Source organism: Culex pipiens, chromosome 3 (genome assembly GCF_016801865.2).
Source record: "Culex pipiens pallens isolate TS chromosome 3, TS_CPP_V2, whole genome shotgun sequence".
NCBI classification, from domain to species: Eukaryota; Metazoa; Arthropoda; class Insecta; order Diptera; family Culicidae; genus Culex; species Culex pipiens.
The window spans coordinates 30685503-30829681 of record NC_068939.1 but is presented as its reverse complement, the minus strand read 5'-3'; the positions used below and the strand labels follow the sequence as shown (position 1 = coordinate 30829681).

Here is a 144179-nt window from a genome sequence, read left to right as displayed (position 1 = left end):
CACTGTCACATCTCACTTTCTCCCGGCAGTTCTTTGCTTCTTCGTTTTTTTTTTGTTTGAGTCTGTATTGGTGTTTGTAAATTTAGTGCCAGGCCAGGACTCTCGAAGGATATTTATACATATTTTGTGTGTTGGTGGGGTTTCGTTTTGGGGGGCTAAAAGTGTGTTGTCTTCTCTCGCCAACCGTCAGTCAGTCAGGACGAGATTTGGACGTCGGTTCACGGGGGCAAAAATCACCTCTCTAGCTTCCACTCAAGGCGAAGGATTCCACTACGCGAACGCTTTTCTCGGTGTGTGAGTTCTTTCTTCATTCGACGCTACTCAATCAATCAATTTTTCACTCCAGACTTTGGAGAAATCTCAGCTGCAATCACTTACGCCGATTTGTTGTTTTCTATCTACTTGCAGATATCGGAGGACTTGCCCCAAATCCGTCTGTGAACATCCGATCAATTCAGAAAGTGAGGATAATTTCAGTTCCTGTTGAGCGAAATTCGCTCCAAGTGATAGTGTGATAGTGATACAAATGTCTCGAATCTAACAAAAAGAAGAATAGTTTGACAGCTTCAAAAAAATACGAAGAAAAAAAACAGTGAAATAAGGCCGTCGGTCTGGACATCGCAAAAAAAAGAAAGGCCGCCGGGAAGTGAGGGTGCCGGAATGCTGCTAGAGCGTGGATGCTGATGCTGTAAGTGTGCGAATTTCGCGTGGAAAATGCGCCGCCATTTATGCAATTAGATTTTATTTGTTTTCCTTTCGCTTCGCTGGGAGGCGAGTTCTGGGTGGATGTCCTCCCGAGCGCACAGATTTCTTCCTCTTGGTGTGCAAGGGGTCGGTGGAATGAGTGACGGATTTCTTTCGCGTTTGATCAATTTGATTTTTTGATAGGTTGGGTTTAAGGACCATTTCTTAAATATTAGTTTTTGGCTGCAAGTTTGTAAAATTAGCGCACTTTATTGATTCTGTTGATTTTAATTCTTTATGTTGTAAATGAAATGTAAATTAAAAAAAAAATGTATACAAATTTAAAGAAATGCATTTATTGACTATTTCCTTAAATACGTTTTCGATACGGATCCATACATTATAAGTGTGCAGATAAATAAATATTAGAATCTTGAGAAAGATTTTCTGTTCTATGTGGTAAAGGAAAATTGAAAAATGGGAGTATTAAATTAAATTAAATTTTTATTTCACTATTTCGTTGCTATTTTCGTTGTTAAAACTTGAATTGCCAAAATATTTTTTTTTAATTTGAAGTGATGTTTAAGGGGGAAAAGAAAACATCGAAACAAAACAAGATGTTAAATAGACATAAAAAGTTTGTTAGTTATTTAAGACCATTGGAAGAATTAATACATTTTAAATATGTTTCCCTTTCAAACATTTCAAATCAGACCGATTAATCCCTAGAAAATGAAAAATGATTCAGTAGCGCTAAAAAAAAAAAATATTTTTATCGATTAGAATTGACAATCTATAAGGTTCTATAATTTATAAGTTTGTAAGTTGTCAGCAAATTACAGTCAAATTTTCTAAGTTCAATAAAGGAAATCAGCCATTTTTGTTGCTCTTTAAACATAATTTTAGCAAAAAGTTATCTTTTTCATCTCCTGAAAGTAAGAGATGAAAAGAAGGAAATGTTAAAATACGTTAATTGGGATTTAAACTCTTAGTGCTAAATTTTGAACTATATTCAAGTTAAACTTCTTTCAGAATAGTTCTAATTAATACCTACAACCAAATCGATCAAATACCTACTCATACTCTTTGTTGTTAAATATTTAGATTGTTTTGGAAATGTATGGACAAAATTTCATCCAGAAAAAATCATAAATCGCAAAAAAAAATACAAAGCGAGATGTGATTTTCCAAGCTTTATATGAAGGAATCGTCCATAAACCACGTGGCCCTTCAAATTTAAACCACCCACCCCCTCTTTAGTGGCTTTTTCTCCATAGTAAATCTAAACTTTTTTTAAGTTTTAAAAATATCCGTTTTAACAGAAATTTACATTTAATTGATAAAAAAAACACGAACTTTATTTATGGAAGTGCTTCAAAAACCTTTTTTCTATCAACTTTTCCTACCCTTCTAGAGAAACAAAACCTCTTTTTGCTAAGAACTGAGAAACTTAGAACAATGTCGAAAAGTAAAACTTTTTAGCACTCTTTTTAAAACATAATAGTCTAGGGTAGGACTGCCAACTTCCGGCCTGCCATGGCCTTCGAAAATTATCCAATGACTGGCTCTTGAGACCGTTCCTGAAATATTATATAAATATTTTGACAAATTCAAAAAATAAGCTTGAGAACAAATTTTAAAACTTTAAAACCAAAATTTGAAGTGAAACATTTATTTGTTGTTAATGCTTTAGCAATCAAATTTTATTTATTAAACGTTTTATTTGGATATTACTTTTGTCTTTTTGAAACATAAGCAATGTTGTTCAAAATACATTTTTTTTAAATTTAATTCTACACAGTAAATAATAATGTAAATTTGGAAGCTGTAATTTTGGAAGGTTGAATATTACCTCTTTTATGATGTAATTTTACCTCAATTTAGACTGAAAAAGCGACATTACACCAGAAAAGTGGTAAAATTACACATTTCCAGAGGTAAAATTACACCTTTTTTCTGACATAAAAAATGTACCCCTTCCCAGATGTAATATTACCATGATTTTTTTTCTGTGTATGTTATTCAAAATTAATATTTTAAAAATCAATTTTAATTGAAAAAAGACACCAGAAAATAAAATTATCCATTGCGTAAAAATGTGAAAAAATAAGAAAACTTGGCTTGTCGGCTACAAATGTGCATAAGGAAACTGAATTTTAATTTCCTACAGTTTTTATTGCGTTTTTCTCAAATCTTTTTAGAAGTTTATCTTTTCTGGGGAATACAATTTATATTTTCAAAGAATGAGTATGCAAGGTTGCCGTAGAAAAACATATGTTTTTTTCAGATTTAATTTTTAGGGATAATATTTCGCTTGAAAAAAGGTTTAAAAAAAGTTATCATATTCATTGTTTTGAAAATAGAAAATAAGAGATCGCAAATATTTTTCAAAAAGCAAAAAAAAAAGTTTTTTCATAACTTTCAATAATAAAACCGTTGCAAATATTTTTTGAAGTTTAAGGGGGGGGGGGGGGGGGCAAAAAAAAATTTAAAAATTGAATTTACGAGCTATGGTGACGAAAATTTTATTTTTTTGCGAAAAGAAAAGTTTTTGCGGTGCTGTGCATTGAAATTTCATGAAAATTCAAAATATTTTTAATCTAGCTAAAACATGCTAAATATGATGATCAATGCAGAAAAATAAATTTTAGATTGTTTTCTATTTTCATTAAAATTTTGAAGTTTTTTGAAAAATTATTTATTTAGCTCTCTGATTTTTCAAGCAAATTTTGAAGGGTGGGGGGAGGGGGGTTGCCATCAACTTTGAAAAATATTTGTATCGGCCTTAATAATTTATCAAAAACAATTTATTTAAAAAAATCATTTACTTTCCTAAATTTTTTTTATTAATTTGAAATCATTTTAGGTGGAACGGGACGCCGGTTATTGGGCAACTTCTGTTCAACTTATATCAAATTTTGAAATCGACAGATTGCTTGTTATCGACTTATTTAGCGTCTGCAAAATAAAAACTAACATAATCCCAACTAAAAGTACATCTATATCACATAAGTAGTCATAACTTGAGACAGGGTTGCTAGATCCTAAATGTTTTGGACTCGTTGTAAAGGACTTTCGATTACATATCCAACGATATTTAACATGGTGATATTTGGTACAATTTCAAGTCATTTATCTAACATCCGGATGTATGCGAAAACACACTTGTATACATAACTTTTGAACTACTTTCGAAACATTTGTTCAGTTTTCAATTCTGAGTCGATAAGTATACAAGAAGGTTGGTCTACGCGCTTTTTGTTAAAAAATCATTTTTTAAGAGCAGGATTATAGCCTTATCTAAGTGAGGAAGGCATAACTGAATTAAGTAAGTTACGGCATTTTCCTTAAAGGTGCTTGCAGAAACTCAAGTCGTTCAGTTTCACTTTTAAAATACACAGGCACAGCATCGCAAAAAGCATTTTTCGAAAAAAATAAACTAAGTTTCTAAAAAGATTTTTATTGCATAATAATGTTGTATAAAACGTTATAAAAAACCCGATTTAATCCCACCTGGGGTGAGATAGAGCCTTTCTTACAAAAGGAAGTTAACGGCAGTTGATTTTTTTTTTTTCAAGGAAATAGCAAAATAAAGAATGGTCCATTCATAATACAATTCGAAACTCAACCATATTTTTTCATATAACTGAAAATCGCTGGTTTTTGCCCCATTTGCCATGGCCGGTTGTAAGCTGTGCTCGCACACAAGCATTTTCGATTTTTTAAATCTTTAAATTAAGCGCCAAAATTCGGATATTGGAGGTAGACCAATTCTGTCATTGTCAATCGATCGGGCGTCGAAAATCGATCGTCCATGATTTTTTGCAGATTTTTCGAATGAATATTTCTCGAGAAATGATTTGGGAACGAAGCTTGATTTGGCGTCGGAGCCAAAAGCAAACCCTATACCTTTCTTTAGTAAGAAAGGCAAAAAATATAGTAACTTCATTGCAATTTTCATGATTCATTTTCACAAAATTTTATTATTCTTAATAAAAATCGAAATATATAAATCTTCTCGGTAAAACTTCATTATAAGTTTGTTTTATTTGCTTTTTTTATCGACTCGCCAATGTTTCAGAAAGTTTGAATTTACCGCGTAAGGCCAAAAGGTTGGGCATCCCTGGTTTAAATGTTTTACAAAGTATTTTTCAGCAGAAAATAAAATGTCATGGAAAATAAGTTTAGTTAAAAATTTAACGTTTAATTTTAGTTATAAATCCGGTTAGAAGCAAAAATATTAATAAAATTTTGATGTTTCATCAATAGCGTGTCCCAAAAAAACACGAAGTCGAGGAATTCAATGTGCTCAGTTCTCAAATGATAGAAAATCATGTTAGAAACAACTCTCTCATACATGAAAACTTTCGGAAAAATCGTTTACCACGTTCCCTGGGCATTTTTTTGAAAAAAGTCAGTTTTTTCGACAATTTCACAAAATCTGCTTAGAAAAAATGGAAAATTTTAAAATTTCAAATAGCCTATACCATTAAATGATGGTCTGTGGTCCAATAAACAAGTTAATGTATCGATTTGGCTTTTTAAAACCTTGTTTTCACATTCCCGGTAGCTTTTATGTCGAAAAATACGAGTTTTTGCTTTACTTTTTTTCAATCTTTTCCCTCGGTATTGAACACAAAAATTTCCGTATATGTGAGAATACATGCATCTTGTAGGAAATTTTCCGCCGAAGATTTTCGTCTAAGCAACTTTGAAGTTTCATTAACTCTGAGCTGAGATATTACAGTTTTTGTAAAGAAAGAATATTGAATATTTGAAAATGTTGATATTTATCATCATTGGCATACAATATTAAAGAAAATTTAAGCCTGATTTGAAGTGTGGCTGTATCGCACCTGTTTTAAAACATGATTGGTTCATCCTTCAATACTAAGGCCACCTGGTGTTGTTTTCTCATGGCACACTACGTGCTAAATCAATGAATTACTTTTAGCAAATAACTCATATTTAGAGCATGTTGCATATAAACCAATCGATGCACGTTTGCTGTGTTTCCATGGATACAAATAAACAAATAACAAATCGATGCATCTGTGCTCTCTTATGCTAACTAGATAGGAAATATAGTAAGCTTAGTACAAGAGAGCACAGAGGCATCGAAATATATGGTTCGATTGTACGGGGATGGCAATTGTCCACGCTCCATACAAAAGTTTTTTTTATGGACAATTGACCACGAGAAAGGGAGGGAGCTGAGATTTAAAAAAAATGTCTACGTGATCAATGGATGGATCCCTTTAGAATAAATTCTAAATACTTAGTGTTATTTTTAATTTACCTGAACATCGGATTTATCAACAGGAGTTATAAGAAGGGAGTGTAAACGTTACGTTGTGGTTCAAATCACGGAAATGCGTACAATCGAACCTTATATTTGTTATTTGTTTATTTGTATCCATGGAAACACAGCAAACGTGCATCGATTGGTTTATATGCAAAATGCTCTAAATATGAGTTATTTGCTAAAAGTAATTCATTGATTTAGTACGTAGTGTGCCATGAGAAAACAACACCAGGTGGCCTTAGTATTGAAGGATGAACCAATCATGTTTTAAAACAGGTGCGATACAGCCACACTTCAAATCAGGCTTAAATTTTCTTTAATATTGTATGCCAATGATGATAAATATCAACATTTTCAAATATTCAATATTCTTTCTTTACAAAAACTGTAATATCTCAGCTCAGAGTTAATGAAACTTCAAAGTTGCTTAGACGAAAATCTTCGGCGGAAAATTTCCTACAAGATGCATGTATTCTCACACATACGGAAATTTTTGTGTTCAATACCGAGGGAAAAGATTGAAAAAAAGTAAAGCAAAAACTCGTATTTTTCGACATAAAAGCTACCGGGAATGTGAAAACAAGGTTTTAAAAAGCCAAATCGATACATTAACTTGTTTATTGGACCACAGACCATCATTTAATGGTATAGGCTATTTGAAATTTTAAAATTTTCCATTTTTTCTAAGCAGATTTTGTGAAATTGTCGAAAAAACTGACTTTTTTCAAAAAAATGCCCAGGGAACGTGGTAAACGATTTTTCCGAAAGTTTTCATGTATGAGAGAGTTGTTTCTAACATGATTTTCTATCATTTGAGAACTGAGCACATTGAATTCCTCGACTTCGTGTTTTTTTGGGACACGCTATTCATCAACATTATCTTCTCAAAAACAAACCTTTCAACAACCGGCATCAGACATCCAAAAACGTGACGACCTTTCCCGCGAATCAACCCTCAAAATCACCAACACCCAAACCATAATCGAGAGACAGAGCGAGTGGTGTGCGTGCTTTGTTTGTATGAATAAATCAGTTTTACGCACTGATACCTTTACATCCCTTTCCCTGCACCGCCCAACCTTCCCTTGATTTTCCCTCCCTTTTCCATGCTAACTTTTTCGTTATTTTCCTCACTCTCTCCCTCGCGATGCGAACTCTGCTGCAAAACCTGACCTCATCAGAAGGCGAACGCAAGCGAACTTTTCAGCACAAGAAACGCAAAAAAAACCTCCCATCCATGTACGCCAGGGCGGGAAAACTGACGTTTGAAGGGGGCTGGGCAGGGCCCCGTGAAGATAAGCCCATCGATCGGCCCCAGTCATGGCCAACCCTGTTTTGCGATAAGTGTGGAGGAATTTTCCGCCCGTGCCGACAAAATGGCTCGAAAGTGTCTGCCTTTTTGATGTTTTTCTTTTTCGTTGTCGGTGACTTTTTGGGGCCCGCTGCGATGACGGCGGCCTTGGCGGATAGGTGGCAGCACTGCGTGACATGCGGGGAATATAGCCTATATTTAGGCAACCAGTTAGGGGGCCGGCTAATGATGGTGCGTGAAATTCGTCATCGTGTGGTGATGTTTTGGCGCGGGGGAATGTTTACGATATGGGCATGTGAGGGATTGGACGGGAACTCTAATGGAGGCCTGATAACCAACCCTAATCGTGTTCCGTAATGCTGGGCCTGCCTGCTACGATTACTTTTTGGTGACTCTTTTTTTATTTTTGCTCCGTCAATTTGCTTTGATTTGTGGATTCACTTGCTGCGTCAAAAAAGCTGAGTTCTGGTTTTTGTAAAAGGCCTTATCAAACTCATTGTAAATTCGGGTTTCTGTTCCTTTTCGTTTCGGTTCATTGCGCCGCTGATGATCGTTACGCGAGCGAACTCGACAAAATGTCATCAATTTACATTTATCGGTCCATCCATTCCGCGAAGTGGGATTTGATGGCTGTAGGGATGTTTAAATTCTGAAAATAGATTAAATTTTGTCTTTTACAAATTGATTTGTTTTTACTAACAACATTTACTACTGAAAATTTGAAAGTAATATTCGAAACAAGTGCTGAATTCGATTTTTCATCAACCCTGCCTCTCAAAATTTATCTATTTGGTCTACGCCATAAAACATTACACTGCAAGTCTGTCCACCGCCGGCGGAACATGTCCCCTCCTGTTTTTGGGGGCAAGGCTCGCTTAAAGTGTGTCCACTCTTGGTTAAAAGCAACAAAAAGCAATACCACTGCTGCAACGCCGATCATTATCCAGCAATGTTGAAACTCAAACAACAACAAAAAATCAACCCCGAATCAGGACACTCTGCTCTGAAATCCAAACTCGTATCAGGCGGCCGAACTGCCGGCGGAAGAGGACGCTCACTCAAACCGTTGATTATCCGTGTTATTGTCATTCCATGGCGCACATAAACAATGGAGAAGGGCACAGTGAAAAAAATGTGTCACTTTTCAAACTTCAGCTTAAATGAGGTTTTTGTTCCACCCGTCGACGTGCCAACTGAGCTACGTTGTTATGGAGTGAGCTTGAACAATCAATATTTTACATAAACTACAACAATTACAACAAAATTAATGATTTTGACAGTGTCTGTGCCTACTTCATGAATCGTTTGGCACTTTATTTCCGATAGTCAAATTATCATTTGGTGTCCTGCTGCTGGACTCAACAGCCTCCAATGATGTGCCAGTTTCGAAATTTTGGATCCGATTTCGGACGGATTGTGTTGCAGACACTTTGCGTAACATTGTTGTCCGAAAAGTGTTATGCCAGCAGTGTTGATTTAATAATACAATTTATTTAATGATTTCTTTTTTTTATTTCAATGTTTTGCCTTTGTACTATTCCTACGACTGTATTACAAATAAAAATTCAGCAAATGAAAAAGAAACTGGTATCTAACGTCACCATGAAGGCAACAGAAGAACTCAAAGAGAATCGAACATCCGAATCCTGAGCCAAGTCTTGAGGGGGGGAAACCCACGACTGACGGAACCATGTTCCCGAACTAACCCTTCCCCGCTCGTACATATGACCCGTTTCATTCTACTTCTTTCAATCGCTAAAATGCTGATGCTGATGCCAGCGATAATCCAACAAAAGAAGCTTTCGCCGATGTGTGTGTGTGTATGTGTGTAAGTTTGTATGTGACTGTGCAACATGGGGGTTCCAATGTCGTCCTTCTAGCTACTTTAAAGCTTTGTTTTGTTGAGTTATTCTAGATTTTTTTTATTTGTTCAGATTTTTAAAAATCAGGTTCAAATTCTGAAAAATTGAAACTAATGTTAATTGCAAAGTAATTTTTCTATTTGTTTTCTTATCGACAATGTCGTCGATTATAAAAATTGTCATTTATTTAAATAAAATCAGAATGTTTTACTTGTTTCAGTTTTAATATACGTACGAATAATAAAAAGTTAGGTGATTATTTTCTCTTCGTTATTTTAAACATATTTATTTCGTTTCAAAATATATAAAGGGAAGATGTTTCTATTTTGGACCTACTAAGAAATAGTCTCACTCTTTGGATTTTTTTATCGCTGTCTGAAAAGCAAAATTAGTTTTTGTATGTATATTGGAGAAAATAAAACATATTGCGTAGCATCTCCAATAAATATATTGTAACATTTAAAAAATATCGGCATTGAATGGTAATTAAGAATAAGATCTAAGGCAGTGGCTCTCAACCTTTTTCGATCTATTCACCTTTGGCTTATTTTAAAAGAACTTTTACTGCCCATGTTCGCATAAATGTCCCATATGCAAAAACAGCAAGCTGAGAAAAACGTAAAACTAATTTGTCCCACACATACATAAGGCTACGTGGTCAGTTTTCACGAAAAACATAATTTCTTCCTGATTTCTAGAACAAACAATTTTTAACTAGTAGGTATAAATGCATAAAAATCATAACAATTGCAATTGTCTACATGTAAGTTTAGCACAACATAACTTTTTTTTTGCTGCTAAAATAAATACTAAACAAGATTTTTTCATTACCTTCATGCAAACCCATTTAATCAAAATACTCTTGTTTAATTTTCAATTCGGAATTCATGAAAACGTCATAAAAATCAATCTAAAATTATTTATTTCAAAAAACAAAAACAGTTAAAATTTGACAATATTTAACTTCTTGTTGTTTGAAAGAAAGTAAAACTTATAAAAATATAAAAAGCTTGAATGCATTTTATTTCAAGTTTTTTTTCAACGTTCTAAAATGTAAATAAATAATGTTTTCAATAAATCAAAAAGATACAGATCCTCACAAATATTTTTCAAGTGTTGCTCAGGTTTAAAAGTATTAAAATTTAATTTAATTTTAATTTTTTTTTTGTTTAAAGAAAAACTAAAAAAATAACAAAAATCGAAAAAAAAATCTCTTGCCAAATTGAGAACGGCTCATTAACAATACAATTTCATTACTCTGGGAAATTTGAAAATTTTCAAGAAATGCTCATTTTTCAAAGAATCTGAAAACTCGCATGAAAAAATTAAGTACAGCTATTTAAAATAAAAAGAATTATGGTTCATTTTGTAAATCTAAAGCAAAAATATTTAAGAAATATGAAAATCCACAAAAAGTAAGCAATGAATTTTTTGCCAGCTATAAAGGGATGAAATCTAAGAAAATACGTTCCTTAATCCACCTTTAGGTGTAGGTGCCTTCCTCCCATTTATAAAGTGATTCCAACCCCCCTAAAGTGTCCACATGGTTTATCGATCGTCCCTAACGTGATCGCAACACCAAAGAGGTCCTAATAAAGATAAGTGATGAGTAAAAAAAACAGACTGCCTACAGACTTTTAGTAAAGATTGTACATACACCGCCGTGGGGAAATAGATTGAGGTTATGTAAATTCAGAGCATTTTTTAAACTGCTTGTAATTTTAGATAGGTAAGTCAGATCTTGAAAATTCTTAATCCACAAGAAAGGTCATTTCAGAACCTTTCTAAAATAATATAATATGGCAGGTCTCCATGCTAAAACCACCCTTTTTTGCTAATTGTGAAATTTATATGCAGCAGCTATTTAAGCATAACTTTTGATGTGCTTTACTTAATATTATAAATTTCAATAGGGACTTATGGGACCCCAAGAGGAATCGAATGAGGCCAAAACAGTCATAATCGGTTCAGCAAGTGACGAAATATTCCAGTGACATTGATTTGGTACACATGTCTACAGCCAAACAAACAGAAATTTGCTCAGCTGGTGATTCTGAGTCGATATGTATAAATGACGGTAGGTCTAGGAGGTCTAATTAAAAAAGTGATTTTATAGCCATCCCTCAGTAAGGTAAAAAGCTGTTAAAAGTTATCAATGAAATTTAATTTGCTATGCGAAAACTATCGGGGTAATTCTCCGCCAACTCACACAGCAGTTGCCCCGACCCCTCTTCGATTTGCGTGAAACTTTGTCCTAAGGGGTAACTTTTGTCCCTGATCACGAATCCGAGGTCCGTTTTTTGATATCTCGTGACGGAGGGGCGGTACGACCCCTTCCATTTTTGAACATGCGAAAAAAGAGGTATTTTTCAATAATTTGCAGCCTGAAACGGTGATGAGATAGAAATTTGGTGTCAAAGGGACTTTTATGTAAAATTAGACGCCCGATTTGATGGCGTACTCAGAATTCCGAAAAAACGTATTTTTCATCGAAAAAAACACTAAAAAAGTTTTAAAAATCCTCCCATTTTCCGTTACTCGACTGTAAAAAATTTTGGAACATGTCATTTAATGGGAAATTTAATGTACTTTTCGAATCTACATTGTCCCAGAAGGGTCATTTTTTCATTTAGAACAAAATTTTTCATTTTAGAATTTCGTGTTTTTTCTAACTTTGCAGGGTTATTTTTTAGAGTGTAACAATGTTCTACAAAGTTGTAGAGCAGACAATTACAAAAATTTTGATATATAGACATAAGGGGTTTGCTTATAAACATCACGAGTTATCGCGATTTCACGAAAAAAAGTTTTGAAAAAGTTGGTCGTCATCGATCATGGCCGTTCATGGTCACCCGCGACAGACACGGACGACGAAACAAAGAGAAACGCAAAAAGTAACTTTTTCAAAACTTTTTTTCGTAAAATCGCGATAACTTGTGATGTTTATAAGCAAACCCCTTATGTCTATATATCAAAATTTTTGTAATTGTCTGCTCTACAACTTTGTAGAACATTGTTACACTCTAAAAAATAACCCTGCAAAGTTAGAAAAAACACGAAATTTTAAAATGAAAAATTTTGTTCTAAATGAAAAAATGACCCTTCTGGGACAATGTAGATTCGAAAAGTACATTAAATTTCCCATTAAATGACATGTTCCAAAATTTTTTACAGTCGAGTAACGGAAAATGGGAGGATTTTTAAAACTTTTTTAGTGTTTTTTTCGATGAAAAATACGTTTTTTCGGAATTCTGAGTACGCCATCAAATCGGGCGTCTAATTTTACATAAAAGTCCCTTTGACACCAAATTTCTATCTCATCACCGTTTCAGGCTGCAAATTATTGAAAAATACCTCTTTTTTCGCATGTTCAAAAATGGAAGGGGTCGTACCGCCCCTCCGTCACGAGATATCAAAAAACGGACCTCGGATTCGTGATCAGGGACAAAAGTTACCCCTTAGGACAAAGTTTCACGCAAATCGAAGAGGGGTCGGGGCAACTTTTCCCGATTTCGTGTGAGTTGGTAGAGAATTACCCATCGCTCAGGCCTTAACTCCAGGAAGTCCTAGGAAAGATGGATTGAATTCGCATAAATGACTCAATTTTAAATGTGTATATTATAGTAATAATCTTGAAGCAAAAGATTACAAAAAATAATTTTTAGATCGCTTGATCAATGGAAATCTGTCACTTGGGATCTATATTGGTACTAGGTCCAAAATAGGGACCTCTTCTGTTTGAATCTTTTTGAAAGTCGGACCTTCCAACGGACATAAAAGGGTTTCTCACTATCGACACAGACAACTGTGTCAGACACAGACAGAATCATAAAAGGACGGCCATCACCCGTCTCCACGGGCTAACGCCATCAGTCTTTAAGCATGAATGGGCAACGTAGATTTTGGGAAGTTTAGGTCACAATTTTGAAAGGGTTTTTCGACAAAGTTTTTTTTGTTCTTCTTTTTTTATTAAAAATAGTATTGTTGACACCGGGAGGAAATACTAAGTCAGCGACTCTTTAGCGAACGACGATTTATATTTGTTGTAGATGTTGCTATTAAGCTACAATCGAGAATAAGGAGCATTAATAAACTGGTTACCATTTCAACTAAGTTTTCTTACAGTTTCGGTGACCTGCTTAAACTGCTAGTTTCCTCTCCACCGGTAAACAACTTATGGCGAATTCAACCCTGGGTGGTAGTTTAGTTCAATTAATAACTGATATGGTACGATAAATTCATAAACTTACGATTTCTTCGTAAAGTAAAAAAGGGGGAAGAAAGCCCTGACCAAACCACCGTCTAATCAATATCTAAGCTGAAATAATAGTTCTGTAATTAATTCATGAGCGGAGAAATCAGTCAACTAACATACGTCAACTAAATAACTTTGAGGTTGTAAGAAACCTGCTCGAAACACCTTGTCACACCGTATTCTAATAAACTGCTCAATAAACTGTAAAATTTAGATATAGTTACAAATAAATGCAAAAAAAGGGAAAAAACAAACGTACTGCTCAAATAATGCAAGATTACTATCTCGAGTCGCAAATTGATATCATCCGAAATATTAATATTAAGAAAACCAAAATTCTTCCTGCAAACCAGTGAACGTGGTAGACATCAGCTTCAACTTTGTCGTATCATGTAGTTTGACACGATCAGTCAGTGACGGCTACCAGCTACGTGACGGATCCGAGTAAGTCATGGTAGGGCTCCTGCCTGAGCCGAGGGGCCTTGCGGTAGATCATCGCCGGCCGTGCGCCCAGTACCAACATTCCCCGACCCGTAAAGCTGCTCCGGTTCGCCAGCGTTACCACTCTGCCTGATGTCCAGCACGGCCAGTTTCGCCGCAGCTCGTCGCAGTACTCCACCGGATGCCGTCTGCACGTCAGCTTGCCTGATTCGCCCGTCATGACTGCGAATTACCTTCAGGACTCGGCCGCGAATCCAGTTGTTCCGTAGCTTGTCGTCTACGACGAATACCAGGGATCCTTCCTCCAGAGGTGTAACATCATCGAACCACTTTGTTCTGCGTGTGAGCGTGGGCAGATATTCACGAATCCATCGCGTCCAGAAGCGATCCAAAATCGATTGACATAAATTCCAGTCGCTTCGTAATGCAGCAGCGTCACTCGTGGGCTGTTTGACGGTTTGCTTCACCCCCGTTGAACTGAGCAGCAGGAAATGGTTAGGGGTAAGGGCTTCCTGGTCCGATGTTTCCAGAGGAATATACGTCAATGGTCTGCTGTTGATCATCGACTCTGCTTCAACGCAAACAGTCTGGAAAACTTCTTCAGTTGGAGTCCGCGTCTTCTGGAGGCCGTTCATTGCTGCTTTGACCGATCGAACCATGCGCTCCCACGCTCCTCCCATATGTGGAGTTGCTGGAGGGATGAAAAACCAGCTGGTATTTGCGTCAGTAAACGTCTCGGCTAGGTGGCGGTTAGTGTTCTGGATTTGCTCCAACAGCTCGCGTTGTGTTCCCTGGAAATTTGTTCCGTTATCTGTATAGATTTCTGCTGGTGCACCGCGTCGACCAATGAATCGCCGTAGGGCTAATTTACACGACTCTGTAGATAGTGACGCAACAACTTCTAAGTGCACTGCGCGGGTAGCCAAGCATGTGAATAACGCTACCCAGCGCTTAACAGTGCCACGCCCGAACTTAACGGCGAATGGCCCACAGTAATCAATTCCCACTCTTGTGAACGCCCGTTCGTATGGAGTGACTCGTGCTGCAGGAAGTGGAGCCATCCTAGGTACTTGTGGCTCTGCCTTCTCCATCTTGCAGAAGTTACATTTCTTCGGGTAGTCCCGGACCAGGACGCGAAGGTTGGACACGTGAAACCGTTGTCTGATCTCATTGACCACTGTTTCGCCAAATCCATGTCCAAAACGACGGTGGTACCAATCGATTATCAGCTCGGTGATGTAGTGGCTTCGTGGAAGAATGACAGGGTATTTGGCATCATAGGAGGCGAACGGTGAGGCCTCGATTCGACCCTCCATTCTGATTACCCCGTGTTCGTCGAGAAATGGTGAAAGATGGCGGATTTTACTTGACTTATCGAGCCGTAACAGCTGCCGCGCCTTATCTTTCGAGTATATGGTCAGTTCCACTACCTCGTCCGCATATTCATCTGCTTGAGCCAGCCGCCACAGTGCCCATTCTGCTCGTTCCAGATCTTGTTTCGTCAACGTGTATCGTCGACTACTAGCAGGTGTGCGAGCGCGATCGAGCCAGCTAAGAACGTGAGCAGTGCTTCGTAGTAGACGTTCCCACTTTGAGAACCGCGACACGTCAATAAACGGACTTCGAATGATTTCCCGGTGCACGTAGATAGGACGAAGTTCTTCGGTTGTGTCCGGCTCTGGGAGTCTCTGTTGGGGCCAAAAATCCTCGAGCTGGTATAAAAAGTCTGGTCCCATGAACCACCGACTCTCCGGTTCAACATTCGGTCCTTTGCCCCATTTTGTGGCTTCATCTGCTACGTTGAGTTTGGTAGGCACCCAGCGCCATTCTGAAATATCGGTCGTTTCCAGAATTTCACCGACTCGAACGGCGACATACTGACGATATCTTCGAGTGTCTGATCTGATCCAGGACAGAAGTGTACTAGAGTCGGTCCAGTAAACCGTACGGCTAATGGGTAGCGTGGTGTTTTCCTTGATGGTTTTCGCGAGTCGACATCCGATGACCCCCGCGTTCAACTCCAGTCTGGGAACCGAAACGGACTTCAAAGGTGTTACCTTTGCTTTGGATGTCACGAACACGCACCGCGGTTTGCCATCCTGAATAATCCGGAAGTACGCTACGCAAGCGTACGCTGACTCGCTGGCGTCCACAAACACATGCAGCTCGAGCGTTTTCAAGTCTTCTACGTGGTATCCTGGAAAGTAGCACCGAGGGACTCTAATCTGCGACAGGTTCTGTAGAAGATTAATCCACCGTTCCCACTGTTCTTGGATGGTACGCGGAATCGGGTCGTCCCAGGATACACCGCTACGCCACAGATCTTGGATAATGATCTTACCATGGATAAGAAAGTTTGAGATCAATCCATGGGGATCGAACAAACTCATCAAAACCCGCAAGACACCACGTTTAGTGACAGTGACAACTCCGAGGATCATTCGTTGTAGATCGTCCGACAGGATGACCGAGAATGTGAACATGTCCTCGTTCGGGAGCCATGTCATTCCCAGGACTCGTTCTGCTGGTACTGCCTTATCCACAAATAGCATTTTTGCGACGTTTGCTGGTTCGGCCCCGACCCGTCGAAGAACATTCTGTGAGTTTGATCTCCAGTTCCTAATTTCAAACCCTGCTTTTGAATGAACGGTCTTGACGTCGACAGATAGTTTGACCAGTTCCTCTTCTGTGTCCCGGCTATCCAAGTAATCGTCCACGTAGTGGTTTTGTACTATAGCTTCAGCTGCTTCTGGGAATGACGCCTTCCACTGCTCAGCGTTGAGGTTTTTAACAAATTGCGCCGAGCATGGGGAGCAGGTTGACCCGAACGTCGCCACGTCCATGATGTAGGTTTCAGGCTGGTGCGAGGGGTCAGATCTGTACAGGAACCGTTGTGACATTCGGTCTTCCGCACGAATTTTAACCTGGTGATACATCTCCTTGATGTCGGCAGTGATGCAGAATTTCCGTTCTCGGAAACGAAATAAGACCGAAGACAAGGAAGTCAGCATGTCGGGACCCTTAAGTAACATAGAGTTGAAAGAAACTCCGTTCACCTTAGCTGCCGCGTCCCAGATGATTCGAACCTTTTCAGGTTTCTTAGGGTTGGTCACTATTCCGAGAGGCAAGTACCATCCTCGCTTCGGGTCAGCAACTGCCAATTCCTGTGCTGTTGCTTTGTGGGCGTAGCCTTTCGCTTGGTATTCCAAGATCTGTTTGTCCAAACTAGCTTTTAGTGCTGGGTGTTTTTGTAAGCGGCGTTCCAAGCACTGCAACCTTCCCAACGCCATCGCATAGCTCGGAGGAAACTCGAAGTGATCGTAGCGCCACAGTAAGCCCGTCTCGAAGTGACCGTCCGCACACTTCTTCGTCGTCTCGTTCAGAATTGTTTTGGCTCGGGTTTCCTCCACGCCTTCCGGAAGTGGTGCACTGGTGATCCCTAGGCTCTCAAAGGCGAAGAACTCCTTGACGAGGTCGTGGAGGTCGCCTGTTTTTGTACAGTCGCAAACGTGAAAGCTATGTGCGGAGTCGGAATCTCTAGTGTTCCCGAAAACGGTCCAACCGAGCTTGGTCTTTGCGGCCACCGGCTCGTTGCCCCGACCCGTGCGACACTTCAGAGGGAGGGCCAGTTGCAGGTTGTTTAAACCGATAAGTAACTTTGGGGTGACGTTTTGGTAGCTTTGGACCGGTAGTTTTTGTAGATGAGGATATTTCGCGGTTAGCTGTTCGAAGTCCAAAGTTTGGGTTGGTAAATCGAGACGATGTACCGTTCGGACGTTCTGCAGCGGGAATCGTTTTTCATTTTTGACTCCGGAAATTTCCAGAGTGATCTTCTTCGAATCCGACTCATCCCTGGTGACTCCGGAAGTCCATTTCAAACAAAGCGGTCGTGTTTCGCCTTGGAGTCCCAACGCTTCGGCAATCTCTGCGTCCATTAGCGTTAATTCTGATCCTTCGTCTAAGAAAGCAAAGGTCTCGAAACGGTTGGTCTTCCCGTACAGAACCACTGGAACCATCCGGAACAAAGTCGGGCTTTCTGGATACTGGTGAAGCGATACTACGGTTGTTTCGGGGTGTTTTCCAGCGGTTGCGTTCGGTGGTCCAGGGTGAAGGAGCGCGTGGTGGTTGTCTGAACACCCGCTTACATCGCAAGGCGATGTTGTCCGACATGGCCATCGACCGTGAGGAACCAAACATCTGGGGCAGAGCTGATACGTTTGTACTGCTTTCCAGCGGTCGTTTAGAGAGAGCGACTTGTACGTAAAGCAATCTTTGACTCGATGCCCTGATTTCTGGCAGATGAAACAAGGCTTGGCCTGAGCGCTGGATCTTCCTCCCCTATCGTTAGCTTTATCTTGCTCCGTGTTGTCACCAGAGGTGTGGGCGTTTACGAATCCCTTCTCCTTCGGTTTCTGCTTTTCATTTCTGCTTGGCCTTAATCCGTCGGTTTCGTTAAACCTAGCAACGTCGCTGACTGCCGCAATGATCTCCGTCATGTAAACGCTAAACGTCTCCAAGCTTACTACTTCGAAACGCCTTTTGTAGATAGCCCAGTCCAGACAGATGTGAGCGGGTAACTTATCTACTAGCTCTCGTAAAAGCGATGGGTTCGTCAAATGAGCTTGCTGATTTGCACCTTTCAGGTGCCCGACCAGATTTTGAACGACGACGCCAAAATTGATCAACGTGTCAAGGCGGTCTGCTTTCGGCGCGGGCGTGTTCTTGACTTTTTGCAGCAGTGTTTGAATCAGTCTTTCCGGGTTGCCACACAGCATTTCCAGAGTTGCTATTGCTTGCGGAACCGTTGAAGGATGGAGCAGATTACTGTGCGCGATTTCCATTGCGTAACCACGTAGACACTTCTGTAGGCGCATCATGTTCTCAGCATCCGTGAAACCACACATTTCTGTAGAATTGCGATAGCTACTAATGAATAGCGGCCAGTCCTCGGGGTTCCCACCGAATATGGGTAGTTCCTTAGGAACTACTTGCCGTGCGGCCAAGCGTTGCTGGTACCAGCTTACTGGATCCCTGTGCCATTCTGGAGCCGTTTGCGACGAGGTCGGAACTTGTTCGGCCGAAGTAGTCGTTGAGAACTGCTGTGCCCCTGGCGGCCGCGAGAATGCACCTGCTTGCTTCTGCTGTTCAGCATTCGGGAGTTGGTAATTCGTCAGAGGGGTTGTGAAATGTGTAATCCCAGGTGGCATCGAATACGGGGCCGTCGTGGTTTGGTTAACCGCAGTCAGCGGTGCCGAGAAGTGGAAAGCAGCTGGTGGAATCGAAGCCACGCCGGCTTGTTGCGACTGTTGTGATGCCGGAACTCGACAAGTTACGGTAAGCGGCGCTGAGATTGGCAGTGTCCCTGGTGGTATAGGCACTGTATCTGCAAAAGGCGCTGGCTGAGATGGGGGTACTTGACCGGTTGCAGAGAATGTTGTGAATTCTGGTAATCCTGGCCAGGTGTCTGCTAGCGTCGAATTCAGGTACACTGGAGAGTGTCTATCCGCCGGAATCTGCTGGTCCGACGATGGCTGCGTAAATGCACCTGCGTGCGAATGCGGCGCGGTTGAGAACTGCCCAGTCGCGGGCAACGCCGAAGACTGCTGCGTCGCAGCTGGCTGCGTGAAGGCACCTGCGTGTATAGGGGGAGCGGTCTGTACTTGGTTGGCTGGAGTGGGCAACGCCGAGATCTGCTGAGCCGCAGGTGGCTGCGTAAATGCACCTGCGTGCGTAGGCGGAGCGGTTTGGAAATGACCAGCTGGAGTCGGCCACGCCGAGAAGTGCTGTGCCGCAGGTGGCTGCGCCGAGGACTGATTTACTGCAGGCGGCTGCGTAGTGCGTGAGTCTTGGCCAGTCAACGCAGACGGCGCCGAGGAATGCTGAGCCGCAGGTGGCTGCGTAAATACACCTGCGTGCGTAGGCGGCGCGGTCTGGGCTTGGTTAGTTGAAGTGGGCAACGCCGGGATCTGCTGAGCCGCAGGTGGCTGCGTAAGAGCACCTGCGTGCGAAGGCGACGCGGTTGAGAACTGCCCAGTCGCGGGCAACGCCGAAGACTGCTGCGTCGCAGCTGGCTGCGTGAAGGCACCTGCGTGTATAGGGGGGGCGGTCTGTACTTGGTTGGCTGGAGTGGGCAACGCCGAGATCTGCTGAGCCGCAGGTGGCTGCGTAAATGCACCTGCGTGCGTAGGCGGAGCGGTTTGGAAATGACCAGCTGGAGTCAGCCACGCCGAGAAGTGCTGTGCCGCAGGTGGCTGCGCCGAGGACTGATTTACTGCAGGCGGCTGCGTAGTGCGTGAGTCTTGGCCAGTCAATGCAGACGGCGCCGAGGAATGCTGAGCCGCAGGTGGCTGCGTAAATACACCTGCGTGCGTAGGCGGCGCGGTCTGGGCTTGGTTAGTTGAAGTGGGCAACGCCGGGATCTGCTGAGCCGCAGGTGGCTGCGTAAGAGCACCTGCGTGCGAATGCGACGCGGTTGAGAACTGCCCAGTCGCGGGCAACGCCGAAGACTGCTGTGTCGCAGCTGGCTGCGTGAAGGCACCTGCGTGTATAGGGGGAGCGGTCTGAACTTGGTTGGCTGGAGTGGGCAACGTCGAGATCTGCTGAACCGCAGGTGGCTGCGCCGAGGACTGATTTACTGCAGGCGGCTGCGTAGTGCGTGAGTCTTGGCCAGTCAACGCAGACGGCGCCGAGGAATGCTGAGCCGCAGGTGGCTGCGTAAATACACCTGCGTGCGTAGGCGGCGCGGTCTGGGCTTGGTTAGTTGAAGTGGGCAACGCCGGGATCTGCTGAGCCGCAGGTGGCTGCGTAAGAGTACCTGCGTGCGAATGCGACGCGGTTGAGAACTGCCCAGTCGCGGGCAACGCCGAAGACTGCTGTGTCGCAGCTGGCTGCGTGAAGGCACCTGCGTGTGTAGTAGGAGTGGTCCAAACTTGGTTAGCAGTGGGCAACGCCGGGATCTGCTGTGCCGCAGGTGGCTGCGTAGTGCTTGATTCTTGGCCAGGCAATGCAGACGGCGCCGAGAAATGCTGAGCCGCAGGTAGCTGCGTGTTCGCACTTGCATGTTGTAGGTTCGTGTTGCCAGTCCCATTTATTACGCCCTGAGAGATCGGTAACAGCTGTCCAGCTGGGTTGTTAACTGTCAGTTTATCCATGCTGATCTCATCAATTGGTGTCGAGGTAAACAGTACGTGCCCCATCTTGAACGGGATCTGCTTTGCGTATGAGAAAATTACCTTAGCCCCGAGAGCGCTCAACGGAGTCGAGGGGTGCGACGGGCCGTCAAATCCAGAGCTATCCGATCTTGCCAAGCTTAACACGTCGTCATCCTGAGGCTTTTTCTCTAGGCTGTCCCCGCTGGCGATGATCCACTCATCTACTTTACTGATAACGTTTTGTTGACCTTCTTCGCCTTTGATGCTCTCTTCGTCTTCTTCGATGGCATCGGCCATCAGCAGTGCGTATTTGTTATCGAGATATCTATTATCAATCTCTTCTTTTTCCCTTTGTGCGCGCTCGTCTCGTAGCCGCTCTTGTTCCTGTCTCTCGCGCAGGCGCTTCTCCATAGCTTCTTTTTCTTCTTCCAGCCGCATCAACTGTAGTTTGATGCGCAACGAACGTGAACTGCTGGCAGAACTAGTAGATCTAGCTGGTTCTGCCATCGCCAAATTGCACGTCGAACATGTCCAACTGCCATCCGTGCTGTCTCCGCTCCCACCTACGCATCTACCGTGATACCATCGTCGGCATTTTACACAGGTGATCGTGTCGGAACCAATATCGGGCATGCTGCATTTACCACAGTAGTACTGCAGCCCTGCGGAGACCGATGCTGTTGCCATAATTATAGACGTGGCTAGGAACACACCGTGTCCGTGCCGCGAAACTCTTAATAGATTTGTTGACACCGGGAGGAAATACTAAGTCAGCGACTCTTTAGCGAACGACGATTTATATTTGTTGTAGATGTTGCTATTAAGCTACAATCGAGAATAAGGAGCATTAATAAACTGGTTACCATTTCAACTAAGTTTTCTTACAGTTTCGGTGACCTGCTTAAACTGCTAGTTTCCTCTCCACCGGTAAACAACTTATGGCGAATTCAACCCTGGGTGGTAGTTTAGTTCAATTAATAACTGATATGGTACGATAAATTCATAAACTTACGATTTCTTCGTAAAGTAAAAAAGGGGGAAGAAAGCCCTGACCAAACCACCGTCTAATCAATATCTAAGCTGAAATAATAGTTCTGTAATTAATTCATGAGCGGAGAAATCAGTCAACTAACATACGTCAACTAAATAACTTTGAGGTTGTAAGAAACCTGCTCGAAACACCTTGTCACACCGTATTCTAATAAACTGCTCAATAAACTGTAAAATTTAGATATAGTTACAAATAAATGCAAAAAAAGGGAAAAAACAAACGTACTGCTCAAATAATGCAAGATTACTATCTCGAGTCGCAAATTGATATCATCCGAAATATTAATATTAAGAAAACCAAAATTCTTCCTGCAAACCAGTGAACGTGGTAGACATCAGCTTCAACTTTGTCGTATCATGTAGTTTGACACGATCAGTCAGTGACGGCTACCAGCTACGTGACGGATCCGAGTAAGTCATGGTAGGGCTCCTGCCTGAGCCGAGGGGCCTTGCGGTAGATCATCGCCGGCCGTGCGCCCAGTACCAACAAGTATTATATAATTTCATATAGAAATTTAGATTTTCTAAAAATTGGGATCGACATTAAAGATTTCTTAGAGAATTTTCTTACTAGATAGAGACATCCAAAACCGCACAAAAATAGAGAAACCAAAGAACAATAGCCAGGACTCAGGGACGATGCGATGAAACACACGGGGCGGTGGCGAAGGACGAAACGGTCGATACACTGAATTGGCAAAAGTTGCTGTTGGGGAATGATGATGCACGCGGTGAAGAATGCTCGATTGGAATACAAATGCGAATGACTTGAAGTTGATTTGGGGGAACTTTTTGAGGAGCGCTTTAATTTAGAAGTTTTGATTTAGACAGAAATTTAGGAAATTGTTGAGTTTTGGTTAATTCCGAATTATAAATTTTTCGTTCAAAACTAATTTAGCAATAAAGTCTGTAAAAAATCAGTTTTTAAATATGAAATGAAATCGATCAAAATTCCGCTAACCCGTTCTCTTAAAGACATTGAGGTAGTCCAAACCTTACCTTCCTGGCAATGAAAAAAGAACCTTCCCCAAACACACATTTCTCAATTTACTCACTTCTGGGCCAGGTTTTCCCTTTCCACGTGCCAAAACACAGTCTCTCCCTCGGTTGTAAAATGATAAATGAGTCCTGACCGGGCCTACGTCTGATGTTCTGCTTCTTGTTCTTCTCCTTCTTCTTCAACGAGGGTAGACCCAACTCCGCCGGGTGGCGTCCCCAGACGTCGGTCGTCTGCCCGCGTGATAAATGTCTCCAAGGGCGAATTTCGCAATAAATTAATCAAAACGCACCACGCTCTGTGAGCAGGTTAGGTGAGACTGAGAGAGAGGAAGAGTTGGGCGGTGGGAACGAGTTGGAGTGGGTTTGTTTACGTTTGTTTCCAGCTGGGAAGAGTGGTTTTGGGAAAAAGGGTTACGGAAGGCAAGCTGATGTTGATAATTTTATGAAAAAAGCACTTTAATTGGTTGACTCAAAATAACATCTAAAAACAAAAATTTGGCGCACTCTCAGGGAAAGCATGAACTTTGGAATCCCCAGAAACACAATAGTTTAAAATGAAACTGAAATGATAAAAGAAAAAGAGACGAATTTCTTTGGGTTAATTCTGTAGAATTCAAACTTGATGAGATTAGAAACGAAATGAAAATGTAGAATCAAATCAATTTTCACATTGTAAAGATTTTTAGACAAAAACTCGCTGAATTAAGGAATCAACCAGCTTGAAAACCTTCCGAGCCCAAGTCCACAAACAGCACAATATAATAAGAAAAACTTCAACAACAAAAAAAATCCCGGCCCCGAACGCAACGTGCAAAATACGGGCTTCCAAGAGCCGCGCACCAGAGCAGAATCTAAAATGATTAAATTTAATCAGATTTTTATCTTAAATATGTTCTCTCCCGGCTGTGGCTTCCACAACTTTTCCTTCCGCACACATTTCAACGGTGGTGCGTTTTCCCGCCACTTCTCCGCCAACGGCGTTTAAGTTTTTCCTTCTCGGAAAAGCCGTCACTGTCCGTGGTGTGGGAAAATGAAATGAAGCTTCCGAGCCATGGTGTGTGGCACGCGCGCGCGTTTTCCACACATTTTCATCGTCCTCACCTCGCTCGTGAGATTTTCCTCCTCCGGCTGGCAGGCAGGCAAAAGACTGTGGCGTGGTGAAGCAATTTTGATTCAGTTGGCACAGCAGAGTGGCGCTGCCACCGCCGTACACATATTAAATTAAAATTTCTCTTCTCAAGGAGCAAAAATCAGGTTTTGGAGGAAGAGCAGCGGCAGCAGCAGCTGGGTGTCTTAAGGGGAGTGAATTTCCATCAGGCTGTGCCCATACATATTTTAACGGAATTTGTTCTGCAGCTGTATCGAAAAGAATTGGAATTGATTCTAGTTTTTGCCACTCGTTGTGATGAGTTGATTCAAAGTTTTAGCATCGCCTGTATTTTTTTTAAATATCGGTACAACTTTTTGTTACAATGTTGATAATTAGGTAAAATTTGTATAACTTTTCGCAGAACATTCCAACACTTTAAAAATAGTAGTTTATGCAACAAGTTGCAAAAAGAAGATTTTTTCAGCACGTGTCGTGCATTTATTCAACGAGGTTCACCGAGTTGGATAAATACGACAAGTGCTGAAAAAATCAAGGTTTGCAACGAGTTCCATACAACATTTTTTGCATTTCTGAAAAACACTCATTGAGTGAAATTATAAGTCGAATGTTCATGTATTTTGTCAATAAATCGTTTAAATAAAAAAAAAAGTTGAAAAGTATTAGTTTTCAAAACAAGTGCTGACTTTTCAGCATTTGTTTTAAAATGTGTTTCTATTCGATTCTGTTATGTTAAGTAGATAAAAGTAGGCTGTTTCGTTACGCGAGAATGACAGGAAAAGTAGGAAGTTACAAGACGGAATTGCAAAAAGATTTTTTTGCAATTCCGTCGTGAAACTACTTACTTTTCCTGTCATTCTTGAACGACAAAACAGCCTACTTTTCTGTACCAAAAATAAAAGAATCGAATAGTAACCCTTTTCAAAACAAATGCTGAAAAGTTCTACTCGTTAGTTAAATGACGACTCGTGCTGATAAAATCCTCTTGTTGCATAAACTACTATTAAAGATATTTGAAAAAAATACAATCGTGTTTTGCATTCCAAAATATTTTTTTTAATTCCGTCGTAAAACTACTTACTTTTCCTTTCATTCTTGAACGACGAAATAGCCTACTTTTCTGTACCAAAAATAACAGAATCGAATAGCAACACTTTTCAAAATAATTGCTGAATAGTTCTACTTTTCAGCATTGAAATGGGTGCTGAAAAGTTGAACTTTTTAGCACTTGTTTTGAAAAGTAACATTTTTAAATCTTTTTTTAATTTCAACGATTTATAAACAAAATACATGGAAATTTTACTTAAAATTTCACTCAATCGGTGTTTTTTGGAATTGCAAAAAACGTTGTATAGAACTCGTTGCAAAACTTGATTTTTTCAGCACTCTTCGTATAAATGTACGACTCGTGCGGAAAAAATCCTCTTTTTGCAACTTGTTGCATTAACTACAACTGCAGTACTTGACTGATATAAGAACTAGTATCCTACTAAGTAGGATGTCTCGAGATTATCGGTAAGCTCCAAGAAGATACCCGAGCAGGTGGAAATGACTGTAAAAGTTCATGATCTGTTATTGTCAGGAGGTCAGAACTTGTTATTAAAACACTCAGATTAGCTGAGCTATCATCTGAAATTTGGGTCATTCGATTTTTTTTGTAATATTTAATCCGACTGAAACTTTTTTGGTGCCTTCGGTATGCCCAAAGAAGCCATTTTGCATCATACAAATCATACAAATTTGGCAGCTGTCCATACAAAAATGATATGTGAAAATTCAAAAATCTGTATCTTTTGAAGAAAGTTTTTGATCGCTTTGGTGTCTTCGGCAAAGTTGTAGGCATGGATATGGACACGGTACACGGTAAAAAAAATTGGTGATTTTTAATTTCACTTTTTGTTACTAAAATTTGATTTGCAAAAACACTATTTTTTAATATGTTTTAGAGGACATCAAATGCCAACATTTCAGAAATTTCCAGAATGGGCAAATGATCTTTGACCGAGTTATGATTTTTTGAATCAATACAGATTTTTTAAAAAAATTGAAATATTGGTCGCCAACATTTTTCAATTTTATTTTCGATGTAGCTTTATTGAACTTTGTTGATAAGACTTGCTGAGATATTACCATGCAAACAATATTTTCAAAAAATTTAAATCAAGACTAACATTTCAAAAGGACGTAGTATTTAACATTGTAAATTGGACCATTAGTTGCTGAGATATCGACATTAGAAAATGGTGGGTTGTTTGAGTGAGACTTAGAAAACATAAATTTCCCTGTTTTTTAACCTTTGCATGGCAATATCTCAGCAACTATGGGTCGTATCAACAAAGTTCAATAAAGCTAAATATAGAGAATTTTGTCAGCTTTTCAAAAAAAATCAAGCTTAGGCAAACATGGGCACTAATTAAAAAAATAAAAAAACTGCGCGACTTTTTTCAAAAAGTTACCTAAAAATGTCTTTTTTTTTTGAAAACGTTGCACCTTATCAAATTTCACTAAAGTAATTTTTGATTGCAAATTCGATTTCACATTTTTGCGACCAATATTTCGATTTCTTGAAAAAATCTGTATTGATTCAAAAAATCATAAATCGGTCAAAAATTTTTTGCCCATTCTGGAAATTTCTGAAAAGTTGGCATGTAAAACATGTGAAAAAATTAAAGAAATTAAAAATAGTGTTTTTTTTGCAAATCAAGTTTTAGTGACAAAAAGTGAAATTAAAAATCACCATTTTTTTTACCGTGTATCATTTTTTTCAGTGTAGTCCTTACCCAAGTAACCGCGAAGCACTAAATAGCTGCATTAAATCAGCATTATATTGGCATTTAATACCAGCAAATAATGCTTCAAAACATTTAACCAGCACTTTTCCCTTGAGAAATATTTCAAGTGGCGCACAGTGATGCTGATTTAATACTTCACCGAAAGCTCGAACAAAAACAAACTGCTTTATCGACGTCAAGGCTGGGGTAAAAAAGAACAGCTGCTCCACACACACACTTGGTGGTGGGCCTGCTTTGTTTTTTTTTTCTCCTGTTGCGTTTCATGTGTGTTGATGTTTTTCTTGCATTTTTCTCGTCGATCTCCAGGATGCGCGCCAGCCATCTGATGTATTCTGAAATGAGTGTTTGTTTTGAAACTTTTAATCGATGTGGTTGATGCATCGAATAATGATGAAGACTTTCTTTCTGCTGTTTAGAGATTCTGGTTCTTAGTTCTGGTTCAAAAACCCGTTGTCATTTCGTTGGACGGAAATTATTTACGAGTCACTCAGCAAATTGCGGCCAGCCAGTAAGTACAGTGCAATCAATTACGGAAAGCTTGAGGTTATGAGGGACAAGTACTGGCTAACGGCTAACGGGAACTGTTTTTCCGAGGACTGCTTGGTCCACGGTTGGCAAAATTTCGCAAAGTGTATCAGACTTCCGGAAAGCAGCTTTTTGCTTGCGAGAAAAGTAATTCAATTTACCAGAGAACTTTTGATAATGTCCTTTGTGCTATAGGCATATGTTTTGCAAAATTTGGCTTCATTACAGGCTGCAGTTTTCCACAAAAAAAAAAAACACTTCAATCAGCGGGAATTGAACCCAGTTCACGCAAAAATAAAGCTGATGCACACTGGGGGAATTGCGCCTTAGCCCGCACGCTTACTGCAACGGTATGACGGGAGAAGGATAAAAGTCAATAAGAGCGTGCCAGGCTGAAATGTTTCCCGTATCGAAGGGTTACTTGTTGATAAACATTAAATGCTTTGAAGCACATTTTCAAGGTCGTAAATCGTCGCCATCGTGCTAACTTGTCGTACGTGCATTTTGGGCCAAATTGAGTTAAGAACGCCATTTTGTGCAGCTCACAATGCCTCACCTTTTGACCTTCACAGATCCCCAAAATTCGATATCAATCCTGAGATATTAAACAAAAACCGAAAAAACTCCGTGCATTTTTGTCACTTTACATATGAAAGTAGTTTCAATCTTGTCGTGCTATCTTGTCACTCCATGAAAATTGATGTAAGTGCGACAAAAGGCCAAAGGGATTTCAGGCCAGGAAAGTCAGGATGCGTTTGTCGCACGTACAAGCTAGACTACCGTAAACATTTGTAATTATAACTCGGGACTCCAGCAACCAACTTCAACCAAACTTTGGGACAATGCACAGAATGGTCAGCCAAACAAAACGTGTTTGTTATTGTTTACATTGCGTGCTCTCGTTTTTGTATATTCAAGGTCAAACATTAAAACGCGTTTTTCTCGGAACGTCAAAATGGCGGGTGCGACAAGATAGCACGACGACGTCGAAATGGTGATTTAATGCCAGTTGTAAATCTGCGAAGTCTTGGTACTTTGAGGCACTCGCAAAGCTTATTTACTACTTCAAAACATTCCAGTGCTGATTTAGTACTGAATCAATACTTCAATTTAGTGCTTGTGGTTACTTGGGTATCCATACCTACAACTTTGCCCAAAACACCAAATCGATCAGAAAATTTCTTCAAAAGATACAGATTATTGAATCTTCACATATCATTTTTGTATGGACAGCTGCCAAATTTGCAAGGAAAATTATATGGACATATCAATGATGCAAAATGGCTTCTTTGGGCATACCAAAGGCACCAACAAAGTTTCAGCCGAATTAAAAAAAAAATAAAAATTAAAATTAAAGATAAAAGACCGATTCCGTAGAGAACTCTTCAGCTGTTATAATAACACAAAATAATTACAGATATTTGTTCGAAAAATAACTAATTCTGTTATCAAAAAATATTTCAAGAAAATTCGATAACAGGGATAAAAAATGTTCCCGATTACTCAATTTAGTATTAGTGAGATATGCTTTTTGCGCTAGTAAATAACTGATTTTGATATTGATGTTGTATTATTAATGGGATGGGTCTCGTGGCGCAGGGGTAGCGGCTTCGGCTGCCGATCCCGATGATGCTATGAGACGCGGGTTCGATTCCCGCCTTATCCACTGAGCTTCTATCGGATGGTGAAGTAAAACGTCGGTCCCGGTTTCTCCTGTCTCGTCAGAGGCGCTGGAGCAGAAATCCCACGTTAGAGGAAGGCCATGCCCCGGGGGGCGTAGTGCCAATAGTTTCGTTTTTTTTATGTTATTATTTTTTCTTCTCATTACCGGTGATCATGACTTTCTGATAACAAAATAAGATATTTTAACATGACTTGTTACTGAAATGACCTCCATTTTGTTATTCCCACCTGCCCGGGAAGGTTTGATTGGAAGAATACTGTTCAGGAAGAATAAAACTGTATTAATTTGAATTCTAACGAATAATTTGCGAGCATTCGGAACCACATCTTTGGCTGAAATCCAACGACCGTGATGCCATATCTGTGTTGTGCAGAAGACGGATTTATGCAAGTACTTTTCATTGGCTTGCGCGCAACGGCACGTAGGAATGCAGCGAAGAAATGATTCATCTCTTTCGACACTTATTGGAACAGAGCGGAAATATGACCTCCAGCAAACGTGACGGAATGATGTTGCGTTCCGCCGTGAGTCTCAATCCTTTAAGATTCAACTCAATTCGCTGCATGCGTCGTAAATATTTTCACCCGGAAAATCGCATCCCGTTCGAACGACGTTTCAACCCTTTCAGCTCGACTTAATATGTCTATCTATAATCCTTTCTCCCCCCCGAAAAACTTTTCCCTCCCGATCTCGCACGAGTAATAAAAGATCTTATCTGCAGTTTTTCCCACCCTCCTGCTGATACTGCTGCTAGACGACGACGACCAGAGCATCCCAATTTTCCGCCATATGTGTACATTTCACAAATATTGGCCCCGAGTTGGTTTTTGCTTCCAGCGCCTTTTCCTTTGAGAAAAGGGGATTTTCCATCTACCCATTCACTCTCTCTTTCTCATCTATTTAAGCGAATTTCGATTGAGACAGCAGCAGCACGACGACGACGAACATGTCGTCACTTTTTTTGGGGTTAATTTGCAGGGTGACAGTATGTTTTTTTAATTTTTTTTATAAATTTTGACTAAGAGCAGATTGAGAATCTTGATCGTTCATAACCATGACAAACTGCTTCAATAAAACCAAAATTGTCCCTTTCTCCAAAAAAAAAAAATGATGACTCCAAAAAAATGCAAGCAAAACCCTTTCTGCGTATACAATTTTTTTGTCTTTTTTACAACACCCAAAAGAAAAATATATCTAAAAATCTGCAACAGTGGATTTGCTGCAGAAAATGTCACATTTTATAACATTTTTTGCAGCAAGCCCGTAGATCATTTTTGCCCGCGTGTAAAAATTTCAGCGATCTGCAGTTCTCACCAACACATATAAGGCTGGCCCGACCCCGAGCAACACTCCAAAGAGAAGAATATGTTGGTGCTCTTTCACTCACATTTCATCAAGCGTCCATGGCGCGGTGGTAGCGTGTCGGATCAACAACCAAGAAGTTGGTGGTTCAATCCTCGTTCTGTTGAGGTTTTTTTTTTTGTGAAATACAACCAAAAAGCCGTCGGTAATGTCGATAATCGTCGGTAACGGGCAAAAATGTCATACCCCTATATCGCAAAAAATGCATGAGGACAGTTTTCATGCAGATTCTGATATACTTTCATGCCGCCATGCACCACAATCATGCGACCGCCGTTTGGGTGAATTTTATTGATAATTGTTACTTTCTAAAAAAAATCCTTGCAAAGTTACAGTAAAAACACGTTATTTTATTTTTTTTATTTATTTTTATGATTCGAAATGAAAATCGATGAAGGGGCAGGAGATAATTTTTATTCCAATTTCGTGTGAGTTGGTGGTTATTTTTTTTTCTCGAATAGACTGGGATATATTTTTGAAATAAATATTATTTTTATTTTATTCCATATATTTTATTCAGATTTTTTAAACTTACGCAATACATAGAAATTCAACATAAATTGCTATAATATTTCAATTGAAATCGCACTCAAAAATCAACACATACAACATGATGTCAAGCAGACACCATGTGTCCCAGGATTCCATCGTTTTTGAAAAACGCTCCCTTTCCCCTCAAAAGACCCGGCATCGTGCGTGCGCCGGCAACGCCACAGAAGCTCATTTCCTCCGGGTTTCCATTCAGAAAAAATAAACCGCGTTCCTCCTTTCGGCAGTGAAAAGCCTCTTTGCAGCTTTCTTTTGCCGGCAGCAGCACCCTCATCATAATCACCATCACCATCGTGGCTCCGTCATCAGCCCTCGACTACATTCGTTATCGGGAGGAAATTCTTTAAATTTTGCGCCACTTATTTACGACCTCCAGAGGGGGAAAAACGCGTGTTTGTGTGTGTGGGTGTTGAGAGAGTGCGTTAATGGGGGTGGTGTGGCACTTGACTTTGATCTCAATTTGTGATGGCACCCTCTTTTTCGGAGGGTTGTTTTTACGAAAGAAACGACGAAAGCATACGAATGTATCAGATTAGGTCATCTCAGTCGAAGATTGTTTCAGGTCAGAAGCAAAATTTATGGTATCAAATCAATTGCCACAAAATTCTGCTAAATGAATTAATCAAAACCTCCAAATCAAGTAAGATTAAGTCGAATTCACTTCCCAGGACACACGTTGGTCGTGTCGCGTCAGGAAACAGGCGTCGTCAGCAGGAGAGATCGTCTTAGGATGTAGATTACACGATTCGGCAATGGTCCCTCGAATCGAAGGTCGGGACAGCTTCACCGAACATGACGACTACGACGACGATTAATTTCCCCGGGGGCCAGCATCCGCCGTCGAATGTCGAACGTGGTGTAGAAAGGCGCCGTTCTGTTTCAAATCTAAGAAAGGACGACTTTGGTCAGCGTTTAGATCTCTCCTAAGATGTGGCAGTTGTCTTCAGGAATTTTCTAAATCAATTAAATTGAATAAATTTAAACATTTTATTGACAATCTGTGCGACAAAGGGCATAGGGATTGTTACATGTGTCCCGATTCGCCCCAGTACTTGTTTTGCTATGTTATATTAGACATGAAAAACAGCTTCATGTAGACTCTATTTTTTTTTATTTTATTTTATTTTTTCATTTTAATTTTACTTTTCAATGTGAATCATAATCGACAAAAATAGAGGTATGTTTGAAGAAAACTTTTTGATTGTGGATTATGTATTTATTTTACACACTGACCAACTATTTTCATACAAACGTAATATTTCTAAAAAATACGAATATCATTTCCTAATCGATTGTACGATTTAGAAAACTGTGAAATCATATTTTTTTATTTTCTTTATGTCATATGTTTTTTAAACAAACAGTCAAGTCATAAGTTGATCCTCAAACTATTTCTAAACATTTAAAAATGGCTGTCCTATACAATTTTGTTGCAATATATACTTATCAGAACCTAGATCAGAAATGTATCCTATAAGAATACAAAGCAAAAATAAAGGTAGAAATTTAAATGCGTGCGTGCGTGCATTATTTTATGAAATTTTATGTAATATTACACCCTGAAATATGTAGCCCATCAGTATGGGAAACCTACTTGACTGAAATGTCAAGCTCAAGGTCTACTGGCCGAGTGAGCTAAGGCGCCAGTTCTTACTGTTGGTGCTGGGTTTGAATTCCGTTGGCTGTGACTTTTTCTATGTTTTCAAAAAATGTACATGCAGTATGTAATATTTAGTGACTTTTTTCACAAAGGTGATGTGCACGCGATTTTACCATCGGATTTTTTGCTGTTTAATTTCCCGGGGAAGTCGTGGAAAAATTCCCGCTTACCTGGATTTTAGTAACTTTTGGAATTGAGCACCCAACAAAATTAAAAATTATCAAAACTGAGTAAAAAATCAGAAACATGAACCTTAACCTTGAAAGTAAAGCATCGGGTTTCTAGAACAAAATAATTAAATGATGCTATTTGAAGAGACCTAATAACAGGGTGGCATCCTAGCATAGCACATAGCATTGGAGTCTTCCCGTAGTTACTACTGCTTATTGACCAGGACCCTTAATAAGTGGGTGGCATCCTCAAGAAAAACCGGGAAAAACCCGGGATTTTTATCCACCGGGAGAAAACCGGGGAAAACTCGGAAATACGAATGACAAACCGGAAAAATACAGTCATCCCACATATTCGGAACGGTTTCCAGATCGGCCAATGTTCAAAAAATCATAGCAAATTGATAATTGAAGTTAATGATTCGCTTTTACCTTCATTTGAAAGCTTTTCTTGCGATCTTTGGAATACTGTATCGAACATATGCAAATTTTAACTTTTATATGAAGTTTTTGAAGAATTACTTTGACCCTTGAAATCCACAAATTCGGAACACTTTTTTCTTACGAATGTAAACAAACTTTGGATCTCTCCAGGAGTGCATATTTATTACAAAATAATGACTTTACACAATGAAACCAATGAAACTCAAGCTTAGTGATGTTTTATACATGGTTTGATAACATTTTTGTGAAAATATCAGTTAAATTCAGGTGTTCCACAATAGTGGGAGGCACAATAACATCCCACAGTTATGGAACAGGCAATTTGGAGGCAGTGTTTTGCTGCTCTGGACAAAATAGTCTTGGAATGAAGTTTTTGTTCAAAAACTACTACTTTTACTAGTGAAATAGCAAGATAATGTCCAAATGAAGGTCCTAAAAATAGTAGGGTCGACAGAAAAGCTACTTTTGGCATGCTATTGACAAATTATCATAAAAGTGTTCCGAATTTGTGGGTGTTCCGAATATGTGGGATGACTGTATTTTAAATTTAGTTAAAATTTGACAAAAGCCTCTTAAATGCATTCAATGTGTTCTTTTCTCGATAAAAATTTCATTACATTAACTTTCAAAAACATTTGCAACATAGAGCGTCTAATTTCCCGGGGTTACAAATTTCCCGGGAAACGGGAAATTTTCAGCCAATTTCCCGGGAAATTTTAAATTTATTGAAAATCTTCATGATCTTGGTTTTAATTAATATTATGCAACAAAATTGTATAGAACATCAACAATAATGGTTTGAATAAGTGTGAATATCAATTAACAGCTTGACTGCATGTAAAAAATCATTCAACTAAAAGAAAATGTATTTTGGTATTTTTTGATGAGAAATATTTTTTATCAAAACTGTGAGTAAAATTATTCCAAAATCCACAATCATAAAATTGCATAATCCACAATCATAACATGCAGAAATTATGTTTTCATGACAAATACTGGTTTCAGCTCTTGAACAAATGGTAAAGCTTTTTAGTGTTGGTTTTACTCCAAACAACCCAATGTTTTCAAATATTTGAAGCATGCTTTGAATATATTTTTGCATTTTTTTAGGACAAACAATAGAAATAAATTTTTCAATGATTTGTTTAGTATTATTATGCAACATAATTCAAATTATACGATAAATTAACATCATTCCACAAAAAATCTTCTATATTTTCACATTTAACCCTCTAACCTGTAGTTGAACTAGTACTCCATAATTCTTTTACTTTAAATAGTAATTTCTTTATTACTAGGTATTCAACCAATTGAATTAATTCTTTTGCACAAATTCGATTTTTATCTCATTTGATCATGGTAAACAAAAACGTAAAAAAATCTTATTTATAATTTAGTGGTAAGGAGTTGATATTGTTTTGATGAAATAATATAAATCGGTTTAATGCTTACTCAATTGTAATAATTTAATACTCATTAAGCAAGATTTTTTCCTAGTTGCTTCAAAAATTAATATTATCAGAAATAATTCTGATATCATAATTTTTGATAATCTGATTAATTATATATAAACCAAACAATACATTGAATTGAACAAAATCATGTTAAGTTTGTTCATTTATTATTTTTTCAGAGCATTTTCAAAAAATAGTTCCAAAATTTAAGAAAATGTTTACTTCCGCTTGAATTTATGGAAACGGAAAACATTTTTTTTTCGGGAAATCCCGGGATTTTTTTTCCTGGGACGAGAAATGGGACGCTCTAGGCTTTATGTATGATTTGAAATGTCTGAAGTATTTAGTATGTACTATTATAAACATTAAAAAAATATCAAAATATCATATCATATCATTTTTTTTATAATGTCATTTGAAATTGATAGCAAATTTTCAGATATTAAAAAAAAAACAATATTTTGAGAATTCTACTACAAAAAAGTCACTTTTAATACAGACAATCACTTTTAGGTGGCTGATACATCAACCCAAAAATTTAGTTTATGTTGAAAATTATGTGTTGTTGAAAAATCGCCGCACGGTAATTTTTTACCATATTTAGTTTTAGGTTTTAAGAAAAAAAAATTATTAAAGTTATTTTCGAAAATCTGTCCCATCAATACATACACCCTAACCGAAGATACTTTTCCTTCACTGCTGAGCAATTCTCTACGAAATCGGTCTTTTTTCTTCAATTTTAATTTTTGTATTTTTTAATCCGACTGAAACTTTTTTGGTGCCTTCGGTATGCCCAAAGAAACCATTTTGCATCATTAGTTTGTCCATATAATTTTCCATACAAATTTGGCAGCTGTCCATACAAAAATGATGTATGAAAATTCAAAAATCTGTATCTTTTGAAGGAATTTTTTGATCGATTTGGTGTCTTCGGCAAAGTTGTAGGTATGGATACGGACTACACTGGAAAAAAATAATACACGGTAAAAAAAATTTGGTGATTTTTTTGTTTAACTTTTTATCACTAAAACTTGATTTACAAAAAAACACTATTTTTATTTTTTTTTATTTTTTGATATGTTTTAGAGGACATAAAATGCCAACTTTTCAGAAATTTCCAGGTTGTGCAAAAAATCATTGACCGAGTTATGAATTTTTTAATCAATACTGATTTTTTCAAAAAATCGAAATTTTGGTCGTAAAATTTTTCAACTTCATTTTTCGATGTAAAATCAAATTTGCAATCAAAAAGTACTTTTGTGAAATTTTGAAAAAGTGCACCGTTTTCAAGTTATAGCCATATTTAAGTGACTTTTTTGAAAATAGTCGCAGTTTTTTATTTTTTAAAATTAGTGCACATGTTTGCCCAGTTTTGAAAAAAATATTTTTGAAAAGCTGAGAAAATTCTCTATATTTTGCTTATTCGGACTTTGTTGATACGACCTTTAGTTGCTGAGATATTGCAATGCAAAGGTTTAAAAACAGGAAAATTGATGTTTTCTAAGTTTCACCCAAACAACCCACCATTTTCTATCGTCAATATCTCAGCAATTAATGGTCCGATTTTCAATGTTAATATATGAAACAATTAAGAAATTTTCCGATATTTTCGAAAAAAATATTTTCAAAATTTTCAAATCAAGACTAACATTTTAAAAGGGCGTAATATTGAATGTTTGGCCTTTTTGAAATGTTAGTCTTGATTTGAAAATTTTGAAAATATTTTTTTCGAAAAGATCGGAAAATTTTACAAATGTTTCATATATTAACATTGAAAATCGGACCATTAGTTGCTAAGATATTGACGATAGAAAATGGTGGGTTGTTTGGGTGAGACTTAGAAATCATCAATTTTCCTGTTTTTAAACCTTTGCATTGCAATATCTCAGCAACTAAAGGTCGTATCAACAAAGTCCGAATAAGCAAAATATAGAGAATTTTCTCAGCTTTTCAAAAATATTTTTTTCAAAACTGGGCAAACATGTGCACTAATTTTAAAAAATGAAAAACTGCGACTATTTTCAAAAAAGTCACTTAAATATGGCTATAACTTGAAAACGGTGCACTTTATCAAAATTTCACTAAAGTACTTTTTGATTGCAAATTTAATTTTACATCGAAAAATGAAGTTGAAAAATTTTACGACCAAAATTTCGATTTTTTGAAAAAATCAGTATTGATTAAAAAATTCATAACTCGGTCAATGATTTTTTGCACAACCTGGAAATTTCTGAAAAGTTGGCATTTTATGTCCTCTAAAACATATCAAAAAATAAAAAAAAATAAAAATAGTGTTTTTTTGTAAATCAAGTTTTAGTGACAAAAAGTTAAATAAAAAAATCACCAAATTTTTTTTACCGTGTATTATTTTTTTCTAGTGTAGTCCGTATCCATACCTACAACTTTGCCGAAGACACCAAATCGATCAAAAAATTCCTTCAAAAGATACAGATTTTTTAATTTTCATACATCATTTTTGTATGGACAGCTGCCAAATTTGTATGGAAAATTATATGGACAAACTAATGATGCAAAATGGTTTCTTTGGGCATACCGAAGGCACCAAAAAAGTTTCAGTCGGATTAAAAAATACAAAAAAAATCGAATGACCGAAATCCTAGAGAACTGCTCTGCTTTCAAAGTGTATAAATTTTTGTTTTGACTGATAATGCAAAAAGCGAGTCAAAAAGTCCTTTTTGGTTAAAAAGAAAGTACTCACATAATTTCAGCTAAAAAATAATTAATTCACAGAAATTGATAATTCTTGAAAGAGTCGTTCTTCACAAAACCTTTTTTCAATGAAAATTTACGAGCATTTACATAAATGTTGATAACAATGTATTTTTGCAAATCTTTTCTACAAAATTATTTAATTGTTAATGCAATTTCCTGCTTGCTAGTAATAATTTATGTTATTGTAAAATACAAAAACGTTTTTTTTATTTTATGTTTGTAAAATCTGTAGAGCATGATGACGAAAAATTCCAATCATTAGGGAAATTAGAGATTAGAGGTTGCTTAGTCTGGGACGTTTGAAAAATTACAGAATACTTATTTTTACACAAAACATAGGAAAATCCTTCGTAAACTTCCTTCAAAAAAGTCACTTAAAATTCTAAGAAATTTAAAATATAACATAACTATTTTCAAAAACAAATCTCTACATTGGCAACATTGCTGTCGTTTCCTCGTAAAAACTCATCTCTCATTCTTGGGACGACTTCGTCATACATTCAGATACATACAATTTCCAATTCTTTTATCCCTTTCACTGTCGCCCGTTCAACACAAAAGTTGTCTTCGGTTTTCGAAAAAAAAAACTTTTTCCCTTTCCTCCAGAACGAGCACTGCTGCGGTCTTGAAGAGCTGCTTGGTGTGCACATTTTCGGAATTCCGAATGACGGGCACACGATTTAGTTCTTGTGCGGAGGAAGACCCCAAAATCGCCAAAACGGAAACATGGCGGCGACGAATGCTGTATGTATCCTTTGGCATGCCCAGTTCGAAGCCAAAAATCTCATTTCGAAGATAAAACAGTTGTGACGAAATTTATCTATCGCAATATTTATCGACGGTTCGTCCTGGTGGGCAGGGAAAAACACACACACACGACACGGCTCAGTATATTTGCAGTCGCGGCGGAAAATCCTGCCTCTTTTGTTTGAGAGACTGGGGGTGGATTTTGGTGTGGTTTTGTCGATGAGTGATGGTTGTGTTTTGTTTGTTTGCTCCACGAAAATTTGTTGCATGAGGGATGTGGGACGATAAAGCATTTTGGGTTTGGGGAAATTTGCTGTCGCTGCAGCAGCAGGTTGTTATTCTCAACTAATTGAAGTTGGGGAGATTTAATAGGTGCTTGTTCGGCTTTCAGATGAAACAACAATTTAGTCTTCCTCTGAAATTAGAAATTGAGTTGAACTGATTCTCTAATTTGTTTTAAGAAATAGTTCATTGCTGGCAACCATCACACATGGCCTGTCACATATGGAAAGATATTTTTAATGACAATCATTAAGCACACAGTTCGCCTTCGGAGCCATCAAATAACGGCGTCCATACTGAGCAAGTAACAAAACGCTTGTCGGATGATCAACTTTGAGCCAGAGTCCAGTGAAAAGGGGGTCGAACAGCTTTGCAAAGGACACCTCGTTCGGACATCAGCAGTCTATTATTACACTCCAGGGGGGGGGGGGACCTGCAATCGTCGTCGTTCCTTTCCCTCTCCCACTGGAACGTTGGATATTTTTCACATTTTCTCTGTCATCAAAGCGTGTTTGACAAGAGTTTTCTTCTCCCAAGACACACACACAGAGGGCCACCCCACTGGGGAAGGAGGGGGGAGTAGTTGTTAGGGGTGGTGCTATTTACTGACGGGTTCCGGCTTCGAACTAATATGAGTTGCCTTTGCTGCTGGACATTCCAAGGTTCTTGTGTTGATCAAACGGAACTGATTACGGACTGCATTCAGCAGTTCGTTCGTCATCACATGACATTCATTTGCTTGCTGTCAACTTATCTCTTGGTCGGAGGTGGAACCAAACTCACACCTTGAATAGTGTGTCTCTTTTGGAAGCTTGTAGGGATGAACTCACTTCAGGACAAACATTAAGATTTTTTTATGGGTGAGGGTAAAATGCGATGACTAAAAAATTTTAACAATTCATGTCTTCAGTCCAAGTATTCCCTTCAAAATCAGGGGGCACTAAACTAAATTCAATTTTTTTTATTAAAATTTTGAACTTCCGGGCAGCTACAAAACTCATATCGCAATTCTTCTAATAGAGTTTAAATCATGGGTGCCCAACCTTTTGGCTTTGTGGGCCAGATCTGATTTTTCTGAAGCAGTGACAGGCCAGAAATAATGTTTTGATATACCGTAAACCGGGGTGACTTTGATAGGATTTCAAATTGTTTTTAGAATATTTTCCAACAGGTAAGGGTTTTCTCAAGATTATTATTTTTAAAACATGTACTGGGGTAGGCCACACAAAGTCCATGCACTATTTTGGAAAATAAGTTTTTTCAGTAGTGTTTAGAAAAATAGTTACGTTAAAAATTCTTAGTTTTAATTCCGGGGTGACTTTGATAGTCATAGTTTTTCATATTTAAGATGTTCCAACTTTATTTTTACGTTAAATGTACCATCACTAAAGTAGCTGATATAGTTTGTAAGAAAAAAATCAATGTTTATGTTAAATTAACTAAGTTAATAAGCTTTTTTAACAAAATACATATAAATTTTAGGTAAAATTGTTAAAAAGTCGGAATTTTGCCTGAAATTTGTTAAAACTAGTTTTGTTTATAAAATTATTGATTTATATTGCATTTTATACTGAATTCGAAGCACGAATCACAAGTTTAAACATTTTACATTAAATTTGTTCAACTGAAAATGCCTATAAATTTGAAGATTTTTTTAACTGTGTTTCAAAAACACATATTATTTATTATTTACAAACTTTTTTAATCTTCTCCTAGTGGAAAATTGTCCGATTCAAAATCATGTTCATTGAGAAAATCATGACACTTTGAGAAGTTTAAAATAATGACTTTCATTAACATTTTCTTAACTATAGTTAACTAACATTTTAAACTCTTCAAAATTTTATAAAAACTTCTTCTTGAGGAACTTTGAACACTTCTCTACCACGGTCAGTATGTTTCTGAACCATTCCTTACGTTTTTTAATTGTACTCTTCATTTTGCGGAAAAATCGCAAACCTATCAAAGTCACCCCGTTTTACGGTAGTTGAAAAGAAAACAAATTAACAAACAGTTGCAAGTAGGGATGAATAACCGAAAAAAAATAATTATCGCTTGCGAACTTTCTTCACCCGCGAAAGAGAGAGGAGGCAAATCGCGCAAAAGAAAATCGCTCCCGAACTTCTCCAAGAAAATCAATCTGCTAGTGATTTTGTGTGGATTTCCTTGTCAGCACCGCTTGAAAATATTTATTTCACGTTGCACTTGCCAGTGTCGTAGTGAAAAAAATGTTCCGCCGAATAGTCAACAAGATATTTTTTTAGATTCCTTTTATACCGTTCTGCACGAGAGAGGAGAGCAATGCTCTCTTCGGATTTTTTTCTCTTGATGAACGTCCAATGATTTTCTTTTGATGATGATTATTGCATCGCTGGTTGCAAGTAAGATTCATATGTGAATTTTGATTGAAAAAAAGAAATATTAAAATAAATGTGTTTATTTGATTTATTTTTATATGAATTTTATAGAATTGTTGTAAGTTGTTATTGTCGATGGCAATTAAATACCCTGACTTAAAAATAAATTAAAATTTCATTGGACGCTGGGATTTTTTAAGTTTAATTTTCTTAACACATTTAAATTAAAAAAGAAAAAGAAATTTTTAAATAGCCGTTATCTTGTATTAATTTTTTTTAAAACTAGGTTTACATTTGAATAATTTTCACCAAAAAATAATCAAATATTTAACACAATAATTTTAAATGAAGTCATACACACAAACACATTAAACATTAATAAAAAATATCTATTAAATAGATTTTAACTCGTTTCTTTTGTATTTCTCTAAAGTATTATAGTCTATGAAAAAAATATATTTGTGCTCCTCGATTTTTTTATACTAATTTTGAGACATTTTTTTTTTATATCAAAAATAATATTTTTTTTGGTCGAATTGGTGAGTTGTAAGTTTGGATAAGGACTACACTGAAAAAAAATGATACACGGTAGTAAATATTTTGGTGGTTTTTATTTTACTTTTTGTCACTAAAACTTGATTTGCAAAAAAAACTTTTTTTTTTCATTTTCTGACATGTTTTTAGGGGACATCAAATGCAAACTTTTCAGAAATTTCAAGAACGGCCAAAAAGTCTTTGACCGAGTTATGTATTTTTGAATCAATATTGATTTTTTTCAAAAAATCGAACCATTGCAATGCATTGGTCGCCAAAAATTTCAACTTCATTTTTCGATGTAAAATCGAATTTGCAATCAAAAGTACTTTTGTGCAATTTTGATGAAGTCCACTGTTTTCAAGTTAAAGCCTTTTCTAGGTAACTATTTTGAAAATAGTCGCAGTCATTCATCTTTTTTAAATAAATGCCGACCTTTGAAAAAAAAAAACAAATCGATCAAAAAAAATCCTTCTAAAAATACAGACAGCTGCCAAATTTGTATGGAAAATTATACGGACAAACTATTTATGCAAAATGGCTTCTTTGGGCATACCGAAGGCACCAAAAAAGTTTCAACTGGAATAAAAAAATCAAAGGTTTAAATTAAGGAAAAAATACCGATATCGTAGAGAATTGCTCTGTTGCATTGCTGGAAGGCTGCCCGAGCAGACGGAAATAACTTGGGAATAACATTATTTGTTATTTGAAAATACTAGGCCAATAACATTTTATGTTATTCATAACAAGATTTGTTATTCGCCGTTATGATTTTTTTGTTATTGGATTGTTATTGTAATAACAGACTAATAACATTTTACGTTATTCTTCGAACAAATTTTTGTTATTATTTTTTGTTATTTTAACAACTAATCCGATCATCCCAATAACAATTGGAGGTATTCTTCCATAACAAATTATGTTATTCCCAAGTTTTTCTGGCTTTCAATCAATATCAGACCGATAACAAATTGTGTTATGATAACATAAACTGTTATTGAACTCTTATGCAAAAATGGATTTTTCAAGAATATTCCATATCATTTTCTGTTATTTTAACAGTATTTGTTATTGAAATGGCATGAATTTAGTTATTACCGTCTGACCGGGTGCTCAAAAAAAAAAAAAATTTTTTTTGCATGCTTATTTTTTTTCAAATATTAGTTTTATTCAAGTTCATGAATTTGATCAAACGCATTTAAAAAATACTAGAATTTTGTTTTAAACGATACGAGTAAAATTCAAACAAAAAGTGTATTTTAAATAATTATTTTCGTTGAATTAGCAATATAAACTAACCATATATAAAAAAAGAAATAAATATATTTAAAATAAGTTTTTTGTTGAAAAATGACAAAATTTAATTTAAGCTTTTTGAAACATATTGAGCTCATGAGCTGCCAAAAGGGCCAGTCATACAACTTTAAAAAAGCCGTTGCGAGCCGATAGTTGGGCAGGCCAGGTGTAAATAGTGTTTTGAACTTAAATTATTGTTCAAAACATAAATAATTTAAAATGTTTGCAAATTAGTTCAAACATGCTTATTATGATTATAAACGCAGGAAAATGCATTTTAACTGGGTTTCAGGTGATTAAAATTTAATTTCCACTATTTTTTATTTTAAATTTTCCGAAAAAAATTTTGCCTTCTGATTTTTAGGCCGACTTTGAAAGGGGAGGACGAAATAATTTTTGAAAAATATTTGCAACTGCCTTATTGCACTGATAAAAGCATCTGTAGAAAGATTGAAAGAGTCTCAGACAAAAATATCTGATTGGAAAATTTCGTGTTCTTTTGTTGTTTTTGTTTTATTGCTCTTCTTAAAAAATCAAAAACAATCAATATTTTTAAATATTTTACTAATAAATTTCCGTATTTCATCACTATTCAAACCTGTCATCCTTATCAACCTCACTCACCCCAGAAGGAAAAGGGGCACACAAGGGCGATTTGATGATGTATGTCCTGCTGGTTCCGTGCCAGCAATGTGCCGGCGAGCTATTCGTGTCCATCACCAGCGCCACCGCATCAAGAGACACGCCGAACGGACGGACGGAGCCATGATGGATGTTGATGACATTCCGAGTGACTCCGCTCCGAACTGTGCTCCGAATTTGGCCCTTTGAGGATACAGCCGCACACATACAAACTTCGCCAAGTCTGGTGGATTCGGATGCACCACACAAATCCGAACTTGAATGCAGCAGAGATAGAAGGAGAAAGGAGTCGGGGGCGTATTTGGTTCGCTGCCACATTCTCTGATGTACTAATCGTATTTCAAAACAGTGTCATTAAAATTTTGCCAAAGAGTTTGGGAGATTCTGACAAGTGGGGGGGGAGGGGGTTTGCGGCCGGCTATAGCCGGAACGATGACAATCGTGGGCACCGGATTTTGATTGATGACGGCCAGAGACCTAAAGGACGCAAACATTGAGGATATTTTGGGAAGAGGCTTTTCGGTTTATTCGATTTGAGGTTATAAACAAAATTAAATTCCGATTTGGCGATGGAATAAGGAGGAGAGATTTTTGTTGGATGGTTCGAGTTTTATTTTGGTGGACCTGGACAGGTTAAGTGATTGATCATTTTATGGGGTTTAAACAATTTGTTATTTTTATAGAGCGTAATGACAGTTGCTATCACAGATGAAAATATCAAAATTGGTATATTAGATTATATATTTTATTAAACGCATATTTTTCTTTCTTTCAGACACTTGAGTTCTTCCCAAATACTAGGTAAGTGAGTGAGATTAGCAATTTTTTGTTTATTGATAATGTATATTTCAATATTTTTATTATGCTTAAGATTACAAAACAGTCGATTTTTTCACGAGCTCAAAATGAATTACTTTAAAACATTTCTTATGAAAAAATACTAATTCTCAGGCGGAAATAGCTCGGGAATAAATAGTTTTGATATTTGAAAATTCTAAGCCAATAACATTTTTGTTATTTATAACAAGTTTTGTTATTCGTCGCTATGATTTTTTTGTTTTTGAATTGTTGTTGTAAAATTTCATTTTAAGTTATCATCCCGGGCAGACGGTAATAACAAAATTAATAATATTTCAATAACAAATCCTGTTAAAATAACAAAAAGTGTTATTATTTTATCCTGAAGTTCAACTTCAAGAAGAAAAAATAATAACAGTTTCTGATAAAATAACAAAATTTGGTATTGAAGTGATATTATATTGAAAATGTTTAATAACACGCTAATAAGAGGAAATGTTATACTTTTCAAAAACTCTCCTAATAACAAAATTTGTTATTCGTTCGGTATACTGACTTAGAAATAAAATTACCATAAATCGCATAAATGGAAAAGTTTCTAAGTGTCCATAACACAATCTGTTATTATTTTTTCTTTTGTTAAATATGTTTAGATCTTTGGGATAATTTTGTCTAATTTCGTCGGGGTCATTATTTTGGCCATGAAATAGGGTCCTTAAGCTAAAATTATTCTAAAAAGTTGAAATTTTGAAAGTTGATTTTTTTTAATTATTTGATATACCCCCTAAAGGACTTTGTTTAAAATGGTTAGAACTATGGGATAATTTTGACCAATTTCGTCAGGGTCATTATTTTGGCCATGAAATGGGGTCCTTAAGCTAAAATTATTCTAAAAAGTTGAAATTTTGAAAGCCGATTTTTTTAATTATTTGATATACCCCTTAAGGGACTTTGCTAAAATTGGCTAGAACTATGGGATAATTTTGACCAATTTTATCGGGGTCATTATTTTGGCCATGAAATGGGGTCCTTAAGCTAAAATTATTCTAAATAGTTGAAATTTTGAAAGTTGATTTTTTTAATTATTTGATATATCCCCTAAAGGACTTTGTTTAAAATGGTTAGAACTATGGGATAATTTTGACCAATTTCGTCAGGGTCATTATTTTGGCCATGAAATGGAGTCCTTAAGCTAAAATTATTCTAAAAAGTTGAAATTTTGAAAGTTGATTTTTTTTAATTATTTGATATACCCCCTAAAGGACTTTGTTTAAAATGGTTAGAACTATGGGATAATTTTGACCAATTTCATCAGGGTCATTATTTTGGCTAAAATTCTTCTAAAAAGTTGAAATTTTGAAAGTTGTTTTTTTTTTTAATTATTTGATGTACCCCTTAAGGGACTTTGCTAAAATTGGCTAGAACTATGGGATAATTTTGACCAATTTCGTCGGGGTCATTATTTTGGCCATGAAATGAGGTCCTTAAGCTAAAATTATTCTAAAAAGTTGAAATTTTGAAAGTTGATTTTCTTAATTATTTGATATACCCCCTAAGGCATTTTACTAAAATTGGCTCGAACTATGAAATAATTTTGACCAATTTTATCGGGGTCATTTATTTCACCATGAAATGGGGTTTCAAGCTAAAATCAATCCGATAAAATTAACTTTTGAGAGTAATTTAAAACAAAAAATTTATATTCCCGAACGGAATTGATTTATTTATTGAGAATTTTTGAAATGTGAATAACAAAAACTGTTATTATTTTCACAGAGCCAGGAAGTCGGAGCTGACGTTGAAGTTCGAGCTGGAGTGAGACCTCGGAGACTGCATCGGATCCAGCAAATTTTCAGCAACTTTTACTTGGAGTCGGAATCTGCGAAGTCGGGTATTTTTGGAGAGCTGAAGTCGTCGTTGACATCATATCCTGCATCCAGAGTCGGAGTTGTCTTCAAAGTATGGATTCAAAGTTGCTTGGAGGTACCTGACTCTGCAGCCCTGACTTGTACAGAGGAGTTATGGCAACTGCAGGTTATTTGCAAATTACAAATAAACCAAAACAATAACTTTTTTTGTTATGGAGACATACCAGTTCAATAACATTTTTTGTTATTATGCTGCTCCACCTCTCCGCACAAAATAACAAATCTGGTTATTCCTTCATGATTCCTTCTGTGTTATTGGTTTGTTATTGCAATAACAACATAATAACAGTTTAAGTTATTCTTCGAACAAATCTTTGTTATTGATTTTTGTTATTTTAACAACTAATCCGATCATCCCAATAACATATTTCGATCTTCTCACAATATCAAAAACTGACCTTCCCAAGTTATTTCCGTCTGCTCGGGATCGAATAAATCTTTGTTATTCTTTTTTGTTATTTTAACTACCAATCCGGACGACCCAATAACAGTTGGTGTTATTATTCCATGACAAAACATGTTATTCCCAATTTATTTCTGACTGTTTTTTTTTTCTTTCAACCAATATCAAACGAATAACAAATTTTGTTACGATAACAGTAGTAAACTTTTAAGCACAAATAGATTTTCAAAGAATATTCCATAACACTGTCTGTTATTTTAACAGTATTTGTAATTGAAATGGCTTAAATTAAGTTATTACCGTCTGTTCGGGATAAGAGCAAAATTGTTTGCCCGGGCAGACGATAATAACAAAATTCATGCCATTTCAATAACAAATACTGTTATAATAACAGAAAGTGAATTCTTCTTGAAAAATCAATTTTTGCATAAGAGTTGAATGACAGTTTATGTTATCATAACAAAATTTGTTATTAGTCTGATATTGGTTGAAAGCCAAAACAACTTTGGAATAACATTTTTTGTTATGGAATAATACTTCCAACTGTTATTGGGATGATCGAATTAGTTATTAAAATAACAAAAAAATATATTAAAGATTTGTTTGAAGAACAACTGCAAATGTTATTAGTCTGTTATTACAATAACAATCCAATAACAAAAAAAAATCGTAACGACGAATAAAAAATCTTGTTATAAATAACATAAAAAAATAATTGGCCTAGTTTTTTCAAACATTAAAAAATTTTATTGCTTAGTTCTTTCCGTCTGCTCGGGTGACCAACGAATTTCAAAAATTTCTTAATTCTAACCGAAGAAGATTATTTATTTTTTTCATCATCATGTGGACTGAAAGTTGTAAATATTTTATATCCCGAACAGACGGTCATAACTAAATTCATGGCATTTCAATAACAAATACTGTCTTTTCTGAAAATAACAGAAAGTTTTATGGATCTGATATTGATTGAAAGTCCAAACAACTTGAGATAACATTTTTTGTTATAGAAGAATACCTCCAACTGTTATTGGGCTGATCAGATAAGTTGTTAAAATAACAAAAAATAACAACAAAGATTTGTTCGAAGAATAACTAAAAAAGTTTATAAGTCTGTTATTACAATAACAATCCAATAACAAAAAATCATAACGACGAATAACAAATCTTGTTATAAACAACAATAAATGTTATTGGCCTAGTATTTTCAAATATCAAAAAATGTTATTCCTAAGTTATTTCCGTCTGTTCGGGATCAAATTCATTTTTTTAGTTGCAATTTGGTGAAAATTTTAAAAGCTTCGTTGTGTTTAGCAAAAGAATGGATGACTAATAAATCAATTTCGAACTGCTTAGCAAATTTTAAATTTAAAGATTTTTCTTATGTTTCATCACAGTTATAAGAAAATATAGCCTGAAATTTGAAGTCAAATTTTTATTTAAAAAAAACCTTTTTGACATAGTTATTTCTTTTCTACAAGATTTTCAACAGATTTCTTTAACAGAAAACAAACAGTTTTTGATTAATTTATCAAATTACAGATTCCTCGTCAAACCAGCAGGATCCAGATCAAAAGTGCTCCGACATGGTTTCAATTTGGCCATTTAAATTTGGACCAAAGCAATCAAACTTTTTTTTATGATTAGGGTGCTCTTTTCCGAAATAGGGTGGCCCAAAAAAAATGTGTTTTTGTCGACTTTCACAAAAACCACATTTAAAAAAAATCATATCTCCGAACGACTGAACCAATTTTAGCTCACCTCGTTGCAAATGAAAGGTGATTTGGACTTTTAATGAAAAATACTAAGATATTTGAGAAACATTGCAGTTTAAGATCAAATCAATACTTTGTTTGCTGATTTGGAGCCCACAGCTGCAAATATTGTCCCAGGATTTTTCAGGATGTTAGGTTTTCCATAACATATCTAAAAATAATGAATATTTATTAACAGGATTCTGAGATGTGACAATAAATCTGATCTCGATACTTATTTTTTTATCGAAAATAAAGCACCTTGCGTCTCCAGCAAAATATATGGGGAACAAATTTCGATGGAGAAGCCTGGTTCTTTTGGTTCGATTTTAAACCGAATTCTGATTTTTTTAAGGAGACATTTTTTTTGAAAAATGTGTTTTTTGCGGAAATCTTTATTATCACTTTATTACACCTAGGACCACCCTAATCATCAAACAAAAAGAAAGTGGTTTGTCTGGTTTTCCAACAAAAAACAAACATAAAAGTGTAAACTAACTAGCTAGCTGATATTTTGATGTATTTAAGGTTGCAAAAAGAAAATAGAAAAACAACAAGTTACGATAAAGTTTTAAAAAAATCAATCGAAATTGAATCATGGAGTTGAAAAATCTGTTTGCTGAAGAATGCTTACCCAAATAACCAACATTTCACATTCTTGTAATGATAGGAACATCACAAATTCCCCTAATCTTTTAGGGTATTTTGTCAATGTATGGATTTTGTTTTAACCGTTTTCAGTCATCAATATTAAAAAGTATAGGAAAAATACATCAAAATTTCAAGCATATTTTGATTGATGAACAATTGGTCACTAATGTGTCATAATTGGCTATTAATCTTTCAGTTCAGCTCAGAAATAAAAACTTCAAAAACAGTCCGGATTCCGGCTAGATCTCGGCCGTCGGAAAAACTCTGCTCTTGAATCCCGGGGGTGGCAAAAGGCATAAAAATGGATTAAAAATTTAAATTCTCTGCTTTCCCTCTTCCACTCTCTCTCCTTTTTTCCTAGGCCCCTATTTGCCTGCAAAACCCTGGTCAGCGAGAGCAACAACTTTCGCTCAATTGGCCTCGTTGGATGCACCTCCCCTTTTCCCACCCCCTTCTATCAGAGCATTTATGAATATAAATATGCCCTCCCACGCGCGGCCACTCCGAACTTTCCTTGCTCACCAGCAAGAACAGCAAAAAAAAGCAGTTTTTCCAAATTTTCAACACCACCAAGATGAAAAACTGGCAAGCCGTCTGTTGGTCGGTCGGTGCCGACAGTGAGTTTTATTTCTGTTATCTGTTTCGTTGTTTTTAAAGCTTCTTTTATAACATATTTATGCAAATTTCTTTATTTGTATACGAAGAGTTTTTCTCGGATGGTGTTTCGGACGGGTCGCTTTTTTTTTGTATTGCTCTCCCATGCTGCCATGGTCATCGGAGGTTTGGATTTTTCACCCCCCGAGTGAGCTGGGGATTTGGCCGAGAAAAACTAATAATGCTCTGTTTTGGGGCTTACGCAAAATTTAGGCCGTGGATTAGGGGCTGGAGCTTTTGGAAAATTAACAATCAATGGTCTTTTCGGAACACTTTTGCGTTAATTGATGAGTTTGATTCAATAATAGCAGGTTCAAAATATAGCAAGTTTTCTTTAAATCGGAGCTTGGTAATTATGGAAGTAATATGATTTTGATTCTTAAAAAATACGTGAAAACTTTAAATATTCTTGCTAGACTCTGTTTTTTAATTCAGTTACAAATTCAAAAAGATTTTCTAAAGTTGGATTTGACCAATCTAACAAAATATGTTTTTCCTAAATTTCTTATGTAAAACAAGAGTACTGTTTCAAACATGATAACTTCATAAACATTTTCCGTATTCACTTTTTATTAAACCCTTTCAAAAATCAAAACTCAAGAAATCCTTACTCTGACGCAATTTACGTACATTTACCCCCAACCCAACAGTGTAAAACTATTTGCTGACACGTGCACAGCAGTTTGCTCCCAAAAAAATCGGTTTGAACCCATTTCAGTACTACAATCCCTCCATTCCACACTATAAACTATGGTAAAATAAATGACTTCTTGTTTGTTTTTTACTATTCCTCCCATATAACCAAGGGTTTCTCTCCGGGAGGAATTTCCGGAGGGGACAACCTGCTGGGAATGTCCTAACGTTTCGGTTCTAGTTCACCGATGCCACCGCTTACTCTCGGGCTTAAACTCTGGGTAAACTTTGTAACCAAATTGACAATTAGCCCGGTATGGTGGTTCAATGCTGAGGAAAGAGCTTTTTTGCGTCCACGTGGGTCTCCGCTATCCAATCAACGCCGTTGATGTTTTGGGATCGAAGCAGAGGCCGCCTTCAAGAACACAGAACAGGGGAAAAAATAACCTTTCTCGGCCTACTTGATGGTACACCGAAACCAGAAGGCAAAACAAATTTCCATTTTATGAACACACTCCGGGGCGGGTTGTTCGATACTCTTCAGAGCCTACTGCGAGGCTCTCCTCCGCAGGATAATGGAAGGGAGATGGTTTGCCCCAAGTAATTTAGATCCTTTCGCCAACTTGGATCCTTCCAGCAAGTCTCGGGAGACTTGCTCGGGTTCACTCACTTTCGGAGTACAAAGATTTGTAAAACATTTTATCCGGGGAAAACAAAACGCACACACACACACTTTTCGGATCACACATTTATGTAAATGAAAAAGCCGCCTTCTTGTAATATCGAAGCGATGGTACAACGAGAAAAAGGTTCGTTAAATTAAACACACAACTGAACGAACTAAATTTAAACACCCCCTCCTCTCCCCTCAAATCACCAACGTACTCTAAAACCTACTTTCCCAAGAAAAGTCAGCTGTGTGCCACATTGTATGGCGCCGTCCCAACTGCTCCTCTCCTGCGCACGAAATGTTTACATAAAATTAATTTCATTCAAAATCCAACGACATTCCGACGAACCTTTTTCTAGATCAGTTCCAGTACACCTTTTTTAGGTCCTCTTCCCCCAAAACCCCACCACCTCAAAGCTGACGTTATTTAATTATTGAGACCAAATTTGAAGCCATGGTGGCGATTCAATTTGTTAGAAAATTTCAGTTGATTTCTGTTTAGAGGCATTATCTGGAACATAACAAAAATAAATGCATACTTATTTTTACAAAAAAAAAACAGGAGATGTTAGCAGGAATAAAGCTGGGAAAGCCAGATTTTTATGTGCCAGATTTTTCAATTCATGCTAATTTTAACCTAGTTTATTATTAAAATGAACGAATTCCATTTAAAATGAAAAAATAGAATGTATTTTTCTTGAAAAAAAAAACCGGGGCTACAAATTCAGTTAAGTCATCTCAATTCTACAAATTTTTGAATTATTTCATATCCTTCCTCCCCTTCACCATCCAAAATACTAAGATTTTTATCTGCCAGATTTTTCTAGATTTTTATTCGATACCTTGCCAGATTTTTCAAATCTTGACCTGGTAACCTTGAATGTAAGTGAAAAACATAGCCAAGATTGATCCCAGAAAATTACAATTTTAAAAACTGTGGCAGAGTCGCTTAAAACAAGCCAAATTTATTAACACCTAAAATTTTCCAAAATGTTAATAGTTCAACATTTCCAATTCATTTCAAAGATTAAAAATTGGTTGGAAAATTGTTTTTTGGTGAATCGAAGCTCGCCTAGAGGCGGGGTTTGGTTGTAAAGGGTTATACAGAGTCTTGGGACTAGGTTTTTATGTAAAAAAAAAACATTTATAAGAGCCTAAGGCCGTTGCAAATATTTTTCAAATTGTATGTCGTCCCCTCCTTCAATGTCGTCCTGAATAATCAGGTGGCAAAACAGTTATTTTTTTGAAAAACTTAAAATTTTAGCGAAAATTAAAGTTTAACACTTGAAGCACCAAGGGGGTAAAAAAAGTTGGAAATGCAACTTCAACCGGCTGTATCTCGGCAAAAACTCAATCGATTTGGATGATTCTTGTTGCATTTGGTCCGAAACAGATGCGTCTACCCTAAGTTACAATGAAAAAGGCATTTCCAACTTTTTTCCAAGGGTTCCAAGAGCCGGTGAAAATGCATTTCCAACTTTTTGACCCCGTTGGGGCTACAAGTGTTAATCAACCGAAAACCAGTTAAAATGCATTTGCCTGCGTTTAAAATCATATTCAGCATGTTCAAGAGTTCAATTTTGAAAACATTTTAAATTTTCATAAAATACCAAAGTTTTTTTATTCCGCAAAAAAAAATCCGTCAATTCATCGATATTTTGAAAACTAATGATTGCAAAACAACTGAACAAATGTAAAATGCAATTTGAAACACTTTTTTCATCCAAATGTTGAAACCTAGGCTTGTAAATTCAATTTTTATATTTTTGTATTGTTTTGCCCCTCTCGACTTTGGTCAGAGCCGAAGGACATGAATTTCAAAAAAATATTTTCAACGGCTTAATTGAACATAGATATTTTCTAAAGATGCCTGTTTACACAAATTGGAATCGGATTTGATGTACAGCAAAATTGGTGAGAACTTTCTGAGAAAAAAGAATCATTGGCAATACATATTATGGGAAATTCTCGTATGTTTGGCAGGTTAAGCACTCGCTCCTAATTCCGTCCAATTTGCTGATTGTCACTATTTAACCAACTTTTTTGCAAAATTATATATAGAAACATGCTTGCTCACTTCCTATTGAGCTATTAATCACTCGATTTCAGTTGAAAATGCTTATTATAAGCTGTAATTGACGTCAAAGTGCTAATATGGCAACATTAGAGGCACGATTTAAGTAGGTGCTGCTCCCCTACCAATTCTTATAAAATAGCTGAATTTTCGGCATTTTATTCAGCAACTAAGCCGAGTATAAGCTAATCTTTTGGAAATTTAATTGTTTGCATTTTTAATTGCCCGAGCAGACGTAAAAAATTTGGAAATAACATTTTTTGATGTTTGAAAATACTAGCCAAATAACATTTTATGTTATTGATAACAAGATTTGTTATTCGTCGTTATGATTTTTTTTGTTATTGGATTGTTATTGTAATAACAGTCTAATAACATTTTTTGTTATTCTTCGAGCAAATCTTTGTTATTATTTTTTGTTATTTTAACAACTAATCCGATCATCGCAGTAACAGTTGGAGGTATTCTTCCATAACAAAAATTGTTATTCCAAAGTTGTTTTGGCTTTCAACCAATATCAGACCAATAACAAATTTGGTTATGATAACATACACTGTTGTTAAACCCTTATGCAAAAATGTGGGGTGTCCAAATTTCCCGGGTTTTGATTTTCTCGGGAAACGGGAAAAATATTTTTAGAATCCCAGGAATTCCCGGGATCCCGGGAAATTTATGAAACAGTCATAAAATTTTTGTTTTTATTATATTTGTTATGTTTTTCAAGCTTAAAATCATAGATTGAGCTCAGTAATATTGATTGGTGATAATCTACTCTTCAATCTAAACAAGGACGTCAAGTTTTAAATAGCTTAAAGAGAATTAAAATAAGTTTTTTTGTTCTTTGTTGTGATTTGGATTTGGAATCAACTACAAAGTGATTCAAATTAAATAAACATATATAAATATATTTCTTTTTTATATGACATCATTAGAAAAGCTTGAATTTGCTTGAAATTTATTTGAAAATATCTTTAAAAAACAAGAGGCGACAACAAATTTGAGATTAGTTTTGTATTTGAATAAGCGCCTTTTGAATGGAATTTTAGCAAACATCCATATGTCAAATAAATTCACTGTTAAAATTGAAAAAAAAAACTTATTGATATTAGTATTGAAAAGTTCAACTTGAACAAAAAAACTTTTGCAAAAAACATATTTTACAAATTATCTTGAAGTTACTACCGCCAACTAGGAAAAAAGCAGGATTACAGTCTGTATAGGTAAGTAGATTTTAGAGCAATAAATTTAAAAATCAGTGTTCTGTGAAATTGTTTTATTCTGTTTCTATTTTAACCAAGGTAATTCAAAACATCATGCAAAAAATGGTTAAATAAGTGTCTTGATTCGTTTCATTTGTTCTCATTTGCCCAACATGGCAGTGTTTGATGAAAAATAATTTGATTTGATTTTTTTTTTTTATTTTAAGATATCTCAATCTTTTTTTAAAGCGCTAGGCATTTTGCAGATCGGTAAACTAAAATTTCAACAGTTTTCCCTAATACACCAAATCATGCTGATTTATGCCGAATACACATTATAAGGCTCTAAAATTATTTTCTATCATGAGGAATTAAACTGTTCATCTATTTCAACAACCAAATCTGAATTTCCAGACTAAACATTGTTTTTTTTTCATTTCGAGAATTCCCTGGACAAATTATGAAAAGTCCCGGGATCAGGAATTCCCGGTTTTGGAAAAATCCTGGGAATTTATTCCTAGGAATTCCCGGCATGGACGCACTACAAAAATGGATTTTTCAAGAAGATTCCATAACACTTTCTGTTCACTGTTAACAGTATTTGTTATTGAAATGGCATGAATTTTGTTATTACCGTCTGCCCGGGTGGTTAAATCGGTTGGCCCATAAAATCGGTGGGCAATTTTTTTTTCAAAAATCTTCAAAATGTCAATAGAAATCTAAGTGCAATCAGCTGAAATCGATTTAAATATATTTCCTGCATTTAGAATTTTTTAAACATGTTAGGGTTGATTTAAAAATCTTTTGAATTTTTGAAAATTTTCGATGTTTAGTATCGCTTAATGTTTTTTTTTTGCCAAAATTTTTGTTTTCATCAAATCATACATTTTTATAAAAACTAATGTTTGCAAAACATGTGAACTATTGTAAAATACATTTTAAAACACGTTTTGCATTCAAATGTTGAGAATATGGCTTGTTATTTTATTTATTTTTTGAAAATCTTTCCAAATTTATTGAAAATTTGTGTGAACGAACGATAGCTTTTCGAGGTCTGTTTTGTGTTTCGTTATGCTTTTGGGGACCGTTTTTAAGACATACATTCACATATGTTCAGTATTTCCTACATAGTAAACAACCTTTGGATGTTTTTTTTTGTGTTGGATAATATTTTTTTTTTGTGAAAGAGAAATTACACTGAAAAAATGTAAACATTTTTAGAGATAATATTAAACTTTTTGCTAGCACGAAATCTGTCCACATTTTAGATATAATATTAGAACGATATTTTTACTGTCTTAATCGAAGTTTTATTTAAAAATGGTAAATTTTTACTCCATTTCAATTATTATAAAAAATCCATCATTTATTATAAATTTTCATCCCAAAGCTCAAGTGAGCAGCCACCATGCAACATTCCCGCGTCATAAAAACCAAACACCACAAAACCACTCTGCTCGGGGCCTGCTGCTCCAAGAGCTGATTTGGGCTCTGACTTTGTTAAGGATGGCAGAGGGAGTGGGGAGGTTGATTTAGGGGGTGGCACCACCCCACCACTTCAATGAGTAACAAATATTCAGGCACAGCGGAGGAGCAGAAAGTGGAATCTCGTTGCCCCGTAATTAATATGCAAAGTAAATGTTTATCAGGGTAAATAGATCACATTCAGGCGCCGCTCTCTCGCTCTCGTTTCAGCTAAATTAAATCAGCACCATAACATCAGGGGATGATTATGTTTTCGAGGCGAAAGTAAAGAGACGGAGGGGGGGGGGGGGTTTCGTAAACAAATGATGGTTGGGGGTGTCCACACACAGGTGCCCATCGTACTATGTTGCGGGGACACGCGATTTGATCTTTAATTAAGTTTGATGCAAATTCAAAAACGTCCGAATTAGAGTGTCAACAGCGGTGTTGTGTGCCGAAAAACGATTTGATTGTTTTGCGGGATAAATTCGGGGTCGTGTGCACACAATTTAGGGCTTTGGAATCAAATTATCTAATCAACGAGTTAGTTTAATTAAGACCTGAAACGGGTTTGATGAGAATGCATCACGTTGTTTGATTTAAACTCTGTAAAATTCTTTTTGCAATTCCGTCGTGAAACTACTTACTTTTCCTGTCATTCTTGAACGACGAAATAGCCTACTTTTCTGTACCAAAAATAACAGAATCGAATAGCAACACTTTTCAAAATAGATGCTGAAAAGTTCTACTTTTCAGCACTCAAACGGGTGCTGAAAAGTTGAACTTTTCAGCACTTTTTTCGAAAAGAAACACTTTTCAAAAAAAATTGATTTAAACGATTAATTGACAAAATACATGAAATTTTGACATAAAATTTCACTCAGTGTGTGTTTTTTGGAATTGCAAAAAATGTTGTATGGAACTCGTTGCAAAACTTGATTTTTTCAGCACTCTTCGTATTTATCCAACTCGGTGAACCTCGTTGGATAAATGTACGACTCGTGCTGAAAAAATCCTCTTTTTGCAACTTGTTGCATAAACTACTATTCTTTTTAAGATTATTTTTAAATGTTTAAACGAGTTTTCGATGCTGTATTGTGTAAACTTTGAAACTTTTGAGCAAGCAATTTACCGATTAAAGCAAAAAAATACACCACACCAGCAACCAACAAACACTTTTCCCAAGAATCGAGCCAAACCAACCAATTCCAAAAGACTGAAGAGACATAAAAAAAACTTCTTCTCTCGAGGTATCAGGAATTTGCGTTTGTGTCCTCTGGCCAAGGATATGGTCCTGTTTTCCTTGGGGAAATCCCCTCCCCAACTTTTGTCCCGCTCGATAGACACCGATCCACGATAAAGGATGAAACAAATTTTCCAACTCTTTTGCCGTGGTACATGGTGTGGCTGGCGACGTGCGAAAGAAAAACAAGCACAAGAATCTTGATTTTCCATTTTCACAATTCATAAATTTTTCCCCCGGCAAATTTGCTACTGTGCTGAAGCGCGCGGTTCAACCCCGCAGCAAACGCAAAAAATCGTCGAGCATTCTTCGACGTTTTATCGGCCAACTTTTTGAGAGTGCGAGCGGGGAGGGGGGAATAAAAGCAAAACTGAAAGATGAAGAAGTTCATGGAACGATTTAAAGTTTGCATTTTTTAACCCTTTGGAGATAATTTTTTAAAAATAAAAATAAAGTAATGTTTGAATAACTTGAACTGGTTCAAAGAGACTCTAAATTAATTAATGTTGAATTATTTTCAAAAAGTTGCTTTAAAATTATCCACGTTGTTGAAAAATGCCTTCTTAAATTTTGATTGCTTTTTCAAAACCACCAATGCGCCATGGGTTTCCTTTGTACATAAGACCTTCTGTAAAAAGTAAGCGAGAAATTATGAGAAATAATTTTAGCTTCTGTGCGACTGTTCAAACTTAATCAATTTCTAAATATTTTTTAAATGTAACTAATTCTAGACAGGATTCGATCTAAAATTTAGCAAAAAATCAATTTTCCAATCAAGAACTCTTTTTTTAGTAAAGGGTGGTCCTACCCGAAATAGGGTGATAAAAATAGCGTTTTTAAACGATTTTCTCAAAAAACCATTTTTTTCTAAAAATCTTATCTTCTGGGATTATGATGGATCTTTTTGATTAGTTTTTGATAGAACATCAAAAATAGTGTAACGTTTTCTAAATTTAAAGCTTTTAAGTGCTCTAAAAACTGCTTTCAATATTCATACTGTGGTTCCGATTCGCCCTAGTTGACGAAACTTTGAGTTTGATTAATAGCCAAACTTATAAACTTTCTGTTAAAATGGTTCAGTCGAGATAGGATTTATTGAAAAAAGAGGTTTTTGCGAAAATCATTCACAAACGCAATAATTAAACCATCTTGGGTAATTCTCCGCCAACTCACACAGCAGTTGCCCCGACCCCTCTTCGATTTGCGTGAAACTTTGTCCTAAGGGGTAACTTTTGTCCCTGATCACGAATCCGAGGTCCGTTTTTTGATATCTCGTGACGGAGGGGCGGTACGACCCCTTCCATTTTTGCACATGCGAAAAAAGAGGTGTTTTTCAATAATTTGCAGCCTGAAACGGTGATGAGATAGAAATTTGGTGTCAAAGGGACTTTTATGTAAAATTAGACGCCCGATTTGATGGCGTAATCAGAATTCCGAAAAAACGTATTTTTCATCGAAAAAAACACTAAAAAAGTTTTAAAAATTCTCCCATTTTCCGTTACTCGACTGTAAAAAATTTTGGAACATGTCATTTTATGGGAAATTTAATGTACTTTTCGAATCTACATTGTCCCAGAAGGGTCATTTTTTCATTTAGAACAAAATTTTTCATTTTAAAATTTCGTGTTTTTTCTAACTTTGCAGGGTTATTTTTTAGAGTGTAACAATGTTCTACAAAGTTGTAGAGCAGACAATTACAAAAATTTTGATATATATACATAAGGGGTTTGCTTATAAACATCACAAGTTATCACGATTTTACGAAAAAAAGTTTTAAAAAAGTTGGTCGTCATCGATCATGGCCGTTCATGGTCACCCGCGACAGACACGGACGACGAAACAAAGAGAAACGCAAAAAGTAACTTTTTCAAAACTTTTTTTCGTAAAATCGCGATAACTTGTGATGTTTATAAGCAAACCCCTAATGTCTATATATCAAAATTTTTGTAATTGTCTGCTCTACAACTTTGTAGAACATTGTTACACTCTAAAAAATAACCCTGCAAAGTTAGAAAAAACACGAAATTTTAAAATGAAAAATTTTGTTCTAAATGAAAAAATGACCCTTCTGGGACAATGTAGATTCGAAAAGAACATTAAATTTCCCATAAAATGACATGTTCCAAAATTTTTTACAGTCGAGTAACGGAAAATGGGAGAATTTTTAAAACTTTTTTATTGTTTTTTTCGATGAAAAATACGTTTTTTCGGAATTCTGAGTACGTCATCAAATCGGGCGTCTAATTTTACATAAAAGTCCCTTTGATGCCAAATTTCTATCTCATCACCGTTTCAGGCTGCAAATTATTGAAAAACACCTCTTTTTTCGCATGTTCAAAAATGGAAGGGGTCGTACCGCCCCTCCGTCACGAGATATCAAAAAACGGACCTCGGATTCGTGATCAGGGACAAAAGTTACCCCTTAGGACAAAGTTTCACGCAAATCGAAGAGGGGTCGGGGCAACTTTTCCCGATTTCGTGTGAGTTGGTAGAGAATTACCCTCTTATTTTGGATAAGACCACCCTAGATGCCAAACAAAAACTACAGCTCTATTTATTTTAGCCTAGAAACTTCCATGCCAAATCGGAGCACTTTCGATCTGGATCCTGCTGGTTTAATGTGAAATAGCTGTAAACACACTTGTTTGCATCTTAAAAGTCAATAATATAATTTTAAACAAAAAATAAGAAAAAAATAAAAATAAGAAAACCCTCAATTATCAAAGGATAGAAATCGCATGTTATAGAATAGGCCCAAAAATGTCAAAAGAAGACAAAAACTAAACACGATAAATGCAAATCAAAATGTTAAAAAATAATGCAGAAAAACGTAAAACAATAGAGCTCAAGTTTCTTTTAAGAACAAAAGTTTCTCAAAATGGCATTCTAAGCACAGGAACATTACAAATTCCAAAAAAGGCAGTGGAGGTTTACAAAACGTAACATTTTAAAATTATAGAATGCTTGCTTACCAGCACCAATATTTTTTTTTTGCATTTATTTTTGTTTTCATTGACGTTTTCTCAAAAAAAAATGAGTTACAAAGAATTGATTTATTTTCAACCCGAATAAACTGTGATTATTTGAAAAATCTGACAAGTCGTTATAATTTAAAAAAAACTTGATTTTGTAAAATTTACTCAGTTTATTTTAAATGTCAATCGTTTAACAATTCCGAAACCTATAAAAAATCGCGCCTCTTTTCAAATAAAACAGAGGAGAAATAATGCTTTTTAAATCGATATTTACTACGCTTGATGATTTTTTTTTTGTTCTTCTCAGCTATGCTTTGGGATAATTTTATAAAATAAGCTGAATATTACGAAAAATTAAGAAAATCAAATTTCAAAAAAAAATACAAAAAGTACCCCCAAAATGCAGGAATATCTAAGCACTATTTTCCGAACTGTGGGCTTTTTTTCAGCATTCTAGGGAATTTTAAAACAAATAATTTGATTAGCAATGGAAAACTAAACATTGAAAGGTATTTAAAATAGTAGTTTATTCAAGATTTTTTCAGCACGAGTCAAGGTTTACCAAGTTTGATTAATATGAGCAGAGTTTAGCAACACACGTACAAGATACACGTGCTTAAAAGTTGAACTTTTCAGCGCTCAAATGCTTGCTGAAAAGCACTTTTCAGTACTGTCATTTTTGGGTTTGAGAATTACAGGAAGTGTACGTAGCTTTACAACGGAATTGCAAATTGAAATTTTCAATACTTTGTTGTGTTTGTGAACCGAGAAAATAGTATTTGCATTTTTTTTTGTATTTGACATTAAAAAATGAAGGGGGAATATATAAACTTTGAAATGTGTTTGTAATAGCCAGTGTTAAAATGAATTTCAGTTTGGGTTTAATGACGCAAATTCAAATCAAATCATAAAATTTTAGGTGGATAGATCAACTAAGAGTCAAAATAATTTGTGTTAAAATAAAAATTCTTAGTAGAAATTGAAGGCAAAAAAAGTGTCAAATAAGTCAAAAAAAGTCCTTCTCAATATTGATTTTTTTTTATTGAAAGTTTTGTTTGGGCAAGTGTAAAAAATCTATGCAGATTGTATGAACCTTAAATCGTAGTTTATGTTACACAAATTTATTGAGGGTTCAGTGCCAAAATTGATAGACAATGCTACCAACTCACACCATCAAAACAAATGTGTTCTTTCGTAAATTGAAACAATAAATCTCCAACAAATGTCATACATCAACTTCTGACCACTCTATGTTCACCAAGCTGTGGTGGCCGAGATAATTAAGTCATTGGGTTAGGAAGTCAAAGGTTCCTGTTTCGATTCCCGTAATCGACACCTTTTGTTTTTTATTTTGTTTTGACGAATGAGCTTTTTTTGCAAATGAACCTCGAGGGAACAATTCTCTCGACCATCTCGAGCTGTGTTCTCTGTGTCCGTAAATGGTATTATTATTCTCTCAGCTAGAGGCCATTATTCTCTCGGACGAGTGTTGCTCAGCTTTGGGTGTAAAATGTGCAAAATGATGTTTTTTCAGCAACAGTCGTGAGGTTATTAGATAGATACGACGTATGCTGAAAAGATCGAGTTTTGCTACGAGAAAAACTGAGAACTGAGATTTAATTCATTGTTTCGCAGAAAAACTTGTTCGGAAAATACGTTTAAAAATGCACAGATTTTATATAAAAGTATTATTTGTAGGCAGCTAGTTTGTTAATGAATTTTAAATATTTTATTTGTGTAATTGATTATCACAATGTAAATTTTGCTATCCACTTATGACTATTTTTACTATTCTTAGGTCACATCAAACAAACACCTCTCCCAATATTCTACATTGTACGCAAGTGCTAAAATCTTCAGAAAAAGGCAATTCAAGCGCAAAAAGGCGCCACCAGTCAGCCAGAGGTTTATGTTCGTTTTTTTCCTACTCTTCTGCCTGTATCTCTTCGACACTTTGACACCATTTCCTCGGGGTGGGAAGAAAAACTTTTGCTCTCTTCATGGTGTGCCTTGGTTGTCCTTTTCTTTTTGGTTCAGTGCAAAATTCAAATTCAAATCGTTCGTAAATAATTAAATAGGAAAAAACGGAGCAGCAGCGTCCTCCTTTTCTCTGTATAATTCGTAATGATGCTCGGGGAGGAACGTTTTGGGTGCGGTGTGTTTTTCCGAGGAAAAGGGAAAGACGAGATTGGGAAATGTTTTCTTTGCCGCACCAGGCTCTCTCTCTCTCGTGTACTGATTCGAACTTTTTTGGTCCTGCCCAAATGCTGTGCTGACACTTTTGTTGTTGTTACCGGCGCAAAATAAAGAGGAAAAGCTCCTTCGGAAAAATCGTCGGTCCGATGATTTCGGGTGTCTTTGCTTCACAGTTTAAAAATTGTCTTTTTTCAAAATTGTGTTTTATCAAAAACAAACATAATTTTGTACTAAAAAAATGCGGAAAAAAATCAAATAATATTTTATAAATTTATTTTTACCGTGTATGCGTTTGAGGGACATATATTCTGACACTATTTCCCGAGAACGACGGCGACGAAAGGAAATCTCGCCTCTTTTCCGTTTGGAATGTTTTGCCAAATTGGAATGTTTTGGAACAGAGTGAGTGTGAATGCGTTGTTTGGATTGTGTGTTTTGGTTGTTGTTTTTTTTGTTCCCTTCCGAGATGAACATTTTGTGAATGTTTTGCTAGGTGAAGCATGATGACCGAAAACTTTGAATTTTTGCTCAAACAATAATGGCAGGGGAATTCGATTGGGCTTGGCAGAGGATTTGGAAATTTATGCAGAGAAACGAGATTTGGATTATTTTTTTTTATTGATGACACAAATCACAAGTTCTTAGTTTCTTTTGCATGATGCTGAATTAATTTTCTTCATTTAAGCATAAGCATATCAGAAATCAAAACCTCATTTATTCTAAATAAATTTGAATCAAGTTAAAGACAAAATCTCAAATTTTCTTAAATCTTCTGAAGCTTAAAGTCATGCCAGACATTTAGCAAAAACTACTCCTCACTCAGTCTAGCCTGCTGATGACAATGATTGGCGACCTCCCCTCGGCAGAAAAAAGGGGGACAAAATGTGCAAAAATGTAGATAAATTCCATTAAATTATCATATTCCGCTCGTCATCAGCATGAGGCTATTAAAGTCCTTCCAGCAGCAGCAAACGAAGCAGCATCACCAGAGAAATCTCCCTTCGAAATTGGCTCACATAGTCTTATGGGGATGACGACGACGCCGACGACGTGGTTCATAGAGCAGGACGCAAGGACCTTGTCGTCATCAGTGGCGTGTCCTTCCAGCGATATGTACGAGTTCCCAGGGTTGATGTTCAGTCTTGGAGGATCAGCTTCTTTGGACGGAAAGTGCATCTCATTGATGGTGTCCCGACGCGACGGATTTTCCTCTCCGTTGAGTTTTGGAACACCCCTCCTCGAAGGCGACGTGATTAAGAAGTTGCGAACGATGAGTGATGCTCGAAAATAATCACTTAATGAGAGCGTTGCCTTTGGCAAGTGATTTGAGGACTTTAAAGTGATGAACTCATGAAAATTTATAACAAATAGCGTCAAAACTAATTATTTTGACAAACACAAACCAAAACAACCTCCAAAAACGCCATCCCCCATTACTTAATGGGCAAATTTTGTATTTGCCGTGCCACCCCGTTAACTGTTTGATTTGGCCGTTATCCATCACGGATCCACGGCGACCGGTGTGTGTGCTAACAAACCAATCAATTTGTTGACTGTTTGCTTTTGTCTCGCAGCTTCATAAACAACCAACAAATGGTGCGGTGGCGTGCGCGTAACCGCGGAAGCCAGCTCCAACCAGCCAACACGGTTTAGGGTTGTTACACCCTAAATTCCGAGCCGAGAGAATCGTTCCCTCAACATTTATTGAGAGCTCAGCGCCAAAATCGAGAGAATAATGCTACCAACTCACACCACCATAAAAAATGAGTTCATTCGTTAATTGATACAATAAATCTCCAACAAGTCATACATCGACATCTGACCGCTCCTTAGTCACCAAGCTGTGGTGACCGAGGCAGTTAAGTCATTGGGTTAGTCTGTCAAAGGTCTCTGGTTCGGTTCCCGTAGTCGACACTTTTGATTTTTAGTTTTGACGGATGAACTTTTTTTGCAAATGAACCTCGAGAGAATAATTCTTTCGCCCATCTCGAGCTGTGTTCTCTGTGTCCGTAAATGGTACCACTATTCTCTCGTCTCGAGGCCATTATTCTCTCGGACTAGTGCTGCCCAGTTTTGGGTAATACACCCAATTAATTATTTAATTAATTTAATTAATTAATTTTTAATAATGAAAATTCTTCCTTTTTTAAGCCGCCGCATTTTAGCAACCAGAAGTCCAATCTTCAATGCCTCTTAGACAATTTTATAGCAATTTTTCAGAATTTTTCAAAAAAATATTTTCAGAAATGGTCACTCTTGGTCACTCTTTAAAAAAAAACGAAAAACTTCAAATATTTCACTGAAATCAAACATTCGGTGGCTATATCTTGAAAACGAGGCACTTTATCAAAAAAATCTGTTGAGTACTTTTCGATTGCAAATCCAAATTTACATAAAAAATTAGGTTAACAAAATGTTGTTAGAAGTAACAAAATGTAATTTCGATTTTTTCCAATAATTACTATTTTTTCAAATATTTATAGCTCGGCGGCAAAATGATTGACCATACTTCTCTATGGCTTAATACTTATGGGTTTTGGTCCCTTAAAACATATAAAAATATTTGTATCTTGAGGGATTTGCTGATCGATTTGGTGTATTCGGTAATGATAAGGACTTTTCAGAAAGAAAATATTACAAGGAAAACATCCCCGATTTTTTTATTAGTGTTTTTTGTTACAAACAGTAGAACTCTCAAAATACATATTTTTGAAAATTAGATTTTTTCCTCACTTTCCCACATGCCTTTCAAAAATCATAACTCCGTTAGCAGACTTTGTCCCATCGAAAACTCAGGCGCAAAATATGTTTGTTTTGGTACCCAAAAAAACGAAAATTACGTATTTTGGGAAATTAATGCAAAGTGGTTTCTCTAAACATTGGGAATTGGGAATACAAAACAAATTTTTGAGCAAGTCATAAAAAATAAATTATTCTTAATTTTTTCAGTATAAAATTCAAACAAAAATCTTAAAATGGACGGCATTTAAAAATCCCTGCTTATAATATTTTGGAAGTTACAAATTTTGAAAGGAAACATCTTTAACTAACTTTCCCTATCAAAATATTTTAGGCACATTTGAATTCAATTATAAGTTCGTTCCAGCCAACCGTGTGTGGCAATATTTTAAAAAAATATTCTGGATAATATGGCGCCGTCTCTAATTGTTTGAAATAATAATATCTTCAGAGAATTCCCACAATGTATAACTTTCAATAACCCTAAACGGTCCAGGATGTCATTTTGAGCAACTTTTGTCGGTTCTCAAATTATTTTTTCATGAAAATACATCCTTTCATTTGCGTCCAAGACAGCTACTTCAGTTGAAATGGCGCGGAGTAATGATTTCTGAAAAAGTGTTTTTTACGAAAATGAAGAAAATTGCCATTTTTTGGACCACTCTAGCTTTGGTCACCCTAATGGCCAAACAAATACGGGTCTATTATCTATTCCCCCAAAAATATTGAGCCCGATCGGAGAACTTATTTTTTTTTTTGATTTATGCTCTTTTCAAATGGATTTGAAATAAGATTTTTTTTAAAAATCAAGATAAAAAAAAAGATTTTCCATACAAAATTGAGTGGCTTTACACAAACTTTGTATTGGAAAAACGATTTTGTCATTACACCTAATGAAACAATTAAAATCATCTACCCCAAGTTCTAATTATAAAAATGAGAGAGCTCTTTCTACTGGATCCTGTCTCGGTGGAGTCGCCTGTAGGCAGTTGGTCTAACAATCCAAAAGTCGTCAGTTCGAATCCCGGGGTGGATGGAAGCTAAAGTGTAAAAAGAGGTTTGCAATTGCCTCAACAATCAAGCCTTCGGACACCTAGTTTCGAGTAGGAATCTTGCAATAGAGAACGCCAAGGCAATGCTGTAGAACGAATGTTTAGATTTTTTTAGGATTACGAGACATCATTAATGGATCCTTGCATTTAGCAGGCGGAACTTTTTCATTTATGCTCAGTAAAATTTAACGATGCATGAAAAAACATTGTTTATAAATTTAAAGACACTCCCTAAACTTCTCCCAAAACAAAACTGTTTATCCCTCTTTCAAAAGCCTTATCCCACGGTTATTTAAGTGTTTGTAAACAAATCGCGTCACTTCGTCACCTTCTCAATAACAGCGCTTGCTACGACGTCCGCTGGATGGCGCTTCTGGCCACGATAATGAGTGGGCTAAACATTTTTACATCTTTGCTCCCACTAGACGCGAGAGCTACTTGGACCTGACTAATGGGGTTGGATACCTGCTCCTTTGCGGTCATTAGCGACTCCGACTGCCTATAAGTATCGGTTGAGCAACTCTATTCTGTCTGCTTCGTCGCCAAATCCTACTTGCGCGATGGTACACACATTATTGATTTTAAATTAAGTGAATATTTTAAGCAAACTAATCATCGATGGGCGAATGGGGATGACGGAACGTTGAGTGGTAACTCGTTACGAGCGGAAATTCACAAAAAAATACACTTTTGAGTTACTTTTTTTGTAATATTTTCACATTTTAATTTCAGATAATGAAAAATGAAGCGAAAATTTTAGAATAAAAATAAGGTATCGCAACGAGTTCCTCCTGTAAAACCCATCAAACCAGCATGACGCCTCTGTTTATCTTTCCTAAAACTCTTCAAGTCTCTCACGGTAAAGACCCCCAGCCCCACATCTTCGTAGACGAAAGTTCCGGACGCGCCGTACTTGTGTTCTTGTAAATAACGGATTATCCACGCATCACTTGAGTTTTCCCTCACCTTGTCGTCGCGTGTGTCGTCGAAGTTTTCAAGTTTTCATTTTTCGAAGACTTTCCAGCCACGTACCGTTGGTTGGATGAGGAAGAACCTTTCCAGAGTGTAGTAGTACATTCGACGACGACGCCGTTGTCATCGTCGAAGACCTGAACCAGCGGAAGGCGGGACTCGGTGGAAGAAGTGACGAAATCCGCATGTAAAACGTGTTCAGCATGTTTACTATCGTTAATAGTTTTTTGAAATCGCGCTTCAACGCCATCCACCGCCTTCTTCGATGGTTTCGAGGGGTTTTGCAGGCGCTGAAGACCGCGCCGTAGACGAGGACGACGACGCCACCATGGGCACATTAAAAATGCACCAAAGACATAAAGAGATTTCCAGAAAGAAAGAAAAAAAAGTTCTTCAAGAGCGTTTGGGTTTTGTTGGGTTTGTGGTGGGGATGGAGGAGTTCTTGGTGGTGTTGTAAGTCGTGGAGTCGCCTCTTGGGAAGAACATAGAAGGCTGGATGATTTTGGAAGCGGGATTGATTCGTTACGGTAGCAGGCTTTGAGCATGCCTGATTCATCAAGTATGCAAAGTCAGTGCCTACTGAGGCGCGGCAATGGTTGAAGAGATCTTTAAATCTTGTTTAGATTGTATCAAAGTTGTAATAGCCACATAATGCATTTAAAAGCTTCAAAAGGAAATAGTCATGGAATCTTCCACAAAATCCAAGATTTCAAAAGGTTCTACCACAGACAAGGCAATGTATTGTTAACTCCAACATAAAAAAGTAAATAGATTTTAAAGACTCAAGTGTTTCAACAAATGACCCAACTTTCTAACATATTCAAATCTTGCAACCTTCAGTGCACCCGAATGACAAAATATTGACACACCAGACCCATCATCGTGGCGCTAGCAATAGAAAGAGAGTCGCGACGATTCGCATCGTCACAATTGGCACTTTATTTGCCACTCATCCATCTTTTCTCTCTCCTCACTTTACTCCCGACACTCATCATCCTCCTCTCATCACCCTGTCCGCCCATTCATTCCGACTCATCAACCCGCTATCTCTTTCTCGTTTATTTTTATTTTTGTATGCAACTTTGTTTTCTTCTTTTCTTTCGTTTTCGCCGTTTTTCTTGCTTACAGAAGTCGCGCAAAATTTATGATATTATTGTAAAATGAAAAATCATAACTCATTCCGATATTATTGTGCTATTACTGTTATTGCCCCATCGACTTGCTCTTTCTTTTCCATTGCTTTTCTCTCTCTCTCTTGCTCCTCCATCCATTAAATCGTTGACTCATTTTAACGGCCAAGGATTTTCTCCTCTCTTTTTTTTCTCCTCGAAATTTGAAGCAAAGTTGTTGCGCTTTTTTTTCCAGAGTCTTCGCTCGCGACAGGGACTTCATTTGCAGCCGCGGCCATCATAAAACGGCGATTAAATCGAATTTTAATCGAGTCCAATTTTGCCTCCCGAAGCGAAATTTTCGGGATAATCTCCTGGGGAAGGGAGGGGGAGCGGAAAATGGATTTCCTTAATTGCACCGCCACAATACAATAAATAAATATCGATCTTTATAGCCGAGTTAAGTTAATGGAGAAATTATAATTTGTTGAAAAGTGCTGCTAGCGCGCGGGGTAAAAGAGTTGGAATATTTAATGCGGTGCACTTTTCTGAGAACCGCGCTTTTGGAACCTGTCCAACCGGAGGTTTCTTTTGAGATGGTGTAATGCAGGAGGAAAAAAAAGAACTGGTTCCAGAACCATAACGATGTCGTTGACTTCCGGATGAAATATTTTTGTTTGCCGAGGAAGATGATGAGCTAACGAGAAAGGTCATTAAAGAATGATGATTTGCTTAATAATAAAGAAAAAATGCAATATTTTCTCAGCAAGATTTTCAAATTTTTAATAACGCTCGTGTTTTGTTTATTTACAGATAAAAACAACTCAACATAAGTATTTTGGTAAGTAACAACTTGGAAGCAAATACAGAAACACCATTTTTATAAACTCAATCATCCATTGCCAAATTAGAATCGATAACATGTCCAAACAATGACAAATCGATTCTCTTAGGGAATCCCACCCATTTGATTGAATCAATTTTGGCGATATCGCGTCCAAACTGCACCATTCTGTCTCGAGAAATCAGAGAATTTCATCATCGCACTGAAAACCAAATCGCAGCTTATCAGTTTGGTTGAATTAGTTGGTAGCCACTCGTATAAAAATTACTCAGATAAGAAAATAAAAAGTTTCTCGAAAGGTAAAAAAAAACATATTTTTTTCTGCGCGAAAATTATTAAAAAATTATGATTTAAGTAACATAAATTACATTTTTTAAGTCCTTCCAGCCCTGCAAAAAAACGAGATTTCATACGTATTTTTCTATCACTTATTACGGAGTTGATCAAATTGGATAAAATTTGAGTGTTAAAATTAAAATTGTGCAGGCAGACTTCTTCCATGTGAAAAAAAAAAAAAAAACAATCTAAAATTAAGCTATCAAAAATAACATTTTATATTCAGTTTTGCAGGCCCATTGTCGAGGCAGAGAAAATATTTAAAATACAAACTAATTTTAAACTTAAGGTACAGTATAAAAAATGAAACAAGCAGTCTCAATGCCATAATTTCGAAGCAGCAAATTTCATGGAATTATATCGGAGCATAAAAAATGGTTTAATAGCTTGGAATATCTTATATAAAATTAGTACGTCCATCGCGGGAATTCCCGGGACAAAAAACCCGGGATTTTTCCAAAACCGGGAATTCCCGAATCCCGGGATTTTTTTTTATAATTTGTCCCGGAATTCCCAAAATTGGAAAAAAAATATCAAATTTTATTCTGAAATTGGAAAACATTATAATTTTTATTCAGCATATGGGTCATTCCACCTGAAGTGTGCAAGAAAAAATGCAAATTTGAAAATTACCATCTCCGATTCTGCTCAAATTTGGCAGAGCTGTTGAGACTATCAAAACATGCAAAAATCCCGAATTTCATCCAAATCGGACCACCCCCTCCATTTTTGTAACCTCCCAAAAAAATCGACTTTTTGGCGATTTTTGAGCAAACCTCCTAGTTTCAAAGGGTGATAGTTCAGGAACCACAAATCTTAGAAGGTCGGTCTTGGACTCAATTTTGAAGGAAATTGGACGTAGAATCCATTTCCGTGATCAAAATTTAGATTAAAATATTTTTTCTACCTGTATTGCGCAATTGAAAACTTTAAATGGCCGTATCTCAAAACAGCCCCATTTATTTTTTAAATCTGACTTCACCATCGTATTCCCCGTCCAATTTTACATAAGAATCACTTATCGACAGAAAGAAATATGTTTCGTTTCAGAAATATCGAATTTTAAAGTTTTGAGTATTTGAGATTACCTAAATTAGCTAAACTCGCCGCATATGCTAGAAACACTCAGTCGTGCTGATCAATAATTACTACCTGGAATTCTGTAAGATGAATTATTTTTCTAGTTTTATACGATTTGGAGATAATCAATACCTTGAACAATCTATTTTTTGTTTAAGGAATATTTATTGGGTGATTTTTAATGCAATGTTTTTCCTGATCTCACTGTCATAAGTAAAATTTGAACTTTTAATATTTATTTGCAAGTGCTATAGAGTTTCTGAATACAATTTTCAAAATTTTATCATTATTTATCTATTATTTTTATATTTTTCTTTTTTTTTATGAAAAACTGCGACAATTTTCAAAAAAGTTACCTAAAAATGGCTATAACTTGAAAACGGTGCACTTTATCAAAAATTCACTAAAGTACTTTTTGATTGCTAATTCGATTTTACATCGAAAAATGAAGTTGAAAAATTTTTGCGACCGATATTTCGATTTTTTGAAAAAATCAGTATTGATTCAAAAAATCATAACTCGGTCAAAGATTTTTTGCCCATTCTGGAAATTTCTGAAAAGTTGGCATTTTATGTCCTCTAAAACATATCAAAAAATAAAAAAATTAAAAATAGTGTTTTTTTGCAAATCAAGTTTTAGTGACAAAAAGTTAAATAAAAAATCACCAACATTTTTTTACCGTGTAGCATTTTTTTTCAGTGTAGTCCATATCCATACCTACAACTTTGCCGAAGACACCAACTCGATCAAAAAATTCCTTCAAAAGATACAGATTTTTGAATTTGAACAGCTGCCAAATTTGTATGGAAAATTATATGGACAAACTAATGATGCAAAATGGCTTCTTTGGGCATACCGAAGGCACCAAAAATGTTTCAGCCGGATTAAAAAATACAAAAATTAAAATTAAAGAAAAAAGACCGATTCCGTAGAGAACTGCTCATATGTAAACTGCTGACCTTCTGTAAATTGAAGTGTAGATTATCACCAATTGATATTTTTGAACTAATTCTATGATTTTATACTCAATATATTGAAAACATAGATGTTATGACTGTTTCAAAATTTCCCGGAATCCCAGGATTTCAAAAATATTTTTTCCTTTTTCCAAGGAAATTCAAAACCCGGGAAAATTGGACACCCTAGTTAAAATACAATTAATACTTTTTGCAATGTTAAAGGTTTTTGCTGCTCTTTTTGTTCTGGTAAATTTGTGTAATAAGATAATTTTATTTTTATATGGTTTATTAAGAAAGTGTTTAGTGTAATGTCCTAATCGTGAAATGATCAACCTGACAGAACTAAAGAGCAATTCTCTACGAAATCGGTCTTTTTTCTTCAATTTTAATTTTTGTATTTTTTAATCCGGCTGAAACTTTTTTGGTGCCTTCGGTATGCCCAAAGAAGCCATTTTGCATCATTAGTTTGTCCATATAATTTTCCATACAAATTCGGCAGCTGTCCATACAAAAATGATGTATGAAAATTCAAAAATCTGTATCTTTTGAAGGAATTTTTTGATCGATTTGGTGTCTTCGGCAAAGTTGTAGGTATGGATACGGACTACACTGGAAAAAATAATACACGGTAAAAAAAATTTGGTGATTTTTTTATTTAACTTTTTATCACTAAAACTTGATTTACAAAAAAACACTATTTTTAATTTTTTTTATTTTTTGATATGTTTTAGAAGACATAAAATGCCAACTTTTCAGAAATTTCCAGGTTGTGCAAAAAATCACTGACCGAGTTATGAATTTTTTAATCAATACTGATTTTTTCAAAAAATCGAAATTTTGGTCGTAAAAATTTTTCAACTTCATTTTTCGATGTAAAATCAAATTTGCAATCAAAAAGTACTTTACTAAAATTTTGATAAAGTGCACCGTTTTCAAGTTATAGCCATATTTAAGTGACTTTTTTGAAAATAGTAGCAGTTTTTCATTTTTTTAAATTAGTGCACATGTTTGCCCAGTTTTGAAAAAAATATTTTTGAAAAGCTGAGAAAATTCTCTATATTTTGCTTATTCGGACTATGTTGATACGACCTTTAGTTGCTGAGATATTGCAATGCAAAGGTTTAAAAACAGGAAAATTGATGTTTTCTAAGTTTCACCCAAACAACCCACCATTTTCTATCGTCAATATCTCAGCAACTAATGGTCCGATTTTCAATGTTAATATATGAAACAATTGTGAAATTTTCCGATCTTTTCGAAAAAAATATTTTTGGAATTTTCAAATCAAGACAAACATTTTAAAAGGGCGTAATATTGAATGTTTGGCCTTTGTGAAATGTTAGTCTTGATTTGAAAATTCCAAAAATATTTTTTTCGAAGAGATCGGAAAATTTCACAAATGTTTCATATATTAACATTGAAAATCGGACCATTAGTTGCTGAGATATTGACGATAGAAAATGGTGGGTTGTTTGGGTGAAACTTAGAAAACATCAATTTTCCTGTTTTTAAACCTTTGCATTGCAATATCTCAGCAACTAAAGGTCGTATCAACAAAGTCCAAATAAGCAAAATATAGAGAATTTTCTCAGCTTTTCAAAAATATTTTTTTCAAAACTGGGCAAACATGTGCACTAATTTAAAAAAATGAAAAACTGCGACTATTTTCAAAAAAGTCACTTAAATATGGCTATAACTTGAAAACGGTGCACTTTATCAAAATTTCAGTAAAGTACTTTTTGATTGCAAATTTGATTTTACATCGAAAAATGAAGTTGAAAAATTTTTACGACCAAAATTTCGATTTTTTGAAAAAATCAGTATTGATTAAAAAATTCATAACTCGGTCAGTGATTTTTTGCACAACCTGGAAATTTCTGAAAAGTTGGCATTTTATGCCTTCTAAAACATATCAAAAAATAAAAAAAATTAAAAATAGTGTTTTTTTGTAAATCAAGTTTTAGTGATAAAAAGTTAAATAAAAAAATCACCAAATTTTTTTTACCGTGTATTATTTTTTTCCAGTGTAGTCCGTATCCATACCTACAACTTTGCCGAAGACACCAAATCGATCAAAAAATTCCTTCAAAAGATACAGATTTTTGAATTTTCATACATCATTTTTGTATGGACAGCTGCCGAATTTGTATGGAAAATTATATGGACAAACTAATGATGCAAAATGGCTTCTTTGGGCATACCGAAGGCACCAAAAAAGTTTCAGTCGGATTAAAAAATACAAAAAAAATCGAATGACCGAAATCCTAGAGAACTGCTCTAAAGCAAAGACCCAAAGTAAAATTACACCAGGCTTCGCAAAAAAACATCCTAAATATATAAATATAAACCATGGGGATGCTATTACTGCGTTTTTTTTTCTTCTAAATATTGCGGTCTTTAAGGGCCTAATTTAATTAAATTTTGCATTTAAAAAACTGATTTACTTTGTAAAAATGCATAATATTACTTGAATTTTCCTCAACACATTGATTTATTCTTATGGTCAATTCCAATATTTGTTTAATGTTTTTATCCCAAAATTAACCCACAAAAACATTATCTTAACAAAACCATAAAATTTTCTTTGACATCAAGATGCCAAGTGAAGTTTTATTTATCCAATCTTCATAATAATGATGAAGAACATGTCCTCATCGCTATACCGATCGGTTTTTAGGAAAATGTAAGTTATTTTTCCTGTTGGCATTGTAAACATCTGTTTGTCTATGGTAATGTCGTCCAATAAAAATACTTCCACGACATTCTCGGTGCGGCGCGATAAGCCCGACGATAAGCTCCGCACGAGTAACCTCATCAGCTAATTATTGGACCCAGTTAAGTGCCCGGCTGCCTGTCAATATTTGCTAGTGCTGAGCTGCAACCGTTTGTTTTGTGCGTGTTATAAAAGTGATTTGTATGAGTTTTTAACTTGTTTAAAACGGATTCTTGCATTAGACATTGTAAGTTTTTTTTTTCTTTGTTGATATTTGTAATTGATTTTTCTTGAATAAATAAGGTTTTTGTAAGTTTCCATGGGAAATGAAAAGAGAGAATGCGTAGCAACGATTACTAATGAGTCCAGTAGAAAATTCAAACAAAGTAGAAGATTGCTCAAGCACAAGCATGACTTTTATTTTTCGTTTGAATTTTGAAATTGTTTTTAATCTAGTTTTTTGTATGCTGTAAAAATTTGTTTTGCTGTTTTGAGAGTTTGTGTGGATTTAAAAGTTTATTCGGTCAAAAGAGTACGAAGCTTTAAAGACTGTTCCAACTTTAAGAAACCCCAAAACTTCCAATCATCTCCGTTTTACTTTCACTATGCTTTCCCTGCCGGTCTTTGTAAGTTGAAAAAAAAACATGATAAGAGACACGAGCGTTTCTTTCAAAACACTTTTGACGCCACAGCGTCCAAAGAAGGCGCCATTTTTGTTTCTGCTATCATCGGTGGCGAGGGAGAAAAGGACACACGAGACATGATAACAGAGCACGAGCAAGTTGATTCTATCGTGTGTCCCTTCGACGACAACGATTGAATTCCAAAATGCAAAAAAAAAAAAATGGAAAAAGGGAAAGCTAGCATAAACTAGTCCCTCGTGTGGAGAGGGAAAGGGAAGTTTTGTCCCCCATCTGCTAGTTTTAAATTGGAAGAGTTGAGATGAGCTGGAACGCATCAGGATCACTCATACACACACTCTATTTTTTGAGTAGAATTCGAGATATTGAATACAACAACAAAAGTAGTTGTTTTTATCATTTACTCAAAGTTATTAAAACAAACATTACACAATTTGAAATTTATAAAATTTTGATAAAACTGAAATAAAACTTAAAATTTAGAAAATACATGAATGTTATACCTAAAATCATAAATCCAATACTCTAAAATTCTTTAAGGCGTCATCCATAAAGTACGTCACGCTCTAGGGGGGGAGGGGGGGTTGTCGTAAGTGTGACAAAGTGTGACAAGGGGGAGAGGGGGGGTACGTGAGACTGTGACGTCACGCTAGACTATTTATTTAATATTGAACTTTTTTTTTAAATATAGCTTTAAAAATTTAATGTTTGATAACTTTTACTCATAAATCAAACACGATTCAAGGCTTTATGAAACAGAGTTTTTGATGATAGATTTAATGTGCTTCAAAAAACTGTAATGGTGATTTTTATCACTAAACATTGAACAAAATTTAAAAAATCCAAACGCAACCTGTAAAAATTAAAAACACTCTCGAATGAATTCCAAATTTCAAAATCATCCTTTTTATGAATCATGCCACACAGTAAAACAATGTTTACCTCAATTTAGACTCAAAAAGTGTCATTACACCAGAAAAGTGGTAAAATTACTCATTTTCAGAGGTAAAATTACACATTTTTTCTGACATAAAAGATGTACCCCTTCCCAGATGTAATATTACCATGATTTTTTACTGTGTAAAATTGTACAAAAAACAAGATAGTGCGGAGGGGGGGGGGTCCGACAAAACGTGACGTACTTTGTGAGGGGGGGTCAGAGCCAGCGTGACAAAGTGTGACATAGGGGGGAGGGGGGGTTAATTTTGGCCGATTTTAGCGTGACATACTTTATGGATGACGCCTAAGCAGAACATATGAAGACCGAGACCACCTTAGTTTGTTACAGTTTGTGTTGATTTTTGCGAAAGAGAACTAACGTTTACTAATGCTACTCACATCTACTGACACGCTGCTGTCGCCCTCCCTCTGACGATGATGAAGCAACTCTGCTTTTGCTTAGTCAGTGTGTCCCGTTGAAAACCTCAAGAAGACACGAAACAATAGATAGTGTAGCTCAGGATCAGCATAACGTGTCCTCGTGTTACAAACTGCTGAGAAAGGTTCTTCTTTTTTTGCTCGACTTTTTCGGAGTTTTCCCATGTTCCAAGGGAAAAACACATCGGAAAAAAGGGGGAAAAGCTGCTGCGCGCGAGATGTAAAAGCGAGCGAAAACTGCAATAAAACGCAAATGTTACCTTTAATATAGAAAATATGTACCTTCTCCACGTTGAGCTGTGAGCTGAGTTTCTCCGGGGTGATGTGTGTGTGTGTTAGAGCGCGCGGTTTGAACCTTCACAGGAAAAAGTTGATGGAACTTTTGGTTCGAAGAGATCTTTTGGTGTTTTGGTGAACAACACTTGCTGCCTGCCTGTCTGTGTATCGTACAAGGTCTTTTGGTTTTACATAAATATTGGTTTGGTTAAGAATGTGGCTGAAATATGAGAAAACAGTGATGTCTGGAATATTAGAATTATCATTCATTTTTTAACTTTCATGAAGTGATGCAGGGTTTCATTGATTTGCGCATATTTGAACATTTTAACCTCATTGATCAACTAATAAACTTGAATGCTTGAAATTGTTCATTTCCACTTATGTTTTGTTCACAGTAAAAAAAAATCTGTGTAAATCGCATGCAAAAGCATGTAATATGTATGAGAAAACGTGTAAACAAAAAGCATGTACCGTCGTATACTGTGTTTACTGGATACGGTGTAGGGGGAACCTACAGTTACATCGGTGAAGATCCAACAATATAAATAGCGGCGAGATAGCCGAGAGGGTTGGGCCGCGAACGTGGTAATCTTAATATGACTCTCACCGGAATGATCTTATTTTTTGGGGTGAGCAGGCCTGTTTTTTTTTCTTCAGTATATGCTTTTTGTGTACACGTTATCTCATACAATATTACATGCTTTTGTTCACAAAGGAGATGTGCATGCGATTTTACCATCGGATTTTTTGCTGTGTTTCTTCAAATGGTTTTCAAGATGTGCATTTTTTTATTTTTTTTTTATCTTTTCAGAGTTTATTTCTATTCAGTTAAATGGGTACATGGAATAAAATAGTGTCCATCTTTGCCCGTTTCTGATAATATCCTTTGCGAATAGCTGAGAAAATTCTCTATAACTTTTGTTTTTTGAATTAAAAAATCAGAAAATTAGTTGCTGATAGGGCAGCCATTTTTCCCGGTCACTACAACAAATATGACTTATTTCTTTATTCGCCCCAGATTCCGGTACCTAAGTATCTATAAAATATCACAAATTATTACGATTTAATTAACATTTATATACGTATATAATTACATGAAAAATATTCAAAGACTTGAGCATTGCATGACTTTAAAATCCTATCAATTACGTAGTATTCAACTGTTCCACTTTGTCTACAACCAAATCTGTATTTTAGGACTTAAATATGTATGTTTTTCAATCAAAACCAGAACAAAACAATTTCTTCAGAGATTCGGGAATTCCCAGGGATTGTGTCCGGGTAACCCTGGGATGGACGCACTAGTTGCTGAGATACAGCCTTGCAGAATAAATTTTAAAAAAACTCAGCAGCCACTCGTCAGATTTTCAATGTTAGAAAACAGGGGCGCCGACTCTGGGGGGGCACGGTACTTTTTGCCCATCTCAAAATTATGCGAGAGGGGCAGCCCATGCATTGTGCTCCCCCTCCACAAATTTTGGAAGAAAAATATTCATATTTTAAATATCAAAAAGAAAAATTTCACAGAAATATTTAAAAAATAAAGTTTAAAACATAACTGGAGCATTGTTTGTTCATAAACACACACAAAATCATTAAAAATTATAAAATCCATGTTCAAAAACATTTGCTAATTTTAATTTAATTTGATAAATTTTGCATTTATTATAAATTTTGTTAAATCATTTAAGTTTCTTAATTTTATTGATTTTTTAATGTCTGGAATTTCTATGGTTTTTTTTTATTCTATATTTTTCTTTGAATTTCTCGATTTCTCAAACTTGTTAAACTTAATTGAATCAGTTGAATTCCATCAAATTATTTTTTTTATTTCTTGTCTTTTTCAAATTTTACTTCGTTGCTTCCTAAAAATCTTGGACTTAATTAAAATCCTCATTTTTTATTTATTTTCTATTCCTCAAAAAAAATGTGATAAGCTTTATAATCTTAATAACTCACATTTTTTTAAGAAACAAGATTATTTTCTTTAAAACGGGATTAGTTTCTAATGTTTCTTGTCACCTTAGCAAGAATTACTTTTTGTTGAAATTTCCTGAATTTCTTGGATATCTAGAATATTTTTAAATGTTTCATTTTAATTTCTTAAATTTTATTAAGCAGAAACTTGAAAAAGAGACCACAAAAAACCTGGGTGGTCTGATTTTTTTTATTTTATAAAATTGTCATAATTTTCCGAATTTACAAACAAAAATTCAGCTCTTTCAAATTTTGAAAGCAGGTTTTTTCAAATTATTTGAATTTTATAAGGTTTTATGGATTGTTTGTATCTTGTGAAAATATTTAAATTTTTCAAATTTCTTAACTTCTTGGAAATTTTGAATTTCTTAAATTTCATAAAGTTACTTAAATTTCCTGAATTTTTTGAATTCCTTCAATATATAAGTTTTTTAAGTTCTGTTGCTTACAAGCCAAAATTAGTCCTTTCTATAAAGTACAATTAATTTCCTTGTTTTCAATATATATATTTTTTTACTGTGCTCATATTTAGGATAAACGATAATACACAGATAATAAGATTTGGCTAGAATTGGAAAAATTTCGGTACCATTGTATGTCCTAATCGATCTCGATCTCAAAATTTTCAATTTTATTTTTTCACATACCTTATATTAGAGTGTAACAAAAATGTCTTTTGGCGGGCATTCAGGGGTTTGTTCCGGTGGGCATACTGAGCCCAAACCTAAAATATGATCTTGATTGGACGTAACAGGAGCTGGCGTTTTGCCCTTCAATTTTAAACCGTAAAAATAGATTTAAAAAAACTCCATTTTTGAGGCACTTTGGTCACTGAAGCGTTTATTTTCAACATCAATGGAGTGTAAGCCAGATCCTTGCGCATGTCTTAGTATATATGACATTGAAGTTTGGAGCACCCTGAAGCTCGGTACAAACCTTCAAAGTTTGGCATTTTTTTTCGAAAAATCGGTGCCAGCATCAGGGTGCTCCAAACTTCAATGTTATAAATAGCAAAAGATGCGCAAGGATCTGGCCTACACGCCAGTGATGTTGAAAATAAACGCTTCAGTGGCCAAAATGCCTCAAAAATGGAGATTTTTCAAAAAATCTTTTTTACGGTTTAAATCCCACTTAAAATTCAAATGCAAAGCGCCAGCTCCTGTAACGTCCAATCAAGCTCATATTTTGGATTTGAACTCAGTATGTCCACCGGAACAAACCCCTGAATGCCCACCAAAAATCATTTTGTGATACTCTAGTATGTATAAGATGTTTTAAAGTTTGATGAACGTCTAAGACTGATGATCAAACAAACTGAGAACACAAACAGTCACTTTTCAATGTACATGCTTCATACCGCTTAGAAAAAAAAAGTTGCGACGAAGGTATCTTCTTGAAAACCTGACTGTTTCCTGTTGATTTATGCCAATTAGGGCCCTCCCTAAACAACGACAAGTGCCCCGACTATCTTCGCACCAACACAAAGTACCGCCACAAGTTTTACCTGGGCCGGCCGCCCTTCGGGTCATAAAACATGAGAAGCCATGTAGGGACGCACATCAAGCTAATGATAATGGTGATAGTTAATTTAATAGCTATCAATTTGATTCATGCCAACAGCCGAGACGAAGACGGTGTGATGATACCATCCTCACTCCTTGGTTTGTAGTGTGCCTCCTGCTCCGAACCGGGACATAATGATTATTTATTTAAATCAATAGCCACCCGGAGGGTGTGAAATTATGGTGATTGCTGCCGTTTTGAAGGAGCAAGAGTTGTAGTGGCGGCAGCTCACAAGAAAGGTGTAAATTATAACCTTTTGGCTTGGGCTGGTTTACGTGTTTTTTGTTGGTACTCCCTTTCGCGCGCACCACTTCATCATCATCAGCAGTGTCGGTAAATATGGTAAATGTGCTCGCCATAATACACACAGAGTTACTTGCCACCGTCAAAAGATGGGTTTTTGTGTGGCGAGTTTTCCCGAGGCACTACTAAAAACATAAATTTTGCACCGATTTTCTCGCACGCAATCCGTGTTTATATATAAAAGCCACGTGTGTTGCGGTGTGCTCTGGAGCTGGGGGTTTTTGTACGAAAAATGGATGATTAAGTGGTTCTGGGCTGCCGAGAATGACTTCATTTCGACTTGAAAGGACTTTTTTCGGCACTTGATTGAGTTTTGAATCATTAATTTATGGCCTAATTACATTTTACGAACGAACTGATGATGTTGATTGAGTCGATTTTTTTACTAGGTAACCTTGCTAATTCGTATTCAACAACTAGAAAATGTATGCAAACTGCCAATTTAAAAGGTGTAAAAGTTTCATTCCCCTATCTTTACGATCGCATCTAAATTCTACAAGCCACACGTGCCGCAAAACTTCAACACTAAAAAATTTCTCAAAACAATCAGCTGTGATTGAATTCTCAATTGCACGTCAAACACTTTAGTGGCACTGCTACCGCGGTTCGCGTTCGAGCCATAAAAATGCTATAAGCAAATCGTAAAATCGACGCGCCACCGGCCACTCGCCTGGGGCTATAAATCTTTTATTGGCGTTTAATTAGTGGGAATTACTGTGTCGTGTAGTGTGTCGATGAAATGTTTGTTCCCCTGCGCTACCTGATGAGAGTTGTGATAGATGATGAGCGCGCGCTTTGCGGTAGGTTAAGTCAACTTAGCAGCTCTTATCAGCTGTTTTGAGTTGGAGAAAGCAATTACGGGACTAGGAAATGAGCTGCACTTGATTGTGGAATCGGTGAACTTTGCCGTTGAAGGTTCAGTGGTGGTTTCTGAGCGAACTATTTATAGTTTCAGCAATCTCAACTCTTTGTTTATTTTTGCTTTGCAAATAGCCTTGTTCATGCGGTTGTCCCACATCGTAACAAAACATCAATATCGTGTCCATGTTGGCGTCCCACCTTACAACAAGACATTAGGTTGACATAGGGATGATTTTAAGTGGATTACCCACCTTGAAGTCAAGTTTAATTCAAGCGGACGTCCCACCACGCAATGAATTATTGTTCATGGAGGCGACCTTCCTCGGAACCTAGCCGTCAAGGTTTTGTTCAATGAGTCAAGCTCATTTCTTTTGTGGGCGTCTCACCTCACAACAAAACATCAAGTTCCTATTTTTGTAAGCGTCTCACATAGCAATTGGATATCAAGTTCGTATACATGTGGGTGTCCCACCTTGAAAACCTCACAACAGATCATCAAGTTCGTAACTTGGTAAGTGTCTCACATCAAACTAAGAAATCAAGCTCGAATTCATAAGGGCGTCTCACAAAACATTTGGACATCAAGCTCGTATTCATGTGGGCGTCCCACCTCGAAAACTAGACCTCAATCAAGTTCATTTTACTATAGGTGTACCACCTCACAGAAAAACATCAGGTTCGTATTTTTTAAGCGTCTCACTTTGAACTAAGACATTGAGCCCGAGTTTACGATGGCGTCTCACATATCAATTGGACATCAAGTTGCGGGCGTCAATGAATCAATTTCGATTTTCTGTGGGCGTCCTACCACACTTCAAAGTATCAAGTTCCTATTTTCAAGCGTCTCACATCAAACTAGTAAATCATAATCGAATTTACGAGGGCGTCTCACATAGCAATTGGAATTCAAGTTCGTATTCATGGGGTGTCCCACCTCAATAACGAGACATAAATCCTGAACATCCTGAATGTTTTTCTACAACGTTCTGTCTCACAACAGATCATCAAGTCCGTAACTTGGTAAGTGTCTCACATCAAACTAAGAAATCAAGCTCGTATTCATGTGGGCGTCCCAGCTCGAAAACTAGACTTCGATTAAGTTTTTCTGTGGGCGTCCCACCTCAACAAGACATCAGCTCAAAAAAAAAGGAAATCAGATTTGTGTTCAACGCATAAGGTTCGTTTTCTGTGGGCGTCCCACCCTACTGCAAAGCATAACGTCCGTTGGAAGTGTCTCGTCTCTATCTTTGAAAAATCAGTTTGTAATCACGAGAACGTCTCACATAGCATTTGGACATCAAGCTCGTATTCATGCGGGTGTCTCACCTTGCAAAAGTTAGCTAAATATCTACAGTTGACATTCTTAGGGACGTCCCACCTTTCAATAAAATTCGTATTGAAGTTAATGTCCCACTTTGCAACAATTTATTAGCTTTGTAATTATCCGGGCGTTCCACATAGTCGAAAGACACCAAGCTTTAGTTTTGTCGGCGTCCCACCTTGCTAACAAACAAGACATCGAGACACGCAATTCAAAATCAAATTATTCGCTCTACAGCATTGCCTTGGCGTTCTCGATTGCGAGATTCATACTCGAAACTAGGTGTCCGAAGGCTTGATTGTTGAGGCAATTGCAAACCTCTTTTTACACCTTAGCTTCCATCCACCCCGGGATTCGAACTGACGACCTTTGGATTGTGATTCCAACTGCCTACCAGCGACTCCACCGAGGCAGGACCCAGGGAGACGACTCCTACACCTGGACTGAACTAACGACCTAACCACTAGGTTAAACATTTACTTCCCTGTCCGACGGAAGGCGTGATCAGACAAATCTCGTCTCAAAATTTGCCACCGGGACCTTCTGGGATCAAACCCAGGCCGACTGGGTGAGACACGCAATTGTTTGGCATAAATTTACATGTGGGTGTCCCACCTCCAACAATAAATTCCACCATAAATCTAAAAATCAGCTTGATAAGGTGGATGTCCCACCTTGCAACTATTTATTAGGTTCGTATTTATGCGGGCGTCCCACCTTTTCGCAAGGCATGTTTTTGTACAAGTGTGCTCGTCGGGCTAGCAAAACGTCAAAAGTTCAGTGGGCGTCCCACTTCGAACAGAAGCTATCGATTTTGAGATAATGCAGGCGTCCCACCTTCCAACCTACAAAGCTATAAAATTCGTATTCAAGTGGATAGGTGGGACATCATTTAATTTTTGCGGGCGTCCCACTCAGCGGTATCATGAAACGTCATAAGCAGTCACAAATTTCGTGTTAATGTGGTTGTCCCACCTCGCTACAAAATATCTATTTCGTGGCTAGGTGGGTGTCCCACCACCCCGAATCTAAACGTAAATATCTTACTCAAGCGAAGCGTTTTACATCGCAGCAAGGCATTAAGTTTCATCTTCAATAAGGCGTCCCACCTCACAACAAGTTTATGTTTATTTGGGCTCTTGGGACTTGCACAAAGACTACGAATTCGACCAAAGCTGTCGCTTTCGAGTTAATGCAGGCGTCCCACCTCGTGACAAAGGCATCAAACGGCGTCCCAACTCATGACATCAAGTTTGTACTGAGGCAGGTGTCCCACCTCACAGCAAAACACCGGGTTTATGTACACGCGGACTCGTGAGACTGACAAAAAATTGTTTATTTTCAGGTGGCCGACCCACTACTAATCAAAACTTGAATTCTTAATGGTGCAGGCGTCTCACCTTGAAAAAGTTCAAGCCTATGCGGGCGTCTCACCTCGCTACTAGACATTAGGTTGGTATTCGTGTGGGTTCGTCGGGCTGGCAAAAATGTCATAATATTCGCTTATACGTAGCGTCTCACCTCGCACCAAACCTATCGAAATTGTGTTCATGAGGTTGTCCCACCTCGCAAAAATACGTCGGTTGTACATTATCTAGCAACTCACAGTTGATACCTTATTTTCAAGCTTTAAAATGTTTCAAATTCATTTAATTCTACGTAAAAATGAGATTATTTCTCCCCCTTCAGGACAAACATTCAATTACGTCACCGGCTTTTTTCGATTATCCAATTAGTGAAACTTCAGTTTTGATGATTCGCACGGTTCAATTATGGGAGCACCTCCCACGCTTTTCCCGCAGACCCTGCCCGAATAATTTGGTAGCAAAAATCTTCAAATATTGCATTAGTAGTGCCGGGGGTGGATCGGTTGAGCAGGCAAAAGCATGAAATTTATTAAATCCAACCACCACCCCTAGATTAAAAGCCCTTCTCCCACCACCACCACCCCCAAAACTCTTCCAATAGCAAAATATATGAAGTCGACTCTTGCGTGCGAAATTCAAACGTTCCACCAAGAAGGAGGGAAAAGTCACAGGAAAAATTGGGCTTAGTTTGTTTCTTCGGGGCTCATCATAATTTCGATACCGAACCTTTCTGGGGTGGTTGGGGGGTTCGCCGTGAAATTGAAAGTTTTTCCCAAACACACGCTTTCTGCAAAATATAATCAGGATTTTTTTTCTTCTTTAGCCGGTTCAGAAGGTTCTTAGTTTTGGGTTCGACAGCAGCGTAGACAACGGAGAAACGGAGCCGAAACAAAATACATGCTTCCAACAGCTTCTGGGAGGAGTTGGGGTAGAATTAAACTCATTTCTTTCGGTATTAGCTTCTAGGGGATCCCCAGCGAAAGAGGGGTTGATGTCAACAACGACACGGTGGGGTTTCGGTAGATGGAAAAAATATTTTATTAGAAACTTTTTCCTCATGCTTAACACCTAAACTTCCACGTTGGCGAAAAAAGGCAAAGTCCAACTCACTGTGGACGGATTTTCAAATTAAAAAAAACAAAGATGCGGAAAGATAAATATGTTTCTTGAATAGTAAAAAAAGAGACAGATCTCTCGTAAATGTATGAAAACTATGCCCGGATCAATCATCCTACGTATATCGTTGGATTGGTTATCGAAAGACCTTCCAAACGAGTCTAACGCATAGAAGATCTGGCAACACTGCATCAAGTTATGACCACTTAAGTGATATTCGTGTACTTTTTCGAAGTCTTGAATGAATGAAAATTATGTCCCGATCAATAAATAACTTATCGAATGATATTTGTGCAATTCTCTCAGATGCATGTTTGGGTTGATTTAAAAATCTCTTGAATTTTTGAAAATTTGCGATGTCTACTATCGCTAAAGTTTTTTTTTCGCTTAAATTTTAGTTTTCGTCAAATTTTACATTTTTTGAAAACTTTTATTGCAAAACAACTGAACTAGTGTAAAATACATTTTAAAACACTTTTTCCATGCAAATGTTGAAACTATGCATGTTATTTTAATATTTATATTTTTTTATTTTTTTGCCCTCCTACGACTCCGGCCAGAGCCGAAGGACAAAAACATTTAAAAATATTTGCATCGGCCTAAAACTTGATTTGCAAAAAACACTATTTTAATTTTTTTTTATTTTTTCATATGTTTTAAAGGACATTAAATTCCAACTTGTCAGAAATTTTCAGGTTGTGCAAAAAATCTTTGACCGAGTTATAAATTTTTAAATCAATACTGATTTTTTCAAAAAATCGAAATATTGGTCGCAAAAATTTTTCAACCTCATTTTTCGATATGAAATCAAATTTGCAATCTAACAATACTTTTGATAAAGTACACCGTTTTCAAGTTAAAGCCATTTTTAGGTGACTTTTTTGAAAATAGTCGAAGCTTTTATTTTTTTAAATTAGTGCACATGTTTGCCCACTTTTGAATAAAATATGTTTGAAAAGCTGAGAAAATTCTCTATATTTTGCACTCTTGAACTTTGTTGATACGACCCTTCGTTGCTGAGATATTGCCATGCAAAGGTTTAAAAACAGGAAAATTTATGCTTTCAAAGTCTCACCCAAACAACCCACCATTTTCTAACGTCGATATTTCAGCAACTAATGATTCAATTTACAATGTTAAAATATGAAACATTCGTGAAACAATATTCTCAAAATTTTCAAATCAAGACTTAAATTTGCAAAGGGCCAAACATTCAATATTTTTGCAACCAATATTTCGATTTTTTTAAAAAAAATTAGTATTGATTTGAAAATTCATAACTCGTTCAAAGATTTTTTGCACAACTTGGAAATTTCTGAAAAGTTGGCATTTGATGTCCCCTAAAACAGATCAGAAAATAAAAACAATAAAATAGTGTTTGTTTGCAAATCAAGTTTTAGTGACAAAAAGTTAAATTAGAAATCACCCAATTTTTTACCGTGTATCATTTTTATCAGTGTAGTCCTTATCCATACCTACAACTTTGCCGAAGACACCAAATCGATTAAAAAACCCTTCAAAATATACAGATTTTTGAATTTTCATACATCATTTTTGTGTGGACAGCTGACAAATTTGTATGGAAAATAATATGGACAAACTAATGATGCAAAATGGCTTCTTTGGGCATACCAAAGGCACCAAAAAAGTTTCAGCTGGATTAAAAAATACAAAAATTAAAATTAAAAAAAGATCTATAACATAAATCTGCCAACCATGTCTCGAGTTATACCCACATAAGTTATATTTACGGACTTTTAAAGGCATTTGGTTTTAGTGGATTAGTACCAAACAGTTTCATTTTAGATGTCAATTATTTCTGATTTTTTTGTTTGCCTAATTTCTGATAGGCAGTGAGGAAGGCAGCTTTGTCAAATTTCAAGATTTTAAATACCAAACTAAAGTACATGCCGAGCTCCCGTGGTGTAGTGGTACGGGTCGATGGCTTGAAACCCATCTGGCGAGGCAAAAGGGGTAGGTGGCGGTCGAGAGGGGATATCGGCTGCTGCGGGAATTGACTTTGTCAAGTCCCAAGCCTCCCCAAAACCCATCCCATCCAATCTCTCGGACGATCTGTTGGCGACTGAGTCTGAGCGTTGAAGAACTCTGTAACAATACGCAGAGAAGAGCTTCAAATGCTACTTTCGACTCGGTCACATGCTCTCAGGCAAAATTCGAGCTGAAGATTGGGCTATATGATCGGTAACGATCTCTAGATGGGTCAAAAATAAAAAACGAGATTTCCCCTCAATCTCGCTCATCTCCACGTCCTCGGATCGGTCTCTCGTGCTCGTGTGGCCATGGCATTTGGGGGATTGGTCTGGGGAATGAGAGGGGGCAACTGCTCGAATAATTTGTCAAATACTGTCTCGCTCAAACAATAGCGCTACGGAAGACGATCGTTCGGCAGGCTGTGTATAGCAGCAAAACAGAAAACCTGAGAAACAGATCATACTACAATAGATACGCAAGTGTCGCAGTGGTCCGTGTCTGTTCACAGTAAAAAAAAAAAAAAAAAAGGAATGGTACAAATCCTACACTAAGCTTTCATATTTAATGCGCGATTTTTTTGAATTCCTGATATAAAACCTTTATCTTTAGGTGGTTGCTTGCTTCCTCACATTTACATAGTGAATAAATTTAGTCAGAATTCCATATTCCTCCTCAAAACCTGTTAAATTAACACTTAAGTGTTCATAACTTTTGATAGGGTTGTCAGATTTTTTGTTCTCTTTGGATAGGTATTTTGATTATCCATCCAACGATGGGTCGCAAGACAGATCTGGTCAAAAAAATTATCAAAATACACGAGAATCGGCCTCTAAAAAGTGTATAAATATTACTTAAGTGCTTATAACTTTTGATAAGGTTGGCAGACCTTCATTTTTTTGGACTCTTTTAAATACCTTTCTAAAAAAGTAAAATATAACGGGTTTTCATTCAAAAACCACCCTTTTAACAATCTCCGGGCTTCAGTCAGAATCGTTTTATAGCATAACTTTTGAAGTACTTTACTAAACTTCATAATATTCAATAGGGTCTTATGGGACCCCAAGCCGGATCGAATGAGACAAAACAGTTGATATTGGTGCAGCCAGTGCCGAGATAATCGAGTGAGATTATTTCGGTGCACACATCCACATCCAAAAACACACACAAACATTTGTTCAATTTTTGATTCTGAGTCAATATCAATACGTGAAGGTGGGTCCAGCAGGTCAAATTAAGATGTTCATTTTTCTAGTGATTTTATAGCTTTTCCTCAGTAAGGTGACATTCACAGCAAAAAATACGAAGGTAAAATCGCATGCAAAAGCATGCACATCATCTTCGTCAAAATAAACACTTAATATTACACACTGCGTGTAAAATTTTTGCAAACACAAAAAAGCTGCAACCGACGGGATTCAAACCCAGCACCAATAGTAAGGACTGGCGCCTTAGCCCACTCGGCCATCAGACCGATGAAAAGCTGAGAGGAAAAACGTATATATGAGCCTGACATTTCGGTCAAGTAGGTTTCCCATACAGATGGGCTACATAGGGGGATGGCGTCGCTATTTTTAGATCACGTTTTCCACTTTTTCTCATCGAAACCGACTACTTTATCGACTTCATTTTGCTGGGCGAGATAGGACGCCGTCTATTTTTAGACGATGACTCAGCACTTTTCCACTCTTGCGCTTAAAAAAACCAGGTGGCAGCACGATGTAACGCCACGTCCCTATATCTCAGGGTGTAAAATCACATAAAATTGTATAAAATAATGCAATATTTATTTTACACCCAGGCCTTTTACACGCAGCGGGATTATTACTTTTTTAGCTGTGTATCAAAACGCTGACTTCAAACCCACCGTGCACCAAAATTTGCTCATTTAGCTCAGAAGAAACATCTCAAAATGTGTGTGCGTGTGTACTTTTGCGTGTCCGCCCCACTCCAATCCCAACCAGAGATTATTGAATGACTTTAGTGAGACACTCCGCCAAGGGGGAAAACCCCGTATCAAATCTCTCCGATAACGAAGAGGGAGGACGGGGCGCACCAAAAGTGCCCGGCTGTCATCACAGCCACAAAAAAAGAGGACAGCATCCAACCCCAAACGCATTTCGTTGGACGGGGAAGGTTTGGGATGAGATGATAATCTTGTCTCAATTCCCAAATTCATGAATGAAAGGCTTTTCTCGATGATACCGATGGAGTCGGGTGTGGAAGATGTACCACGGGGGAATGTTTCCGACTCCAAGCTGAATACCTCAAAATGCTTTTATCAGGGTCGACCGGAGCCGAAGCCCTGACGCTTTGGTTGGTCTCTCGACGGTAACCGACCACGTTCTGTCCGGGTTTCGGTGCGGTGTCATCGTCGTAGGACAAAGGACGGAGGACGGACTCGCCGGTCATAATCTTGAGTATATTATGGTGAAAGCACAGCTCACGGATGAGCAAAAAATGGAGTCCGAGAATCATCATAACCGTGTATGTGTGTGTGTGTGTATGTACATAGCTTCTGATGTAGTGGCCACGTGTTCCACGTGGTTGTTCTTCATAGTCCCGGTAGGTTTCACCGTGTCGTCCTCGTGCCGTACTACACCATAAGGTACTCTCTTTTTTAATCCTCTTCATCACATTCAGCTTTTTTACTCTGTTGGTTCTGTTCTGGCTCGTAGATCTCCCCCCACTGATCCTCAACTTATGCTAGCAGCGAGTAAATTGCATGGAACATGGAATAAAAAAAACTAAGGTTGGCACACCGGAGACCGGCATATGCAACGTGCGATCCAACACATCACACAACCTGGCCCCTGGAGTAATTTGAATTACGTTTACGGGATGTAGTTCTGAATGTCCTCTGGTGTTGGTGGTGTTTGCTTCCACGCTGATGAGACATAGATTCAGTCTGGAAGCTGGCTATAGTAAGAAGGGGGATGAGAGATGTAATTTGCTCACGTAAAGTCATTTCCGTCCACGAAGTAACACGTGGAATTTTGCAGGACAACGTAAAAATGCAGGAAAGGCAAGATTTGTAATGTTGCAAGTTTTGTTACAGTTCTGCAGTAACATTTTGGATGAAGCTTGAAATGATTTCATTTCATAATTTGGACAAAATAAATGAATGTTTTTTTTTTTCATCAAACATTAAAAATTTATAGTACAAGCATAACCGTGTTTGATTATTGACGAAAATTCATTTATGGGGACCTTTGGATTGTTTTTTTCTTTCAGTTATGATTTTTTTTTTAATTTACAATTTACAAACTCGAAAGTACTCCGATTTCAGAAAAAATAGAGTTATTTTTTCAATAAACTTAATTTTAATGAACTCAACCATAAATTTAAATTATTTTTTTAAAATTTTTAGATTCTTCAAAATAACGTCATATTTTCTTGAAAAAAGCCATTGTCACTTGGACCTAAACGAGGCCAAAGTATAAGGACAGATAAATTTCCTATTTCAAGCTGAAATTTAAAAAAATCACAAATTGGATCCTAACATTTCAAAAGGGCACAAAACTTTGATGAAAAAGATCTAATCTAATCTAATCAAATCCAATCTAATCAAATCTAATCTAATCTAATCTTATCTTATCTAATCCAATCTTATCTAATCCAATCTTATCTAATCTAATCTGATATAATCTAATCTAATCTAACCCTAGCGCCGCCGTCAATCGGAAGCATCCTGGAAAATATTGGGGCGATTACTTCCAACATCCTTTTTTTTCTAAATGGCCAGGCCAACTGCGCAAAGTTAGCCGCAAAGATGATTCGTTGAAGTGTTCATACAAAATAGGCATGTTATTCACATGAAAATAATGACCACTAATATTTTCATGTGAAAATGGACTTACGGATCGATTTGGTGTTTTGAGCAAAATTGTAGGTAATGTTTAGGATTTTTCTGAAAAATAGGTACACTGGAAAATAAATCATTTTTTTCAGTTTTTATCACTTAAAGATAAATTTAAAAAAAAATAATATTTGTTTTACTTTAACAAAATATTTTTTACGATCTGAAACATGTTAGAAATTGTTTTCAGATGACTGCACTCAAAATTTCAGCTGATTGCTCTCAAATTTTGAAATATTTAAAAAAATAACGCTTTGATTTTTCGGCCCGATTTCGAGACAACTTTTTTGATAATGTGCACCATTTACAAGTTTAAAAAAGTAAAAATGTCATGAAATTCAGCTAATTTAAATAAAAATTATTTTAAAACCTGGTTATTTACCACTAATTTATAAAGGAAAGTTCAAAATATTTGGTAATTTCGCTGATTTAGAAAATTTCGAAGAAGGGAGACAAAAATTAAATTTTTGTTGAGATTACTGTAGAGCAATTCTCTACGAAATCGGTTTTTTCTTCAATTTTAATGTTTGTATTTTTTAAACCGACTGAAACTTTTTTGGTGCCTTCGGTATGCCCAAAGAAGCCATTTTGCATCATTAGTTTGTCCATACAATTTTCCATGCAAAATTTGCCAGCTGTCCATACAAAATGATGTATGAAAAATCAAAAATCTGTGTCTTTTGAAGGAATTTTTTGATCGATTTGGTGTCTTCGGCAAAGTAGTAGGTATGGATACGGACTACACTGGAAAAAAATGATACAAGATAAAAATTTTTTTGTGATTTTTTATTTAACTTTTTATCACTAAAACTTGATTTGCAAAAAACATTATTTTTATTTTTTTATTTTTTGATATGTTTTAAAGGACAACAAATGCTAACTTTTCAGAAATTTCCAGGTTGTGCAAAAAATCTTTGAGCGAGTTATGAATTTTTGAAACAATATTGATTTTTTCAAAAAATCGAAATATTGGTCGCAAAAATTTTTCAACCTGATTTTTCTATGTAAAATCAAATTTGCAATCAAAAAGTACTTTAGTGTAATTTTTTCATCGTTTCAAGTTAAATCCATTTTTAAGGTAACTTTTTTAAAAATAGTCGCAGTTTTTCATTTTTTTTTTAAATTTATGCACATGTTTGCCCACTTTAAAAAAATATATAATTGAAGAGCTGAGAAAATTCTCTATATATTCAAAAAAAATTTTACCGTGTATCATTTTTTCCAGTGTAGTCCGTATCCATACCTACAACTTTGCCCAAGACACCAAATCGATAAAAAAAATCCTTCAAAAGATACAGTTAGTTGAATTTTCATACATCATTTTTGTATGGACAGCTGCCAAATTTGTATGGAAAATCGTATGAACGAACTAATGATGCAAAATGGCTTCTTTAGGCATACCAAAGGCACCAAAAAAATTTCAGTCGGATTAAAAAATACAAAAAAAAATCGAATGACCGAAATTTGAGAGAACTGCTCGGTATTAAAACATATGCAAACATATTGAATCACTAAGTTTCGTCAAAGTTTACTCATGAATGAGTTTTGAGGCTTAGATTTGGGTGAATTTCACTCAGAATTTTAAGAATCTTAGCAGATTTCACCCAAATCTGACGTTTGGCCTCAACAATAATTCCTTAGTAGGTTAGGTTGTTGTTATTTTAAGAAGAATCAGTTGTTTTTATTTTGGTTTTTCAGCTATTTTGAACATGAAGGGAAAGTAAGATGGAAAAATAAATTTAAAATTCTGTTAGTATTGATATGTTGTCAAATTAAAAAAAAGTTTATATTTTTTTCAATTTAACGCTATCGTGCTGTCTTGTCGCACCCGCCATTTCGACGTTCCGAGAAAAATGCGTTTTAATGTTTGATCATGAATAAACAAAAACTAGAGCACGCAATGTAAACAATAACAAACTTGTTTTGTTTGGCTGACCATTCTGTGCATTGTCCCAAAGTTTGGTTGAAGTTGGTTGCTGGAGTCCCGAGTTATAATTACAAATGTTTACAGTAGTCTAACTTGTACGTGCGTCAAACGCATCCTGACCTGAAATCCCTCTGGCCAGTTGTCGCACTTACATCAATTTTTAGGGAGTGACAAGATTGCACGACAAGATTGAAACTTCTTTCATATGAAGAGCGACAACAATGCACGGAGTTTTTTCGGATTTTATTGAATATCTCAGGATTGAAATCGAATTTTGGGGATCTGTGAAGGTCAAAAGGTGAGGCATGGTTAGCTGCACAAAATGGCGTTCTTAACTCAATTTGGCCCAAAATACACGTGCGACAAGTTAGCACGACGGCGACGAATTAAGAGTTAGTCAACATTTCATAGATGATTTCTTCCAACATTTTGTTTTCACTAATTTAATTTTCACTTCTAATTTTATTTTATATTCCATCTCTATGGTATTGATTTAGTTCTTCAATATATTCCAAAACTAAGAATTATATTTAGAATATAATTTTGAGTCATGATGGCTTTAATAACGCGTAGCCTGACTTGAAACGAATTGTTTTTAGTTCAAAAGTGCATTGTGCATTTAATTTTATTTTTTTTTACTTTAAAAACAATGCAATTAGGTTTTCTCTAACAAATCTTTCCAACTCCCATCTTTGAACTAAAAAAGAAGCAAAGCAATCCACTTTAACGACCTCCGGGTCTTTTGTGGTCTCTGTTTCAAGTTTCTGCTCATTTCTAGGCGTCCGAAGGTTTACTTCCCCATCCGATAGAAGGCCAGGAGGGAAAGGCTCGCCACGAGGCCCTCAATCTTTGATCTGTTCACACCGAAATTAAGCACATTTCAGCCACATAATACACTACATACACCCCCACATTTACGGCACCCTCGTGTGACATCGAAATCACATGCGTAATTTATGTCCTCAATAATGCAGCCAGCAGTGGCGACACACCAAATTCGGCCGCGCAATAAAACACACATTTTTCCGCACATTCCAATCCATTCAAGCTAGTGCTGGATATGTTCCTGGGCTGGGAAGTGTCCTCTCTCTCTTGTCTTTCATGAACATATCCTAAAACACCACGTTTGTCTCGGCCAAAGGGTCACACATCAACACGATACGCGTTTTTGGCGAAGTTTAGGGGAGTGTGACCAATTGTTGAAATTTTCAAATATTTTTTTGTTATTTCTTATGTTAATGTTTAATTTCTCTACCGATATTTCAATATTATTAAGTTAAAGTCACTCTCACAACCCCTCTCCCAAATCTACAAACGGCCACATGGAACGTGTGGCCGCAAAACACTGGCAATTAAATGTTGGTTATGTGTTTTTGATAAGTCCTTCCCCCTCCCCCTGGCAATGCGTCTCTCGTACAGCATTGAAAGTAAATAAAACTCCAGTCAAATCCGATTCCTTCTCGGAACTGGCTGTAATCCTTACAAGCACGACCTCTCCGAAACTCTTCCACCACTAAAAGAATTCGAAATGTATGAAAAAATGGAGACTAGAGTGAAGGAAAGAAAGTACAAGCAGTAAATCATATTTTTGTGTAAAAAACCTATTAAAACCACATGCTGCACAGTAGTACTGCTTCTTGCGTCCAAGGGAGAAAAAGTCGTACATTTCGAAGCAGCATACATTTGTGGGCAGGATGTTATTTTTATTGTTGCTCGCGCCCTCTTCTTGGCCACGTCAGGACATTTCGACACGTCTCGTCTTTTTTTCTGCACTCCTAGGAAGGGGGTAGATTAGGAGTAAGAAATGAGGGATGAATTGCTTGGAAGTGGCTACTTTGCGTCTTCTAATTTTTAGTGGTTTGAATTAAATTCTTAATAACTTTTTCCTTCAAATTTCCGTGCATTAAGGCCATACTGACACCTGTTGCAAGCTTCAGTAGCAACTTGGCACCAAAACTCGTTAGATTCCTATATTAGTTCAAATAACACCTTTATCGTTTAGTGCTCCCTTTCCTTGAAATCCCCCTCAGCCACAATGGCCATAACTAATGCATCTCACTAAAGAGCAAAGTGGGAAGCGAGCTCCACTTATTTATGTGGTTGTTTCACCCCTCCTCCCCGACAGCCCTTGAGATGATCTCGAAGCTGGAGCCAAAAGCCACACATATTATTTTATTGGTGCCAAGAAGCACCAAGCTTATCGTTGGGACAATATTGGCTTACTGAATTATTTTCTACCGCTTGCCGGCTTCAGTTGAAATTTATTTTGTGTTGTGAACTTTTGGGGGGACCTCCATTTGTTCTAATAAGTTCGCCTTAAGTATTCGATTGATCAAATCGTGGCGCATAATTGGGCAAACCCAGTTGAATGGTGATTACCGTGAGGTCGGAAATTGACTCAACAGAATTACAATTGGAAGAAGGGAAAAACAAAAATTGAAATAAGAAGCACGTTTTGATGGCTTTTTGGGATTTAATGTTGCCCTTTGAGCATGGATCCATCAACCGAAATCAATCTAAGCCCTAATTGATATGGTTGGCACCGTCGACCGTTAGTCATTTGTATTACACAACGCAGTTAGATACTCTTTACCGAATGGATGTACGTTCATGCAAAGTGACTTAAATAACCTTTGAAATTTATAATGTTGTTTTTCAGTTAATCCCAATGTTTCAAAAAAAAAGAAGAATTCAACTGATTTGAACTAAGAAAATAATAATTTGATACATAAATCTTTCGATCAAGTTGAATCAATTTTATCCTATTGCTTTTATTATTATTTTTTTAATGTTTTAGTAGACAAATAGTACCTATTTTTAAGCTTAAGGGTTTGACAGTCGCCTAGATTTTGATTTTTTTTTTTTTTTTTTGAAAAAAAAACAAACAAAAAAAACATTTTTAGATGTAAAATTGTATTCTGAATAGTAAGTTAACATCTGAAAATATTTGTTTCCAATACATGAGGCAATTTCACAAAGTTTCACTTTGTTAAATTGACAATCTGATCAATCTGAAAAATCATCGATTGATAATTGAGGGTAAATTAGGTGGAACATGGAAAAACTCATTTTTATTCATTTGGTCATCATTTCTTTCCAAAAAGCAAATTTCAGATATTTTTATTAAATAGCTATTGTTGAATAATTTAACCTCAAATTGGTTTTACCGTAAACCGGGGTGACTTTGATAGGATTTCAATGTGTTTTTGGAATATTTTCCAACAGGTAAGGTTTTTCTCAAGTATATTATTTTTAAATCATGTACTGGGGTAGGCCACATAAGGTCCATGCACTATTTTAAAAAAAAGTTTTTTCAATTGTGTTTAGAAAAATAGTTACGTTAAAAATCCTAAGTTTAAATTCCGGAGTGACTTTGATAGTCATAGTTTTTCTTGTTAATATCAAATTTAAGATGTTCAAACTTTATTTGTACGTTAAATGTACCATCACTAAAGAAGCTGATATAGTTTTAAAGAAAAAAAATCTATTTTTATATTTAGTTAACTATGTTTATAAGCTTTTTAGCAAAATACTTATATTTTTAGGTTAAAATTGTTAAAAAGTTGGAATTTTGCCTAAAATTTGTTAGAACTAGTTTTGTTTATAAAATTATATTGCATATATGTTGAAAAACGAATCCAAAGTTTTCACATTTTACCTGAATTTTTTTCGACTGAAATTGCCTATAAATTTTGAGATTTTTTTATTGTGCTTCAAAACACATATTATTTATTATTTACAAACTTATTTAACCTTCTCCTAGTGGAAAATTGTCCGAAGAATCCGAAAATACATTCCGTTTTCCGATTCAAAATCATGTTCATTGAAAAAAGCATGACACTTTATGAAGTTTTAAATAATGACTATCATCAACATTTTCTTAACTATAGTTAACTAACTTTTTAACTTTTCAAAATTTTATGAAAAGTACTTTTTGAGTTACTTTGAACACTTCTCTACCACGGTCAGTATGATTCCAAACAATTCCGTACGTATTTTAATTGTACTCTTCATTTTGCGGAAAAATTGCAAACCTATCAAAGTCACCCCGTTTTACGGTATTTCAAAAACTTTTAATTTTAACACTTACCGATTTAGAATTCAATTTAACACCTACATTTTCTATTAATTTTTTGTGCGTTTTTAAGACTTCCTAAAAAACAATATTTTTTCAAAAAATCATAGCTAGGACAAGACCATAACATTCGTTATACCAGTGTTTCTCAACCGGTGAGGAATTCCCCCTGGGAGGGAATTTGGTCCATTCTTGGGGGGGCGAATGAGGATGCATTAGAAATCCAAAGTATTTTAACACGTTTGAAAAAAATCCATATCTGACACTTTCTTTAAAAGTATCGGATTGGAAAGGATTTATCAACACTAAAAATGTTTTTCTGTGAAAAAAAAAATTTGAAGATTTTTTAATATACTTTTTCTTCACAAAAACTCAATTTCCCAAATAGGGGAAATCTACCCATTTTAATCCTAATAAGCGGTCGTGTTTGAATGATGCTGGATAATCTAGAGTCTCCCTTGAATTTTACTAAAACCAAGTACACCAACGAGTAGAGCAAGTTTTTGTGAACATTTCTGTTTATTTTCACTTTCACTAAAAGTTATTCTATTTCTTTACCAAGCATTTAACAAAAAAAATTCCCAAGGGTATTCTAATCGAGGCAAATGCATTGGGCCACGCCCATTTTTCTAATATCGGCTTAGTTCTTTTTTCTTCCAACACTCTGTCGAGTGTTGCCATTTGCGCTGACAGTTCAAACGAACACAGACGAAAAGTGGCATTTATAGGGAAAGTTTCCTGGCATCGCTGGCTGTGCTGCTGGTGGTGTTGACGGCCAGCCTTTGTTCTTTTTTGCCTTCGTCTCTCGCTCGGTTTTCTTCAGCCTTCGATTGGAATGCAAAGTGAAAATTGAAACGTCAAACGACTTGGCGCGTTTGTTTTTTTGATGGCGCTTGCTAATTTATTACATTTTTCGGGATTATTCTTCAAGTGAGTGCCTTACTAATGATCAAAAGAACATGTTGCCGGTAGTTGGAAGCAATTTCATATCTTAAGCGCCGTGAAAAAGTAAGCGAAAGTGAAAAGGTAATTTTGGCGATATTCATTAAGCGTTTGAGGGATTCTCGTGTGTGTCACTGTGTGTGCCAACAAAATGATGAGAAGTGGTCTCGCAAAATACAAATTATGATCAAAAGTGCATTAAATGTGATCTGTTTGGCCAGTAAGTGGCATACATTTGCGTGCTTACTCGAGGCGGTGCTGTTGCTGGTAAGTTTATAGCCCAAATAGTATTTTTGGAGCTTTAATCGAGCATCAAACTCTCCATATGACGAAGATAGGTGTTTGATTGGAAAGGGTAGATTTCCCCTACGTATTTTTAGAATTTCGAGATTTTTTTAATATTTTTTAGGGGACAAAAATCCACAACTTTTGAGCTATAGAGAAACATGGTCAAAAAAATCTGCAGCCGAGTTATGAATTTTTGAAAAATTAGTGATTTTTGGAAAAAAAATCGAAATTCATGCAAAAAAGAATTTGACGGCTCGCTCATTTGATATGCTAGTATTGATTTAAAATGTTTCAAAATATTTTTTTCGAGAAGATCGGAAAATTTCACGAATGTTTCATGTTTGAACTTTGAAAATCGGACCATTTGTTGCTGAGATATCGACATTAGAAAATGGTGGGCTGTTTGGGTGAGACTTCGAAAACTTCAATTTTCCTGTTTCTATTTCTTTAAGCCGCTGTATCTCAGCAACCAGAAGTCCAATCTTCAATTACTCTTAGACAATTTTATAGCAAATTTTCTGATTTTTTTTTTAGAAATGGTCACTCATGGTCACTATTTTTAAAAATCACAAAACTGCAAATATTTCGCTTAAATCAAACTTTCTGTGACTTTTTCTTGAAAACGGAGCCCTTTATAAAAAAAAATTGTGAAGTACTTTTCGATTGCAAATTCAATTTTACATCAAAAATTGAGGTCAATTTTTTTGTGTAAAATTTTGTTTTTTTTTCAAAAATCACTATTTTTTGGAAAAAATATAACTCGGCGGCAGATTTTTTGAATTTTCAAAAAAACTCGAAAATAAAAAAATATTTATTTTGGGAAATTTAGTTTTTGTGAAAAAAAGTTGATTAAAAAATCTGCATTTTTTTCCGTGTACCTATTTTTTTCTCAATAGTCCTCAACAACTTTACCGAAGACACCAAATTGATCAGAAAATTCACTCAATAGTTACAGCTGTTTGAATATTTACGTACCGTTTTTGTAGGGACAGCAGCCACAATTGTATGGAGACTTGTATGGAAAGGTCCCCACAAAGTTTGAGCCAACTCAAACGAACTTTTTAGACATTATCAAAGTCATATTCCTTGCAAGTATGACAACTTTCCAAAGAAAATATTAGTCAGAAGTCATTTTGTTGATATCTCTTTTTAGATTAGGGTGATCAACACCGTGTTAAGGTGGTCCAAAAAATTACGATTTTGAACGATTTTTACCAAAAATCTTAACCCTCGTCGTTTCAACCGATTCCTCGGGAATGTTTTTTAAACAGAATGTAGAAAATCTTTTTAGACAGGATCAAAGCCTTGCAAGTATGACAACCTGCTAAAGAAATTTTAGTCAGAGGTCATTTTGTCACTCTCGCATGCGTCTAGGTCAGCTTATAAAAAAATTGAAATGTTTACATTTTTGTAAGTGGAAAAAAATAATAAATTTTTAAAACAATGATGTCATTGGGTACGATAGGTACTTGTAGCATACCGTAAAAGGAAAATCAAAAGCCGACATATCAAACAAAACACACACACGCACATTCAGTCCACAGAGAGTGTGCTACGAAAGTGATCCGTTTACAGAGATAAAATATTCAAATAAAGAGCCCGTTCTCTCTGCTTCTGCTTCTGGCTACTAATTGAAGTTAATTTGCCGAGTACGAGTACACACAGAGCTCAGAGCTCATATTTACTCAAAGTGCAAGACACTTGATCGTCACCGCCCGTGACCAAGTGCAATCCCGGAGGGCAGTTCTGGAGCAAGCCGAGCTCTGACTAACATACGAGATAACCCCAAACCAGACTTCAAAGTAACTTTCCGACAGAGTTTTCTCTGTCGTCGGCACAGTTGATGGCAAAAGGTCTTTCTGTCACTTATGTGAACTGAGGGATAAGGGATAAGAGGTGCATGCTTGCATTTGGAGAGTTATCTCAAGACACTTATCTTTGTTGATTAATTTTGGATTTAATTTCACTTTTGGAAGTGGGTTAAAGGACTTGGATGATTTATTTAAAATGTCAATAAAACATTGAAAAATAAAGTAATGCTCCAAGTCCAATATTATTTGAGATCATTTCATCAACTGGCAGCTAGCAAAAACCAAATACAAAGTGAAGTTTGATTGAGAGTACCCGTCCTGTTTGCGAAAGCAAATCGAGTGATTCCCCAAAACAAATGCAAAACATTCTGTGTGTCACCAAAACCACGACCGAACGCGCACTCCCAAGTTTCCACACTCATTCCACCACTCGTCAACGATTCACGTTCAATCACATTTCGTCGCAATCGAGCTATATTGTCGCATGTGCATTTTAGGCAAAATTGTGAATTTGTTTCTTCAAATAGGACACTAACAACTAATACATTAAAACTTCGTGCAATGTTGCCACACCGCATACAAATTTGCTTTCCATTTTAAGGTTTTTTCTTTTTGTCGTTAATAAGCATGACTGAAGTAACAAAGACCAACCAAATTTTTGTAACATACAGCGTAACAAAACATTGAAATTTATTTTGCTCAAAAACGTTAAAAATTGACGTGAGCCACGATCGCACAATTTCGCAAAGTTTCATCAAAATCGCGGATTCAAAAACATTTCCTCGCTCGAGCGCACCCAACCCCCTCAAATGACGAGCCAAATGTTGCAATGTTTCAACCGATTAGATTTCAAACCAACAACTCCCATCGCCACGATTATAAATTTATAGAGTGGAGTGAGTGAGGCGAGGCGGGGCAGGGTCGTTCGGCAGTTTTTCGTCAGCTGAGTGCGCACAATGTGTCGCATTGACGAGACTAGGGATGTTTGCTGTGCGGCGATGGCTTTTATTGTGTGTGGTGGAATTAGGGGGTGTGAGTGTTTTTTTTTTATCTTTTTTTATTTATCTTTTAATTTATTTTGTTTAATTTCGTTTCGTTTAAAACAATTACATTAAATTTGCTGATGGTTTAAAATTCAAACTATAAATTAATATTACATATTAATATTACATTTCCAAATAATCTTTAAATTCCGAAAATTTTACTGGAAACGAAACGTTAAATTATACTTCGTTTTCAATAAATAAATAAATATTTGGGTTTTATTTATTTTTAAGCACTGTCGCATCCTCGAATGATCAAGCATTTTTTTCTTGAAGAATCTATTTTGACAAGAACAAGAACTTAATATTGATAACAATATTATTTTGGATTTTGGAAATGAATCAATTCTATCGGTTAAAATTGAACTTGAGACGAAAAACTTCAAAATAGTTTTTTTTATTTGAAGGCTTTTGGTAAACATTTTAACCAGTAACAGAACATTTGAAAATAGGTAAATTTTTTAATTGTGGATTTTTAGGAGAATTGTTTTATTGAAGCTTAATTTACACATTTGTTTCTTTTTTTTTTTTTTTTTGAATGGCAGTAGGAAAATATAAACGCAAACGGATAAAAAGAAATATTCAGAAAGTGATCTAGATTGGTTCTTTAAAAAAAATAATAGATTTTGTAAAAAAAAAACGGTTTTGATTACTTTTTCTTGATAACAATTGTTTATGAATATTATTTACAGCATAAATGTGAATTTATAAATATTATTGCAATGCAGGCCAATAGAAATTTTCATTGAAAAAAGAAGTACAATTGTAAACTATTTAAAATTCATTGTATAAAGTTAATTTTTACATATCGGCATTTTAGGACTTTCTGAAAGTTAAATTTTGGGACTACAGATTAGAAATAATCAAGTTTTGGATTTTTTTGCAGGCATTTAATGATATTTTTTATTAAAAATAATGTAAATTAAGCTTATAATTTTATTTTATTTTTTCCTCCCACACACCCCCCTTGATCAGGGCCGAAGGACAAAAATTTTGATCGAAATTTGTTATATCCTGACTTATTATTTAAAGAAAATCTTTGATAAAGGTTTTTAAGGGATATGCAAGAAACAGTTAACATAAATTTAGTAGCAATTGCATTTCATAAAATTGATTTTGTTTTAGTTATAAGTTTAGCAAACTTCACCTTTTGCTAATTATTCAGCTGCATCTAAAAAAATATATAAAGCCGATTTATAAATTTTCTGTGTATTTTGTTGGTATGATAACATCAAACTGTGAAATAAGAGGCATTAAAATTAAATTAGTTAAATAAAAAAATAAAACTAGAAAAAAAACACTATATTTTTCATAATATTGAGAAAATTATTAGGATTCAAGGAATAAACAAAATGTAACTTTTGTTTAGCGTAGGTTGAAAATGTTCAAAATCGTTCTTCATCACAAAAAGGAAACTATATTTAGCATTTTGAAATCAGATTAAGGTGAAACGGGACGCCAGTTCTTTAACAACTTCTGTTCAACATAAACCATATTCTGAACTCGACAATATTCATTTGTTTATGTTTCTTTTAAAGAAATAAATAAATAAACTAGTGTTACAAATAAGATTCATATATCTTGATTTTAAGAAATAAAAACAAAGATAGCTTTATTTGTTTAAAAATGTATTGTATATTGTTTATGAAAAAAAAAATTCTCCATGATTTAATTTGAGACATTTTTAACATATAAAATTTTCTGCAACGATCTTTAGTTTCAGTATGACTAACAAAGTGAAGTGTCTTTTTGTGATTTTTTAGACAGCAATCCAAGTTTTATTTTATTTACATTTTTACTAAATGGGTTTTTTTTTATCTTGCATCATTTTACAAACAATTTTTGAATTTAAAAGATTTATTTAAATTAGCAACATTTTATTTCAAAAGCAAATAAAGAAAACATAAAATGCATCTAATTAAAAATTGTATGGTATGTGAAAATTTGATCTCAAGTTTTTTTTTTCATATCATGAATTTTGCTGTCTTGGCTTGAGAAGTTGAGCTAAAATATGACCCCTAAAATGCTTTGAAGTGATCTGGGAATTTTAAATCGAACAAAACATTTGGTAAAGTAACAGGCAATCAACCACTCAAATTTCACAACAATCGGGTCGCAGAACTCGTATTTCATGTTCAAAGTGAGAAAATAAAAAATACCAAAAACATTGTGTTTGTCCAGGATTCAATTCTCCGAAGTTCCTTAAAAACCTTCGGAAAATCGAACTACGGACAACAGAGGCTTCGGATAATCGACTCTGGGCTATCGACCTATTTAGCGTCAGCAAAAAACTTCGTAAGTTTTACGGCATTTCCGCATTAAAGGTGCTTCCAAAAACGCGAGTCGTGGTTTCAATATGGCGCTGCTCCCGTTTCACCTTAGACAAAAAGTCTAAATTTTGTTATTGCTACTGTTATTCACATAAAAATTCAATTTAGAAATAAATTTTTCAAACTATTTTCTAGGATGTTTCTAATAAATTACACTTTTTTAATCTTTAAACTTTTTTTCTTTTACGAGTTTTTTACGAGATTTTTTAAACACTGTTGAATGGTAATTTTTTTCCTGCAATGGATTTGAGTATAATATAAAATATTAACAACATTGTAAAATGAATCATTTCGCAATTCAAATTTAACCACTTTCATCCAGAAAACCACCTAGTATTACAGTTCAATTGAATTTTCTCATATTTCGCTGCCACACAACCTCTCTCTCAAAAGGAAAAGCTTCCCAATCAAACGACCATATTTCATACAATTTGCTCGCTGATTGTTTTACGACACACCCCACCAGAAATCCGCACATCAAATAACATATAAATGAAAACAAATATATATAAAACGACATCATCGCTTCACGACAGGGTTGTTGGGGGTGCCCCCCACCAAAGTCACCTGTGTCCATCCCCTCTCAAAACAATTTCAAACAATTCAGTAGCCCGAGCGCGGAATGTGTAGCTTTCGCAATTTCATGAGTTTGCGATTGCAATCGTCGGGGCGAAACTCGCGCGCGCAATAGAGCTGCCTAATTGAATTTGATGCGATTTGTGATTTAGCGAGAGGGAACGGAAATCGGCCGCAAACGATTGGAAAACTTGATGATTTCAACATCGGGATGGTTGTGATTGTTTTGATTTATGACGGCTCGCCACAGCCCCATCAGTTGACATCAGACACTTTATCGATCACTCACTGCGCGAGTTTTTTGGTCTCACGGAAGGGACGTCAGTTTTACAATGTAAAGTTTCTCAGGGAAACAAGTTGCAAACGGAAAGGTTATAATACATTTTACATTTTTGTGAGTATTTTATAAATTGTTTAACTAAATTTGTAAACAAAAATTTACAACAATTCTTTTCCAGAACATTGCATTTGTCAAATCTTGTATTTTTTTTGTATTTTAAGGCTCTGAAAGGCATCATCCCCAATCAGCCATTTGGTGGCCATGTTAGTTTTAGAAAAAAAAAATTCAAATCTTGATTCAGAATGTTTCAATCAAAAAATGGTTTTCTTTGGGTTGTTTATAGAAGCATTTTACATATAGTGATTATTTTTTCATTTCAATTTACTATTTCTGGACCCTGAATTAAGATTATTATTGTCGACAATTTATCGAAAATGAATGATTCGAATTCGAATTCGATTCAAATTCGATTTGAATGATTGTCGAAAACGGTGAGAAAAGCCGATATTTTTTAGGGTGTTTTTTTTAATGTATAATCAAATTTACAATCGAAGAGTACTGTTCAGAAATTTGGGCCTTTTCAAATGTTAAGGTTGATTTGAAAATTTTGAAAAGCATGTTTTTCGATGCAACTAAAAAAAAATACGATGTTTTACTTTTTGAAATTGAAAATCGGAGTCATCGTCACTCAAAAATTCTACACTATTTTGGTGATTAAGAGAAACCCTTATTTTCCTGTTTTCAATTCTTCAGAAACTGTATCTAAGCAACCATTGGTCCAATATTTAATATTTGACAATACATTTATAGGAAATTTTCCGGTGTTTTCGAAAAATATAATTTCAGAGACGATCAAGCTTGTTCATGACTTCAACAGGTAAAAACAAACAAAATAAATATCGCCTTTTCTCAAAGTTTTCGAAAAACATTAATTTTCATACAATTGGCAGCACTGTCAAATTATTTTAACCAAATTGTGCTATAGCTCAGAAGATGGCACATTTTTTCATTTTGGCACATTTATTTTGTCATTGTCAAAACATATCCAAAAGAGGTTTTTTTTAATTTTATTTTGCGCAGATGTGTAAATTTATTTTACAGTGTAACTAGCAATAATAATTGACAGTTTTAATTAATACACTTAAAGTGGACGTTTTGAAGAAAATTTTATTAGAAATTGAATGTCTTTAATAGAGAGTTAAATTAGACAAAAAAGATTAAGAAATATTACAAAACGCCATGAAGATGTGAATTTTCTCTTTGAAATGCAACATAATCAGTTCATCATTGACGACAGGCCTATTAAAATTCGAATCAAATAAAAAATAAATCCTAAAGAGTTCATAAAACCAAAAAACCATCAATAGCACACAGTCCAGACTCGATTATCCGAAGGCCTCGGAAAAATTTCACTTTGGATAATTGAAACTTCGGATAATCGAATCACGAAAAAATATTGTTTTTTCGTTATCTAATTTTTGTTTTTCGAGCTTTGGTATGACCCCTAAACTACGCTAAAATGATTTAGAATTTTTAAATCCAAAATGGCGGTGATGCAATAATGAAAAAATGCATTTTATTTTTTAATAGGCAATCTACTACTCAAATTTGACTAAAATGGAGTCGTGAAACTCAAATATTATGTTAAAAACAAGAAAAATAAAAAAAACGGAAACAATTTTTTTTGTTCGTGATTCGATCATCCGAAGTCCCATACAAACCTTCGGTTAATCGAAACTTCGGATAATCGAGACTTTGGATAATCGAGTCTGGACAGTATTTTGTAACGTAATAATTCTTGGAAAAAAAACGTTGAATTGAAAACGGCAAAGATTTCATCTAAATTTATAATCTTCGCAATTCGAAGCAGCGTGGTATTAAATCAATAAAAAAAAGCTTGTTTTTTTGGTTGATCTATCTAGTTCAACGGTTTCAGAAATGTATGTTATTTTTATCAAAATAGGTAAAATGTTAAATTCAATTTAAATAATAGTAATAACATTTCATAGAATTATAGGTTAAAAAAATGTTAAACTTCACCCAAAGTTTAAGAACGAGGGGATAGTCCTCACGAAAAGAAACGTGAGGAAAGTGCAATTTTGCGAGAGTATAGTCCTCTCGCGTGTTCATTCGTTCATTGGAACAGTTCATCCTATTGAGTGGCTTATATGGACAAATGAACGCCGCTTAATCACCGAACCAGCGTGGCCCATACGGCAAAGGCTCGGTTCAAAATGCCGAAGGTCTTGGGTTCGAGTCTCGGTACCAGCACTTTTTTTATGTTTGAACTTTTTTTGAAGATGAACCCATGAGTAAAGTACTCATGTACTACTAAGTAGTTTCGGGATTTATCCTCTCAGTCCGCGCACAGTACCATTTTACTACCGAATCGTGCTCTTTATCCTCTCGTATGCCGATGTCCAGTTCTGGGTGTTTTATTTCTAAAACTTGTTTTTAGTATAAGACGGTGGCTGAAATTCTCCTAAATAAAGAATGAACATCCCTACTTTAAAAAAAAATCTTGGTTTTAATAAGGATTATATCAGGATGGAGGTGGGCAAAACCGCTCTTTTTTAGGAGCCGCTCATTTTTGTTCGCTCATTAAAAAGAGCCGCTCTTTTGAACGGCTCTTTCGCTCTTTTTCAAAATTTTAATGAAAATGTTTTTTTTTAAGAATCGTATGATTTTAAAAGTTATTTCACACTGGACTTTTACAAATTGTTTGATAAAAAAATAAAACTGAAAACGAGAAGATGTCCTTGAAAACCATTGGTCTTGGCGGTCTCTATATGTCAAGATTTCTACTTGAACCTAAACATTCGAGTAATTGAATGGCATCCAAACTTAAATCTAGGATTAGAAAAATTGCTATTAATTTTAAAATTGCGTTTATTTCTGCAAGAATTAAACTAATGCTGATATTTTATTTGGAGAAAACATTCTGTGAACTCTTTTCTACATTCTGATGAGCATGAGCATGAGCATGAGCATGGTTGACTGCCAATGAGCTGCTACTCCGTTATTGACGGATCAGCTGAAGTTACACAATGAACCAACAGATGAGTAGTGGGAGCTAATCATCCTCACTGTATAACCCCTGAAGATCTCTGCTTTAAGTCAATACCGGCGCCCCCCCAAGGAGATGCAGTTCAACAAAGGTAGGAATGTTAGTCCGATAGTTGAAGTTGCAGACTCATCAGACATAGAGTTTGTCGCTCTATACCTGTTGACACCGCATGAGACCGTTGAATCCACAGCATCTCCTTCAAGCATCACGGGAAGTGGGGGAATTGTGTTAGTAGGGGAAGGAAAAGGGAAGGTCAGGATTCATCTTGGTAAATGATATGACCAGAAAGTGAAACAATCGTTGCCTTCCGAGCTACGACGCTATGAGAAGGACTTATCAATCGCGTATTTTTTACTTCTTACCGCCGGCGTGCCATCCGAGCATCGATGCTATGGGATGGGCTTTCAGAATGAAATGTAAATATAATACGCGGCGACGCAAATCTCTTTTTCAATGATTTCCCGAAGCTTCCACTACTTCTCGCGGGTTCTCGCGCGCCGATTCACACTCCGCTCGATCCAACGAACACCACACGACTGATGGCCAACTTCTCTGGCTACTACGCGACCCATTTTTCAATGATTTCGAGAACTTTCTACCACTTTCCCGCGGGTTCTCGCGCGCCGATTCACACTCCGCTCGATCCAACGAACACCACACGACTGATGGCCAACTTCTCTGGCTACTACGCGACCCATTTTTCAACGATTTCGAGAACTTTCTACCACTTTCCCGCGGGTTCTCGCGCGCCGATTCACACTCCGCTCGATCCAACGAACACCACACGACTCTGAACTCTTTTCTACATTCTGATTTAATTGATAAAGTCTATAAACGCTAAAGTTGATTTGGACAGAAGGTTTTTTTTTTTCAAAATCTTTAAACTATTCAGAAGATTTTTGATAATACTATGCAATTTGAAATGCTCACATTTGTATTCCAGTAGTACTTTAATTTATAATCAGTTGTAAAGTGAAAAATATTTTCATGTTGTTTAAAAAAATCATTTTTTTGGTTTTTTATAGGCATTGAAATATTTGAAATTGCATTTTCAATTCTCAAAAACAAATTTAATACTACATTTTTTGGAAATTCAATAAATTATATTTATAACAAAAATCATGCCATGTTGGGCCGGTTCTTTCAAAAGACCGAAGTTTAAAAAAGAACCGCGGTTCTTTTTTTGTGAGCCACGGTTCTTTCGCTCTTTTCAGTGAATCGGCTCTTTGAGCGGCTCGCTCTTTTTTTGCCCACCTCTATATCAGGATAAATAATAACAATCATAAAAAATACAAGCTCAATATTCCGGTCATTTCTCACAGAGAACAACTAAAACGAAAATCTAATTTCATGCTTTTTCTCCCTTTCTCCTCTCGTTTCCAGGCTATGTCTGCTGGAGCAACAGTAACAGTTACAACGGCGGAAACCCCCGGACGCAAGAACCACAAGGACAACAACCGACGCTCGTCGACGACCAGCAGCTGAACCTGCACGACACAGCATGGAAAAATTAATCCACTTGGAAACTTTGGCCAAATAAACTGAGTTCCTGAGTTTGTGACTGTCTGAGTCCGCGTGTGTGTGTGTGTGTTTGTGACGACGATCCAACGGTTGTTGGTTTGGAAAACAATCAATGCCAAATTGATGAACTGATTTATGCAAATCGGATTGCGAACCTCCCCGGGCAATACACACACCCTCTTCCCCCACTTCCTCTTCCCTACGGGGGTTCCGGAACGCCAGAAGCCAGAACCGGCAGTCACGTACCACGTGCGCGCCGGCCATAATCCTTCCACGTGGTAGCAGTGTGCTTTCCTCCCTTCACCGTCAGTTTGCGGAAAACGAATGTGCAATAATTTAATCGAATCGTGATCTTGTGGATGTGTGATTTTTGGTGGAAATCAGCTTAATTTATATAACACAGAGAAAATATATATATTTTTTCCGAAAAGAAACAAACAAAGAAGAAGCAATGCAAGAAAATAGTGTGACAGTTCCGGCCGGAACCGGAAGCAGTAGTGGGAGTGGCAGTGGGAGCGGAACAGCAGGTGTAGGAGCGCTTGGTGCTGCTGCTGCAGCTGTTCCCACCACCGGACCGACGCCAGTGTCTTCGCCAAGCAATAGCAACGCCAGTAACGCGAGCGGAACGACGACGGGACCGATTAGCGATGCTGACCAGGCGCAGTTTGAGGCGGACAAGCGAGCGGTGTACAAGTGAGTTTTTTTAAACATTCCCAGAGCTTTTTTATATAAAAAGGTCGTATAAACACAGAAACAGCTTATTGGACCTTTAAAAAAACTCTAGATTTAATGTTTGCTATTACAAAAAATCAGTCATTGGTCGAACTGTTCATTTTTTGAACAGAGATAAAATCACGTTTCTTCATCGCTGTGAGTGACAGGAGATTATTGCCGCCTAACTACCGCAGTGTAAAAATCAGCAAGTTGAACTGAAATTCTGCGTTGATTTGGCTGTCAACTTGGTTTGTTTTGAATATTTTCCAAAAAGTCAGCTGAAAACTCACACGCAAAACGGACATTAGGTATAAATTCCTAATTTTTAGTATTTTTTGAACTTATGTTCTAGCTTGTCAAATTATACCTAAAAATTAGTATTTTTTTCTTTCTAAAATTTAGTATTTTTTTAGACCACTGAAGTACTTCTTTAAAATTCCTAAATTTTAGTAATTTTTTAGTTCAAGAATTGTGTTTCGCGTTTGGAAATGTCAATGTCAAAATAATTACGCGGTTGTGAGTTCGTGTTCCGTGGTGCTGCTGTTAATTTCGGAATTGTGGCAAGTGGCAAGGTAAGTTTTGTACCGGGAACCGGCCGGGAGTTGATTTTGCGTGCCAAGGTAAACGGAACCCGGAGATTCTAAATTATAGTAAGTGTGGCTCGTGTGCTTGAGGAAGAGGAGGAGGAGGACGGAACTTTCAACTCCCGGCAAACTCCCGGCGCGATTAAATAGGCCGCCTCTTCCCTCTCGTGCTCTGGAGGACGGATGTTTGCAGAAGTGCTCGAACGGGGATGTAAGTATAAACGGACCCAACCGGAGGGGTTGGGCGCTGCGGGTGTTCGCCTGTGCGTGTGTGTGTGTGTGCGTGCTCGTGTGTGTATGAGAGACTGAGAGTGGGAGATTGAGGGTAGAGGGAGAGAAAGAGAGAGTGAAGAGAGAAAGTGGGAAAGAGAGGGGGAGAGAGGGAGTAAGAAAGTGGGAAAGGGAGAGACAGGGGGAGAGGGAGAGAGAAAGTGGGAAAGGTAGAGAGAAGGTGTAAGAGAGAGAGAGAGAGAGAGAGAGAGAGAGAGAAGAGAGAGAGAGAGAGAGAAGAGAGAGAGAGGGAGAGAGAAAGTGGGAAAGGTAGAGAGAAGGTGTAAGAGAGAGAGAGAGAGAGAGAGAGAGAGAGAGAAGAGAGAGAAAGTGGGAGAGGGAGAGAGAGAAAGTGGGAGAGGGAGAGGAAGAAAGCAGAAGAGAGAGAGGGAGAGAAAAGAGAGAGGGGGGAGAAGAGAGAGAGAGGTAGGGGGAGAGAAGAGAGAGATATGGAGAGAGAGTTCAAATATTAAAATATTAAAACATTAAAATATTAACATATTAAAATATTCAAATATTCAAATAATAAAATATTAAAATACTACAATATTACAATTTTAAAATAATAAAACATTAAATAATAAAATATAAAAATATTAAAAGATTAAAATACCAAAATATTAAAATATAAAAATATTAAAATATTAAAATATTAAAAGGTTAAAATATTAAAATATTAAAATATTAAAATATTAAAATATTAAAATATTAAAATATTAAAATATTAAAATATTAAAATATTAAAATATTAAAATATTTAAATAATAAAATATTAAAATATTAAAATATTAAAATATCAAAATATTAAAATATGAAAATATTAAAATAGTACAATATTAAAATAGTAAAATATTTAAATATTAAAATATTAAAATATTAAAATATTCAAATATTAAAATATTAAAATATTAAAATATTAAAATATTAAAATATTAAAATATTAAAATATTAAAATATTAAAATATTAAAATATTAAAATATTAAAATATTAAAATATTAAAATATTAAAATATTAAAATATTAAAAGATTAAAATATTAAAATATTAAAATATTAAAATATTAAAATATTAAAATATTAAAATATTAAAATATTAAAATATTAAAATATTAAAATATTAAAATATTAAAATATTAAAATATTAAAATATTAAAATATTAAAATATTAAAATATTAAAATATTAAAATATTAAAATATCAAAATATCAAAATATTAAAATATGAAAATATTAAAATAGTACAATATTAAAATATTAAAATAGTAAAATATTTAAATATTAAAATTTTAAAATATTGAAATATTAAAATATTTAAATATTTAAATATTTAAATATTAAAATATTAAAATATTAAAATATTAAAATATTAAAATATTTAAATAATAAAATATTAAAATATTAAAATATTAAAAAATTAAAATATTAAAATATTAAAATATTAAAATATTAAAATATTAAAATATTAAAATATTAAAATATTAAAATATTAAAATATTAAAATATTAAAAATTTTAAATATTTAACTATTCAAATATTAAAATACTGAAATATTTAACTATGAAAAAATGAAAGCATAAAAAAACCAAAATATTTATAAAAAAGATAAATTTAATATTAAACATATAGATGCATTGAAAAAATAAAATATAATTTAAATTTTAATATTCATTTTTAGGTGAGAACATTTATGAAATAGTTGTGTTTGATATAAATAAAAAAATTAAACCATTGTTTTCTTCTGCCTGCATATCTCTTGGATAATACCTAATTTGATCTTTGATTATTCTTAAGTATAAGTAATTTTCGATCCCTCATTATTTATCCCTCAGTATTTATGCCTAGAAATAAGGAATAAATGGTCCGCCATCTTTGATTATACCTGATTATCAGTAATTTTGGATCCCTCATTTTTTCTGAAAATACCTCAAATTTAGGTATTTATTCCTAAAAATTAGGAATAATAATGGTCCGCCATCTTGGATTATACCTGAATATCATTAATTTTGGATCCCTCACTTTTCCAGAAAATATTGAGATATTTATGTATTTATACCTAGAAATAAGAAATAATCATGGTCCGCCATCTTGGATTACACCTGAATGTCAGTAATTTTGGATCCCTCACTTTTCCAGAAAATACCTCAAATTTAGGTATTTATACCTAGCAATAAGGACTAACCATGGTCCGCCATCTTGGATTATTCCTAAATATTAGTAATTTTGGATCCCTCACTTTTTCTGAAAATACCTCAAATTTAGGTATTTATTCCTAAAAATTAGGAATAATAATGGTCCGCCATCTTGGATTATGCCTGAATATCAGTAATTTTGGATCTCTCACTTTTCCAAAAAATACTTCAAATTTAGGTATTTATACCTAGAAATAAGGAATAATCATGGTCCGCCATCTTGGATTATATCTAAATATCAGTAATTTTGGATCCCTCTCTTTTCCAGAAAATACCTCAAATTTAGGTATTTATACCTAGAAATTAGGAATAATAATGGTCCGCCATCTTGGATTATACCTGAATATCAGTAATTTTGGATCCCTCACTTTTCCAGAAAATACCTCAAATTTAGGTATTTATACCTAGAAATTAGGAATAATAATGGTCCGCCATCTTGGATTATACCTGAATATCAGTAATTTTGGATCCCTCACTTTTCCAGAAAATACCTCAAATTTAGGTATTTATACCTAGAAATAAGGAATAATCATGGTCCGCCATCTTGGATTATACCTAAATATCAGTAATTTTGGATCCCTCACTTTTCCAGAAAATACCTCAAATTTAGGTATATATACCTAGAAATAAGGAATAATCATGGTCCGCCATCTTGGATTATACCTAATATAAGTAATTTTGGATCCCTCACTTTTCCAGAAAATACCTCAAATTTAGGTATTTATACCTAGAAATTAGGAATAATAATGGTCCGCCATCTTGGATTATACCTGAATATCAGTAATTTTGGATCCCTCACTTTTCCAGAAAATACCTCAAATTTAGGTATTTATACCTAGAAATAAGGAATAATCATGGTCCGCGATCTTGGATTATACCTAAATATCAGTTATTTTGGATCCCTCACTTTTCCAGAAAATACCTCAAATTTAGGTATATATACCTAGAAATAAGGAATAATCATGGTCCGCCATCTTGGATTATACCTAAATATAAGTAATTTTGGTCCCCTCACTTTTCCAGAAAATACCTAAAATTAAGGTATTTTGGTTCTACAATTATACCTAAAATATAGGAATTCTCGTACTAAAACGCTATTAGTAATTTTATTACTAATAGCCGATTAGTAATAAAATAACTTATTGCAGTCAGGTTCGATTATACCTAAAAATTAGGAATTTATACCTAATGTCCGTTTTGCGTGCAAGGCAACCTTTGACAACAGCGAAAAATTTGTTCTGCGGTTGTCATGCGGCTGTCATGCGACCATTATCTTGCGGTCGTATCACCGCGCGTGAACTCTAATTATTAACGCCCGCAGTAATACAAAAAATCAGTCATTGGTCGAACCGTTCATTGTTTGAACTTCTGTCAAAATTTTCTCACCCGTGTCCAAACAGCAACTCTCTTTTGTGATTCTCTTTTGTGCGGATGTTCGAACACAAACCCAAGTTCACTTTGAGTTTCGAACTGTGGTGACTTTGGTGACAACAATGAAGCACCGGATTCGAGTGGTGGAAATGGCAGTTCTCCCATAAGCAAAATATTGTAGAAAAACGTTACTTAATCCACCATTAGGTGGTTGGTGGCTTCCTCACCTTTTGAGTGTAATGCTAGGTAATATCTGAGTTCCGGCCTCCACAAATTTATAAATAACACTTAAGTGCTTATAAGTTTTGATAGGGTTGTCTGATCTGCAATCTATTGAACTCATTGAAAAGGTCTTTTGATTACCTATCCAACGACAAGTCGCATGATAGATCCGGGCAACGTTTTCATCGATATATATGTGATCCGGCCTCTAAAAAGTACATAAATAACACATAAGTGCGAATAACTTTTGATAGGGTTGTCAGATCTTCAATCTTTTGAACTCGTTGAAAAGGTCTTTCGAATACATTTCTAAAAATGTATAACATGACGAGGTTTCTTACAAAAACCACTTTTTTTACAATCTTCCGGACTTTTGTTAAATTCGTTTTTTTAGCATAACTTTTGAAATACTTAACTAAACTTTATCATTTTCAATAGCGACTTATGGGACCCCAAGACGGATCAAATGAGACCAAAACGGTCCAAATCGGATCAGCCAGTGCCGAGATAACTCAGTGAATTTTTTTTGATCAACATCCCACCACACACACAGACATTTGCTCAAAATTTGATTCTGAGTCGATATGTATACATGAAGGTGGGTCTAGGAGGTCAAATTAAGAATTTCGCTTTTCGAGTGATTTAATAGCGAGTGATTTAAGGCTTTTAATTGCTTTATCGGTGTACAGTACGCCGCACTGTTTAATCATTTTCTGGCGTACATTCAATTTTGCAGCCCAAAACCAGTCATTGAATTGGAAAAATAAAATTATTTTTCAAAATTTATTTTCTTGATTTGTGTGCACCTACGTCGAAGACCAAGATTGTTTACTTTTTGCTCTTTTGTCTGACAGTCTTGGTCTGACAGATTTGGTCTGACAGCTTTATCATGGATTTTGGTCTGGTCTAGGCGAGGGATAGGACACAGCACCTTCCTGCAAATAACATGAACTGTATAGGGTACGTTATCCATTAGTGGACCCCTTTCCTATAGTGGACCCTATTAAGGGTTTTGATGATGAAAAATTCAATAAAATCACAATTTCAAGCGTGTTTTTGTCTAAAAATCTTTTATTTGGCATGTTCACCAATAGGGACCTACATAGGGAAATGAAATGTTCTGGGAGAAATTTCAAACACCCAAAGTCATTCAAATTTAAGGTTGAAAAACTTGTAGTTTTTCTTTCGAGCTGGCACTTTTCTTATACCGAACAAGCACAAACATAACAAAAACTACCAGATTATTATCAACAACAGTTTTACAATACTTGTAATTGTTATAAGTCTCGTTTTTTTGCCAAAACTATTTTAAATTAATTCCAACCTTGTTCTTGCATGATCTTGTTGCTCGATTGGAACCCCGATTTGACAGTTCGATTGGAACCCTGAGAGTGACATTTCGCCTCTCCATATAGGCTCTCTATTCACCAATATTTAAAACAATGTTGACTGACATTGAATTGACCTCTAAAATCAGCCATGGCGATTAGGGAGCGTTCTTTTATTACGTAACGCGAAAAATCGGACTTTTAGACCCCCGCCCCCCCCCCCCCCCTCGTAACAAAATTTCCATACAAATTTTAAAAATTTTGTATGGAGCGTAACACGGCCTCCGACCCCCCCTCCCCCCCTACTGCGTTACGTAATAAAAGAACGCTCCCTTAGTATTTTCACAACTAAACAGCATTTATATTTTATGATTAAATTAACTATCCAATCAGTTTTGGACTGATTATTTAACTTCAGCAAGTCTAGCTTTTTCTAAAAATAAAGCGAAGAACTGCTTATTTTTGAGCAAAAATTAAGGGGGTCCAATATAGGACAACTAAAATCCAAACTTTTCCAAAACTGTGTATTTAAGCAAAAGTTTCTCTTAAACATACAATGAATGCTTTTTGTAATCGAATATTTTTTCAATTATTAGCATAAATATAGCTGTTTTCATGTTAAAAGTACCAAAAATACTGAAGCCGTAAGAATTTATGATTAATCAAAACTATAATTAATTATACTTAACTGAAGCAACATAATTGCAGTTTAAATAATATTTTATAATATAAAATCAGAAATAAAACTTATTTTTAAATAAACATGCGTGGTTTTAACAGCAACTGTAAACAAATATATTGTTTAGTTTCGGTCAAGTTTGCCTATAGTGTACCCGGGTCCATAATCGGATCGTGGACATAATCCGATTATGGACCCGGGTCCACTATAGGAAAAGGGGGCCCATAACAGGCAAAAAAAATCTTTTTTTTTTCAAATAGCTATTGTTCTACTCAAAAACAAATAGTCCAAATTGTTCAAAAGACTTCAGATTTCATTGTTTTGTACAAAGTGTATGAAAAAGTGCTTAAAGTATTTAAAATTGTGAAAAATTCGCTTCGGCTCTACTGGGGGTTCCAATAATGGTTAAAATACCCTAGGCAAAGTGTGGAGGAAGTCTGAAATCCCTAAAATCTCTTGACGTAATATTTGAACAAGCCCAAAGTGGGTTGAAAGTCTAAAATCTTGTATCTTGAATCTTGAATCTTGAATCTTGAATCTTGAATCTTGAATCTTGAATCTTGAATCTTGAATCTTGAATCTTGAATCTTGAATCTTGAATCTTGAATCTTGAATCTTGAATCTTGAATCTTGAATCTTGAATCTTGAATCTTGAATCTTGAATCTTGAATCTTGAATCTTGAATCTTGAATCTTGAATCTTGAATCTTGAATCTTGAATCTTGAATCTTGAATCTTGAATCTTGAATCTTGAATCTTGAATCTTGAATCTTGAATCTTGAATCTTGAATCTTGAATCTTGAATCTTGAATCTTGAATCTTGAATCTTGAATCTTGAATCTTGAATCTTGAATCTTGAATCTTGAATCTTGAATCTTGAATCTTGAATCTTGAATCTTGAATCTTGAATCTTGAATCTTGAATCTTGAATCTTGAATCTTGAATCTTGAATCTTGAATCTTGAATCTTGAATCTTGAATCTTGAATCTTGAATCTTGAATCTTGAATCTTGAATCTTGAATCTTGAATCTTGAATCTTGAATCTTGAATCTTGAATCTTGAATCTTGAATCTTGAATCTTGAATCTGCAACTGCACAAAAGGTTTTGGTTTTATTTTTCAGGAATTAAAATAGGAGTAAGCATATGTTTTTTTCAATCTAAACAAGGTATGAAATGGGTATCTTCAAAATTTCCATTTCCAACATTTCCATCAACAAAAATTATGTTGAAGCTTATGCGTAAATTGCGTAAATTTGAAATTTGTCTGTCCAAAAAGTTGCAAAAAATACACAAAATTCCCTGAAAAGAAAATTTAGAGTTTTAATTTTACAACTTTAAATCATTCTTACTTTTGAGACAAACCAAATCATCCAAAACCGAAATAAACTTCCATTTCCGATTGCACACGCGTCCCCCCATCGATGATGTCTCCTTGAATAGACACACAGAATACACTGTACACATATCTATATGCAGAAGAAGAAAGGATTCTAAAAGCTTTCCCCTAAAGCGGGGATAGACACGATGACGATATTGGACTTTCTTCATCCATTCCGGTTGTGGTCTTCATCGTCTTCGTTGTCTCCTTACTCTTGTTCCACCCATAAGTAAATATAACACGACATGATGTTTGACAAAGCTCCCTGGAACCGACTTCGACCGTCTTCCCTTTGGTGGGGTTCTTCCCTTACTATTGGACCCAAGAAAAGGGTTTACTTTTTAGCTCAATGCAGAACTACAAGAAGGGGGAACGGAAACGGACAGAAAAGAACACGGAATCTAGCAATGTTGAAATAACTGTAATATCTTTATTACGACCCTGTCATTGTGTCTGCCGGGTCGTGTGTGGCTGTTTCTGTATTTGAAAGGACCTCGTCGGAAAAAAGGGGGAAGGCAACTTCCTCCGGAACGGACCAACTGCATTTCGATTTCGAGGTGGTGCACCTTAACTGCAATTTCTAACTTTTTTTTTTCTTTCTCAATTCTAGACATCCCCTGTTCTCCCTGCTAGCGTTACTCCTGGAGAAATGCGAACAGGCAACGCAAGGCTACATTCCCTCCTCGACCTCGTCCAGCCCAAACGGGTCCTCGAATGGGCCCAGCGACGGGGACAGCTTTTCCCGGGACGTTCAGGTGAGTGACCCTGGTTGCCTACTTTAGGGCGATTCCATAATCTAAAATCTTGCCATAAAAATTTCGCAGGCCTTTGTCCAGATGCTGGAGAAGGAGAAGCGCCCCCTGTTGACCAACAACTCCGAACTGGACGGCCTTATGATCAAAGCGCTGCAGGTGCTGCGGATACACCTGCTCGAGCTGGAAAAGGTGCAGGAGCTGTGCCGGGACTTTTGCACGCGCTACATCGCCTGCCTGCGGGGCAAGATGCAGTCGGAGAACCTGCTGCGGTCCGATTACGCCCTCGAGCACAACAACAACCTGTCCAACTCGAACAGCCCGATCAACAGCCCGGAGCAGGTGAGGAATTGCGAATAATGTTTAATTTAAAAAAAAAAACTAAAAATACATTATTTTTACTCTTTCAGGACCTCTCCGGCAGTGCTCAAGGATACTACCAAAATGCGGACTATCTGTCAGGAACCGATACCAATGAGTACAGCAATATGCAAGGTAAGACCATCCCAACCATATCTTTTCTATCTTAATTTTACCCATCAAAAAACGGTCTTTCAATTGACTTCGACCACAAAAACCGAGCAGGAAACGGCCAACTCTCCGTTCAACAACCACCGAAACATCCCGTCCCGATCCCGGCACCGATTCCAAATCCCGCCAGTTTCACCCAATTTCCCCACAACCTCCAACCACCCACCATCCCGGGATCCACTCCCCTCGCCCAAATCGGCATCCCTCCCCCTCCGTTGCTGGTGTCCGAGGCCACCAGCAGTGGCGGCGAATCCGGCGACGACGACGAGGAGGAGGACGAAGACGACGACATTGTCGGGTTGTCGCCGGGGGCCAAACGGGCCATTCTGCCCAAACGCGCCACGAGCGTCTTGAGGGGCTGGTTATTTCAGCATCTAGTCGTTAGTATTCGTGTCCAGTTTGTTATTTCCTCTGTTTTCAACTAATTTTGATTTTTCTTTTCTTATTTCTTCCCTCCGCTTCCCGGATCCACCGTGGAATGTCCGCTAGCATCCCTATCCTACTGAGGACGAGAAGCGAGCCCTGGCCGCCCAAACCAATCTCACGCTGTTACAAGTGAGTTTTGCGGATAGAGAGAGGAAATTATTATATATATGTAACAAACGACTTTTATCCCTTTTATCAGGTCAATAACTGGTTCATCAATGCCAGACGCCGAATCCTCCAGCCGATGCTCGAGCACGCTTCCGACAGTTCTGGTGAGTTGGTTATTCTTAACATAATGTATAGTTATTAATTATTGCATCTTGAGCATTCGATTTTCGCTCTCCAGGAAATATTTTTCAGATTTCTTGATTTTTATAAATTTTTCGGGAATTTCCAAAATTGCCCTGACCCTTCTTATATTTGCGTTATAACTTTGTCCGAGGTGGTAATTTGGGCCCTTACCACTCATCCGCAGTCCGATACCTCGTGTCGGTGGGGTGGTACGACACCTCTTACATTTTTTAGCATTCGAAAAATACGTGTTTTCCAAAAAAAAGCTTCTCAAAATGTTGAAAGTTGGAAATTTTGCGTCAAAAGAACATTCAGTACCCACATTTTGCAATTTATGTATTATTTTTATCAAAAAATGCATGAATAGTTTTAAGCACTCTGTGCTCCAGTTATATATAAGAAACAACAGCATCCAACATCTACACATCTGTTAAATGAATTTGGTTGGTTGGAATATCACCTCCATTTTGAGTAATTTTACCTATTCCTAGATGTAATATTACCGTCTCCATCATGCAAGTATCGGACTAACATTCCCATCCACTTCCCCGTGATTTTACCGCTGGTCGTGGCCGGCGCCGAGATTGATCAGCTCACGCTCTTCCTCATGCTATGTGGCTTCACACTTAACACGAATTGGTTCCTAAAATTAAAATAAAATTTGTGATATTATAATTCACAATGATTAAGCTCATTTTTCTAAGTACAACGACACTGTGTACGACCACAAATAATTTAAAATGGAGTTTTAAATCAATAAAAAAAATACTTCGCAGACAGAAAAGGTCCTACTTGACAGCTCGCTCCAAGGGGACCATAGTTGATCCATCGAAAAAAATGTTGTCTTGTTAATTTATTATTTTGCATTATAATGCAAAAAAAGTGATCAGAAATGGTTTTCAATCGTGTTTTTACCGTTGTACATAAAAATTTACAAAGAGCTTTAGGACCATAACCATGATAAAAATATTGTTTTTTGATCTATTGAAAAAATATTACTTTATTCAAATTATCTCCTGGCCGAAAAATAACACCCCGAAATCGAGTAGTTCTCTGCGATATCGCAAAATTTCAAAAAAATCGATTTTCAATTATTATTATTTTTTATTTAGATGATATTTTGTCCATGAATTCCGTGTGTCAATAGCAATTTTGCATCATTAGTCTTTCCATACAAGTCTACCTACAATTTTTGGGACTGGTCATATTAAATGTCTATATAAATGTATGAAATTCTGTATCTTGAAAAGCGATTTTCGGATCGATTCGGTGTCTTCAGCAAAGTTGTAGGAATAGTGGTTAGCAAAACGGCCTCAATTTCGAACTGTCATAGTGGAACCAATTTACTATTCGCCAAAAGTAGAGAGTATTGTTATCGACCAAAAAAATTTGTTTTTCAAAAATGAAAAATTTGTGGCTTTTGAGGACCTAGAGTTGAAATCAAGAAAACTTTAAAAAGTTCAAGGAGAGATCGTATTTTTTTATAATTATGAATTGAAGTTGTTTATGGAGTCGATGCGGTTGTATACATCCAGAAGCTGTCTTAATCTTATTTTGATTCCGTTTCAAAAGCAGCATGACACCCTCGCCGCAGTTCTTCGTCATCCGTAAAAAAGAAAAATCTCTCTTAACCAATCCAAACTTGAAACACACACACAATTGTCCAGCAAAAAATATCAAAAATTGGCCATAATGATACACAAACAACTGATTATAAAACAGCTCATTTACCAGCAAGAATAAAGTCATGCTTGTGCTTGAACAGCTTCCTTATTTGTAGATGTAAACAAAGTGGGATCATTCGAAAATCACGTTACGCAGGTTGTAATTAGGACTTTTTTGGAAACGGTCTTTTGTTACGTAACGCAAAAATATGGATTGTTGGACTCCCCCTCGTTACAAAATTTCCACACCAATTTGAATTTGAATTGAAGCATAACACGTCCTTCGACACCCAAACTACGTACTTTTTAGCCTTCGAAGGTTTTTGATGTGATTAAGGAGACTTTTTTTAATCGTTTTTTTTTACAGAAAAAATAAAAATCAAAAAAAGATTGTAATCTTCTTTATGCAAGTTTTAATTTTTTATGTACCTTTATCTGTTATCAAATTATAGCTCCCCTTTGATTCACTTTTTTTCTTTTTTTTTATTTAAAAATAGAATGAAAAGCATCCCTGAAAAAATAATCAAAGCTTGAAATATTGTTATTCAAAAGATCTGAAAATTTCACAAAAGTTTCATTTTTGAACATTGAAAATTCGAGTTGCTTTCAAAATGCAAAAAAAAAAAAGAAAAGAAATCAAAAATTTAAACAAAAAAATATTCATAACTTGAAAAATAAAACAATTCAAGCAAAACATTGTAAAACGGCCGTTGTCATTTTTCAAAACATTGAGAAAAACGAGGATGAAGTCTGCGGTTAGTTTTTCAATTCCTATTTTGAACATATGTGGCTGACTATGGATATTATTCGTATAAAAAACGCAAAACTAGTATTGTTATGTTCCCCCGTATTCAATTTTCTGAAAACATTTCATTATTGCTGTAAAATTGATGATAAAATTACATAGGCCTCTTAAAAAAGTTAACAACATGCGGGATCGATTAAGCCCTTTGCGTTTTATCGCCTTGGTAAACATTGGCGTGTTTCATTTTCCATTTGGGCCCTATGTCAAACGACCAAACACGACGTCCGGATTTGTTTTTGTTGTTCTTTTGTTTTTTGGCCTCGCAGGCCAAACCAAAACAAATTATGATTTCGTGTTAGGTCTTTTGCACCAAAGAAATTTTTTCTCGTTTTATACGTATTTTTTAAAAAAATATTTACAAACCGGTAGTGTGGCAGGCTTACAATGTGGGAAAGAAGGCTCTGGCGATGCGGTTCGGGCAAAACAAGGCGGACAAGATTCAGTTTGTGTCCGTTGATAAGCTGTTCTTCGGGAAGCAGATCCTGGTCAAGGAGTGCATGGAGAACAATTTCTTCGAGGAGATTGACACCGGCCAGGACGAAGTGTCCCGCGTGTCGATGTTCGTGTTCCTACCCACTACCGAATCCAATGCACTGGACAAACTCCTTGCCCGCCTCATCTCGTCGCCGGACATCCTCTGCGAGGTCGTCAACGAGGGCATTTCCGCGCCCCGTCGTCATGAAGACCGTACTGGGCCGACTAGGCATGGGCAAGCTGTTCGAAAATTCGGCCAACTTCTCTGGCTTCTCGAATAAAGCCCAGATCGGCGAAGTGCTGCTAAAGTCAAAGATCACCGTCAACGAGGAGGGACTGACGATCCGGCCATGTTTCACTGTAACCATCCGTGCATCATCGTCATCTAGGACTACGCTACGCAGGCCGAGCTGTTCAATGGAGTTTACCGCCAGCCAGAGTGATTTTTGATTTTTGAAGCCGGAACGACCCCAGAAGATGACTCAGCTGGAAACCAAGGATGAAAGCTCCGAGGGAAGTACCGCGTTCGATGAGTTTTTGGTCATGATTAATGAAATTGCTTGACCGTCTTGGTGCACACATAGAGTGAGGACAACCCGCCCAGAATGACTTCTTGGAGGAAACGCATCAAGGCTTCTGTGAACGGCTTGGCCGAGAATCGGGGTAAATGATAATGATTATTGTTCTTCCAATGCGGACATTATTATTCAATGGGTGTTTTCGTCGGAAAGAGATAGCGACACGGAATAGAAAACTGGAGAAAATTTAAAGAATCACCCATAATATCTAAAGGTTTTAAGTGATAATTTTGTCTAATAAATCTTTGTACACTTTTGGTGATGTGTTTTGTTTTTGTATGTTTTAAAAACTAGAAAATTGATAGAATCATAATGAAGCATGTCTTGAGTGAGTCAGCCAGAATCGACCAGAATTAACGGGGAATTTTTATTTTGAATAATTTTTTGTTAGTGTTAGTTAGGAACGGTTTGTCAGTCGTCTGGATCGGTGTGGTGGCGGTGATTGCCGGTGCTGACTTGTACTGGCCGCCGCTGCTTCCGGTAGCAGATACTCTTTGGAAGGTGCCTTTATTGGTTCACAATCAACAGCCTCTTCCTGCTCGTAGGCGAAGCTGTCGTCTGAGGCCAGCATGTTCTTGTTTTGAACACTGACCGTCCGCTGCTCCAGATCGATGCTCCGTGCGGCGCTCACGTCGTCAACCCGCTCGTTTGGCCACTTCCGCAGTCGTCATCAACACTTGATACTTTTACCGGTTTGTTCTGGACGTCGTCGGTTGGGTTGATCCCTGGGGTAGTCGTTTGCGGAAGAAGGTTCACCTGGTACACGTCTTTGCTGCCGAAGCGATCTGTGTGCTGTCGCAAATTCTTTCGTGAAAAAGTTAAAGAAGCGGGAACAGCTGATGGGGGTTGAGATCTGAAAGCAGGATCCAAAAACAAATACTAACGTAATGGAAAATGCATCGTCCACTCACCCAATATTCAGCTTTTCCGAAATGCTGGCGAATGTGCATAATATGGTCGAAGGTAGCTAAGCCTAGTTATCGGCCATGGGCGAGTACAACTGCCCGAACCGATATGAGGTTGTCCTTGTCGACGTAGATGTGTTCCATGGCCTCCCACGGTATCGCTGCACCGTTCCGTCTCGGCCGCTGGTTGTTTCGCACCAATTTAAAACAAAGGGCCATACTTTGTTCTGGTGTTTGTTATGAAAGACATTGTTTTTGTCCCTGGGTCTAACACGAATCCAAAACAAAAACAACCCGGTTTCCACATTGATCCTTAGAGGCAAAGGGTCTATGAGGATTTTGAATAAAAACAAAATATCATTGGCTTTGGCCTTTTGTAAAATAGCTATTTTTTTCACATAAAAATTACTTTTTCATGCTTTTCTCGATATGACGTGATAGTTTAAGACTGTTAGCGTTGTTTGCAGCGATAATCCTGTTTGTTTACATTTTTGACTTAGGACCTTTTACATTGTTTTGCTTGAATTGGAGCCTAACATTTCAAAAGGGCACATAACTTTTGTAAACAATAGTGTATCCCTTTCACTCAAATGACAGTTTACACAAGGTGTGAAAGGGACACACTCTTGGTTAAAAAAGTTATGTGCCCTAATGAAATGGCAAGCACGAATTTATCAAATTTGATTTTCCGACAAAACATGTTTTTAATAAACATATATTTTTTTGTACAGGTTTTAGATTGTTTCCAAAATACAAGATTTTTTTTTTCATAAAAGTCATATCAAAATTTGTGTTTTTAGCCCCCTAAGGCCGATTCAAACATTTTTAAAAATTTTGTCCCTCGGCTCTGACCTTGGGCAAAAGGGCGGGAGAGGGAAGGGGGGGGGGGTGGTGCAAAAAAATACAAACTGAAATAACAAGCCATAGTCTCAACATTTGAATGCAAAGAACGTTTTAAAATGCATTTTACACTAGTTCAGTTGTTTTGCAATCATTCGTTTTAGAAAGTAGAAGATTTGATGAAAACGATTTTTTTGCAAAAATAAAAAACTTTTTACGATACTAAACATCTAAAATAATTAAAAATTCAAAAGATTTTCAATTCAACCCAAACAAGCTAAAAATGATTCTAAATACAGGGGAATGCATTTTAAATTTATTTCAGCTGATTGCACCTTAATTTCCATATTAGTTTTTAGGGGTCCTAATATTTCGGGCCATTCTTAAAGAGAGGCTTTAAATAAAATTTATACCAGCCTAAAACATACTAAGAAAAGCTAAATTAAAAATACTTTTATTGGGATTGCAATTTATAGTAATAAAATGTCAAATAAAAAAACGGATTTTTTTATTGCTTGTAACTATTTTATTCCGAAAAGTCCTAATCATAACCTAAAACTTTTTCGAAGACACCATATCGATCAGAAAATTCCTTCTCATGATACAGAATAACCCATAACCATTTTGTGTGAACAACCCCCAAAATTGTTTGAAGACTTCTATGGAAAAAAAAAATTATAATTCATAGAAACTTGATATAAAACGTTAAAATTTGCAGTCGGTCCATACATTCAAAGAATACAAGAAAAGAATGTATAAGCGAATTTTGAAGTTGTTTTTTTTTTTTTCATTAGCAAATTCTATTGCTTACTTTTGAAAGAAGGCAAACACATTTTTTTGTCGTTAATCCCAAATTATACCTTGTTCTTTTGAACGAAAACACTGTTTATAAATTTCAATCATGCTTTGAAATAAAATATTAAAATATGTCTTCCAATTTCTTTTCTTCAACAGCCCAAAGTCCACCTGCTCCAGCCGCATCATCACCACCGTTACCGCAAGCTCTTCCACCACTACCACCTCCACTTTTACCCCAGGAAAACGACTCATCACACCTTCCCAACAAACAACCCCCGATCTGGTCCGATCCTTCGTTTTCCGGTAGCTCGATCAGCTCCGCTCACCACCAGTTGGCCAACATCGAGAACATCAGCGCCAACATCATCAACCGGGGCCTGCTTCGATCGCAGTTTCACCATCCAGGGCGCCCCCGGTCCGTAAGTTCCGGGGATGAGTCCGGTACCAGCAGTGACGGTCCGGGTCAACATGGACTGGCCGTCGCCGGGGGTCGTTAGGAGGGTTTTTGTTTTTTTCGGTGGGGTTACACAATTGTATACTAATTTTGAGATGAAAACGTCTATACGAAGTGCAACTGGATGCCATATACGAAAGCTAGTTATTATTTTGTAATTATTTTTGCTTTGTTGATTTTTTTAGTGATTAAGAAAACAACATAAAAGTATATCAATAGTTTTAATGTGATTGATTCCAACCCTGCATTTGACAGTTCAAGTTGACTTGCTAGCTTACCTTTAGCTTGCATGACATTGATCATGTTAGACGTTTAAGAACTAATTTGGTTTGTCTGAAGCTTCAAAATTTCAATCATTAAAACAAAAATACGTAAAAATTATTCCATTCTAAATGTGACAAACCGAAAGATTTCTTGAAAAGTGAAAACTTCTCCAAATACTTGCGCTCCAAACCCCCTTCCAAACCGGTAAAGTTCTGCACAGTAGCGACCGTAAGCAGAACGGTAGCCTTCACATTTGCATAATAAGCCCAATTTGGAAACAAATTAAGACCATAAATAAAACGTTCAGCCCCGCCCCATTCCTTCTTTCGGCGCAGCCGAGCGCTCTCGATTTCACACCCAAACAAAACATTTTGATTTTTCTTCTCTTGGTATTTTGGTATTTTCATTAAGGTGAAACAGTCGTCGGATTTTTGTTTATACAGACGCTTAACAGGTGCTAGCCCCCCACTTCCTTCCGTCAAAATTGTTCATTTGAATGGAAATGTCATTTTGCCTTCGGGCTGTGGGGGGAAAATGCCGCACGCCCATGGCCATGTCATGAGGCTTGCTTCGATTTCCGTTTGGGGTTGTCGACGACGCTCACTAGATTGATTTGCCGAGCAAAGAAAATTAATACAAACGCGCTTGTGTTAATTTTCATTGAAAGCCCTGTTTTTCTTCTCGGTGGGTGATTCCGACAGAAAATGTTGAAAATATGATAATTAATTAACGAGGCCGAGAAAAAAAAAAAAAAAGGGGAAAGGGACATCATTAACGAGTAAATTTGCGCGCGGACTCACGTCGACACGAATGATGAAGTTGAATTGATTAATATTTATTACAAATAATGAGGTCCGAGTTGGTTTGTTTTTTCGGGTAAGGACACACAACAAAAAAAAGCAAACATACGTAAAAACTCAATTAAAAAAAGGGGCCGCGCAAGGAATCGGAGCGCTAAAATTGGAGAAAACGATTACATGAATAAATATTATTTACATATAGATTTTTATATACAGCCACACCTTGGTGGACGCAAGAATTCAATCCGGTTTTCCGTTTTCTGTGCTGTTCGAATATAAATTATCGTATTATCGTGATAATTGAATGATTATGATAATGCTAATTAAAACGCGAGCGGTGAATATTGTTGTGCGAGCAGCGACGAAGGCAAGTGGGTGGACAACCTCCCCTATAATCAGCTCAGGGGGAAAGTAGAGAAAAAAGAACAAATTTCAGTCAACACAGCCAAGCTAATGTATACGTGGTTTAAAAGCATTTTTTTTTCTTATTATTTTGAAATGTTTTATTTTTAAGATGGATATATTTTATAGTGATAGAAAACAGCAGCAATTGCTAGGCAATATATAAATTCAAAAAAAGATCCGTTATCATTTGACTGAAAGTGTACTTTCAGTAATCTATATTAAAAGTTTCCTTTTTAATCACCAATGTCCTGCAAAAAAGAATACCTCTAGAGTTTTTTTTAAAGGTCCAATAAACCAAGTTTTATGCTTTTTGGGTGTTTTTGAAACCGCCTTGAGTCAGGGGTATTAAAAAACACCCAAAAAGAAAAAATTGAAAATTTCAACAAAAAAAACTCCAGATCTGGACATCGACAATGACATTATCGTCATTGTTATCATTACTCAAAAATTTAACAAAATATTGAATATTTTTGAAAAAAAACTAAAATTCATAATAAAGGTTAAACAAAACTAAAATTTTAAATAGATTTTCAAAACAGAGCAATTCACTGAGACTCCGAGCAATATTTCGACGTCGTCGTGCTATCTTGTCGCACCCGCCATTTCGACGTTGCGAGAAAAACGCGTTTTAATGTTTGACCTTGAATAAACAAAAACTAAAGCACGCAATGCAAACCATTACAAACACGTTTTATTTGAATGACCATTCTGTGCATTGTCCCGAAGTTTTGTTGAAGTTGGTTGCCGGAATCCCGAGTTATAATTACAAATGTTTACGGTAGTCTAACTTGTACGTGCGTCAAACGCGTTCTGACCTGAAATCCCTTTGGCCAGTTGTCGCACTTACATCAATTTTCAGGGAGTGACAAGATAGCACGACAAGATTGAAACTTCTGTCATATAAAGAGCGACAACAATGCACGGAGTTTTTTTTCGGTTTTTATTGAATATCTCAGGAATGAAATCGAATTTTGGGGATCTATGAAGGTCAAAAGGTGAGGTATTGTGAGCTGCACAAAATAGCATTCTTAACTCAATTTGACCCAAAATGCACGTACGACAAGTTAGCACGACAGCGACGATTTGTTGTTTTTTTGAATTGGCAGAATCTTCATGAAATTAAAACAACACAAAATTAAAAAAAAATGTATAACCTTCCCGAAAAAAACCTTTTTAGAATCATGCCATTTTTATGGATATGTTTATCTGAAACATATTAGTGCCATCATTAGAGCAATTTCTGATTTTTTTTTTTCAAAGGGTATTTAAGGCAATTAAGGTGAAGCCGTTGATCATTTTTGAAGAAAATTGATCATCACTATACAATATGCTGTATAAATTTCATTTCAACGAATATCTGCACCAAAATGAATCAGCAAGTGCCGGTTGTTGCCTTCTTGCAGCCACTGAAGGAATTTTTGCTCTAAATCAAATGTGTTTCAAAATTTATATAATTTTGTGGAACAATCATTGACGCCCAAGTTCGCAATCATTGATTGATGACGATTTCCATAACTTTACAAGGGATGGCATAATCGTTACCAAAAGGAATCAACATGTGTAGGGCACAATTCTAAACAACTTGTTGAAGGAATTTTGTCAAAATATTGAAAGCGACGCAAAATTTATATCTTTGAACTAAAAATCATGACAATGATGGAAGTCTTCACGTTAAGGCTATTGCAAATATTTTTGAAGTTTATGTCCATCGACTCTAACCAAAGGGAGGGGAGCAAAACAATATAAAAATATAAAAATTACGATCCATGGTTTCAACATTTGAATGCAAAAAGCATTTTGAAATGCATTATACACCTGTACAGTTGTTTTTTTTTTTTTCAATCATTAGTTTCCAAAAGATCTAAGTATCAAGGAAAATTTTATTTTTTTTTTCGAAAAAAAAATTTTAATAAAAAAAAATTGCTTTCTGTCTTATCGGAACAATTTTGAAGGAAGGAGAAGCGACTTTGAAAAATATTTGCAACGGCCTATATCAAATTTACAATCAAAAAGTACTCATCAATGTTTTCGATAAAGCCCAGCGTTTTCAAGTGTTATCCACCTAAAGGTTAGTTTTAGCATAAAAAGTGATTTTTGGTATTCTATTAGAATCATTGCTAAGCTTAAACATCTCTGAGAATATGTTTTAACAAGATCAAAAAATTTCTAAATTTGCTTCAAAAACATTGAATATTGGACTTCCGGTTGTTGCGATACAATCATTCGAGTAAACACGAACGAATGTTGTTGTTTGTGTTATTAAGGTGACTTTGAACAAAGGGTGGTCATTTGTCACCAACACGTAAAAAAGAGCTCAACGTATAGTCACTCACACAGTCATTTGACTGCTATCAGAAAGGCAAACGCGCATAGCTGCTTTTTTACATTTTACCGAAATTTCGATCACCTCCCCCATGACTGCATTCAAATGATTGCTACCACCACGCAACACCGCACGAGCAAGAAAGAGAGGGAGAGGTTGAGAGAGAAATAAGGAGACAGCATGTGCTTTCGCGTTGAGCGGCTGCTTGAGTGCCGAGCCCAGTTCGGTTCGTTTCAACTTCGTGTGCGTTCACTGAATGTCGCTTCGGAATGACGCTCTTGAGAGGCGTTTTGTTTTAACATTTGAAAATCATTGTCGGTGATGAATGCTGAATGATAGAACTTTCAGTTTTAAGGTCATTTAACAGGCGTTTTCAGGCAAGTTTACTCTTTATGAAAAATTAACGCAGAAAGGTCACTCAGTTTCAGTCGATGATCGTTCCCCGTTTATTCCTTCTTTATAACTCCGGACCGACTTTCAATATCAAAAAATAAAACATTAGAACAAAAATACACAAAACACATCTAAGTAAATGTTACAGTGCTTTAAAAATGAAGATTTTGTTAAAACCTAAACTCCCAAGCTCGAGAAAATGGCGGAATTTGTATGAAAATTACCCCTTTTTCTCGAGCTTGGGAGTTTAGGTGTTAAAGACAGTAAAAATTATCAATTTTGCTGAAGAAGTTAAATCAATTAGCAAAGATTTTGATAGAATTTCTGTAATTGTTAAAACAGTTTGAAGATTGGTATGGACGATTCAATTATGCAACATAAGCTCTTTTCCTAGCAAATAAAATGATAGATTAAATATTCAAAAAATAGCCTTTTCTTGGTTTCAGTTGGAAGTATGGGTTTACAGATATAAGCTCATTATACGGCTCATAACTGAACACAGAATATTTATTTCAGTGTAGTAACCTGGATAGTAAATTAACTTAAATCATCCAAAAAACGAGTAATTTTGAATAGTGGTCAAAGACAATCTTATGGGAAATTGGACGAGCTTCCCGGTAAAAATATTTACGAGACTGAAAAATCAAGTCTGGCATATAGCAATAATTGTCAAAAACCATAAAAAACCCTAATTTTTCAACATTTTTATTTTTAAAGCGGCTGTAACTTCAAAAGGATTGGACTTAGGACATTGATCAATATGAAGACTTTTATGTAAAATTGTCGTGTGGAAAATTTATTCTCACGTTCAGTTTTAGCAAAAGTTGACGTTTAGAGCACTTAAAAAAACAGTTTTAGAAAATGATTTTTGTATTTTTTTTTTAAGGTGGGTTGCTCCATCCTGCATTTTTCGTGAGTCTTTTCGTAACATCTTAGGCTATTTTCACAAAAATTTTGAACGAAAAAAATCGTGGGCTCACCTTAAAATTTTACTTTCAATCTTAAAAATCTATAAATCTCATAAAAGTAGCGTGTTTTTTTCTTTCAGTATTGTTTTTTTTTTTCAAAACGCCCGTCAAATTTCCTACAAGTTTGTTTTTTACCACGATTTTACGATGCAACGGCTTCGAGATCCAGCGATATTTAAATTACGAAACACAAAAAAAAATATTTAAAATACTTACGCCCTTCTCAAATGTCATTATCGAGTGAAACTGGCCTCGCATACACAAAAATGGCATACATAAGCGTAGGATAACATGTCTACAAAGTTTCATTGAAATCGGAAAGGGTCCGGTACAACCGACTCTCTATTTGACTTGGAATTGCTCTATTACCCCGAAAACATTCATATTACAAACCTCAATGCTCCTTGAAACCTTTCAAATTTACGGAATCTTCTATAAATAAAGATTTTCGAAAATAAAATATTTTCAATCTTTAAAATGAACAAAAAATAATTATAATTTGTTTGCACGCAGAAAAATAAGGCATATTTGAATCAACAAAACGTTTTGTTGATTTGAAAATCAAGATTTTGGTTGAATCAACGCTAAACGTCAAAGCTACTTTTTCAAAACAACAAAAGATTTTTGTGGAATCGAAAAAATCAAGGTTTGTTTCAACGCAAAATCGGCGTTGATTATATTCAACAAAATTTTTGTTGAATCAAACCTCGTACAGGCTGATTCTACAAAATATTTTTCTGCGTGTGCCTATATTTTCAGACAAAGGATTTTTTTTTCGTTTTACGTATTGCCTAGTAATTATTCTTTTAAAAAGTCGCCCTATGTTAACCACCAGCGGTAACGATAAAAGCAACGGATATACGTAATAAAAAGTACCAGTAATATAAAAGAAAACAGCAAACCTAATAGTAAACATAGTGACAAATGAAACATAGAACGAGACAAGATAGTAATGAAGGCAAGAGCAAAAGGACGTGCAAAAAAGAGATAGAGAGTGGAAGAATTAAGCCTGTGATAATAGATTTATTTGATTTTCATATCTCTTGCTAAACAAACAATAAAACAAAACAAGCAGTCCACTAAAACTCAATACACACAAAAGAAAACTCAAAACACTGAGAAAAATACTGAAATGCAACAAGAAATACGTAAAATTCCTATCTCTGTGTCATAAAAAGTCATAGAACAAAGTAAACTAATAAAACAAAAGGAAAAACTATAAGTAACGAAAGAAGAAAGCAAAGTATACCATTTATAAGGATAAGTTTTTTAGTAGCTAATCAAAGGAAACCGAATGCCAATTGTCTAAGAACAAGTGAACAAGAACTAAGCAAACTCAAACACACACACAAACTGAAACTGCTGATTGAAACTGTATACGTAATGAAAACACGAGTCAATGTTTAAAAGTTAGAAAGGTTATGTTTTGTTTAATTTTATCCTACATCTACCATTAAACTATACTAGTTTTTTAGTTTAAAGTACCCAATTAGTCCTTAACAAACAAACAACTAAAAGTATACCATTACCAGGCGGTACGCCCGCTCCCCCTTTTGGCATTGAAACGAAACCAGCAAAAAAAAGAACAAACAAAACGAGTAACAGCGCGAAAACTACCCCCCAACAAAAAACATGAACATAGTGTACATAAGATTTCAATACTTAGCAAACAAATTACCCAAAATTACCCTTGTTTCACCATCCCCTCCCCCACAATTTCATCGTCAAAGCAAGCACAAAGAAGAACGCCCCACTCGCGTGCCGGAGCGATCCAAGCAGGCCGAAAAGATCGCTTCCTCCTGATTAGAGGGCCAAAACTTGGTCCCCATAATTAAAGAAGGCGTTGATGGTAATTTAATTGGCGCGGCTTGCTTCGATCAGCGGGCACACGAGGAAATTAACCCCAAATATTACCACCCCATTACGACTTCTACCCTACTACGCTATCGAGTTACGAAAATTGAGCGCTTTATTCGGTTTGAAAGTTGTACAAACGTAAGATTACTTTTTTTTGGTTACGAGAACCATTTAAAATTGAAAAGAAAATTCAACACAAATAAATCCGTGGCTTCCGTGCCATATTCTAGGGGGTTTGCAAAAAGTTATAAATTAAAACAAAACAACAACAAAAAAACACCTAAACCGTCTCGGTAAATACCTTAGAAATTACTGCAACTTACAAAACGTGAAAAAAACACACACATACACACTCAAACATACTTTGGAACTTTTACCAATCCTTTCAAAATTGATTAATATTACGAGAAATACTAAAACAAACGAGAAGAAGAAGAAGAAAACACACACACAAGCAAAGCAACCAAGAGCAACTCTCATTGCTGCGATACGATTACCTATTGTTCAAGTGCAACTGCAGTTTATAACACGTTGAAAAGAACAAGAAGCAAACATGTATACTACTCACAACACCAGAAAGAAAGAAAAAAAAAGAAGAAGAAGTTAAGAACACTCAAACACGTAAATCGGTTCATAATAAGGTGAATTTAAATAGATTTTTGTCTCAAATATCGTGTGGTGTTTGATTCTAAAATCTGTGCTGTTCACTTTTAAAATTGATGATGTTTAAATTACCAACCAGAAAGCAAACTATTATTGATTAAAGTGATTAATTAATGATGATGCAAAAAAGTGAATAAAATTGGACATACTCTTGAAAATATTTTATGGTTCGTATTGCATTGAATGATATCCGAAGGTCTTGTGTAAACATAAAAAGTTTGAAAGAAAAAAAATCATAAAAAATATGTGGTATAAAATCTGGCAAGATATTGTCATTTGCTTAGTATTTAAATGAGATTTAGAAAAACAAATTTTTCGTAAAATTTACTTTTTTGTCAGGCTGTATATTTCTGCTACTTGTTGTCAGATTTCCAAATTTAATGGAAATTCATGGCCATTATTTTCTAAAATGTACCTATTGTTACCTAAAATTCAACTGTAAGTAGCTACAACATGAGATCGCAGCATTTTATCAAAACTTTTCGAAAATAAAGATTCAATTCCAAAAAAATGTATCCGCAGTATTTTCTGCGGAAAAATCGCACATTATCACAATTGTTTGATTTTTGAAAACGGAAATATAAGATGCTTTTCATTGAGACGCAGAAAACCACATTTTTCTCTTTGTTTCTACCAGAGGTTAAATCTCAGCAACTATTGGTTTCATCTTTAAAATTGTTTAAGGGGTTACATACATGTATATTGGCAAAAAAGTCAGAGGTTAGTATGAGCACACACCTCAACTTTTTTTAAATTCTTTTTTCATGTCATTAAAATATACATTTTCACCTACTTTCAAAACAAATTTTAAGATATTTGGTTGCATCGTTCCCGAGATATAGTAATTTTAAGTTAGAAGTTTCAAAAAACGGGTGCCACGATATCTCAACACAGTCTTGACCAAATCGGCTCAAAATTTTGGTGAATACTCGTTAAACCGATTCCGTGTGCATGACAAAGTCCGATTTTCAAGAAGTTTATCATAAAAAAAGATAAAAATATTTTTGTGGTTTTCATATTAAAAAACCGTTTGTTTTTGATTTTTGTTTTTTTTAAAAAGCTAATTTTAAAAATTGGGTTTCGTCATGCACACGGGATACATCTTGAGAGTCTTCACCTAAAATTTCAGCCAATTTGGTCCATCCTATCTCGAGATATCGTGGCACCCGTAAATCAACTCGTGGTTTAGAGAAAAACGCCAACAAAGTTTGACAGCCCGCTTTGCGCATGGCAAAATTTTGAACTTAAATCGTCTCTTACTCAGTTTAATCATTAAATATCTTCATGAAACTTTCAGGAGTGATTAAAAATCATGTTTTGAGTGGATTTATCAAATAATCTATAATATAAAATTTTGTGATTTTCTACATGTATGTAACCCCTTAAGCTATTTTTTTTCGAACTGGTGCAACTAGTGGTGATTTTGATCATGATTTCGATAAATTTGACAGAAATACTATTGAAATAAATCCTAACTAAAGCAAAGCATTTTTGATCACTTTGTGCCAAAGTTCAAAATATGGCTTTTTTTTTGGTCATTTAAAATTGATTTATATTAGATATATTTAGGCTTAGTGATTTTTCACGCTTGAAAATTGCAAATTTCACGGGGACCTTAATTTCAAAACACCAAATTTCACGGAAACTTCGCGGAACGTGAAAAATGTTAAAATAACTCTGAAAATTTTATGTTTAATCACAGAAACTTCTTTTTATGCTTCATTATATATTATTCTTCAATAAACTAAACAAAATACTTACTAAATTTGAACGTGACACAAAAAAAACTTTTCATAATTTCTTAAAAAATTTCCAAGTGGTTTATGAATGGGCTCTATGTATATTTGGAAACGAAATGTAGGGCACACGGACTCTCATTTATTGAACTACCTTTCTAATATTCGACTAATATAGCTAAAAAGATTTCGTTGATTTGCTTCTATTTTATCATTTTACAAATATGCCTTTGCAAATATTTTTTGAAGTTTATGTCCCTCGACTCTGACCAAAGTGTGAAAAAAGTGTTTTAAAATGCATTATACACCTGTCCAGTTGTTTTGCCATCATTAATTTCCAAAATATCAAAGTATTGACGAAAATTTTATTTTTTTGCGAAAAATAAAATTTTTGCGTTGCTGTACATTGGAATTTCGTAAAAATTCAAAACATTTTTAAACACACCCAAACATGCTAAATATGAATATCAATGCACTAAAATGCATTTTAGATTGATTTCCGTCGATTGCACTTCTATTTTTAAGGAAATTTTGAAGGCATCTGGAATTTTTTTTTGCCCCCTGATTTTTCAGACCAATTTTTAAGGGGGGGGGCGACATAAACTTTGAAAAATATTTGCAACCGCCTTAGTTTTCTAAAAAAAAATTAACAAATCATCAATATCACACTTTTCAATTGAAAACTAGTAAAATTTACTTAAAATGTCCTTTTTGATGTTTTTTTTTTATTATTTTTGTTATTTCAAAGAATTGATTTAAGAAAATTGATAAATTTCACGGAAATCTTCCAATTTCACGAATTTCTTTTTTATTTATGAATATATCTAGGATTAGTGAATTTTCACGATTTCGCGGACAAATCGTGAAAATTCACTAATCCTAGTAGCGCGTCGGCATTCTTTAACTTCTTCAAATCTGCCGATCCTGCTGGCATTTTTTGCACTTTTTAGGTGTTGGAGGGACGCACGTCTGACACGCTGCTCTGTCAATCGCAGACTGACAAATCGCTCAGAAAATTGCTCTTCAAGATATTTTGAACATTTATGTTATTTCCATTCCTTAAATTTGTATGGACGAACGGATGATGCAAAATAGCTTTTTTAAATTAATACCAATACGACCCAGACGTCGCGGTGTTCATCAAGTTTTCATAGCATGCTAAAGAAAATTTGATGCTTTTTGAGGGAAAACCGTTGATTCCAGAGACATCGGATTGTTTGCCGATGCGCCAGGTCTAGGGACAACAAATCCATATGCTCTCTTCGGGAAAAGTGTTCTCCAGACCATTCCCCATAGGCCTGACCATACCAGAAGTTGGCGCGTGATTTTCCCAGACCTGTAGGAGCGTTTGAACAAAAAGTTCCAATTTCCCATAGTAATTCCCATGTAAACTTTAACCCTGATGCGCGCAGCCAGTTTACAACCAAATGGGCTGATATTTGGCATGAAAGTCCCTATGGGCATGCCCTACAAGGGGAACCATACTAAAACTTGATCTGAGAACTTTTTGAAAAACGTACCCACCCTAGTAATTATGGTATAAAGTATGGTTTTACGTACCATACAAGTCTCCATACAATTTTGGGGCCTGGTCATATAAAATGGGTAAGAATATTTATAAATTTTCTGTATCATGAAGGGATTTTCTGATCGATTGGGCAAATTTGTAGATTATGATTAAGACTTTTCAAAAAATAGGTACATGGAAGAAAAAAAATCCGATTTTTTTATTAAACTTTTTATCACCAAATTTGAATTACCAAAATATAATTTTTAATTTTCGATTTTTTTATTTGTTTTAGGGGACAAATAAAGTAGGGGAAAGTGGGGCAAGTGTAACAAGCTAAGGAAATGCTCGTTGTAACCCATTAAAAACGTAAAAAAATTTGGCGGATTTTTTAGAATCATCTTATTCCAGGTCTTGACTGAGACTTTGATAGAACAAGTTTTTAAAAAAAATCAGTTTTTAAAGTAAAAAATTGTTTTTTTTTTTGTTTTTCCGTGCGTTCTACTAGTGAGGAAAGACGAACAACCCGTTGGGGCAAGAGGAACAATGCATGAAAAAACATGCTAAATTACTAACAATTGAAATATTATCACTTAGATGCATCAGATTAGGATGTATTTGAAAAGTTTGTTTCAATTTAGATTAAAAAATAATATTTTACTAAAAATTTGACCGTTTTTACGAAAAAAAAAATATTACATAGATGATAAATAGTTAATTTTCATGATATTATTATATCGTATATGGACAATTTTTTAAACAATTTTTTATCAGTTTTTAAGAACTTTTATGTATTTTTTCACAATAAAATATGTTGCTGCAGCAATTTGTATTTTTTTCCATGCTAAAAATCCATATGGTACACTTGCCCCACCTAAACAAGATTTTTTAAAAGCTCTCTACAAAAATAACCAAAACATAAATCATACTTAATAATACGTGCAAGTCATTGGTAGGGGCACTACTGATCTAGGAAAAATAGCATTTTGATAAAATGAGCCTTAAAACGAACCCTAAGCCTTATTTTGTACTTTCCAAATATTATAAGAAAACAAAGGTTTTGAAAAAACTTCATTCAATCTTATACCCCGTGGCGTTTACGTCGTTTTGGCGGTTATGTTGTAGTAGAATCAGCTAATTGCATTGCTAGCCACAATTTCTCATACTGGAAAAAATCAAAATTGTAAAAATTACGGCCTTACGAGCGATTTTTCCTCTTGCCCCATATGGTCGTCTTGCCCCACCTTCCCCTACATCTTTTAAGTTATATTTCGTGATGCTGTGTAATCTGGTTAAAAAATGTGATATTTGAAAAAACGTGTTATTGAAAAATGACGATATTCGGAACAAAAAAAAACTAATAAATTTTTTTGTGGCTTAATCGTATTTGCAATTGAAATCTGGAGTTTTTATTAAAATGTCCAATAAACCAAATTTTCAGTTTTTGCTTTTTGGGTGTTTATTTAATACCCCTGACTCAAGGCGGTTTTAAAAACACCCAAAAAGCAAAAACTGGAAATTTGGTTTATTGGACCTTTTCAAAAAAAAACTCCAGAAATGTACATTAAATTTTTTGATAAATTTACCGTTCTGAAGTTATCAATTTTTTGAAGGTTTTTTGAGTTTAGAAAATAATTAATGATTTTTTTTTCAAATATTGAAAATTTCCTGTACTATTCACTCTGGAACTTAAAAATTGAGCAATTCGTTTCTGAGATACAGCCGCACAAGGAATTCGAATAGGTTTAAAATGAGTTTATCCAAGTGTCACCTAATTTGCCTGTAATTTTCAACTGACGATAACTCGAAAAATATTGGTCCGATTTTTAATAATTTCAACTATTTGTTTTCATTCCTGAAGAAAAAAGGAATGAAAACAATTAAAACCACAATTTTTGTTTTTGCAGGAAAAGCATGATTCAACAGATTGCTAAAACATTTTGCAAAATGGAATGTTGGATTGATAAATAGTTTTTGTTGCCTTCAAGGCCTTTTGAGATTTCTTTGAGTTGAAAAGAGATCGAAACATACAGAAACGGCTGGAAAGCTATGAATTTCTCAAATAAATTAAAAGCCACACCAGTTTTACTCAACGTAATACTATTTATTCTGTTTATGCTTAATGTACTAAAATTGAAGTAGCATTACCACCACTCATCATCATCAAGCCACCTGATTATACTTGGTCGGCATCGCCTGAATGACCGCCTTCAGATCCCGATTGCTCGGCTTCCTCAGCTCGTTCGCCGCGTGCTTCAGCTGGATGCCGCAATCCGGACTCGAACTGGACCCCAGCGTGGCCGCTTCCCGCTCAAAAATGTGCGCCAACCCTTCGAGCAGTTCGACAAAGCCCAGCGAGAGGGCCGCCCTCCGAATTCGGTTCAACTCCTTGTAAAAGTGTTGCGTCTTCTCGGGCAACTTTTTCGCATGCCGCAGCACCTTCTGAATGTCCGACTGGAGCCCGGCCTGGCGAATCCACACGACGATGTTCTGCGAGTAGCTGCGCTTTTCCGCCTTGATGGGGAAGCTCGGATTTTCGCCGGGGAATGCGTCATCCAGGTTGCCTAGGAAGCGAAGGTCACCCAGCCAGGGAACCACGTCGTTTCCCGGTGGGAGCACATTCAACATCAGGTTGGACTTTTTCTTGCTGTCCGCGTACGAGTAGATGAAGCCGTACCAATTCTCGGTCAGTAGAACTAGGGCGGCCATGTTCTCGACCTTGAGGGCACCGTGCAGCAACACGCAAACCGATTCGCGCGTAGAGTCCCCCGCGGATGTCCCATCCTCGTCGTTGTCCCCACCGCCGCCGCCACCACCACCATCCGGTTTGGCGTAGAAGCTCTTGACGTCCTGCTCGAGTTTCTCCTCCGGGCTGGGGTTGTCCTTGGACGAGATTCGCAACCGGTCCGGTTCGTGGCGCGGCAGAATCAGGTGCCGACTGACCGACATCGGGGAACCGATGTCCGACAGGCTGATGTAGCCGCAGATTTCCAGCTTGCGCGAGATTAGTTTGGTCGTTTCGGCGCCGAAAATGTCCTTCGACGTGTAGGGCTGGAAGTAGAGACGTTAGCAACACTATGTTTAACCTAATCCTCAATTCAATTTCCTACCAACGGCGCCGGCCAAATCGTAATGCCACCATCCAACCGGAAGTAACCGCCACAGCGTAGCGTCGCCTCAAACTGCTTGTAGTTCTGCTCGCACATGTTCTCCACCAACTCCTGGACGCTCTTCCGCGTAAGGTACCGACATCCCAACTCATCCCCATCATCAATGGGGTCCTCAATCGACAACGACTTCAACTTCGGAATAAAAACCTGCCCGTTCTGCCCACTCACGTCCAACAGCTGCTGGTACAGCTTCGTGCCAAACTTGAACGCCGTGTCCGCCGGATTGCCCAACCCCACAAAGGTCAGCTTGCTCGGGTAGGAAAACCCGACCCACTGGTTCTCCGACAGCGGAACCTTCACGCCACTGCTCGAGCTTTGCGCCTTAAAGTTCTGCAGGTTGATGACGGTGTTCTTGAGCGAGCTCGGACCCATTCCGACGCCGCAGTCCGTCAGGAAGATGATCTGGCAGTAGTTTTGGGCGCCCCAGTGCGTCTTGAACATGTTGTTCACCGCCACCAGCACGTTCTCCAGGCTGGTTTTGTCGTAGTGGTCAATTTTGTGCAGCGCCGCCCGGACGGACTCGTAGTCGCGGGTGAAATCTACCAGCACTTCGTACAGGGACGAGTAGACAATCTAGGGGAGGAAACATGAAAAAAAGTGTTAATATCTTTAAAGTTCAGCTATAGTAGTTTTTTATTAGGCTGATACAAATATTTTTAAATGTTTTTGTCAGGGTTGTCAGCGAGCGAGCCCGGAGTTATCCAGATTTTTAAGCGAAGATGGCGTTACGAATGGTGAACGCCCGAAATGTCAAAATCGCACAGTGGTACCAACATTACAAAAAAAAGTTTCACATGGCATGACAGCCACACTTTTTTTCTAATGTTGTTATAAATGCGCGATTTTGACATTTCGGACGTTCACCATTCGTTACGCAATCTTCGCTTAAAGATCTGGATACTTCATGAGCGTGAGCACTTGACAGGGAGCTCTTGCTCGCTCCTGCTCATCGCATGCGCTCGCGCTCATATGCACTTCGGAAGAAACCGGTCAAGAAAAATTTCAAGCCAGAAAGGGCGAAGAAAAGCCCCTAGAAAACGTTCCCTCTCTTTTGTTCTGCCGTTCGTAAAACTGTTTCTTGACCCCCTTTCTTTTGAACAGCATACTGGCCCTAAGCTGTAAAACGTAAGCAATTATTATTATTTTTCATTGAAACAAGGTTTTATTCATTTATTTATTTAATTAATTGGAATTAACTCCAGCTTAGGGACCATTCATAAAAAATCTTTAAATGGTTTACTTTTACATTCGCAATTCGCAATTTTCAGTGTAAGAACGGGCCTTGACCGATCTTATGCACCAGGTTCCCGACGAACACGCACTGCCCTTACACCTACATCTCACCCTTGCTCTGAGTCAGTACGAGCAGCACGCTAGAACACGCTTTGAGTGTTCGTGCCAGGCATGCACACCTTCTTTTCCGGTTACGCATTTTAACTCGGCCGGGGGTGGTACATTAAGTAGGGTTTGATGTAAGTATAAGCGCCTAACCATTTATAGTGTGCCTATCAACTTTCATTAAAGCAAAAACTGTTTTATTTTTAGTTTGAATTCAAAAACTTATTGTTATTTACTGTGTATTGTTTTCTCCTGAAATCTTCCCTATTGTTGAGTCGTGTTAATCTGTTGCTATTTCTTCTGTCGCGGTGTTTTGTTACAATTTTTGGTCCTAAGCATGTTATAAAAGTTTACCAAAAATACAATAGTAATATTTGTGTTAATCCTTTAACCATTCCATAAATTGAGTAAGGGCTCAAACCTCACTTGTTTGAAAAAAGGGTGAAGATTGAAAACAATAGACAGTAAAAGAGAATTTATTTTATAAAAATCAAGTATCAATAGTAAGAGAATGATGAGCGTATTTTGAAGAATAAAAATGAGAAGCTAGATGTATTAGATGTAAAATTAGACAATAGTTAATAAATAGAGATACAACACAAGCTTAGATTATAGTAATGATAATTTATAGGACAGATAAAGAATTATTCAAATAAATAAATTCGCAATAAAATCAAAAAAGATTAGGCGAATGATAAATAGACTTGATATTACTAGTACATTTTAAAAGGAAAAGTATATTTTTAAGGAAAAAAAAACAAAACAAAGTTTGTTACAGCAGTATCAATTGATAGAAAAGAGTGGAAAAGCTTTGAGAGATAAGAGAATCAAAAGTTAATAAAATTAAAATCAAATGTTGGATATTGAATAGAAGAATCAGAGAAGAATTAGGAATCAGAAGAGCAAAATAAAAATAGGAGATAGGTGGTAGCTGAGAATGAAGAGAAGAGAAACCCCGTTGTGCGATGTTTCAGGTACATCCACAGCAGTTGACTCAACATACTGCGAATCAAAACAATACCGTCTACAATCACAAATTACTTTCCTTTCCCACATTGACACTCGCAAGGAACCAGAGCTATACTGTTCTGATCAAGATAATTCGGATGATCTAACAGAACTACGAATGTAGTTAGTTACGCTCCTTCCAGGATGTTCCTTACGTGGACGCAGGGTTGTTAAAATATCAAAGTATCAGCTCTCAGCAACTACAATTATCTCGCCTGAATATTCATGCCTCAAATACAACTGCTCTTCTCTCTTCATTGAAACTCTCAGCGCCGAACATAGCCGAACACGTTTTCGTGTTTACCCACTCGCGATTGACATTTTCCTTTTCTCTCTCATTCCCGCTTCCACGATCATGCTACCGCAACAGCGTTTAACCACAAAAGCCGCCACAAAACCAATTTCACAAACGCAGTTTAACAGGACGTCATGCGTGGTCGGCTCCTAATCGCCATCTCACGTTCTCTCATTGCAGTTTTCGGAGAGATTGAGAGACTCAGCGGTGAGAGCGCATAGTCGAGGAAAAGGGGAAGAGTGATAGAGAGAGAATGACATCGCTGGGAATCACGAGACACAAGAAGAGATCTCACAAGCTACAGTGACGGCCGCTATACTCTCGGATATTTTTGGTGCAGAGATAATCTATTGATAGCTTTTTGCCTTCCTCACTGAGGTAAGGCTATAATCCTGCTCTAAAAATGAACTTTGTATAAAAACGTCGTAGACCCACCTTCATGTATACATATCGACTCAGAATCGAAAACTGAACAAATGTCTGTGTGTATGTGTGTGTGTATGTGTGTGTGTATGTGTGTGTGTATGTGTGTGTGTATGTATGTATGTGACCAACAAACTAGCTCATGTTTCTCGGCACTGGCTGAACCGATTTGACCCGAACCTGTTGCATTCGACTTGGTTAAGGGTCCCATAGATCGAGTTTTATAAAGATTGAAGTTTCGATAAGTAGTTCAAAAGTTATGTATAAAAATGTGTTTTTACATATATCTGGATCTCACTTAAATGTATGTAAACTATGTCCGGATCCACCATCCGACCCATCGTTGGATAGGTTATCAAAAAATCTTTCCAACGAGTCCAAAACATTGAATATCTGGCAACCCTGTCTCGAGAAATGTCCACTTAAGTGGTATTTATGTACTTTTTGTAGCCGGGTCTCATTTAAATGTATGTAAACTATGTTCGGATCCACCATCCGATCCATCGTTGGTTAGGTTATCAAAACACCTTTCCAACGAGTCTAAAACATTGAAGATCTGGCAACCCTGTCTCGAGATATGTCCACTTAAGTGATATTTATGCACTTTTTGGAAGCCGGATCTCACTTAAATGTATGTAATCTATGTCCAGATCCACCATCCGACCCATCGTTGGATAGGTTATCAAAAGACCTTTCCAACGAGTCCAAAACATTGAAGATCTGGCAACCCTGTCTCGAGATATGTCCACTTAAGTGATATTTATGCACTTTTTGGAGGCCGGATCTCACTTAAATGTATGTAAACTATGTCCGGATCCATCATCCGACCCATCGTTGGATAGGTTATCAAAAGACCTTTCCAACGAGTCCAAAACAATGAAGATCTGGCAACCCTGTTTCGAGATATGGCCATTTAATTGATATTTATGTACTTTTTGAAAGCCGGATCTCACTTAAATGTATGTAAACTATGTCTGGATCCACCATCCGACCCATCGTTGAATAGGTTATCAAAAGACCTTTCTAACGAGTCCAAATCATTGAAGATCTGGCAACCCTGTCTCGAGATATGTCCACTTAAGTGATATTTATGCACTTTTTGGAAGCCGGATCTCACTTAAATGTATGTAAACTATGTCCGGATCCACTATCCGACCCATCGTTGGATAGGTTATCAAAAGACCTTTCCAACGAGTCCAAAACATTGAAGATCTGGCAACCCTGTTTCGAGATATGGCCATTTAATTGATATTTATGTACTTTCTTAATCCGAATCTAAAAAATAGATGAAATTTGTGTACAACCCCATCAAATCAGCCATTGTTGGTAATGAGTGAGGAAGGCTCCAACCACATAGGTGGATTAAGTTAGTTTTTATCACTCATTTGCAACACTGCGTGGACGTCAACCGAAGAGCACACAGC

General features: G+C 36.0%; 3 protein-coding genes across 6 annotated transcripts in view; 1 reads left to right on the top strand and 2 right to left on the bottom strand.

Annotated features, from left to right (window-relative positions):
- Positions 1 to 13151: 13151 nt before the first annotated feature.
- LOC120425980 (uncharacterized) lies at positions 13152 to 22538 on the bottom strand. Of its 3 annotated transcripts, none has more exons than XR_005606623.2 (3): positions 13678 to 22538; positions 13539 to 13619; positions 13152 to 13481 (listed from the first exon to the last, which is right to left on the bottom strand). XR_005606623.2 is itself a non-coding variant. In XM_039590635.2 (3 exons), the coding sequence occupies exon 3, from the start codon at positions 21695 to 21697 to the stop codon at positions 13868 to 13870; it is 7830 nt and encodes a 2609-aa protein (XP_039446569.1). In that variant the 5' UTR covers positions 21698 to 22090; positions 22148 to 22228; positions 22287 to 22538; the 3' UTR covers positions 13152 to 13867. The 3 variants fall into 3 exon arrangements, 1 of the variants encoding a protein (XP_039446569.1); XM_039590635.2 differs by having other exon boundaries at positions 13152 to 22090; positions 22148 to 22228; positions 22287 to 22538; XR_005606622.2 differs by having other exon boundaries at positions 13152 to 13619.
- Positions 22539 to 44181: 21643 nt separating this feature from the next.
- LOC120425975 (homeobox protein PKNOX1-like) lies at positions 44182 to 125815 on the top strand. Of its 2 annotated transcripts, XM_039590630.2 has the most exons (10): positions 44182 to 44199; positions 68723 to 68750; positions 108217 to 109047; positions 117698 to 117842; positions 117912 to 118181; positions 118250 to 118334; positions 118425 to 118750; positions 118860 to 118925; positions 118996 to 119068; positions 125308 to 125815. In XM_039590630.2, the coding sequence occupies exons 3-10, from the start codon at positions 108806 to 108808 to the stop codon at positions 125646 to 125648; spliced, it is 1548 nt and encodes a 515-aa protein (XP_039446564.1). In that variant the 5' UTR covers positions 44182 to 44199; positions 68723 to 68750; positions 108217 to 108805; the 3' UTR covers positions 125649 to 125815. The 2 variants fall into 2 exon arrangements, with proteins under 2 accessions (XP_039446564.1, XP_039446565.1); XM_039590631.2 differs by lacking the exons at positions 44182 to 44199; positions 68723 to 68750 and adding an exon at positions 73959 to 74088.
- A 12789-nt stretch (positions 125816 to 138604) lies between these two features.
- The window catches only part of LOC120425974 (integrator complex subunit 14), a 15703-nt gene continuing 10128 nt past the window's right edge, over positions 138605 to 144179 (bottom strand). Inside the window, exons 2-3 of the mRNA XM_039590628.2 lie at positions 139632 to 140264; positions 138605 to 139572 (exon numbers count right to left, since the gene is read on the bottom strand). Coding sequence (XP_039446562.1) covers positions 138685 to 139572; positions 139632 to 140264 — 1521 coding nt within the window. The 3' untranslated portion in view covers positions 138605 to 138684. The remainder of the gene's footprint in view (positions 139573 to 139631; positions 140265 to 144179) is intronic.

Bases quoted from the DNA above. Each gene is read 5' to 3' on its own strand.
- LOC120425975 (XM_039590630.2), top strand. From the start codon at position 108,806: ATGCAAGAAAATAGTGTGACAGTTCCGGCCGGAACCGGAAGCAGTAGT. The intron at 118,335-118,424 runs GTAAGACCATCC...AAAACCGAGCAG, and splicing joins TGAGTACAGCAATATGCAAG to GAAACGGCCAACTCTCCGTT. The intron at 118,926-118,995 runs GTGAGTTTTGCG...CCCTTTTATCAG, and splicing joins CCAATCTCACGCTGTTACAA to GTCAATAACTGGTTCATCAA.
- LOC120425980 (XM_039590635.2), bottom strand. From the start codon at position 21,697: ATGGCAACAGCATCGGTCTCCGCAGGGCTGCAGTACTACTGTGGTAAA.